This window comes from Drosophila montana, unplaced genomic scaffold (assembly GCF_035044405.1).
Source record: "Drosophila montana isolate Dmon_TW-CO22-7 unplaced genomic scaffold, ASM3504440v1 contig_1761_1, whole genome shotgun sequence".
In the NCBI taxonomy this organism is placed as follows: Eukaryota; Metazoa; Arthropoda; class Insecta; order Diptera; family Drosophilidae; genus Drosophila; species Drosophila montana.
The window spans coordinates 99,757-228,251 of record NW_026996690.1 but is presented as its reverse complement, the minus strand read 5'-3'; the positions used below and the strand labels follow the sequence as shown (position 1 = coordinate 228,251).

The 128,495-nt window shown below is 40.8% G+C and overlaps 3 protein-coding genes and 1 long non-coding RNA gene across 8 annotated transcripts; 1 reads left to right on the top strand and 3 right to left on the bottom strand.

Moving 5' to 3' along the window:
- Positions 1-74: 74 nt before the first annotated feature.
- Positions 75-4,496, bottom strand: modSP (modular serine protease). Of its 2 annotated transcripts, XM_064700432.1 has the most exons (5): positions 4,315-4,487; positions 2,644-2,953; positions 2,094-2,572; positions 1,465-2,017; positions 75-781 (listed from the first exon to the last, which is right to left on the bottom strand). In XM_064700432.1, the coding sequence occupies exons 1-5, from the start codon at positions 4,379-4,381 to the stop codon at positions 277-279; spliced, it is 1,914 nt and encodes a 637-aa protein (XP_064556502.1). In that variant the 5' UTR covers positions 4,382-4,487; the 3' UTR covers positions 75-276. The 2 variants fall into 2 exon arrangements, with proteins under 2 accessions (XP_064556502.1, XP_064556503.1); XM_064700433.1 differs by lacking the exon at positions 75-781 and having other exon boundaries at positions 1,739-2,017; positions 2,098-2,572; positions 4,315-4,496.
- A 2,596-nt stretch (positions 4,497-7,092) lies between these two features.
- Ubx (Ultrabithorax) lies at positions 7,093-102,113 on the bottom strand. 4 transcript variants are annotated; one of them, XM_064700395.1, is made up of 4 exons: positions 100,351-102,111; positions 89,848-89,898; positions 70,932-70,982; positions 7,093-8,122 (listed from the first exon to the last, which is right to left on the bottom strand). In XM_064700395.1, the coding sequence occupies exons 1-4, from the start codon at positions 101,108-101,110 to the stop codon at positions 7,818-7,820; spliced, it is 1,167 nt and encodes a 388-aa protein (XP_064556465.1). In that variant the 5' UTR covers positions 101,111-102,111; the 3' UTR covers positions 7,093-7,817. The 4 variants fall into 4 exon arrangements, with proteins under 4 accessions (XP_064556465.1, XP_064556466.1, XP_064556467.1 ...); XM_064700396.1 differs by having other exon boundaries at positions 100,378-101,393; XM_064700397.1 differs by lacking the exon at positions 89,848-89,898 and having other exon boundaries at positions 100,378-102,111.
- Positions 102,114-106,142: 4,029 nt separating this feature from the next.
- On the top strand, positions 106,143-108,425 carry LOC135440999 (uncharacterized). Its single transcript, XR_010438382.1, has 3 exons — positions 106,143-106,285; positions 107,484-107,852; positions 107,920-108,425. It is a non-coding gene; the product is annotated as an uncharacterized LOC135440999 (long non-coding RNA).
- Positions 108,426-123,374: 14,949 nt separating this feature from the next.
- On the bottom strand, positions 123,375-124,199 carry LOC135440977 (dynein light chain roadblock-type 1). The gene is made up of 2 exons (XM_064700405.1): positions 123,669-124,199; positions 123,375-123,612 (listed from the first exon to the last, which is right to left on the bottom strand). The coding sequence occupies exon 1, from the start codon at positions 124,090-124,092 to the stop codon at positions 123,787-123,789; it is 306 nt and encodes a 101-aa protein (XP_064556475.1). The 5' UTR covers positions 124,093-124,199; the 3' UTR covers positions 123,375-123,612; positions 123,669-123,786.
- Positions 124,200-128,495: the final 4,296 nt, after the last annotated feature.

Below are 128,495 nucleotides of genomic sequence, written 5' to 3'. Positions count from 1 at the left end.
GTCTTCAAAAGGAAGAATATAAAATGTATATTGATAAATTTGCAGCTAGCGACCAGAACTTTTATTAATACTAATTTCTTTTTCTCATATTACATTTTTGTATGGCTGCCAAAAATCTTAAAATTTGTTATGCTAATCATTGTCAAGAAGAGCCGAGCAAATACAGATTATTCTCCGAGTAACTCCCACTGAGTGTTCTCTAGATAATCCAAAAAAATAAAATGTTTATGTTAAAACTAAATTCTTCCTATATATGTATATACAAGTATTGCAGACTTAAGATCTGATTTCAATACTCTTTTTAAGGGCGTCATTGATCATATTTTCAAAATGTTGTATATTTGTGAGTAATGTCAAACTTTGGGCACACTGGCCCGCATTCGGGGCACTGCTAATGACGCCATACAAGTAGTGCCGGTTCGTATCCCGCGAGAAGCTTTGCGTCTCCCGCTGCGCCGTGAAGCCGCCTCCGCTGTCGCCATGGCAGGCCAGGGACTTGCCCTGCGTATACATGCAGAACTTATCGGCACTTATATCCCGCAGGCTGGTGACGCACACGGCGTTCATTTTCGATTCCGCCGGCACAAACTGCAACTCGCGCTTATCCTTAAAGTTCCAGCCCGCAAATTGGCCACGCACCTCGTTATTGACGGTCTCCTTCAAGGCATAGTCGAAGAAGTGCACGCACACCGGCCGGATGACATTGCTCAGCTCGTATGGCTCCTCCAGTACGATCAGCGCCAAATCGTTGAGGAAATTGTCCTCACGTCCCTTGTAGCGACTGTATTAATAAATTATATCAAATTAATTGGAATATTGCAAAGTAAGAAAATAATATGTATTATATAACATTAAAATATAAAATATACTTCAATAATATTATAATAAAAATATTCCAATTTATGTGTATATTAATACCAATGCGCAAGACCCTAGCTTAGGACATTCTTAGGAATTAATTTGAATCCTGAAGCCATTGAAAATAGGTAAAAAGGCTATAATGGTTTTGTACAAATGTATGTAACAGGCAGAATGATCAGCATCAATAATCCAGTCTGACCGTTCGTTTGTCCGTCTGACTGTCTGACCGTCTGACCATATGTATAATGCGTCGATCTCATGACTTATAAGAGCTAGAGTCTTGAACGTCTATGAATGCAGTTCCTCCTAGTACATGCGCAATCGAAAATCGATTACTAGCCCCGTTTTCAGATCGACTCAGTTCTTCGTCCTCATCAAGAATATATATACACTATATATAAATGACTCCGTCTGCCTATCACATACATTTGCGGAATACATTATACTCTTCTTACCTATTTCAAATGGGTTCAAATAAAATTAATAAAATGACTAGATGAAGCTCTTAGCTACAATAACATCAGTAGTAAAGTGAAACTTCAGTAAAGAATTTCAAAAAATTCGGCAAGCTTCTGTTAATACAAGTAAGAACCCAACACTTACGGTGCCACTATAATGTCCTGCACGTCCCGTTTGCGATCCTCGTTGGTGACATCATTGTACCCCCTATAGAGCTTGGCGGCAACCACGCGGAACGTTTCGAAACTGTAGGTTTGCCCGGACACCTCGCTGAACACACAATGGGCGGCCGTGATGACCAGGTCGGGGGTGAGCAGGGTGCCGCCGCAGACGAAATTGTAGTCCTTCTCGTTGTGCCAGACGTAGAGGCCAACGTGCCAGGGCACCACCGTGTTGTTGACGGAGTAGCCAAAGGCCGAGAACTGCTTGATGGGTGTCGCAATCTGGCCGCACTCCTGGTCGCAGCGCTCCCGCTCACGGCTCCAGTGACCGCTGGGCAGGCACTTGATATCCGGCAGCGTAGTCCTGAGCGTTTGGAAGCCGGTGGCGCAGACGAACTTCACCTCGGTGCCAGGTGGATGGTAGCGTTGGCCGCAATTAACCTGCTGACCGTTATAAATACATGTCGCCCTAGTGGAATAGCCGTTGAACAGGTTCTTGGAGTGGCCGCTCGAGTCACGCAAGGAGTCGCAGTATTCTGTAAGCCAAGAACAGATGCCATTAGCTATGAAGATCAGGATCCTGTCCAGCTGCTGTTGCCCTCAGTTACTCACTCACGCATTTTGGCACAATGGGCAGACTCCACTTGCGATTGGCGCAGTGGCTGCTCTCGGCGCCCTCCAGCACGTAGCCGGGATTGCAAGAGAAGTAGACGGTCGCCCTGATAATGGGTGGCGTCAAAAGGGTGCCATGATGATCCTTCAGTATGGGCTGCTCATCACCACGCGGCAGTGGGCAACCCAGCTGATCCGTCAACTCCACGAACAGCTGCTGTGTGGGCTTTCCGGTTGTGTTGCACAACAATGGCGCCTCGTCGGACCCATCGAAGCAGTCGGACTTGCCATTGCAAGTCAGCTGGTTGGAAATGCAGCCGCCAGTGGCGCATTTGAACGCGTAGCCCGGGCACTCGATGTGTCCGCACAACGTGACCGACTCGTCAAAGCCGCTGCCGTCTCCACAGTCATCCTGGCCATCGCACAGATACTTGCTCTTATCAATGCATATGCCAGAGGGGCACTTGATCTCGTTGCTCCTAGAAATAGAAATCGATGCATTTATCTGGATCGGACAATCGGACAACTATTTCAACCACTAAGCACTCACTGACAGTTGCCCTGCTGGCGGTTATCGAACTCCCGTATATCGTCATCGGTGCCACATCGCAGCAACGTCTCATCCGATCCGTCTGCGCACTCATTTTCCCCATTGCAGGGCGCCGTGCCGATCACACATGCCCCGTAGCTGCACTGGAAGTAGGGCTTGCTGCAATGCTTTCGGTGCGAGACACACGTCTGACCCGTCTCGTCCGACCCATCTGGGCAGTTCTTGATGCCGTCGCACGCATCGAACTTCGATATGCAGCTGCCATTATCGCACTCGAATTTGGTGGGGCCGCAGGCCCCATACACTGCTCCTATTTGACATACAGAAAGTTAGCATTAGCCTTTTTTATACAAAAAATTAAAAATATAATAAAAGCAAAAAGTGCGCTCGAAAATCTTGATAAGCCAAAAAAAAAATCTAGAACAAGTGAAATTTTTAAAGGTTTGCTCTGCTAATGACACCCTGCACAATGCCAACTTTTAACAGTTTTTATTTTATAGCCACACATTTTAATTAAAATATTAATATTTTGAACTCAATTATTCAGAGCAAACTACGAAAAAAATATATTCCTGCATTCGAACGCGATTTCCCTCTAACAAAGGCCGGAGATCAGTTCAGCTTCGTCATGGAAAAGCTGCTGCGACCTATCACTCAAATCCATTACAGTATTAGGCTATGTCCTCAATATCCTTCATTATTACAACCCGTCATTGTCAATAGCCCTCAATGTAAATACCATATAAGCTACAAAACATTGTGACTATACCCTTCTTTCACAGTCTTTGGCTTGGTAGAGATCAGAAGATACTGATCAGTTCCAGTGCATAATAATACAGATTGAATTGAAAAAAAGACAGCTTGAAAATGAAAAGATTGAATTTCAAAACAAATATTTATGGCAAAATGCATTATTAGGCCGATCCACAGTCACATCAGTGTTCATATATATTCTATGTATATAGTAAACAAATATACACGCAAATAATTAAATTTTTTTATTCAATTTTTTAATACGTATTTTATAGAATATTTCTGACAAAATATGTTGATATTCACTTAGAAAACGTACCGTTATCCTATGCAAAAGGAACTAATTGAACTCCAATATTCAAAAGTCTTCGTCAAAATAAATAAGCCGACCACTGTATATTCATATACATATGTGTATGTAAATGTATGAAAAACATATAGACTCTATATATAATAGAGTAAAAACATATCTATGTACATTTGTACGCACACCTTTATATTTTTTAACAATAAACTTTATTTGGTTTTAGGCCAATAAGTTTGTCAGACCGGTCGTGTACTGTTTACTATACTCAAGCTAGGTTTGTTCTTATCTACCTGAGAGATGCGCCTCTCATCGATAGCACAACAAAAACAAAAACAATAACAGAGAGCAAAAGTTGTGAAGCGACCTCTCTCTCTCTCTCTCCCTCTCTTTGGTTCTTTTAATGCTGGCTCAAATCAAGTTTACGGCAACGGCTCTCACGATCACAAATACTAACACAAATCGATGTTAACATTGGCATGTCTGATATGCAACGACTGTGCACATACAGTGTGTGTGTGTCTGTATGCATGTGTGTTGTGTGCAGTTGTGTTTTCATTGGGCATTTATTTTTAGACTTTTATATTCTTATTATCATTCTATACTCTACTTACTTGCGCCAAAGCCCAAGAAAACCACGCAGATGCTGAGCAAATGTGACTTGAAATATTTCAATATCATAATCACTTTTCTAGTTTTCAAAAGATTACAATTATATGCGTGCACGCATCTGTATTCGTTACAGTTTTTATTAATCCGACTTTTAATTAAGATGATTGTGCTATCAGGAAGCAATTTCGATCGCGCCGATCGACAACACAAACAGAACTGGCTTGAAAAATATTAAAACAGCGTTTGATATGCCTGAAAAGATTTGCAGCACGCCGAAGTCGAAATACCCTACAACATATATTGCGCATAATTTAGATTTGATATGTACTGAGATGTTTGTGTGTTCCACCTTTAAAATATGCCACTCGACAAGCTTATACGAATAGATGGCTTTAATATAATTACTCAAGTCGTTCTCATATGATTCACATTTCCCGCGAAAATACTGTACACTTACTCTGCAAGAGTATTAAACTGGAACTGTGAAATGCTGAAACGAGTTTAAAGAGCGCAAACTCAAAGAATATCAGATTTTAGAGAGTGAATTCCTGCTCTTTGAATGCCTAAGAGAATGTTGAATGATTAAAAAGAATAACGTTTAGAAAATTATGCAGAACATTATTTAGTATATTTACTTAATAATCAAGAAATACGGATATAAAATACATCTGCATAGCTGCATCTACATGCTAATTTATCAATGGAATACTTTATAAAACCTTTTTAAAGCTTGCTATTCTAACGGAACCTTCTCTTTGCCCTATTCAAACTTATTGCTTTTCAAATTAAACATTTTACAAATTGATAAGAGTCTTAATTTATCTGTGAGATTTGGTTACAGAATCCGAAATCGTATCTTACTGTGTGCTCGTTATCGATATTTCCTAACTGTGTGTGCAAATCTAAACGATGAATGCCAGCGATAGGCAGGTACAGGGTGATTAAAGAAAACAATATGGCGCCCTCTGTCAGTCGATAGTCAAACTAACAGTGCGGAACATTCATGGCAGTCAGCTTTCTGTCAGCTTGGCCAATACTGCGCATATTTAAACCCAGGTGGCGCTGCAAACGGGCGCCCTCCATGATTGCGCTTTAAGAAGTTCGACTTTTGTTTTGAGTTTTTAGTTCAAATTTTTATTCGCTTTTTTTTTTATTTACCACATTCTCACTGGTTTTTTTGCCTTTTATTTATAGTACGTATAGTTTATATTGATAATTTACAACTTACGGCTCTAACATAGAATGGCGTTAAATTAGAAATTACATAGTATACGAGCATAAACGATTCGTCTACCCTACACAAAATGACAATATTTTGCATGTTTGTTCATTTCTGTTCGCATTTCGGGGGTATTTTTATTTGGGGGCTTCGTTTATACATGAGTGTTAAGGATTGGAAAAACATTAATAATGTCAGTTAGGTTGTGAGGCTGTGAGGGGTAAGGTAAAGTAAAAAAGCCACAAGAATGTACAATAATCGTAATGTAGCCTTTTATTAATACACGTACGTACATATACAAATACATGCACATATACATACATATGTATTACATAAGTAAGTAGTAGGTAAGTTTGTAGAATGCAATAAATTCTAACGCCGATGCGCTCCGTTTCATTTTTACGTATATCCGTTGCTACGACAATTCACATTTAAATCATTAAATATTGTATTTTTAGCTTCTTTTTTTTTAAGGGGGAGCGGACTCCACGCTTCTTTGTTTTGTTGTTTACGTATATGTTTCATTTTGTTTGCATTTAAAATCTATAACATTTAACTTATCTCTTACGTACTTTCGTCTGTTGCAAATATTCTCTTATTGTTGTTCATTTATACTCGATTTTCGTGTAAAATACATAAATATAAATATATATATGTATATATATATATATATTGAGATTTATGTATGTGTATATATATATGTATATATATATTTATCTGTTGAACCTTATGCGCTAGTTACGTATACATCATGTGAAGGTTGCTTGGTTAGCCCTTAAGTGAATCAAACTGAAAAGAATATCAACTCGGAGCTCGCTTCGAGCACAGCTCGTCGCTTGGCCGAGAGATATCGATCGCTATCGATAACGATAATGTTATCGGTGTGGTTAGCATCTCTATGATAGCATTCAACTTACGAACAATTAACGAAACGAGATCAAAAGCAATTTTTCATGCACAATAAACGCGGACCGCAAATGCGACCCGCCGATTTCCGAAAGAACTCTAAGCTCTTATTCTATATGAAGACAAAACGAAACAACAAAAATCGCAACTAAAATAATAACACAATTAATTCATTCGTTTTTCTTTAATTTTTTGTTTGTTTTTTTTTTTTTGTTGTTGTAGATTTTTTCAAAACCAATAATTTATTCGTTTTGCCGAGGCAAAGTTTTTGTTTTTCTGCTTGTTGTTGTCAGATAATCTCATAAACGCTTTTCATTAAACTAAACATAATAAAAATAGGATTTAATTTAGTTTAAAAAACTTTAAAAATTACTTAAAGAAAACAGCTTCACGTTTCTTGTTGTTGTTGTTGTTGTTTGTGTTGTGTGGTGTTGTGTTGTTATTGTTGCACGCTTAAAAAGCCTAAGACGAAAACTAAACAAATTAATTTAAAATTAAACAGAGTTAACTAAAATTGCAATAAGTTTAAGCACGAACTATACACATTTTTGTATTATAATAATTTTTTTTTGTTTTTTAGTTTTCTATTATTCTGTTTTTGTTTTTGTAATATACTTTTACTTTGCTAACAAATTCTATTTATATTTAAGTTAAATTTTCAATAGTTTTGTTTTGTTTTTAATTAATTTTTGTTTTTGTTTTTTCCTTTTTGTTTTGTTTTTAATTGGTTTAAAAACGCGCCTTACAAAAATTCATATCAACAGAATTTAAATTTTACCTTTTAACATTTTATATGAGTATTTTTCTTTATTTTTTTTTATTTTTAGTTTATTCGAACAAAATAATTTAAACATAGCAGTAAGCAACAAAGTGTTTTTTTTTTGAGTGTGGGTCAGGGCAGGGCGTGGTGCGAGCTGCGGGTTGCGGGGCGACATTGGTGGTAAACAACATTTGAACAGAATTTTTGAGAAATAAATTTTGCTCGTTTTAAATCATAAATCTTACGCGGGCAAACAATGTTCAAATAGTTTACGACGATCTCTTCTTGTGGAATTTTAAATGAAAATTTGTAGTTTGTATTTTGTATTCGTATGCATAAATGTACGTATGTATGTATGTATCTAGGTAAGTAGATCTGCGTTCTGTCAACTACTTTTAGAGTTTTTCATTTACTTAGAGTCTACGAAATTTATTTGTAATTTTTGTTGCTCTTCGCTTTACGTATTTTCGGTTGCTTTTCAAACAATTTGAAATAGTTCTTTTATGGTACCATACAATATCAATATTATTAATTTATATATTCAATTATTAATTTAAGTTAAGTAAAGGGTTTATTTGTTACAATAATTTTCTTTTTGTTTTCGTTTTGCTGAATTGATTCTAATTCTGATCTAAATGCCCGCCCTGGACGGCCGCCGCCGCGGCCGCTGCCGCCGCTGCCTTCTGCGCCTGCGCCTGTTTCTCCTGCTCGTTGAGCTCCTTGATCGCCTGGATCTCCTTTTTCAATTTCATTCGTCGATTCTGGAACCAGATCTTGATCTGTCGCTCCGTCAAGCACAGCGCGTGCGCCATCTCGATTCTCCGTCTGCGGGTCAGATAGTGATTCGTGTGGAACTCCTTCTCCAGCTCGAGCGTCTGGTAGCGGGTGTATGTCTGTCGGCCGCGTCTCCTCAGACCATTTGTGCCTGTTTGGCGAGAAGAAAGTTTAAACATTAGTTAGGCTACAGCAAATATAGCCTTAAATGGCAACTAACACAAGATTAAGATCTGCAAGGCGACTTAAGCTTTCGCCTGCAATTGATCCCAGTTGAAGTCTTAATCAAATGTTTTAATGCCATTTTCAGCTGGTGTCTTCAGCAGAGACTGGGAATGCAAATACATTGACATAGCAAGACAGCGAGTGTGGGTTCAATTGCCTCATTTGGATCGTTTATAAACATTTCAACAAGCATGTTAAATTGATAAATCATTTTGCAAAATTTGCTACAGAAATCGTTCGCTATTTTTCTTCTTTACGTTTTTGTCTTTGCGAAAACATAAATATACATTTTTCAGCAACGATCAGCAACATTTTGACGTAGGCAGACAACAAGAAACCAAAAAACAAATAACAAAAAAAAAATACATATCATTTTTATTGCCATTGGCAGTTGCCTGTTGGCTTGTAGCTTGTAGCTTGAAGCTTGAAGTTGCGGCTGTATCTGTATCTTTTGGCGCAGAGATCGTTACTTTAAATTGAACGTTTGCTGCTGTGCCGCCGCGGCCAAGCTACGTTCGGGCTGCTGTCAGTCGTGTTGCATGCTGCACGTTGCACGTTGCACGTACCATATGCTGACTGGCAGCCTTTCAGTGACGTTGTGCCGTGTGCCACTTAAATTGCAGTTATGCCATTGTAATGCAACTTTAATTGGCCAACTCACAAAAGTCGACAACAACAGCATGGAATGTGACTGCACTTTAACAATTCTCTCTCCCTCCCTCCCTCTCTCTCTCTCTCTCTCTCTCTCTCTCCCTCACTATCTCTGTAGGCTGTGCTATTCTGCCGTGTTAATCTCTGATTTTAAATATTTATGAAGTTTAATTTGCCTCAAGTGCAATAACTCAATTTTATGTGCACACACACACACACACACACACATTCTCGACTGCATTATGCACAATCACAAGAGCACAAGAGCTGGAGAGAGATTTTATCACACACGCTCCCCCCTCCATCGCCCTGCCCGACTGCACTGTGGCCAATGGTTGCCAATGGACAATGTTAAGTAACTTTCGCATTTTATTGGGGCGGCTCTCGCAGTTTGAGTCTGGGCCGCCGTCAGCCCTGGCCTGGCCTGGCCTGGCCTGGCCTGGCAAAATGTTAAGTTAAATATTATGAGCATTTATTATGTTATAAATTTGGCCTAAAGGTATTAACAAATTTATGCCGACACGAAAGTCATAAAGTGAAAACGCATTTATCTTTCACATTTACCCGTACAAGTATTCCAGCATTCGAGTATGTATGTATGTGTGCGTGTATGTATGCATGTGCGTGTGTGCATGCGCCCAGACACACGTTAAATAAATGGCGAGAAAATTTTATAGACAATAAAAACGATATGAAAATAAATTTCCACCATGCAACAAAGAAATTATCTACTTATACGTTCAGACGAATGCATATACCATGATATGTTAATTTATACAATATAATTTTGTTATTTATTAATGAAAACATTCGCATATTACATTTATTTAATTGCAAGCAACGCAAAATGCTTTCAAAATATACAAATTTTGGCTGAGAAAATTTTTTCATTTTATTGCATTTTATATATTGAAAAATCGGAACGACTTTCTGATGGAGGTATTGAGATCGTAAGACATAATAATATAGGTTCACTAAGTTGTAAAAAATGCTGTATGTTCTCACAAAATATGACACTGCCACGTATAAAGCAAGCAGAGCGACTGCATTAATTAAAATATTGATTTATTTTTAAAGATTTATTAATATGGATTTTTGATTGTTAATATTTTATTTCAGATTTAGAGAAACCGGCAGTGCACCCTAAAAATTCTCTTTAATCTTAAGTCGGAAATTTGATTTAAAGATCAATTATTTATTTTAATTAATAAAAGAATTTTAAATTGAAATTCATTGAAATTCCAAATTTGATTCTAATTTAGTTAAATACTTTTGTTTTATTTGTTTAACTTTTTTTTGTCATTTTGTTTGTTAAGAGAAACTTATTTTATAACGTACAAATTATTCAAAATATTTATTTATTTTTTTTTTCAAATAATTTGTTAAGTTTTTTTAGTCTCAATATTTTACGCAATTTTTATGTATTAACACTAGTAATGTTATTTTTCCAAGATATCTGATAAGTTTTTTAGCCTAATAATGAAATCGGGCTATTTATTACTGGTCCAAACAGTTTCTTGATTCAGTTTTCATTGCTCTTCTTCTTCTTAAGGCGAGAGACTTTGCGATTGCAATTTATTCCCAAGCTCCACCCTTCCTTTTCTTAAAATGCAAATAATACAAATAAAATGGCAACCCGTAAATGCATAAATAAATTTATTTAGCACTAAACCTGTTTGCTGATTAACTTAAGTCTCAGCGCTTCACTCGGGCATTGCCACACACCGCCCCTTCTCTAGTGCACAGCCTCTTTCACACTTACTCGCGCTGGCTCACTCGCACGCACGGAGGCTGCGTTTTGTCCTGGCGCATGTCCTGTGCCAGTGGAATACATCACGCTGAGGTTTGCAAAAGTTTCATTTTATTTAGGAGGCAACTGGCAAGAAGGCGGCTCCCGACTCGGTTCCTGCTAGTACGTGAGTTGAGCTCAACAATTTTAAATGGAATTTGTCACGCGCCTGCCGCAGCCCCCCTTGCCCTGCACGCTATACACAGATACAGATATATATATGCAAAAATAAACTTTTTACCAAAGTTTGCTACCATTTTTTTTATACTTTGGCTTATTTTTTTTCGGGGCTCACTTTTTTTCTCCAGTGTTGGCCAAGTTTTAAATTTATTATGCGAAAAAGTGCGAAATTCATTTTGCTGCCTCGCTCTTCTTCTTCTTCTGCCGCTTCTGCTGCCACATCTCCTGCTGCGTCGCGCCATTTTCTTTTGTAGACTTTCCGAGCATTTTTGTGTATTTCTAAGTACATAATTTAAATGCTGGTATTTGCGTCAGCTGGGGGAGGGGGCGGGGAAGGGCTTCAACTAGACAATAAAACTTGCTATGGCAAGGCGCGAAATTTTTTTAGATTATTTAGACGAATACGAGCATTAAAGAGGAGGGGCAAATTGGAAGGGAGGAGGGGTAGGGAGGGGCGGAGGTATACTAGAATCTTTTGAGCACACTCGTATATCTCTCTTTGCCCGCGCCCAACCTTTGAGATACATTTTCAAGGTTCTGTCTACGCTGCTGACGGCTGATTTTCGTTTTTATTTAGGCGTAGGGAGCGGGAGTGGAAGGGGGAGGGGCCTACTTGCTGTGTAGCAGCTGCGCCCGGGCGCCCAGTACGTGTTGTATTTTTTAACTTAAATTCCTGCGGGATTTAAAGTTTTGACAGCTTACGTGTTTGCCTTTGCAGCGAACTTTGAACCAAGCCCGAGACTCCCCCCCTCTTCCAAAAAAAAAAGAAAAACAAACCCACGCCTTTGGCCAACTGCCACAAACAGTGGCTGCATCACACTCACTCTCTTGTTCTGTCTCTCACTCTCTCTCTCTCTCTCTTTCTCTCTGTCTCTTTCTGTCTCTTACTGACTCACCCCTGGCCAGGGCGTTGCCAATAAATCTCCAGGTGACGGTGACTCCATGTTGCATGCGGCGCATCGTGTGATCTATGCTTCTATTATAACTATTTATATACACAGATACCCAGCTACAGATACAGATACATGTGGAGAAACGGGCACAGATACACGCACTAGCCGTGCGCATGTGTGTGCTATACACAGTTATATACTTGTGGCTGGCAGGCTACAGCAACTACTTATATTTAATTCGATTTCGGCCCAACTTCCCAGTTCCAGTTCCAATTCCAATGGCTTCCCTAAACGCTACCTTAGATACCTCCCTTCCTCCCCTCCCTCCCACACTCCCTCAAGCGTGCTCTAATTTATGTTTTGTTTTGTCGTCGCTGTTGCCTTTGCCGGCACATAAAATTGTCACGCACGCGCCCGCCACTGGGCCAGAAGTGAGAAGAATCCATCGCGGAACACGTCCCAAAGCACATGACCAAAGTCTGAGAGCACTTTGATAATCAGGCAACAATTTTGTTTGTAATTCGCTGGAATTACACTCGCTTAGCTGGAAAAGGGGTGACGGCGCAGACGAAGTAATTTTGGTATATACGATTGGGATCTGAGATATTTTTAAAAACTGTCGAAAATATTTAGCTCTCCGATTTTTATATTTGGATCTTATGCAGACCCTAGACGCATCTTTAAAGGGTTTTTGGATTTGATTCTTAGGAAAATAGAAATAAATATATGATCTGCCAATTATCGTGAAAAGCATATGATTGTTTTAAGCGAGTATTTGTACTTCTAAAATTATTTTGATAGCGCTGATTCGTCGTATCATTTAATACACATCAAATATAAATTAATAAACAATTTCAATATAATTCTCATAAATCTCAAAGCTGTTTATTTCACTTGAATAGGCCTGAGATCTGCTGAGTCGCAAAAGCTGTCCGTAAGTCGCTCAACCGGAAAATGTTTGACAGAAACCCTTTTCTGCCAAAAGTCTCTCTCTCTCACACACACACACACGCACGCATAAACAATCCATATAAAATCGATTTATTGAGTGTTGGCTTCCATGCCAGTCCCCCTTCCGCCCGCTTCCTTTGTCGCCTTTGTCTTACTCCGATTACTACGACGCACGCATTTTGTTAGCAATTTAATTAAATCTATTTTCGTGCGTGTTGCTCGTAGGCGTGTTTCCACCTTATGACGTCCGGGGGGCAAGGCAACCTACTTGCTTTTACATGCATATATGTATGTATATATGTGTGTATATATATGTGTTCATATATGTATGCTGGATTTGGGCTACTCGAGAGTGTCGATAAAACAATTAAATGCGCCAGAGAGACGCACAAAAGCCGCAGAAAATCAAACCGAAGGCTGATTGCGAGACGGAAAACTAATTTTCCGCACTGCCAATCGAGGCGCACTAAATCTGTCAATTAAATTGGCCGCAGGGAGTGCGATTCCCCAGTGCGTATATACAACACGTGGACGCGGGTGTCTGTGTGTGTGTGTGTGTGGAGGGGAGGGGTAGGGCGCGGTACAGCCGCTGTTTCATCAGACGTGATTATGGTCTATGCCTATGCCAATGTCTCCCTCCAGAATATTGATGTTTGCGGTGGCAAATGCGCAATTGAGTTGCAATTGCGAACACGAACGCAATCTTCGAGATACACAATGCCGGCATCTGTATCTGTGCCCGCTGCAGTCTCTGTGTGTATTTCCGTGTGTGTGTGTGGTTTTCAAATTTTGAGCTACACGTTTTGGGTGTGCACAGCTGCACACACATACATACACACACACACAGACACCTTCAAATTGCATCTTGCGGATATGCGCAGACAAACAGTCGGAGTTTCTATTTTTCACCAACTCATATCCTTGCAACAGTAGCAGGCAATCAGATTTTAATTGCACACACACACACACACACACACACACACATATAGCTGCCCTTTTAGGGGGAGTCGGAGTGCTTCTGGTGACACTTTGGTAATTGACTTTGTTTGAGTTTTGCGATTTATGCCTCAGCTGCAAAACTGCACTTGAAAGCCACCGATTGCCAAGCCCCAAATCCATGCCCATACCCATACCCATGCCCAATCCCGCCTCTGCCTGTTCCCATTCTCATGAGCCCACAATGATGTGGCAAGGATGATTAAGCGAGCGTACATGAGCCTTCCAAAATTATCCGAAACTGAACATAATTGTGGCTCGAAAATTCACTTTGTCGATGGGGCCTGCTGTGATACGAGCTGCGCTGTTCCAATGTTTCATTTCGCTGAAGAAATTGCTGACTCGATAAAATCAGCTTAAAGAACGGGCTTACAGCTCTTTTTGGGGGCAACTGCAGCTCACGCATTTTTTGTTTATTATTTGGGTTTTTTTTTTGGCAATTATAAGGTGCAAGCGCAACGCTCAATGGTCGCCTGATGAGCCGCCTTGTGGCGAGCTGTGGGCAAGGGTGGGGTAACTGCAGCTGAAACTGGTTTTTACGGCATGGCGGCAACTGGTGCTCACGCATGCGCAGGACACGGACAAGCACTTGGCCAGACGGACATTTTGCTCGTCATTAAAATAATTCATTGCCGGAGCTGCCGTTGCAACAGGTAGCCTACTCTGCGCATGGACACGGCAACGAGTGATCAGTGAGCAGCGATCAACAGCGATCAGCGGTGCAGACAGGAGCAGGAGCAGAGGCAGGGGCGGGGGCAGGGTCAAGGCAGAGAAGAGCAGCCCTGCATTTAGTGTTGAGTTATGCGTTGAAGCTCTTACGGTACTGCAATTTAATAAAGTTCGTTATGAGAAAATAATGCAAAAAAGATAGAGGGGAAAGAGAGAGGGAAAAATGAGCGAGATGGAGAAGGAGAAAGAAAGGGTAGTCAATATATAGGTAAGACAAGTTTATCTGCTAAAAGCTTAGTTCAGTTCATAAGCTTTTCAAAATAACAACAAAATTAGGACGAGGTTAGAATCTCAGTCTGTGTCTAGTTGGGTTAGTAGCTTATAACTATATCCTATAATCTATAAGTAGTAGGCGGGCCAAATGTCGCTTTGCTAGCATCCGAGCAGGGCGAACCCTTTCCAGAGTTTTCGAGGCCTGTTCACAAGTGCAGACATGCGGTTATCATATTTGTCATTGTAAGACCCTAATCATAATTATAATAGTAATATTAAATATAATAACAATATTAATAAACAATTTTTAAATTTAAACTTTTAATGTTAAGCTCACGAAATAAGACTATCTACTGAGCTAAGATTTATAATTTAGATACTCGTGAATCAAACACTGAGCAGAACTTGAGTCAATAGCATAGCTCCAATTTACAGTCTTGAGTTCATCTTGAAAATGGTTTTAATCAAATTCACGGATGACTGAGTGCGTGAGGTCGGATGTTATAAATTTTTCCATCAAGTTGTTGGTTTCACTTTCATGTTATATGCGGAACCGAAACCAGACCCGAAATGAATTGGCCGCCATGTCACGGCAATTAAAACAACATTTGAATAGACAATGAATACATCACAAATTTATTGTCTCTGCTTGAATATGTAGCTTTATATTGTGTTGGATTGTATAATAATTCCATCATTGGCTGACTGACGCTCCAGATGACGACTGACCCAGTGGCCGCTGCGAAGCGTCGAAGCTGAACAAAAAGCGCTGCGGGTTTATCTTAATAGCTCAATTAATGAGAGCCGTGAACGCCCTAACAAAATACAAGAAATAGAAAACAAGAAAAAAAAATTCAAACACAATTTGAACACGCAACACGCCATTTCCATATTTCCATAGACAAAGATACAGATACTGAAACAAGAGATATAGAAATAGATAGAGATAGATGGGCATGTGTGAGTGCGTGGAACGCCTTCTTCTGTCGTGCCTTCATTTAAATAATCAACGACTCTATTTTGGCTCGGTTCCATGGACGGACAACAGCTGGCGGGACGCGCCGAGATACATCTACGGATACAAGAAACTCTTAACAGCTCCAAAATGCGAAGCACAACCAAAAGCATTTTGAGAGAAGACGCGACTACCAAATGAAGTTATTCAGCAGCAGGCAGCCAGCGCCAAATCCAAGACCAAAGTCGATGTCGGACATTATAAATAAATAAATAAGTGGCACGATGTCAAGCTGTTCCATATCGTGGGGCAGCATCAGCAGCAGCAACAGCAGCAGCTGCAAAGGATGAGCCAAGGGGGCAAGCGGAAGCTGCCTCGAAGAGACGATGATGATGATGTTGACGATGATGTTGATGTGGCCAGTGGCCAGTGGCCAGAGTTTTGCCAGCGATATATTTTCAATTTCAGAGTTCATTAGACAAAAACTAAAACCCAAAACTACAATAACAAAAAAAGTTCTGCTCTGACGTAATCGAGAACTTTTGATGACTATCGCGGAGAGTTATGGAGCTGCGAGTCGAAACTAGAAACGGAAATGTGCAACATTTCCGCAGGCTCTTCAAACGTTGTTGCCCAATAAAAATCAACGCAAGTGTCAAACATAAATTACACTGTTCAACAAAATGGCGGCTCTAGCTGATAAGCGGCAGATGCAGATTATTTATGGACGGGGCTGCCGAGCGGGCAGGCGCTGAGCGTGCACGCAGGCAATCTTTGAGATACATTCGGTATCTGTATCTTTTAATTGCATTTGAGAGCGCCCCACTGATTTGACACGCCCACTCGCTTAACTGGCTGCCGTTTTGCTGTCGCAGTTATTCGGTTTTTTTGTTGCTGCCTTGTTTATCGTTTCAGGGAATCGCATCGAATGCGTTTTTAATTGCTTTTTCAATGGTGCTGCCAGCTGTGGCGGCCATTTACGCAGCAGCGCTCTTCGATATGGCCACATTCGAGCTTATCAGATGCCTCACTTGGCCCAGAGAGATTTTTCACTGGCGTTCAATTTCATACAAGCCATATAATTAGCTTAAATTCGCTAAGAGTTGCAACACCTTTACTCATATTACACAGTTGGCAAATGTGTGTGTGTGTGTGTGTGTGTATGTGGCAAGTGCAACTTCATTAAGAGCGCATAAAAGTAAACAAGCTAAAAGTGTCGGAATTTCACACATAATTGGCACTTGAAGTTTTATTTTTATTTGCCATCCAAAAACTAAACGACAAACTTATGGCTCAACTGTGTGGGAGAGCCACAGAGAAAGAGAAGCGCTGGGAAGGGAGAAGAGCGTGAAGGAGAGAGGGGAGGGGGCGAGGTTAAGATGGTATTCGTTTCGGGCTCAGAGCAGCTGCTCCCTGGCAAAAGCCAAACATTTCTTCTCCTTTTTTTCAGCTTTTATTTTCATTGTTTCTGCTGTTGCTCTGTGCAAAAGTGAAAGTTTACTGCAACATTTCTTTTAGGGCTTTTCCTCTACTTTTTTTTCTGGCTTACGCGACTTTTTCAACTCGAGCTCAGCCTTCTGCCCTTTGCCCTTCTCTTTCTTGGCTGCTAGAACGTGTGAAACTAGCAGTTAATTTCGAAGGCTGCAGCGTTCATATTCCACTTGCTACTGGAACCGATTCCTATTCCTAGTCCGTATACCCCCACCCATTTTTATCCCGTCCATTTTCACAAGTTGCAGTCCACATTGACTGCTGTGCGAGTGTGTGTGCGTGTTTGTGTGTGAGTGCAGGCGAGTTTGTCGTTTAGAAGATTTATGCCCAAATTGCTTTTGCGCAAAATCAACAAAAAACAGCTCTGGAGGGCCAAAACGCACAGTGTGGCAAAATTGTGTAACTTTCGATGTTCTTATAATATAAATTAGCTGATGCAAAATATATGTACGTTAATATCAAATTATTATTCGTTTCAAATTTCTTCTAAATATAATTTTATGTTTATTACTTTTTAGACCGAAATTAAAACAGTTTTCAGCTAACATATTTACTCTGTACTCAATTATTAGTATTAAAAAATATTTTAAATTAAATTGAATCCACAAATACCGCTTTCTCACCCACTGTGCTCGACAGTGTGCTTGCATTTGTTCCTCTGTTCGTTCCAGTGGCGCAGTTGTTGCTGGCTGCGCACTTTTGTCATCGTGTTTCATGTGTTTCGCAATCAATAACATTTTCGCAAGTGAATTACTTGCTATTGTTTTTCACTGGTGCCCACCTCTCAGACGTGCTCGCAATTCACCGCTGCGACAATGGGCCAAAGGAAAGTGGCAAAGTTCAAAATTGTATTCGAGCGCGTTGCGCTGCAGCCCCCACCAAGCGTTCTTTTATAGATTTATGATGTTTTATAATGAACTTGTAAAGTAATTATGCGCTGCGAGGCGCTCACTCGTGTGCCGCACCTTCCAGCCACCCGGCGCCATAACTCAGTCGCAACCCTTTTCAAAAAATGGTTGTCGTCTTTTTCGCGCGCGTGAGTATGTGAGATTTTTGGCCTGACACGAAGCAAGGCAACCGCCTACCAGCCACCACCCACCGTTGCGTCTTGGGCCGCCGTTTACGCTTGTAATTACACGCTTCATTGTTGGCCTCTGCGCACTCGGGCCAAACAGCGTCCTGGCAGCATCCTTGAGCCAACTTGGAGGGAGCGGGGTTGGCTCCATTTTCATGTTGTTTCGTCGCCTCACTTTGGTGTCGTATTTCTCGTTTCTAATTGGGTTTCGTTGTGCGCCGAGCACGCTAATGTCAACCTTGTTGTCTTGCCCAGCCCCAATCCCTGTCCTAGTCCCAGTCCCAGTCCCAGTCCCAGAGCCAGAGCCAGGCCAGAGCCAGACCTAGTACCAGTCTCGAGATTCACTTAGCTCATGCACATGCAAAACAAAGCGTACTCCGAAAAGGCAACCCCCTAGCCTCTGCCCCTCTGCGCCTTAAGATAGTGCCATTAAAAGTGGGCGGTTGGGCGTGGTGTGGGTGTTCGTATGCTGCTTGAGCATAAAGGAAACGGAAACGTTAAGCTTCGTCGCTTCTTGGGCTGGCTCTGTCGCCAGTCTAAGTCTTCGTCTCTGTTCCAGTGTGTACACATGTGTTTGTGTGTGTGTGGCAAGAAGCTGGCAATGTTGCCTGCTGAATTATGTTGCATGCTTTTAGGTGATTTAGCTCACGTTCGTATGCAGAAACGTCTGCAACGTTTTGGTTTATGTTTTGTTTAACTAATATTTTATAAAATCTTACTCGAAATTATGAACTGTCTGCCCCTCTCCCTCTTCCACTCTCTCTCTCTCTAGCACTCTGCTTGTCTAGCTGGCTAGCTGGCCACAAGGCAAAGTTTCTTTATTTTGCTGCTTGCCAATTTCACACTCTGCCAAACGCTGCTGGGGCAGCCATAAGTTACGGCCAATAGCTGTCCCGGAAAGGGGTCAGCCAGGGGAAGCCAAGAGTCTGGCAACTGCAAAAACAAAAGCTGGCAAACAACGAACCAACCCCGCTGCCCACTGTTGGCAAAGCATATCGAATATGGATCAGTGAGATCCAAGAGACTATAACTACTGGAGCTGGCAAATTTTGTGAGCATGTAAACATATTCCACAAGCCAATAACTATTCAAATCATAATGCATTTTCGAAAAATTCCAATTTCAGCTTTTGACATGTATGAAATCTATTAGAGTTGGAAAGATTCTCAAGTGTTTAGGTGTTTATATACCTTAGGTATACTTATGAATACTCTACAGGACTATGATTTCTCTTCGACCTTTTTCTGTAAACTTTTTATTTATTTCTTTTCCTGAGTCTTTTTTTAATACTCCTTAAGATAAATGAATTTTTCTATCGTTCTATATAGCTTCACGTTTCTTTCTTTTGATCCACCTTCCAACCCCACTGTTCCATATTAAAAACATTTAAAGTTTTTAAAATTATTGTTTAATGCCTGCCACGCTTATTAAGTCAGGCGAATGGCGGCTGTCACTCATAAATCAAAGTCGGAGACGGAGTCGGAGGCGACTCGGGAGTTGCGACAGTTTTCAGTGCACAGAGTTCAGTTTCAAGACTCTTTTCACATATTAAAAAATCCCTACAACGTTTTGCATAAAAAATAAAGTACACTGTGTCTCTTTGGGTATGTGTGTGTGTGACATCATATCGTATATTGTCGCATGAATTTACGTGACCATATGTTGTCGTTGGAGCGCATAAATTCCAAGGGGCCACAGACTGGGCGACGGCTTCAGTGTTAACTCTCAAGTGGAACTCGGCCCCCAGGCACGCCCCCACGCCATCCTGTGGCAACCCTTGCAAGTGTTGATATTTCGCCGAGTTTTTGCATATGCAAAAAATTTATTGAATTTAATTTGAAATCGCACAACAGCCGGCGACAGCTGGCACTGCGATGCTCGGTTAGTTATGTGCCCACTAGTATATCATTGTCGAGTGGAGCATTAGATCCAGCCATTGATTCTATACGTAATCCCGCACGGGGCATATGAATATTTAAACTCGCATTTGGCCGCGTCGCCTAATGAAGCTGCGCGAAATTCGTTTTTAATTGCGACTGAAAATCCCGAAGATGGCGGCCAGAAAAATTTGCTTTTAATTGCTGGCAAAGGCGGGCAGATGCCCAGCACACCGGATCGGGATTGGGATCGGGAACGGGGCTGGGGCTGGGACTGGGACCGGCTGCGGCACAGACCCTGGGCACTTGTGTTTTTTAGTCTTTTGGCCGCCCCCAAACTCGATTTTGCAGCTAATGGATGACTGTTGGCCTGGGCTCGGTCTGTGGCTGTGGGGCTTGCAAGTGGGAGTTGGAGTTGGAGTCGGAGTCGGCAGCGGCATCGGCATCGGCACAGCAGCCAATTAAAGGCATGACATAAATCCAGATGTGACTTGTATTGGGTGTTTCCGCCTGCGGCCCACATTCTCTCTCTCTCTTTGCTGCACAAAAAGACAGCGCCAAAAAATGTTCAAGATTGTTGCGAACAAAACAAAAAGTCGAGGAAAACTTTGCAACAACAAAAAAGGTGGCACAACCAACCCAAGTGCCTCAGACAGCCCAGCCAAGCAGCCAGCCAACCAACCAGCCAACGGACCGGCACTCGCTCGCTTTTCATGCTCACGCCCGTCGTTTCATTTTACAATGTTTTTTTTCTTCAGGTTTTATTTTTTATTTTTTTTATTTTTATTTTTTGTTGTATTATTGCATTGTACGAGTATTTTTCTACTTGAGTTGGCAGCACCGCCTGCCCGGCCCAAGGTTTCGATTGTTGTTGTTGTTGTTGTTGTTGCTTTTTCAACATGCACTTCACTTGCTGGCAAAAAGAAACCGCAGCTTATGTTAGTTGTATCTGCCTTTTGCCTCCTACCCGAGTTTCCGAGTTGGTACCGTTGGGCACCCAAAACAGTACGACTTTGGCTTGGATGCTCTCGCTTCCCCTCTGGGGGAATACTGAACGGGCGTCCCTTATGCGCCGCTACATTAAAATTCTTCCCAGCCAAGACCGAAACCGAGTTCGAGAACGAGACAGAGGCCAACTCTGAGTCCGATTCCGAGTCCAAGTTAACTAATTTATGTCGGACGACTTGGAATTAATGAATAAATGGCGGGGGCGCTTAGACGAATGGCCAGGCCATGCTTGGAAATATGTAAATTACTTGGCAAAAAAAAAACAAAAACTTGAGGAAAATAACAACAAGCAACAACAACAACAAGAAATTGTTTACACAAACATGCAAGAAATGCCACACGCAATCTTCAGAGGGCAATGAAAACTTTCCTATGCTTCGTATACCATTTATAAAGTGCAAATTACTAAGGGTTCGAGTCTGAGCAGCTGAGAATGCCTTCAAGTATATGAACACTCGTTAAGAATTGGAAACTTTAGGCGCCTTAAATGTTTAGTGTATCAAGAGATTATGTGGATAAACATAATAATGACAGTTTTTAATAAGTGGAAAAAGCCTCAGGAGAAATATGTTCGTAATTGCCCATTTCGGAAAGTCCTAAGGTATGTATGTACGTATGCGTGTATGTATGTGTATTTCTTATAATAAACACACGCCAACATATTTACTTTTTTCATAGCTCTGTCCGCAGTGTACTAATAATATAAAACGTTTTTTTTAATATTGCCTTTCTTTGCGATTCTCATGAATTCACAATTCAACACACACTCTTTAATGCTTTGATTAAAGTGTTCTATTAGCTGCTGAGTTTTCAATTGACTCTGCTCGCATGCCTCAATCTTTCTCTCACTCTCTTTTTCTCATTTTGTTTCTCTTTGGTTCTCCTGCTCTTACCCTAATTCGCTTTGAATTTCATTTATTCTTTGTGATGTGCATATAAAAAAGAAAAACGCGCTCCTACTAATAAAGTTTGTAAGAGGCAAAGTAAAAAAGATTTGGATTAAGACTTGAAAAACACATAAGCTTGAAACAATTTAAAAGTTTTTGATAGCTCTTAATCTATAAATTGTATAAACTATCGAAAGTTAATAATAATAAATAATAAAATTAGGTGCAAAGAAAATATATTGTAAAACAGAAGTAAATGTTGTTAAAATGAAAACTTGACTCAAAACATGAACATAGATTCGGATTCGTATTACGAAAGTTCAAATGGCGCAGCCCAAACAATCTAAAAATGATGTTGCTGCCATTATTAAAATGGTGCCATCTTCTGCTGGCAGCAGCTACAACAACATCAACAGCAATAACAACAATTACAGAAGCAGCAGATGAAACCAATAAAATTAATAATCATAATTAATATGATTTCTTCTTATCGAGGCGCGCAATTAAATTTGCCAGACATAAATCGAGGCAGTACGTCCGTAGCGGTTCCCCTGGCTATGCGCCATATTAAAAATGCCCGCATTTGTCGCCAGTCCCCCATCCTCTACAAAGAAAGTTCGGCAATTAAATTGGCCCAACACATGACGACAATGGGGTAAACTGCAAGCGGGCAAGATGCGACTTGTTGGTGGAAGGGGGCGGAGTGGGGAAGGCGGCAGGACTCAGTAGAAGATAAGTGGCTCGCAAGACACAGCCTGGGCATTATCTCTGGGCAAACAGACATGACAGCGTGCAACAAATAATAAATCGCATAAAATATAATTATGAAATTTGTAGCTTGTTTGCTTGGGGGGGCGGGCCATGTGGCCAAGGGCTGGCCTAGGCCCGGAGAGGGGAGGTGGGTGGGCGGTGGGATGCCCTCTCAATGCAGCGCACTGAGTTAATACGCGCCTGTAATTAACTTGTGATTTATTGGTTCAAGTTTTTAGCGCTACGGCGACGCTTCATTGGGCGGCATTTTCTTTTCTTTACACTTTCCTATTCCATTCCGTTGCCTTCCATTCTTTTCTTTTATTTTCTTTCATGCTTTCCACTTGTCGCGCTCTTCTGGTTCATTTTGTAAACTTTCTCCGGGCGCTGCTTTATTCGCAACAAAATGTCTTAAAAGTAAAGCTAATTTATAAGTAGTCGCACCCCGCCGCCCAATGGCCAACACCCGCCTGGGCGGCCGCCCACCTTTAATATTAAATGTTACACCAGGGACACATTTCGATGAAATATTTCGTAAAAAGTGTCTACGAGCGAAAAATGCGAGCCGGGGCCGCTCCTATTCTCAGCCAGCTTCACCTTTGGCCAACGTCTTGGTTTTTTGGACCTTGAGTTGCGTTTCGCCGGGCACAAAACTTTCTCCTTGCGGCATTCATGAGCTCCATGGCCGGCTCCATGGCTTCGGCTCCACGCCTTCGCCGGCAGCTCACGCACGTGGCAGCTGGATGGAAAAGGGGGGTGGGAGGATGGAGAGCGGCAGAAGATGCTGCTGGCGTTGCCTTCCATTGTTGTTGCTTTTGTCTTAGCGCCCGCCCGCTCGTTGTTTGTCAAGACGTGCCAAAGAGGGAAAAGAGAAGGGGAGAGGGCGGGTGGTAAGTGGGTGGGTTTTTTCGGCCTGGCACAGCACAAGAATTATTACCGACCAAATAAGCGATATTTCTCGAGGGATGAATGTGCTTTGGTGCGTGTTTTATTTTATTTCTTTGAGCTACTACCCGCCAGCTAACGGTACATGCTTTCCCTTTGCCTAGGGGTGGGTCGGGGTGTGTGTTTGTGTGTGTGCTAACTGTATCTTGGTACGCATGGCTGCCACGGCAAAGGAGGCGCCTCGACAGCGCCAGTGCAGGGAAAATGTCGAATGCGAAATTAAGAAAACATGGCAGTAAAATTGGGTAATAAATCATTGGGGGGCCTCAAAGTGTTGCCTTCTATATACACACTGCGGTGGCATACGGCAGCACACAGTTGGAATTTGTTGCGCTACAAATTATATAGATTTTGCGACATTTTGCTTAAGTTCGCTGCTGGGCTTGAGGTGGCAGTCCCAGCTGTAGAGCAGCAAGTTTATGGTACATTTCCACTGATTCAATTCAAATCTAATAAACTGCAGGTTTTAATGCCTTGTAATCACTAATTTCGACCAATATCTTTTTAATTTACACAAAGAATTTAAATAAGTTTAAAGAGGCTTATATACCAAATTTAAGGATGATCTCTAATACTTGTTGGTATTAAAAAAAAAACAACAAATTTGTATCTCCTTCGAATAAACATTGACTTTTTCCAAGTGGTTCGCCTAGTTTCAAGATATACCTAGTTCTACCTATAGGTATAATGATATATTGGAAAATATTTAAAAAATAATTAAATATATTCAAAATGAAATTTTTATCAATTGAATTAAAAATGTTAGTGACTATTGCAAAAATTTAAGGAAATCCTTGAATCGCTATAAATCAGGTAAAAGATAAATAATAATAATAATAATAACAATAATAGTATGTGTTACATCCAACAACCTTTGCTCAAAGCTTATCATTGATTATGAAACCGAATCACCTTCAGCTCATTTGTAATTACTTTTAGCTTGAAATACAGGTAGCTTATCATAGGATGTCCTTTTATCTACTTCAATGGACATCAGCAGCTCATTATGAGCCTTTACGAGCAACTGTTGCATCTATATTTCGTAGCTATCCTCCTTTTCTTTGTTCTCCGCTGCTTTGGCAGTCGATAGCAATTCCCATAATCCCCACATCGATGGTCACATGCTCCGTTACATGTGTGTGATTAAAATGGCGATATGAATGCATAATAATATCAGAGTTATGAGTGTTAGGCCCGAAAAGAAAAAAATACCCCGCCCCGTCCAGAGCAGGCCAGCATAGACCAAACCATGACTGGCCACCGCCCCGCTGACGCATAAAACTGCAATGAACTAAGCGGCGGGCGCACAGTGCAGTGCCCGCTGCCACCCCCTGCACAGCCGCCCCTCCCTGGGCATGGCCATCAACGCCGGGTGAGTAAGTGAGCTGAACTTTGATGCCGCCACATTCTATTCGCATTTGCGCTCCAACTACGAGTACCTATGGCCATATATCTGCACCGGCCGGACTGGGACTGGGACTGGCTCGCACCAGCGCCAACAGGCCGCCTGCTATATCTGTTTTTTTTTTGCGAGGCCGAAGCCGAAAAGCCGTAAAGCCAATGGCGGGACGAGGGGCTGGCGCACTGGCAAAGACTGCCGCCGTTGCCTCTGGAAGATTTATGCAGTTCATATTCACATTTTCCAAACGCCGCATACCAGGCGCAGCATTCGAACGCAGTCGAGAAGCGACTCACACGGACACGGACATTGTAAACGTGCCTAAATGTGTGTGAGAAAGAGAGAAAACAAGAGAGAGTCAGAGAGAGAGAGCGGAGGAGGAGGCGGAGAGTGGAAGGCCAGTCGTAGTTGTTGAAGCTTTTTGGTCGCAAAATGTGCGCTGAACATTGCAGTTTGAAGCTGTTGTTGTTGTGGTTGTTGTTGTTGCTAGCCCCAAAAACGCCGCCACCTCACAGTGGGGTAAGTGCTCTCTTTATTTAGGCACAAATGTAAAAATTATTATTCGATTGATTAAGTTGTAAGTAAAAAGCATGACTTAAATAAAATCAAAAATTCAAATTATAAGATCTTAATAAAACATAGAAACTAATAAAACAAAAATTCATATATATACATAAATATATTTTTCGTTTTCAAGAACTATAAACACTATATTAAAAGAACAAAATTATTGGCTGATGATTCACAATGCAACTAGTTTATATCATATCTCAAAATTCTCCCAAAATAATTATATTAAAAATATATATTTTGTTTGCATATTTTTGTAAACACATTTGTCTATATGCGTGCCACTGTGCGCTGCCTGCCTGTTGGCCTGGCCTAGCGCAGTTGTTGCCCGCTTGCTGCGCCCTGACCAATTGCTGGGCCTGAAGCCTGGCTGTGGTATCGGAGCTGGTGGTGCTGGGCGGCTGCTGGATGACTGCAGGCTCGTGCAAGCGTTTGGAACACACTGCATATTAAGTTATTGTATATTAGGTGTTAAATCAGATAAATTTTCGCATAATACCGCATACAGCACTCGGATTTTCAAAGATTAACGTGGCGCACACAGTTGTTGGTCAGTTGTTGTTGTTTTCTCTCTCTATGTGTATGTGTGTGTGTGCGTGTGTGCTTGTGTGTATTGAGCTGTGCTTGGTCTGTGGCTGCAGCATTTTGGAGCTGTTTTAATCATTTGAATGCTGCACATTGTTTTCATGCCCTCCCCCTTGCAGTGCCCATTGGAGGCTCTAAATACTGTTGCACTTTATTTGCAGCTAAGTGTGTGTGTGTGTGTGTGTGTGTGTGAGTGTGCTGGAACTGATAAACATTATTGGAGTTGGTATTCCATAGTTTTCGAATTCGATTCGATCATTACCCATAAGCAAGCGAGCGGGCTCGCAAAATTGCAAACGAAATTGCATTGTTAACAGATTATTAAAATTTTAATAAATTTATGCAAATTCATAAATATATATATAAAAAATAAACAGAAGCCGAAACAAAAAATCGAAGTGCATGAAATTTGTCTGCGGGCGCTTCATTAAGGCAAAAAAGTAATTGTTGTTGTTGTTTTAAAATAAATTTCACTGTTATTAAACAAAAGCTATTGTGTTTTATGAAAAGCGCATAAATAAAATGGCAAAAAGGCGACGCAGCGCTCGCTCCAAAATTTATTATGACAAGTTGCTCTGGCACTTTTATCTCTCGGCACACAAATTTTACAGTCAGCCAACAAAAACAATAAAAACACACACACACATACTAAGATAAATATATATGTAGGTATGTGTATATATATGATATTTATGCTGGTGTTTGTGTATTATACAATATAAATGTATGTATATGCAATAAAATAGCCACAAAACAAACTCTGCCCCGAAAAAGCTGCTCTGCTTGGGCAGCAAAAACTAACTAGCAACGCATACAAATACACACAAACACACACACACACACACACGCACACACACACACGCACATACAGAAACAACAAATGCTGTCTGCTAGCGAAATGAAATGACAAATAAGTTGGCAATATAATTTGCAGGCAATGAATTGAATTGAGCAGGGTCCGGTAAAGTGCCTTTCGTTATTAGACAATTAGTTAAGTTAGTTAGCTGGACTTGCGACTACTGTAGAGACAAAAGGAGGTCATAAAAGATTTTCAGCTATTTAATTACTATACAACACAATTGCTATGGGTACTCGACTTAACATACTTAAAATTCCTCTGCTGAACTATGACCCATCTCTATTTATTTCAAATCAAGTGCAATATCTCAATTATAATCCATACGTTTTAAGCTTGAGTATATATTTATAGAATAGAATATATACAAGTCTAGTCCTTAGCTAAAGTATTTTGCGCTTCAATTGCTGCAGCTTGGCCAAAAGGGGTTTTGGAGGGCTCGCATCCTGCACAGCGGGCAGGCGAAGATGCGATGCAGACTCAGCTCCAAGAAAGGCAGTTGGTGCAGAGACTGGGCCAAAGACAGAGCCCTGCAATGAACCAGCTATAACTCATGGCCGCTGAGTATGTGTTAAGATGGGCACGCAAGATGAGCGTGCAAATAAATTTGCAGATTACGCGCATAAATAAGACGGACGAGGAACTGCAGCATGCAAGTGCAGATAATTGAGGCGCATATTTAATTCAATTTATAAACTTTAACTCAAAAGTTGGCCAGTTGATTAAACGAAGGCAACAACTTCTATTTATTAGAAATTCTTTTGCAAATTTCAGCTGCGATTTGTGTGCCGCAACGAAAGGCAGCCCCAACTTGATTGCAGTCAAACAATTTAGCCCAGCCAGCCCCTGCGCCCCCGCCTGACTGACGTATCTGCGACTGCATGCAAAGTGCAAAAGTGGAGATGGGATGAAGTGGAGGTCTGCCCCATGGCCAGGGACACGTTCCACAGTCAAGAGCTGGAAACCGACTCTGACTGGTCAGCAGGTTGCTGTGGCTGCGGCTGCGGCTGTTGCCGTTGATTTGTTTTGGCCAGTTGCTGTTGCCGTTGTTGTTGCTGTTGTTGTTGTTGCTGCTGTTGTTGTTGCTGTTGCTGTTGCGCGCTTTTCAAATTGCCCGTTGAACGTTCGCCGGGTGAGTAAAACGATTACCCGCCGGCTAGGCCTGCATTGGTTAGTGCTCGCGTATGTGTTGGAACAACTATTATTAAGCGCGTTCAGTTGTTGTTTTTGGTCTTCCTTTTTTTTACATGCTCTGTTATTGTTGTTGTTGCTGTTGTTGCGGCCATTGTTCTGCTTTGGCTGAAAACTATTATTCTCATGCCAAAATGAATTGAGCTGCCCGAGACGTTGAGGCAAGAGGCTCGACTCTTGGCATGCAACATGTTTAGTTTATTCATAAACTCACACGCACACACATACACGCACATACACACACACGCACACACAGACTGGTGTGTGCGTCGGCACATTCAAGAGTAGCCGCATTAAATGAGCGGGCTCAGCGCGCACTCAAATTGCCCAGTTATTAAGTAAATTGATTTTAAGTACGTTTCGAAATTATTTACTTCTAAATGTTTTGTTGCTTTTGCATTTTGCCCTCGTCCCCCTTCCCCGTTCTAACAACATTTTCACACAGCTTGTTGTTGTTATTGTTTTTACAGCAGCTAGTAATAGACGACAATGTTTCTTTCTTTTTTTTTTAGTCGCGATAAGAACCGGAACTATATGAAGTTGGAGACTAACTCGCGCATAAAAATTGATTGTTAACATCGCCAGCAATTTGCTGCTGATTTCCATTAAGATTAAGCCACGCTAAAAGTGCGGCATAATACGTTAAAAGCCTGAACGACACTTACGAGCAAGTGGCTTAAAGCTACAAATAATTGCAAGGGGAATATAAATTTAAATGAATTTAAAGTTTAAAAAATGTTATCAATGTCATATTAATATTAATTAAATTTAAATTAAATGATTAACTTTTAATTATTGCATATTAATATTTAGTCTTTAAAGTGCTTTGTATTCATTATTTACAATTTTAAATATTTTTTTTATTTTGCATATATTTATATTGTTAATATTGATTACATATTTTCCCAAGCTTTCATTTGTGAAAAGGCGATAAGCATTTAGAAAGTTTGGGTCCGCGCTTAAGAGTTGCATTTAATGATATGTTTTCAAATTAATAATTTTTTTTCGGTATAATTTGGAAAAGTTCTGCTTCAACCCAGATAAATACAGTAATTGCTCTCTGGCTTAAACTAAATATACGAGTTATGCTTGCAACATGCAACGCCTCAGAATATTGCTCAACCTGCCACAGATTACACGTATCATGCGGCATAAATGAAGTTTTCCATTAGCTGACGTTAAATTTAATTTAATTTAAAACTAACAACACACGACATGGCCAAATGAGCGCGTCCCATGCAAAATGCAAACAGCAAACAACAAAAAACAAACAGCGACAACAAAATTGTTAAATGATAATCAGCAGAACCAGCTGCAGACACTTGTTGGCCACTCGCCTGGCCAGCAGTCAATGAAAACGCTTCATAAACAGCGCAATTAAACTAATGACTGTGCTAGGCACTGCGATCCCCGGAAAGGCCCGGACCAGGCCGAACCTGAGCCAACGGCACTCGCATAGAAAAGCCGGGCCACACACGAAGAAGCTGGCGAAGACACGGGTTCGGTGCGGTTCGGTTCTACTGCGGCTCGTTCATCAGGCGGGCTTTTGGCACTTGCGCATATGATTAACCTGGAAGGGGGCTTGGGGCCGGCGGAGGTGGTGAATACGTGAGCCAAACGCAGCCACGTGCAGTGCAAAGTGGTTGGCTTGATGAAATGTGCGCGATTGTCTAATGGGTCGCCAAATGGGCAGCGGCTCCTTCTGCAACCGCTTCAACTGGATGAGCTGGGCTGATGTATTGCCCGTTGCCTGTTGCCCGTTGCCCAGTGCCATTGCATCTTTAGTTGCTGCTCTTTGCCATGTTTATGGTTGCCATGGCAGCGGCAAGTCGCAGCGAGTCGCAAGCGAACCGGTTTTTGGTTATCTTAAAAACCCGACTGAAGTCAGGTAGAGCAACGGCAGCAACAGCAGCAGCAGCAGCAGCCGGTTCCGAATGGTCGCCTACTGTGCTACAGCCGCGTCGTCATCGTCGTCGTCGTCGCCGTATGTTGGTGGTGGCTTTAATGGCTTCCGCCAGCGGATCATAGGAGTGAAATAAATGGCCAGACGGAACCAATAAACGTCGCGCGTTGTGCGTTCATCGCTCGTTCAGCCAAAATGAGTTAAGAACTGTGGACAGTTTTTCTGCAGTCGTTGACTCATTGCGATTTATTGCCGAGTATAAGATCGAGTATAAGCGGCAGCCAGGAGTATCAGCAGAGGGCGTGGAAGAGCGTAGCATTCTCTATAGTCAGCCGCATCGCCCACGGAAAAAGTTGCTGAAAAATTCCTGGCTGCCATTTACTTGTAATAATACATTTTGCATTATAATAATATCAGGCTATACTTTACGAAAACGCCACGATATATACTCGTATATAAAATTGCCTAGACAGTCATCAATCAGTCGGGGCTCAAAGGAATTGACCTGCGCCTGCACTCGCCACAGCTGCCGCTGCTGCTGCCAACGCCGCTGCAGCCTTTGGGGTGAATGTGAAGGTGAAGCTTTGGCCAAGACACTGTCCGCTGCGGTCCGCTGAGGTCCAGCTGAATAATAAAAGTAATTGCGTCTTTACCCTTTAGGGTTAGCGAGTGGAGCAAATTGCGACTTGAATGCAATGCGCTTTTCTATAAGCATAAAAATTGCTATAATTTGCTGAAGATTGCGTTTTATCCATAACCATAACAATGGCCTCTCCTACCCACCCACCCCCCAACCCCACTTCCACTTTTCCAAACCAATAATTTATTTTCCCTGAAGTGCATTTAATCAATATAGACAATATGCCCAACTCTGCCAACTATTTATTATTAATGATGGATTGCTTTGAAACGTTTTTTTTTTTGGGGAAGAGTGAAGGGCAGCCTGGAAAATTAAACAACGGACTATTTTGTTATTGTTTCTTTAAGGAACAACTTGAGCATGCCTTGACCAGTTCAAAAAAAAATAGTAGAAAATGGAAAGGTTTCAATTAAATTGTCATTAGTTGGTTTTTTATTAGTTCCAAACATTAAAAGAACTTAATGCACTTTTAAATTTTTTTTTAATCTACAACTTAAAGGTTTTAAATTATTCTTAAAGGAAATAATAAAAAATTCCAAATGTTGCCTCTTTATTTGTACGAAATAAATATTTCTAAATTGCTTTAGTCCTTAAGTTCGATGAGTTGAGGCCGACAAATGAAAACTATTTCAACAATTTGCACTTTATAACGAACTTGCCCAATGAGGCAAACATCGTTCTGTGGCGCCACATGGGTGCCTTGTTTCTGTTGTTGTTGTTGTTGTTATTGTTGCTTCTGCTCCTCCTCACATAGTTGTTGTTGCTGTTGCTTGTTTGCTATTGGATTTTGGTCTACTGGTTGCCAACGGCTGCTGCCAGCGCCACAAAGTAGATAACAAATATTTGCAGGAAACCATGAGCCCCTTAATTAGTGTAAAGAAGCTCTCAGCTCTCGACTCGCCCTCTGGCTGCGGGTTGGGGGTCTGCAGAACTCATAAAATGCCAGCAAGGAAGCAATTTATCAAAGTTTTGTTGCTTAATTGTCGTCCATGCGGTGCTGGCAGTGAAAGTTTTGGCGTTTTGCCGTTTGTTCGCTCGAGTGTCCTGCCTGCCAGTTTGTCGGTTGGCGTATAGGCAAATATGAGGGCGTGTGCTGCTGTTCACTTTGCAGAGCCAGCAATGGGGGGGGGCGGCAATTTAATGAGAAAAGACATTTTTCAGTAAGCCCAACAGCAAATAGCATCGATTTTGCCTGACTGCAGGTTTCAAGATATTTTCCACATCATAAATACATAAGTACGCATAGCGAGAGGCAGAAGTCGGGGGGCAGGAGGCAAGATGTGAGCCAGGGGCTCGAGGGACAGAATGGAGCTGAGCGTAAACACACGGCTTCTGTGTACTGCCGTCGCATTTATAACAATTTAAAATTGCACGAAAAAATGGCAATAAAATCCCACAGACAAACGAAATTACGTGACCAATGTGTTTTATTACGATTTTATTGCGAAAATGCGAAGAAGTCAGGCGGCCACAAGGGAGACGAGAGGGGCAGCCGGCGAGGTGGGGCGAGCAACCGCAAATATGACTGCGTCTGGGAAGCGCTTTATTATTTATCTTTCGGCTGAAATCGGCACAGAAGCCAAACAGAAACCAGAGCAGCAACGCAGCAGCGCACAACTGTGGCCGGGGGAGGGGCAGCTGGCGAAGGCGCAGGAGCAGTTGCTGCCTCGTGTGGCACGTGAGCGTCTCGAAATGCGAGGGTTGCAACAGGAGTAGCTGCTGTTTTTATTAATGCCATGGACTTCTCACGTGTCAGGTTAATGCGAAATTTATGTGCTGTCGCCCAACAAAAAAGCCAACTTGTAAGCCGAGTGGCAGCAGCGCCCTCAACCCCCTCAGGACAGGTTCATCATTACGTTTCGCATTTCCTGCCCAAAAACTGTGTCACGCAAGTGATTTAACCACCAAGGCAACGGTGGCTGCAGCACTCACCAAAAGGGGTGGTGCTGGCATTGGGAGTTGCCGCCCTTAAAAGACCATAAATGGCCAACAAAAAACGCCCTTTGTAAAGCTGACCAAAGCTGGGCAGAGTGCTGCACACTTTGGGGGCAAGTGCTAAGGGAAATGTTTATATTGGTCTATTGAAATTGTATTTAGTTTTGTTGTTGTCAACATTTTATTAAGTAATTTGCATAAATTTCCACAGCAGCATATGCTAACCAAAAGGGTGGCAAGGTGTGGAAATTAAAAAGCTGATTATGCTGGTAATAAAGGATTTGGTCCCAATTGAAAAATACAATTTTAAAAGTATTTTTTATATAAAAGATATTTTCATTTGGCAAAATTTAAAGTTAATGAAAGGATTCTCATTTGAGCAGGAAGGCAGCATACAATTAAAACGATTAAGGATAACGCCCAAAGAAGAATTGAAAAGTTTTCTCACTCTCAAGATAATAGACGCAGGCGAGTATATACATTCCCGGGAAAATATAGTTACAGTTTATTTATTTTGATTTTCCATTTTACTGAACTTACAGACTTCTCGAATTTCATCATATTTATCACATGCTGCACTTTATTTAAAAAGCCAGTCATTTTGAGCTGTGCCAAAAAGACACACTTCTATGTATATAAGAGACTATACTGCACCCTTGGCAAAAAAGTTGTTAAAGAAAAATCTAGCACCAATAAAAATGATACAGATTTGCGCATTTTTTTTTTGTGCGGATATATAAAATTGAATTATTACATGCAATTTAAAAACCAACAAAAGCTGACAGCAGTCGAGCTTTTAGCCAAGAAGCAGCAACGGCAACAACAACAACAAAAAGCATTGCCAAAAAATTTGTCAAAATAATGGCGTCATTCTGCAGTGGCCGCCAGAGAGATAGCCAAGGGATGGGGCGGTTGGCGATTGGATGTGGGTGTGGCGGTCGTGGCGAGCCGACGAAGATGCCATAAGGCAGCAAGGAACCGCCGCACACAAACATGATGCTGCCGCTGTTGGCGACGCTATGGTTTATCCTTTTATCCTTTATCCTTATGCTTTTTTGCACATTATTTGCTTTTGCAATTCAAAGCGATTAAGTGCGACGACGCCGCCGACGACGGAGGACGGCGACTCGACTCGACTCGACTCGGGGGTCATTAAGGACGACATAAAACATGTTTTTGTTGCAATGGCCATAAGTATCTGTATCTATATCTGTATTTGTAGCTATAAATGTGTATCTGTATAGCTGCAAGCGTATGCGTGTTGGTATATAAAAATATTGCATGCCTAATGGCAAAGCCGAAAGTCGTATAACTCAATGCAACCGCTCTCTAACTCTTAACGCTAGCCCTAGACAGCTAACTGGCCATTAGCACAAGCGGTTGCAGCCCCATGTCGCATCCATAAAATATAAAACGAATTTCCAAAGTAAACCCGTTTAATAGAGCAATTATGACCAGTTGAAAGGCGAGAACTGAGCTCAAAAAAATGAACTGAACTGAATTGAAGCAAAGTCGAGCGTCGCGGCCATATTTCAAAGTGTTTGCCCGTAACTAATTAAGCAATTAATTTTCGAGCAGCGGTCGCTGTGAAAGGCAAGCGAGATACACACACACACACACACACACACACACAATTTTATATACGCAATAAAAAATGAGAAGAAGTTCAACAAACTTCTCTCGAAAATAATTCACAGGCTGCTGCGACTGCTGTTGTGAAATTATTTATGCCTGCGTCTCATACGTTCGGTGCACAGTCCATATCCAATTGCTTGAGCCCAATCCTTTGCCTCATGCGTGCGCCGCGGCGTATGCAACACTTTTTTCTAGAGGCCTGCTCCTCGGCGCTGTCATAAAATATGTTAAACGCCCGAATTGCCAGAGGGTGTGAAAACTTGAATCAAAAACCAAAGCAAAACCACGCTGAATATTTATGATGCGATTAGCAGACTTTTGCTGTTGTTGTTGTGCAGGTTGCAAGGAGTCGAAATTTACGTTGGCCACATACCTAAAATGGTAAGCGGCCAGGCAGTCAGGCTGTGGCAAGGCTGCCAATTAAGCTGGGAGTGTGCCGCATGAATATGTAAATAAAAGCAGCTAATAAGTGGGTGTTTAATAACCGGATGGCCAACAACCAAATGGCCAAACGACCAAGCCGACCCAACGAGAGGGCCCAAAATGTAAGAGCAATGCGAGAGCTGAGCAGTTTGTCAAGCGACAAAGGTAAAAAATGCGCAGGCAGGGCTGGTGTAAAAAAAAGGTAGCATGTTTAATTTGCGTGGCATTTGCAGCTGCCTGCGGCAAAAAGATAACGAAATAAAACGTTTGTCGGCATGGCGCAAAACAGGGGGTAGCTGGGCTGGGGGCACGTGAAAACAAAAGCAGAAAAAGAGGCAAAGCCAAAAATGGGTTGTAGCACAGAGTAAACTAATTAAACGGCTCGCTAAAGTGTTGCAAGTGTAGTGAAATACATACACATGAAATGAACATATATATATATATATACATATATTTATATACATATGCATACGTATGCCACAAAATGGCAATAAACGCGTCGAGCCATTAAAAAAAATTATGATTAAAATTTAATTTAGCGAAAATAATCAGACTCGCCTTTGATTAACTTCAAATGAGCGAGCAGTTATATCAAAATATTCGGTGAAAAAAATGAGGTAAAAAATTTGCGTTCGAAATGCACGCTCCATGAATTCCATTAAAATTCAATTAAAAATTGAAAATCAACAATGAAAAGCGCAATAAAAACTAATAATAATCGCGAGTTAATGGCGGCTCACAATCGCCGCCTAGCGTTCAGTAGCTGCAACACAGCGGCCCCCTTGATAAATATGCTCGTCCATGTCCGCTCCCAGTGCTATATGCATGTAGTTTGGCCAGGCAAACGCGTTTATTCATTCATTATACGCAGACAATTAAGTACCAGGAATTTGGTAGCGCCATAAATTGCTACGCCCCAAGCCCCCCGCCCTGTTCACATTTTGGGGAAATTGTCAGGTCAGCTGAAAATCTACATATGCACTGACCAAACAACTATTAAACTATGTGTGGGTGGGACGGCTGGCACATCAAGAATGACTGTGGAAATAGGGGAAAATTTTCAATTTGCCCGCTGAACGGCCATTTTGCATTTGGTCGCGAGTATCATGGCCTCAAAAACCGCCCCCGAAATACTCCCTATAAGGGTGACAAAACTGTCAGGCGGTTAATTGAAAATTCTTCAAAATCATATTACAAAATGTTTACCCCATGAAACTCTCATAACGCTAAGCACTCGTTTTCTGTTGAATAATGTGCGTGTAAATTCGGGTGATCAGATTGACGAACATAATTTTTGACTATCTGCATCTATTGCTTGATATTTCAGATATTGAAAATATTTAGTAAATTTTAAAAAACGCAAAATGCTCTATTTTTGCAGCTCACATTAAAAAGCTTTTCTTTTCCTTCAATTTCTTTAAAAAAAAACTACATAGACCATCTCAAGTTTGCCTTAACTTTATCCCCACATATACATGCATCGGATATATGCTTTGGAAGTTGCATCCCTCGAACGCATATTAGCGTCTATTTTTGTTTGCTGTGTATACTTAAACATTTTACTGATCGATTAACTTTTCTCTCTATAAGCGTATATTTTCATATGTCTTGTATCCTTAAACATTTTACTGATCCATAAACTTTTCTCTATATAAGCATATAAGCGTCTATTTTGCTTTGTCTTGTGTCCTTAAGCATTTTACTGCTCTGTAAACTGTTCTTTACTATAACAGATAGAATAATAGAGAATATAGATATGGGCTCTTATTATAATTTCCCTTTCTACATGCAAGATATTAATTGGAAAACCATTCCGAAGCCTTTTCACCCGCTCTGTTACGCGCGAGTCGCTTATCAGTAGCTCGGAAAATGTAGCTCGGGACGTGTCGTTATGGCGGCTTACTTTTTTGAGTAACTGTGTGTGTGTGCATGAGTGTGCGAGTGTGTGTTACTCGCAAGACATCAAATTACTTTCGTATGCAAATCAGCGGCTTTTCTGCCGACTTTTTTTTCTCTGCTACCGCCGCCCGCCCCCGAAAACGACGCCTTTTTTGTCCACGCCCAAGCGGGGCAACATTGGCAGACAGTCAGACCTACAGATAGCAGACACGGCATTTGATCGGCACCAAATTTATCTCAATGATATGCAGATAAAACTAACAAGTACCAAGTTTCGTTATTTCTCTTTCCGTTTCGGAGCTCATTTTTTTTTTTTTTCTTTACTTTGCTGCACTTCTTCGACATGTGGCGCAGAGAGAAGAAAAAACTACATTAGCAAATAAATTTATTTAGCATTACAAAAAATGAGGTAGCAGAGTGGCTCTGTAAGAAGGGGGAGGGTGGGGAGTGGCACCGTAAGGGTGTGTGTGCGTGTGTGTGTGCGGGCGCCATGAATTTATTTAAGATGCTTATTGATTGGATTTGATTTTATGCTATGGGAAAGTAAATTTGCGCAAATAAATTTAAATGAGGGCGTTGAGTTTGCAGTCTCTGTGCCCCGCCCACTTGTGAGCAGGCGGCAAAAAAATGTCTATTTCTTTTTTGAACGCAAACTAATCCCGCATGTGTGCCCATATTGGCAGCAGGCACTGTGCCTGGGCCTGGGTTGGGTCTCGAGCCTGAAACATACGCATGAGTAATTTTCCAATTTTTGTTTCGCATTTGCAGCTAATCTGGAAAATGGGTTTTTCTTTTTGCTTTGAGTGGGAGTTCTCTTTTTTTGGGTGGCTTACTGGTGGTTGCTTTAAAAAGTTTGTTATTTATTTACTCACTTTAAGCTGAATGCTCTTACTTTGTCAATGTATGGGGGGAAGAGTCAAGTGAAGAAGTTCTTCAGAAATCGCGACACTTACCTGGAAGCAGAAAAATAAAAAGTTTAGTTTATAATGCAATTGAAGAATATCAAACTAGAACTAATATATACATATACATTTATCACAACTCAAATACATATGTATATTATTTTTATGACTCATTTATTTGCATGCAATTATTTTCGCTATTAAATAATAATAATTTCGATTCTCCATTTCGATCAGCTAATATATGCATCTTGACTATTCTATAAATACTCTCTCAATTTTAAATAATTTTTGGCAGCTTTTAATTGATGAGCTGCAGCATTTTATTGCTTGATTTTTAATTTCGCACGCGGCAAGCTCTGCTGTGCCCCATATTTTGGTGGCATAATTGGGTAAAATGAAATAATTAAAATGAGCCGCATAAAGTAACTTAAAATGCTTTAACGACTTTTTGTTAATAACGCAAAGTGCAAATGTTCTCTCTCGCTGATTGTTGCAGCTTGCCGGTTGCAGGTTGCACGTTGCACGTTGTCCGATGTCCACTGGCCATTTGCATGCGTTATGCAACAACTGCAACAACAGCAATGCGAATGCGTTGTTGCAACTGGGCGCCGCACGCAATTTTCATTTGCTGCTTTTATTAAGTGATAATTGAATTTTTATGCCAGCGCCAACAGGCGACACGAAATGAACTTCAGGGCCTTTTGCAATTACCTGAGAGAGGTCAGCAGGACAATTAAGATGACCTGGCAACCAAAATGGAGCTGGACTTGAAGATGACTCAGAGAAACTTTTTGATTTAAATGCTTAAAATGTTATATAATATTTTTATATATTATATTTTTTATAAATTCTCTTTTGTAAAACCACTTTATATTTATTTTTGTTTATTTATAAATTACATTTAATATTTACTATGAATATATATATATGAATATATATATTATGTTTTAGTTTTCTCCTCCACTTTAGACTCGTGTGTCCGCATTGTAAATTCAGCCGCAACTGATGTCAGTTCTTCGTTGCATTCAGTTGTTCCACTAAATTGTGTTGCCAACTTTCTAAATGACCAAAATTGCCGTCGGGCCATAAATCACATGCTCGACGCTGGGCTTCAATTTCGGGCATGTAACGCACTTTCTAAACAGCACGAGAGACCAGGCGATAATAAAAAAAGCAACCAGCTTAACAAAAAAGTCGGCTTACTGTTTTGTCGGCATGTATGACAATTGTTATGAAAATGTATCAACAAAAAAAATGGAAAAAAGGAAAATTCGCACTGCAGCTGTTTTATGACAGGTCAGCGGGAACACAAAAACCTGCGACTATTTCAGGCGGAAACCGCAAACGGTGCAAAAATTATGAAAATTCATATTGCCGCACGCACTTGGCGGGAAATTCGGGAAATTGCCACGGCGCAGGTATTTGCCCATTGTTTGTTGTTAGGACATCGCCGCAGGTGGCGAACGGCGGGCGGTGGGCGTGAAATTTGCATGCGTCAATGGAATATGAAAATTTAGAAACTGTTGCAATTTTCAGTTTTCGCAGTTGCAGTTGAAGTTGCTGCGCATTTTGCGTTGATTTACGGCCAGTTGCGGGGACCCTCATAAATTTCAGCCGTGTGCGTTTGCTACTGGTGTGTGTGTGTGTGTGTGGCAAATATTTTGGTTGCAGCGATTTCATGCCCCGCAGACGGCAATTGCATTGCACTTGGGCCCTTTTAATTTGTGCAAAAAAAAAAACAAAAAAAACCCCGAAGAGCTGAAAAAAAAAAAAAAAAACAAGTCGCACACATTTCATGCGGCTTCCACAAAAGGTAACAGTCGGCCAGTCGGCCCAGAACCCGGCTACGTTCCGGGACGACAACGAAAAGCAATTTACGAAAAGCACGCAGCGTTTAGATCAAAAGCAAAGACGACGTCGCCAGTTGCCAGTTGCCAGTCGCCAATGGCAGGACGCAGCAGAGGACACGGGCGCAGTGTGAGAGGGGGGGACAGACGATGCTATACAACGCAAAACACATCATTAAGTATAAAATTCTTAAAATGGAATTTTAAATCATTAAAAAACGCTGCAAAAAAGTCAACAACAACGGTCGACGAGGAATTTGCAATGCGTTTGCTTTATTTGGCAGTGGCCCGCTGGAAGCTGCAGCAACAGCAGCAGCAGCAGCCACATGCAACCAATGCCCAGTTGCTTTGTCCAAAATGGTTGTGGCAGCAACAACAACAGCAGCAGCAGCTACAGCGTGCAGCATTTTTTTTTTATGTACACGCCAAGCCAAACAGCTTGAATGGAAGTAATGATGCTGGCCGAAACGTTGTCCAAGTCTTGAGAAAGGCGCGCAGTTGTTGCATTCGCAATGAGTTGCCGTTGCCGTTGTAGCTGGTTGCTGTTGCTGCTTGCTGCTTGCTGGTTGCAATGGCAATCAGCAACATGGCCGCCTGGGCAGCCAAACGAAGCCGAACTGCCATCGTTGCTTTTATCGGCGTTTTAGCTCTTTTCCTATATGCATCAGTCCCGGCTGCTGCTGCTGCTGTTGCTGTTGCTGCTGCGCTTTTCAGTTAACATGTTGCCGCTGCACGAATTCTATGTTGCACTCGGAATTTGAAGTAAATAATTCTTTGCTGTTCGTTTTGCTTGCAACATTTTTTTGCAAGTGCTTCGTGCTCGTTAAGCATTTTGCTCTGCGATTTCTTTTCTTTTGTTGCTGCTGTTGCTGTTGTTGCTGTTGCTCAATGTTGCTGCCGTCGTTGCTGTTGTTGCTCATAATGCGCCACAAAAAAGAATATATATAGATATATATATATATATATCTATATGAGTATAAAAAACGAAATAAAAAGGGCGCGCCAGCTGCGAAAAGTGGTTCCGTTTCGTTTATCTCATGTTTGGGTGCGTTCTGCAATATTCCCTCTCTATACATACCCTCAGCATAATACGATGAGTAAAGTCGAGCTAAGTAAGCGACTGACTTGACGGCATAATGACATCAGTGTTGTAGATGTGGCTAATGAAGGATTAACGATATAAATACGTACATCCAAGTGGTTTTAAGGGGAATGTGCAAGCAATTGGCTTTTAAGCCACTCGAATATAATTTTAGCCAAATAATCAGACTAAAAGAAGTTTAAGAATATAAGAAAATATTAAAAAAAAAATGAAAATATGTAAAATAAAATTCAGAAAAGAATTCAGTTCTGAATTTAATTTCTAATTTAAAAAATTCCCAAAATGTAGGCAATTTTTTAGTACCAATTAGAAAAGAAATAGAGTAAAAATTTGAAGATGAGCACCGGCGTTGAGGCACATAGGTGGCTTGAAATAAGATTTTTTGATAGAAAGAAGAAATTAATTAACTGCTTGTCTTACTTTAATCAAGAATATCTGCTATTAATGCAAAGGAAAATAATTTTCCGAAATTCTTTAATTTAATCAGAATATATTTATATACTTATGTCAATGTATATATTTTTGCTTTATAATTGACATATATATCGTATATACTTATGTCTGTGTACATATATATCCCCTATAAATGACATACATATCTTGTTCCTTATTCTCAGGCACCAACTGCCACTGTGTTTGGGTTATCATCATGTGATTCCTCAATCTTCAATTTAAAATCGACATATACTTATGTATATGTGCATATATTTTCCTTATAAGTGACATAGATATTTTAGATATTTGTATATGTATATATATTTTCCCTATAACCGACATACATATCTTGTTCCTTGTTCTCAGGCTACAACTGCAACTGTGTTTGGGTTATTCCTCAATCTGCCATTTTAAATCGACCTGTCTGCATTTCTGTAGCTCGGCCAAAATACTCAGCATAGCTGACAATCAGACAAACCGCGCTGTAAGCCATTAAAACTCAACTGGTTGTGTATTTGGTTATTTTTTTTGGATCAGGTCTCCATCTTGCGGCCATTGCCTGGCGACGTTTGCGAGCAAATAAATTCAATTTGCTGCTAGTCGGCAAACGGCGACAGGTTTTTGCCGCATTTATCATCGCATCAACATCGACGACAACAACGACGACCACGACGACGAGGACGAGGACGAGGACGGAGACAAGAACACATGAGATGCCAGCTCCAAATGAAACGCCATTTACCAATTTATTTATTTATATAAAGCGAATATATTTTATAACCCGCAGCAAATGCAGCCGAGCACAGCGCAAAACTCAGCAAAAGAAAAAGCAGCAGAAAAAAAAAATCTTGGCTGAGAGAAAAAAAAATGTTGTATGAAGTGACCAAACTAGTTCGTTAAAATAAATTCGAGAACCACTAACAATGTTGAGCGGACGGACGGACGGATGGACAGACGGACAGCTGGACGGCCGAACGGACGGATGGGCAACATGCAACGGCTGCCGCAGCAACAGAAAAGAGCCAGAGACCAAGGCTGAGGTTCCAGTTTCGCTCCATGTCGATGTATGCGGCAGGGCGAAGATGTATTCCTTTTGGGATGTTTTTAATTTTTCTTTAAAGTCGTTAAGCGTCGTCGTTTTTTGCGCCTGCCTCGGCCGCGGCCTTTTGTGTGTGCCTCTGTTCGTTAGCTCGCTGGGAGCTCGATGCTCGATGCTCGGAGCTGGAAGCTGGAGCGCGCCATTGCCATTTGCTTCCTGCGTGCCGCCGCGTTGCCTTTCTAATGGAGTTTTGCAGATAACAGGCAACGACAACGGCAAAGGCAACAGCTACAGCAACAGCTTCAGCAATGGCAATGGCAACGGCAACGGCAGCTCCATCTGCAGCTTCTACTTGCAATGTCTACCCCTTCCCTTGCCCCAGTCACCAGCTGCTAAGCATAAACACACACTTACACGTACTTGGGGCAATGGAATAAAATGAAATTAAACCCTTTTCGGCGACTGTTGCTGCAGAGGAGCAAAGCTGAGAACGGTAAGGTGGTGGTGCAGGGGCGGTGGCGGGGGCATGGGGCATGGCAAATAGTTGCAAAAAATTAACATTATTGCAATTTCGCAGCGTCGACTAACAAGCAATGCCCCAGGGACGCAGCGGCAGTTGCAACCGCCTGCCTTACCTGGAACCCAACCAAACTCTCGTATAATTGAAGATCTTGACTGTGCCGAGGCAAAAAAGCGGCACATAAATTGAAAATCGTTTAGAAAATTAAAGAAATGAGTCTGGAGTCGGAGTTGGAGTCGGAGTTGGAATCTGCTTGGCCTGCTGCTGCTTCTGGCCATGGCTCAACTCTCGGCTCGTATTTCTATTTACTTTTTAGTTCGAAATGGCAATGCCGACAGTTGCAAGCATAACAACAACAACGACAACAATGCAACCAGCTAGACAAGTGGAGCAAAACAAAGAAAAATGGCAGGAACTTTTTGCCATTTCTCTAAAAGAGAAACAAACAAGCCCTGCCCACCCCTCTTGGGCCGACGACAGGCGGCATATGCAAATTTCAGCGCGCAGCCAAAGTTGAGCAGCAGTTGGAGAAAGGCAGAGTGAAATGTTAGAGCAATAGCGACAATTGTTAGGCACTCCTTGAAGAAAATGATTTCATTGCTCCTCGAGTTGCCTTTCATTGTGGCCCCGCGAAAATAATTCACAAGACAAGGTAGAAGTTTCTTTATGCAAGTTTTAGAGATGTCTGAAAGCATTCGCTAAGTTTGAAAAATTTTATCGGAGTTGAAGTGAATTGTTTTGCATAATTATTGAAATTGAATTTATTTTATTTTATTATTTTACTTAACATTAAGCAATCAATGCTATCGCCTCAAAACGTCCTTAAATACCCCATTTTGCAAAAATAATTTTAACTTTATTATAAATGAATTACTAATATTTTTAAGGCATTGTTTAGCTTTCTCTCTCTTTAACATTAGGTTTTAGCAACTTCTGTCTGTTGAAGCCGGTTCCTCTAGACCCTTAACAGATCTGCCGCTTCATACTCTGCACAATAACAACATCTAATTCCCTTCCTATCGCCCCTAACATTCAATTGTAGTTTTGATTACCAATCGACTGACTTTGCCACTGCCGCTGTTTCCCGCTGTGCTTGCAATGATAACAGCCATTCTCATGCTCCATGCTCCATGCTCCATGCTCCATTCTCCATGCCCACATCCAGTTCGGGGCAGCGGTGGGAGTCGCATTCGCTGCTGGGGCTTAGTTCTAGAAAACCGCAGTGGGCCGCCTCGCTGCCGCGGAACGGCTGGCGGATTTCTAATCTGTCTTCGCGTGCTGTTTGCTCGCATGCGAGAATTGCTGAACACGAGCAACATGCGATGCCATGGTAGCTGTTCCCCACCCACACGTCCTCCCTAGACCCAATCTATGCTAACCCTGGCTTCAAATGGCAGCAACATCAACAACAAGGCTGCCACATGCTGCGCTTTCGTTGTCCCTGTTGCACGCACACACACACACACACACACACACACACACACACACGCACATTTATGCAAATGTCGGGCGCACCATCATAAAATTGGATTTGGCAGCTGATTCGGCGGCTATTTTAAGCCGATTTTTTTCGCGCACAACAATTTTGAATTAAAATTTTGGCCCGCAATATAGAAATTAAAATTAATTTTAGCCAACCATTTCGACCATTGCGTCTATTTATTTTTAGTTTTTCTTGTTTTTGTTTTTCTGCGTCGCAATTTTTGTTGCTCGGATTTTTGGCTTTATTTTTAGTCGCATTTTTGTCGCATTGCGAATCTCTCTCTCTCTCTGTTGAACTCTTTGCCGCTGCGTTTCTCTCCCGCTTTTTGTCGACTAAATAAATTTCGTTTTAAGCGTTTTCGCCACACTCCATATACAAAAGGAGCTGCAGGAGCAGGCAGCGGCCAAATAGCCAACGATAATAAAATAAACAAAAGGTTTGCCGCCAGCTTTGGCCAGCGCTAAGGCTAACGAAAACGCAGCCGAGAAGCTGCGGAGATCCCAAGCGGGCCAGGGGGAGGGCAAGGGGCAAGGGGCAGGTGGCAAGGGGCAGAGGGGCAAAGGGGCTGCGCCTGCAAAGGTGAGTCGCAGTTGCTGCAGGTTTGCCAGCTTTTATTTGTGTGTTTTATTGTGGGCATATCTCAAAAGCGAATCTTTCGCCAGAGTTCGGCGAGTCGAACTGCGACGCGAAACAGATAAAAGAGGGCAGACAAGCAAGAAGAAGACAACAGCAAGGAAGCGATTGAAGCAACACATGAAGAACACACACTCACACGCAGACACACACACGCACACAATAGGAATACGAATGCATATCTAAATAATGGAGAGCGGAAAGCAAAACAGACTACAATAAAATCAATAGAAATAATGCATTGTGCTCGACTTTCAGACACCACCTGAAAGCTACGGACAACTTGAGAACGTATTTTAATTACTCAGCTGTTTGCTAAATTGATAACTTAAAAGAAAAATAAATAAATATAAATTCCTATATTCCCAGTAAAAAAAATTATTTTTGTTTTAAATAGTTGGAAAACGAAAATGTACACAAAAAAAATGTGAAAAATATTATTTATTTTTAAGCAACAAATTTCGTTTAATTTTCAAATTTACTATTTACTTGGCGCTGTTTTAAATCGCACACAAATCGCGTACAAAACGCTCGAACGCTCAGAAATTTTTCTGGCTTTGGCCACAATTTTCGGGCACATTTCGCTGCCTTCGTCTATCGCCCGGCAACACGCTGCCTCTTCCTGTGGTTGGAGGACTGCGTTTTATGCTGGCGGCAGCAAGGCGCTCTGGCTGTCCCCGGCCAGCGCCTCCCTCGCACATATGCAAATAATGCAACATGCGGCGCAACATGCGACTTGAAGCTGCTGCCACGTTGCACGTTCTGTGGCAGCCAAATACTTGGCTCCCAGTGCAGACAGGCAGACGGGCAGACAGCAGGACAGCTGGGCAGGCAGGCAGGCAGTCGGCGGACTGGCAGCCGGGGTGCATCCGCATCCTCAGCTGCCTTCGTGTATCGAAGATGAATAAGGAGCTATTTTTACTTTTAAATCTTAAACAAGCATTTCTGCTGCTGCCCCCTCCAATGGACGTTTGTCGCTGCGGATGCGGGTCTTTTGTGGCACTTTACCGCTGGCGGTGGCAAGTTTCTCAGGCCCCAAACTCGAGACACAGACGCAGCTTGATGATGTTGTTCGGCAATCGTTGTTGTTAGTTGTTGCTGTACTTGTCCCATGTTGTTTTGTGGCAATGTCATCGAACTATTGGCAAGTTCTTTTTATTTGTGTGCCGCCGCCGCTGCCGCAGCAGAGTAGACAAAACAGTTTGGCCACGTATGTTGTATAATCCATAATATCTTTTAAGTTCTAATCCAAATGCCTGGGCTCACTTCAGTTTATGTTGTCCCAAGCTTCAGGTGTTGCTGTTGCGGTCGCTTGAACAATGCCAAAAGATACTTCTGCATACACAAGATACTTTAGTGCCACATGTCTGAGGCATCCTTGTGTTGTGGCCAACTAGTGGGCTTAGGGTCTTAGCTCGTGTGCGATTATTTAGACAGGCACTTGCCTAATCGCACACACACAAAAACCCCAAAACGTTTGCCAAAGCTAAGACCCCCCTCAATCCGGCGCTGCCCCAGCAAGAACTACAACTAGAAGCATGGCAAATGCACATATGAAATTTTTGAGCATTGTTAAAGGGGTAAGGGCGGGGGGGTTGTTGAAGCAACCAGACGACTGAAATCCTCATGTGATTTATGCAATTAGCACTCAACTAAGTCTGCTTAATGAACGACATGCCGCTGGCAACGCTCTGGCAACGCTCTCCCAGGCGACGAACCATGGCGCCAATGTACGCTCAGGCGCCTCCCTCAAAAATCAAATTATTGCAGACACAGATACAGCTGCTCAGCGTACTCCAGTTGGAGTCTTGGGACAAGCATCATCGAATTTCCACGAAAAATCCACATAATGTGCTGGGTAATTCGACATGGCAGCGTTGCCCGATCGGGTTCTACTTTATGGCCTGCCAATTGGTAGGCAATTTTAATGCATATTTCATTGTACAACAAACTTGGACCAGGGATAATGCCCGATGTCCCATTGAATGCTTGTCTAGCTCTCACTCTCTTTCCATCTCTCTCTCTCTCTCTCTGCCTCGTTGTCTTTTCTGTTTTTGGGGGGAGTTGCACTCCATATTGAATTATGATTTATGATTGGAACATGTTGTAGCTGGCGCAAGGGTACTTAGAATATCTACGTGTTCGAGTATGCGTGTTGGTGTGCATGTGCATGTGAGTGTGTGTGTATCTGTAAAATGTGCGCATATGCGGTAGTTAGCGAGACATTTGCTGCAGCTCAGCGAAGTTAGGAGTTCAAAGTTGGAATCTGAAGTGGTTGTCGTCCCAAAATAGCGACATTTGTGCGGCACTTGAGAAAAAAATGGAAATAGTCGCCATGTTTGCGGGACAAGGAACCAAAATGTTTCAATTTCACAATACTTTTTTCGATGGAAACATGTAACAAGTCAATGCCTTGTAATTGGAGCTGCAATGCCTGCAATGGCCTGACAATTATCCCATTATCCCATTCTGGGACATTAACAGGATGTGCACAATCTCTGTGGATTTCAAATATTCAAATGAAATAAAACTTCTAACGTGAGATCTTGACTGTATGCACAATGTACTTGAAATGTTACTGCTTTATCGCGGATCTTTGGGTTTGTTAACTATCGATTTAAGTGGAGAGTCCTTCTAAGACTCGAATCGAGAGCTAAGCTTCATTTGAGATGGCAGTCTTTTAGCTGTTTTATCCTCAGCATAAAGAGATCAGATAAAAGTGTAGTATCTTATATATGCCTAAGCTTAAACAGCAGATCCTTATGCAAAGAAAACCAATAAATGGCGGGTGATCATCTCTATAAAAGACTTGGTGATTGCGATTTACAAATTACTTCATCTATCAGAATAAAAAGAGTTCTTAGCTTAAGTAGAGATCAGATATGTCTCTCTGTAAGCAAAATAACCTTGACTTTACTGGCCCAATCCCCTGGCTGTTGTCTAATCACCACAACTGTCAGCTGCAGTCATCCAATCCGACAATGAGTAGCGAGTGGAGCCATTCAAGTGTCGTTGTATTTTAACACGTGAGTGACTTTTATACGTGGCCATTGTCTAGAGATGAGTCGTTTTAAAATTCCAGCCCAGGCACAGGAAAATTCACACATACGCGAAAGGGAACATGGAGGGGGCATGCGGTGAGTGTGGTGTGCAGTTGTGCGGTTTGTTGTGGTGTCGCGGGCGCACGGAGGAAGGGCCGCAGTTGTTCTCTTAGGACCGCATAAAAATGCCATATAAATGTGACACTTTAAATGCCAACGACCAAAATAGTTTTGAATGGCAGTCGAGCGACAACTGCAGCGGGGGCAGCAAGGGGGCGGGGTTACTTCACGTGACGAATTCGTGACGTGAAAAAAAAGAATGGCATATAAAAATGAAAATGGCCAACTTACATTTATTTGCATTTTCAAGTTTCTGGACAGTGTGCGAGGAAACTCTATCTTTTTTTATTTATTTTTTTTTTGTCGCAACAGACATTTGAATTTCGCCACGTTTTGCGCTTTTTGTGTGGAACACACACGACTTGCCGGGGACATTCCTCATTTCATTTTAGCTCGTTCCGTTTCGTTTTGGTTTGGCTTGGTTTCGTTCGCCCAGTTCCTTCCTTCCGTTCTGCGGGCTCTTCACACGACACATTTTCCACAAGAATGAGTCCAGCGAGTTGGCGACATTTGCATATGTGTGTGAGTACATGTGTGTGTGTGTGTGTGTGTGTGTGAACTGTCAACGCGCCATAGAACTGTCAACTTGATGGTAATTCTGAACAAAGCCATGAAAACTGCCAACAGGATGAGGCACTGTCGCCGAAGGGGGCTGAGACTCCGTTTTCACTTGTCGCGTCGCCGTCTAGTTTCTGTTTTTTGTGCACTACTCTTTTTTTTTTTTCTTTTTTTTGGTGTTGGCCAAGACAAAGGCGCTGATGGATTCATACAAATTAAATGGCGTGCTTTGCCGTATTTCGACACAGACAATTTCTCATTTAAAATGCATGCAAACATGGCGTATTTATGAGGCCGAGCACCCGACCCTCCCCCATGGCTGCGGCTGCGGCTGAGGCTGGGGTGACTGGCAATTAGTGCGCTGTCGGGGCGGCACTTCCGCCACATCTTGAGTGCCACATCCGATAGAGATGGCAACACAGATGACATGAAATACACACGGCAGCGGCATGGCAGCAGCCATAATTATAAATCAAATGCTGACAAATGGGCAACAGTGTTGGACTCTGATGAGGTTTCGCTTTTTAATCTAGAAAAACTCTATTCATCAGTTCTTATCAACTGATAGAATATCGCATATTTGCATTTCCTCGTTGCTTATTTTTCCCTTCCCAACTGAACTTTGTCTATTGCTCGACGGCAGCTCCAATCAACGCTCTTAATTACAGCCATTATTTTGCCGTTTTGATTTTTGTTTTATAAAAAGAAACTTATTTATTTTATATGCATGCGTGTCATAAATCTTAACGATTTATGCTTATTGCAAATTTATTGGCAGTTCCACAAAAAAAAATAAACAACAACAAAAAAATAAATAAAAGAGATGAAAAAATTTCAGGCAAGCGCCAACAAAGTTCAAACAATCAACGCCATTGTCCAGGGTGACGGGTTACGGGTTACGGGCTACGGGCTACGGGCTACGGGCAACAACGGCGGGAACCAGGCCAGTTTGCTGTTCATTTTGTCTACGTTTTCCAGTTTTCATATATCGATATGTGCACAATTTACTATCAGCAACAGCCTGAAACAACAGCAACAACTACAGCAGCTGCAGCAAAGGCAGCGATTCGCGTTCTGCAACCAAAAACAAAACAACAACAAAAATATGCTGTATATTATGAAGTCCCAAAGCTGCACTTCAATTAAAATGCATTTTCGCAGTTTATGAGCTTAATCTCATAAACAATTTCAGCATTGTTGCAAACTCTTTTTGTTTGTCGCGAATTTTGACTGTCAGCAGACGGCTTAAATACTTTTTGTTAAACATAGCGGAGAACTACAGATTGTGATGCAGGGAAAGCTCATCGAGCTGCGTTTTTTTGCATGAAACATAATCTTTATAATAAAAATTCCTATTTCTATTGTTTTCGAACAAGCGTTAAAGACCATTTTATAATGGGAATCTGTGGTAAATGACGCATATGTAAAATCCTAAAAAGTTATATAAGAAATTCGAATTCTAAATTCAAATTTTAGCAACAGCATGCAAAACGTTTACGTATATCGCATTAAGCAGAATTGAAAAAGAAAAAGGTTTTGATAAAGTAATTTCGGGAGCGAAAGTGAGTAAGATGTAGAAATACTACATAGTCTGATATTTATTTAAATAAACATCTATGCACTTAATACTTTTCCGATGATAATATGGGTGCGTTCTGGAGGGAGCTCTTATAGGTTATACTCTTGTTATGAAGACTGCAGGGGATTGTAAAACGAAGCGATTTGAACTCCAACTTAATTACCTTATTAATTAACCCGGATTATTTGGATAAAAAACAGCAGCATTTGAGCCTAAACGGAACCAATAATTGTTTCTATCTCTAGATATAAAAAATGTTCAAATTTTATTTAACAAAAGTGTGTGAATATAATAAATTTCATTTATGATAAATTTAATAGTTGTATTGAAAAGTAAAGGAAGTCTTAACCTAGGTTCGAACATAAGTCTGACTTCACAAATTTGGTAAAACAGGCGCACGAACCGAACTTCAAGGCATAGTATTATTTTGAACCGTAAATCAAACTAACAAAAATATTTTTTGGCCTTGCAGAGGTGCTTTTTATAATAGGTAGAGCATCGTATATATTTTAAATACTTATATACCTTTTTAATCAATTCCAATAGATTATTATCCAAATATATAATGTCTACTTTATGGACTTGTTTCGGAGTATTTCTTCATTTATCACTTTCAACGGTCACTTATCGCTCAAAGTTACCGTCTGACTCTCTCTAGTATCTAAATCCTCCTGGTTCCGCGATTCTCTCTCCATCTATTTCCATTAGCTAAACAGGCTCCTAAAATGCCCACGAAATTGTCTCATAAGCAGCTTACAAAGGCAACAATCCTCAGGCAACAATTACCTAAGCTTTGCGCTCTTCGCCTCCTCACCTCCCGCCCATTCGCATGCTTCTTCAACCTGTTTCGACTGCTCTGCTTTGTGCTTTTTGTTGTTGTTGTTGTTTTTTGTGTGTTGTCTTTTAATAACTTTATAATGGCGTGTTGTATCACGCGCTCGAACTTCGTGTGGGCACGCCCCCAAAAAGCAGCGATGCCTGCTGACACACACACACACAACCACACACACACACAACCTTACTGCACACCCCACCGATCGTTGTTCCTGACAAACCAAACAACAATTGCAAACTGCTGCGAGTTGTTGTTGCTGTTGTTGTTGCTGTTTCTGTTTGTTGTTTGTTGCTGCAGTTCGTGCGATTCTTTTTTCGGTTATCGACAATTTTCAATCTATGCGCATAACTCAAGTGTCGGCGCAGCAACAACAGCAACCCGACACCCCAAAGCGCGACCTCCAGAGCCCGCATAGCACTACGCTAGCGACCCCTGCGGGCCCCGCCTCGACCCCCCTTGCTCTGGCCGAGGTTGAGGCATATGTGCAACTTCCGTGCGCGGCTCTTAACTGATGCTGTGTGTTGCCTCAGTTTGAGCCTCGGCTCGTTCTGCGGGCCCAGTTTGCATCAAAGTTGGCAATAGGCAGCAGAGGCGCAAACAAACATAAACGAGCAGAAAAAAAAGGAAAATGGCAATAGAACAACAGCGAAATAATATTGGCAACATTTTATTGCACTGTGACCTAGAGCATCTGTGGCAGCCGCCGCTGCTGTTGAACCTCCTCGATGCGTCTGTCCGGCTGCCCAACTGGACTATCGCGGCAGCGTCATCTCGTACTGGTCCAGTCCGGCCGCCACCTCCTTATCGGCAACGTCAATAACAAGCCACCCGACGACATTCATTTTGCTCCAAACCCCACCTACCCCCTCCCACTCAGTCGCTATCGCCCCGCCCTGCCTCACATCCTTGTGCGTCTCGTTTTGCTGCAAAATTTACATCCTGTTCGGCTGATGGTCGTTTTACTGTTTCCGTGCCGGTCTCCCGACTCGGACCCAGACTCGGACACGGACCCGGACCCCGACCCCGACCCTTGCCCAGACCCGGAGTCGTGGCCATTGCCATTGCCGTAGCTGGCTCTGCAACGCATATGAATATTTTGCAGCAGAGGCAGCAATAAAATCCATGACATCATAAATATCGATGCGTTGCCATTGCGAGCATTTTCGGTGCGGGCTTAGCGCACATACGACACCAGGCGGCATCGGCAGGCAGGGTCATCCATTTTGATGGGGAGTTCTGCGTGGTGGAGTCGTGTGGGCGTGTGGGCGTGTTACACCCGCAGCAAGGCGCCGCGCGATAACTCGATAATTATGTCCGCTTTTGTTTATTTCGCACATCGATTACAATTTCGACTGTTGTGGGGCCATTTTGTTGGCCGATTGGGTCCTGGCCCGGTCAGCCAGTGGCATGTCTCGTTAGATAGTGTCGCTCCACCAGGGGCACGGGGTCTCTGCATACGTCATAGTCTCAACACTTGCGGAATTTACAAACTTAACCGGTCCATGGGGCAGGAGAGGAATACAGAGAGGACGAGACTGCAGTGCATCAGTTGCCCCCAAAAGGCGACGTAACTGCCCCACAGGTACAGCAGGCAGCAGGGGTATAGAGGGAGACAGGGAGGGGGACTGGCGTCGCCTGCTGCTCATAAGTAAAACGTTGTGAGCAAAGTTTTATAAATTATCCTTGTGAGAATCCTTATTTATGGCGCGTGTGCAATTTTCATTTTATCGCAGTAAAAGCAAAGTTAAGTTAAGCTGCCGCCAGCACCCAGCTCTACCCGAGTGCCCACCTCACCCCTCCCCCCGGCCCAACCTAGCTGCAACTTTGCCAGCAAATGGAGGCGTTGCACCAGCAGCAGCAACAATAACAGCAACAACATCAAATCGGGAAGCTCTCTCGCTCTCTTCCTCTCTATCCCTGGCGCTCATTTTTTATATTTGCCCCGGCGAGCTTCAATTGTTCAGTCACAAACACAAAGACACACCCAACACACACACACGCACCCAAAACGACTCCAACTCTCAGTTCGACTCGCAACCGAACCCATTCGTATATTGCACAAATGTCTGTCCAAGATTCAAGTGTTGCAAAACGCACAATGGGAAATTTTGGGGATCGTAGTGCTTACTTAAATTTATTTCAACTCTCGCTATAAAAGTAGATGTCACAATTGTAAGAATCGTCTTATAACTGATCGATATAAAGATAAAATTAGAAATTGTTATGAAAAATAAATAATTTTCTTTGTATATATTCAATTTTATATTATATTTTGAGTAGACAGCTAAAATAGCTTATAAATACAAGCTCATCAAAAGTTTTAAAAATTGTTGATTCCAAGCTGATTAATAAAGTATTTAATAGGTATATATAAATTTTAGTTTTAACTGATCTGAGAATAGCTTGTCTATAATGAATTTATAATAACAGTATTTTTTTATTTGAGCTCTATTCCCTGTTAGTTAAGTTATTTTAAATTTTTATTTATTAACCATTTTTAGAACAAATCTTCATAATTTTCAATCAATGTTACCAATACGAGGAATCAGTTATGTATAAAAATATATGGATCGATGCCTCCTTTAATATATACTATATAACATATAAGCAGTTATATAGTATACAAGCGATATTCTTAAAAAAAGTTTGAAATGAATTTTGCAATTGTTTCTATATAATAATTTTCTCAGTTGTCGTAAACTTTAAGATTTACATTCTCGGGTGCTTTTACCCATTGTGCAAACTCTTGCCAGAAGCATTGCGGCGCTTGGCGGGTGGTGGAAGAAGAAGAAGATGCAGCGGCAGCAGCGGCAGCAGCGGCAGCATAAGACGAACAAGAAGAAGATCTCTCGTTGAGCTGCCAAAGTTTTTTATGGCCTGCATATGAATATTATGCGCTCGAGTATAAAATGTTGTTGGCCACACTTCCTACGTTTCACTTCCTGCACTCGACTCGACTCGACTCGACTTGAGAGCACATCTTAAGCACACATGCATATCTGATGTAAGCGGGTACGGGTACGGGTACGAGTCGGAGTATGTACATCTATCTGCTTCTATAGCATCAACTAACAATGCACAATAGCAATAACAACAGGGCAGAGAAAAACGCTTTAAAAGCTGCCTTTAACATTGAGACTCAGCCCAAACAAACTTGGATGCCCGAAATCCCCGCACTTGTCTGAAGTTTTCTTTGTTTTCCCTAGCTATGCCCCCCCGACTCCCTATCTCTTGTGTGTGTGTGTGCGCAAAAAATATTTAGCTAGCAAAGTTTTATTGGCAAAATCTGTTTATGGCTTTTGAATTTTAATTAGTTTACATTATGTCGAAATGTTGCTGCCTCGCTGCGCGCCTTGTCCCCCTGCCGCTGCTGCTGCCACTGCAAAGAGACGACGCGGCAGCCACACAATGGAGCCAGAAGAACTTGTGTCCTGGCTGGCGAGAAGAGTTTTCATTACTATTTGTCTGCTGCCTTTCCGCACAGCAGCCGCAGCCGCATTTTATGCGCAGGATACAAATGTACATGAATAACTAAGCGGGAATACGACTCGAGTTGCTTACGTCTGCCACAGCCTTGATGTGAAGGGGGTTCGTTCAGATTGTGTGTTGCCTGCCTCCTCCCGCCTGCTGCCTGCCGCCTGCGGCCTGGTGCTTGTGGCAGGATCAGCGCCAAACTTTGGCGGCTAACTGCGAACGTGCCACGTTGCAAATTTTAATTCGACAAAAACATGCAACTGAAATTGTTATTGGTTATTTGGTAGCTGCTGCTTCTGCTGCTGCTGCCACATGCAACTTGCCCCAAATGTGCAGCTGCACACAGAGTTTTCTCGAGGTTTATACCTTCTTTTTATTACATTCAAATTTAACTTTAATGTGTTGCATTTGATTGTTGAGCTTGAAGTGATTTCTTTAAAATGGATAACCATATATATAAAACTGAAGATGAAACTTTCAAGTTTTTTTTAAATAAATATAAAATAAAAAGTTTTCTGTAAATTCAATTGAATTGTTCTCAAATTAATTATAATAAAATTTGTTTTCTTTACGGCAATTCTGAGAATAATAATAAAACAGTAACTGGGCATTGTTCACAGCAAATTTCGTTGGTTCGGTTAACGTTTCGGACTAACTTCATCCTCATGGCATAAAGTTTACTTCTTCTTCGGTTCTCAGGCTTGGTTCTTTTGTCATGTATTTCCATAAAATAATTTAATTTTCAATTTAATGCCCAAAATTGGCATTTACAAGATATGATTAGATAAATGAAATAGTTCGGTTGAGTAATTTATGCTTTGGAGTTGGCTGTTTCGGATAACTTTAGTTCTTTTGACAAAATATATGCCTCGCTTCGGGTTTAAGGTTCACTTCATAGGGAAAAGTAAAGTGGAATTCCGGGCTTGAAACGAACCATTTTTCAGTCTTGGCGTAATTCATGTTTTAAGGCAGGCAAGGTTTTAAAAAATTCATACCTTAAGTACATTATGTACATTATGCAAGCTTACAGAGTTAAGATTTTATAATATATATCTTTGAGCATCTGTTTAAATAATCTAAATAGTTCAAATATTTTTGTGTATCACAATTACATTTTGTATATTTTTTTAAGCGCTTTAAGGAATACTTGAATTGAGTAACTTTTTGCTAATTGCTGCCGCTTGAGCAGCACAGCTTCAGCTGTCGGCCATAAATAGTCAAGGAAAACTTGGCAATTGAATTTAATGATTGACTGCAGTCGCTCATATATGGCAGCGGCTAATTAACGATGTTGCATGCGGCTTGTGACTGCAACACAGACCCAAAATGGCGACAATTGAGAGGCCTGCTGCTGACGTTTGCTGGCAAGCTGAAAGCGAGCCACAAAATATATAAAATGGCAACCTTTCTGCAGTGCAGCCGCGCATGCTGCCAAATTTGATGCAGTGCGGCCAAGCGGCGACAACAGCAACAACAGCAGCAGTGGCAGCAACAGCAGCAGCAGCAGCAGTGGCAACAACAGAATCGAGTCAACTTTTTGCGAGTGTTTTTGCTACTGTTTTCAGTTCATTTTCAAATCGTTTCGTTTGCTTTGTGTGCATTTTTATTTAATTCATTTTTCACGTTTTTGCTGCTGCTGCTGTTGTTGCTGTTGCTGCTGCTGCTGCTGCTGCTGTTGTCGTTGTCGTTTGGGGGCTGCAAATGTGCAATTAAAGAAACAGGTTACACGCCCATAAATCTTGAAATGCTGGCGACTTCGACGCTGTTGTCTCAGCGACTGCAGCAAAGAGCAAAAACAACAGCAGCAACAGCGGCAGCAGCAACAACAAGTAAAGCAGCAACTGTTGCTGCTGTGACGGCGACTGTTGCTGTTGCAAATGTATTCACATTCGTATTCGTATTCACATGTCTTAATGTTGACAGCATTTTTGTGATTGTCTGATTTATTGCCAGCCAATTGATGACAAATAAATTACGTGCATTTTTTGCTGTTTGCTTTTCTTGCATTTTAGTTGCCGGTTTTTCCTTTTAGCCGGCTTTGCCCGTTTTTGGTATCGCGTTTCGAGGCCGCTTTTTTTTTACGTTGTTCGTTGCTGCTGCGGTAATGGCTGTGGTAATTACTTTTAATTGCCATTGTAAAGTTTTCGCATCGCACCAAAAATGGCAGCGCCTTCAGCATCTTGGCCGGGCCACTTGGCCCTGACCAATTCCCATGGCTTGGCCCAAAGTCCTCGCTGACTAACTGGCGCCATTTGTATGGCCTCAATAACAAGCTGGGATATATTTTTTGTTAGAATAATACAAGCGGACTCTTGCACAACTATAATTTGCTAACTGTGATCATAAATTATCTATCAAATCACATTTTGAATCAAATACAACTTGTTTAAGCAACTAGCAGAGTTATTTACCAAGAATTTGCCTATTGCTAAAACAAATACATAATAAAACTGATCATTCAATTGATTTCTAATGTCTGCCATTAATAGTTAGGGAGGAGCCCTATTAATAAGTTCATTATACACACAATATTTACCCGAACTAATCACAGTTTATTTATGGCATTAGCTAATTCCGCATAACAAACGTATCAAATCAAATAATATATAATTCCTAATGAATTATGATGCAATTAAAACCCGCAACAGGTTATAATCTAATTGTTTTATTGCTTTGCTAAAATTAATCGCAGCATTTAGATTAACGCATTTTCAATTTTAACGAATTCCTGCACATTTATTATCCCCGACGCAAGTACACGTATTAAAATTGATAATAAAATTTGTTTATCGCGATTGTTATTAACTTGTTATGAGCCTAATTTATAAATACTTTCGAGACTAATTTTTTGCTGAGCTGCCCAATCGAAAAACAACTCGAATACAGCTCAATTGCCGCTTGTTTTGATGTCTCCCCCCTCCCCACCCCTTTGGCCATGAATTAAACATATGTGTGCATAAATTTTAATTATGCGCCTCACGATTTTGTACACAATTTGAATTGGGTTGACAGCGCCGAAATGTTTGTTGTTTTTCTTCTTCATTTTATTTTGTGGTATCTTATTAAGTTGCCGGGCGCTCAGGTAAAACGTGAAACTCCCAAAATGTATACCTTAAATATATGTATTTATATGTATATCAAAAAGTAACCGAACTTTCAGTCGACATCTTTATAAATTGCGCCAAAAAAAGCTGCTCAACATAAATCAAATGAGTAGTTTTTTAGTTTTTTTTTTTTTTTGGGTTTTTGTGTGGAAGTGCTGCGGGCGTGCAGCGATCGGCATCGGCTCGAAGCTGGGGCCTCTTGGCCATCTTGGGCCTAGGTGTCCCGTTGTGTTGGGCTATTGGCCATTCGGATTTGAATTTGAATTTCGTATTGAACAGTGAACATTGCGCAGTGCGCTGTGCGCTCTCGTAGCTCACGAAATGTTTTATATCTCGCGCATATTTAAACAATTTTGGCTCGTTAGTTAAGAAACGAGCTGGGCCAAAAGCAGGCAGGCAACGGCCTGGCCAGACAATCATAGCAAAAATCACGAAGTGTCCTTAACCAAGCGGACGGCGGACGGCGGCGGTGTGGAGGGCAGAGGGCAGCCAACTGCGGTAAAGGAAATGATTGCATTTAAAATTCAAACTTGACTCTTGTTGGAAAAACAGCCGAAGTCGGCGCAAAAGCCATGTCGCCACGTTCTCAGGCAGCGCGAGGGGACGCGAGGCGACACGGGGGCACGGGGAAACGGGGGACACGGTGGACACACGGAGCCAGTTCGCTTGGCTAAGAGGCCCAGCCATTTAGGCCGCTCCAACGAAAAACTTACAATACAAAAGGCAGCAGCAGCGGCAGCAGCAGAGAAAAAAGTCCGCAACTGAATAAAAAACATTTTCGAATACAAATGTTGGCATTGCATAACAAACGTTTTCTAAATGAGGCTAACTAAGCAGGCACCAGTCAGCAGTCGGCAGTCAGGGGGACGGGCAGGGGCAGGGGCAGAGGCAGCTCTGCATATGTTTGAATTGCCGATGACGATGACTTTTTCTCCTTGTGCGCTTGTATGTGCACCCACCCCCTCTTCGCTCTTGCTCTGCCTCCTTTTGGCCTTTTAACTGTTTCGTGTTTGGTTTTTGTGTCGTGGCTCTTTGGTTGGCTGGTTGGCTGCTTGGGCCTGCGCGCTTGGCGGTGGTCCGACTCTGACTGCGACTTTTTTTTTTGCATAATAAGACCACAAAACTAACGGTTAAATGCTGGTCTCCTATGTCAGCTCCCCCTCTTGATTACCCTACACACACACACACACACACAGGCCACGCGGGCCGTCCTGACCAGGCACTGGCAAATATTTGATTTGGTCTAAAGGTTTTGCCTCTCTTTTTTTTTGTTTTTCTTTTTGTGCTGGCTTTGTCGACATTTCTATGACTGATTTAATCAGCAAACTTTGACAAGAGCCAGGAAGTCGCCCATCCACCACCTGCCTAACCCCATCAGCCCCACGCCGCACCCCTCTCCAAAGCGCTCGCATTTCTGTCGACTCATGCGTTTTACGGAAAATTAATTAGAAATCTGATAGGCGCTTTGACACGTATTGCGCCTCAGTTCATTTGCAAAAACTGTCAAGTTCTGTGCTGTTGGTTCTTCGAGAACACAGAGAGAGAAAGCGAGAGAGAGGGAGAGGGAGAGGAAGAGGGACAGCGAATGATAGATTGTAAGCATCAAACTGATTTCTAATTTCTATTAGTTTGGCGCTAGTAAAACCATTAAAATTTTAATATTTTAATTGCCACAGACAATAAAGTCCATAATATTTACTGTCTGTCACCTTCGACACAACAGCGAATTTAGTACATTTGGCAGAGCTATAAATAATTGATTCGAATCCGGGAAACATAATATATAAATTTAAGTATATATACATATATATAGGGAAAGTCTTAAATCATTCGATCTTAATTTCTTAATCTTTTATTTGTTTTAGTATTTTTTTGCTTTCAGCAGATATTTAATAGATTGCTTATAATTGCAATAGTTTTTTTAATTATTATTTATTGTGGGATTTAATAAAATGAATATATTACTCACGTATTTAAGACAAACTGCTTGGAATTCTTCTGCCATTTATTTCAGTTTTGCTTGCATTCTCTTAAATACTCCCGCAATTTCCGCTTATTTACCTGCAATTTGCCATATTCTTCGTCTTCTTCTTCTTCTTTTCTGCTCCTGGCAGTTGGCAGTTGCAGGACACTTAATAAAAAACTGACAAATGCCAGGCACATTCGCGGCCTATCTACCTAAAAGGCAATGCCAAAACACGACACTACTGTGTCTATGTGTCTATGTGTGTGTGTGTGTCCTGTGTGCTGTCTGACAGCATCCTGCGAGCGAATTTTCAACGGAAGCGCAAATTAGCAGCGCTGCCTCCGTTCGAGGCGCGCGTTTTGTTTATGGCACTTGGAAGTGCACTTTTTATGGCCCAGCAGATCCTTAAAAAAAAAGAAGGCACATAGAGCGCAGTCCAAGGACGGGCGCAGGACCTTGACTATTTTACCGTTAAAAAGTCAATTGTCAATCATAAAAATGCTGTTGCTCATGTGTTATTCCTCTGGCTAAAAAGTGTGTGGAGTGCATAAAAAACCAGGGAAAGGGACTCGCTCAAGGATAACTCTAACATTGTTCGACCCGCCGTCTGTTTGCAGTTCGTGCCGCCTGCAATTTACGACCATTTCCCGCCGAAATGCACAGAAATAACGCGGCATGAACAACATTTCTCATTCGGTTGGCGTTTTCGGCACGAAATTCTTGTCATGATTCGATCGACTCCAGAGGACACAGACACGATGTGACCAACAACAGCAGCAACAACCCGAGGGGGAAGAACCACAAGAGGAAGAACAAGGCAACGTTCACATGTTGCACTTCGGGGGTCAGCAAAGTTCAGATTCAGTTTCAGAGTCCAAAAGTCGTGGTTCAGATTAAACAAGAAGATGACAAAAAAAAACAGCGTTGAAAGCAACTTGGGATCAATGATGAGAGAATTGTCAACTGTTGAGGAGCCAAAATTAAAACTAACTGATCGAAGCAGCAAGCCAATTAAAACTACAATTATAAGACTTTACTAAGATATGCCAGAAATTACTGTATGTAGTTATAATAGGTATCATATGTTCAGCTATTGTGTATTGTAAAGTACTGATATCTTCCTAATGAGGAGATTCCAGAAATAATTGATATATATATATCATATGCTCAACAAATGAAGATTATAAATTCTCGAAAACTATATGCGTAAATAGAGTATAAATGTATTTTATATTCAAAAATCTAATAGATGGTATCCATTCTGCAATCGCAGCCGTTTATCTCAGCTCGCATTTAGCTCTAATCTTAAGATTAAATACTTATCAAGTAGCTTAACGAAACCCTTTTTATAACACCCCGTCACGCCGCTATAAGCCCCCTTATCTGCGATTCTGGTACACTTCATTGGAGCCCCACGAAAATTTATGCAATAAATCAGGCAAAACTGACAGAAAATTTGATAAAAAGCAAACGAAGAGCTGATAAAACGAATAAGAAATCAGAAAAAAAAAAGCAGGCACTAAAAGAATCGCTGGACAGCAGCAAGGCTGAGGGGGGAAACATACAACAAACTCGTATAACATTTTAATAAAGACTCATAAATTTACAGAGAGACGACAAGAAAAAGACACAAGAAGCAAAAGAAGAAGATGAAGAGGAGCAACGACAAAAGCGACTTTCGACTTGCGACTTGGAAGATGAGCGCTAAAAATAAATAAAACTATTAATCAGTGGAATGTTGCAGGCGAAGATGGGGCAAAAATGTTCCCTTTGGTTGCTGGAAAATGAACAGCGCCAGCTTTTGCGGCCATAAACAATTTTTAAAACAACTCTTTTTGCCAAGTTTTGCGCTAAGATGAAGATGAAGAAGCAGAAAAGGCAACGCGACGCTTTGCCAATTGTGGCGCGGTTTTTCAACTGATGCCAAGAAAAGCCAAGAGGAAAAGTGCAGCAACAACAACTAGAGACAGCAGCAACAGGAAAACAGTCGAACAAAAACAAAGCGCACTGCCAGGGAGCACATGAATGTGACACTGTCCCTATGCATGCATGTGTGTGTGTGTGTGTTTGAGTTTGAGTGAAAAAGGGGGCGGGCTTGGCCGACGGCATAAGAAATGCCACTTGCGAATATTGTGTGCCAACGATAAACACTTCACTTCGGCCATTAAAATCAGCCAGAGAGAGAGTGAGAGAGAGAGAGAGAGCGCGCGCAAGCACACACTCACACAAGCACACGCACAGAGATACTCACGCATACCACAGCGCACAGATACCCACACACACACTCGCACTCGCAGGGCAGCAGTTGCAGAGAGAGCGAATGAGCGCCCAGACGGCCAAGAATGAACATGAGTGAGTGAGTGAAAGAGCGAGCGAGCGCAAGACAACAGCCCAAATGAATAATAGCGTTGCCGTAAGACAAATAACCCAGCCTTTTCTTCATATTCGCCCGCTCGCTCTCGCACACGCTGAGCGCGCATAGGCGACGAGCATGTGCGCGCGCCTGCTTTGACTTATGGCAAATAAATCAGGCAGACATTGTGAGCGCTGGCCTGCCTGCGCTGTGTGTGTGTGTGCGAAGGGGAAATAAAATTCCAGCACTTGTTCAGAGACGCGAACTGAGTGACAAAACGTTGGGACCTCTTCACACGTAGTTATTGTTAGTTGTTCGTTCACTTGTTTATTAATTAACAATATGAAATTTATTAAATATTTATAATATTTCTCATCGTACGACGCGCGCGATTTACGAGCGACAATCGCTCAATTTCTGTGCACATAAACAATTTGGTTTGTTGTGAAATGGCGACAAATGCGCATAAAGCGAATTAAGCACGTCTTTTGCCTGGAAATTTATGTGCGAACCAGCCAGCCGTAAGACCAATAACAAAAACAACACAAAACACTGTTGCTCGCATTTTAAATACAATAAATAAATTTAATTTGTAACACACGCGGCGCAGCTTATTTGGGCTGCTTCTTCTTCGCTTTGCGGCATTGCTTTTTGCGCATGTTCCGTAAATGTTGCCACAAAATAAACACCAACGAAAATTACTCAACTGCAAGTCGCATGTTTTATGGCCGCAGGGCTGCAAAATTTATCGCACTTGCCGCGCTTTCTTATGCGCCGCCATAAATTCCACACACACATACAAATCGAACGAAAGAAAAATAGAGAGAGAGAGCGCGATGGCGAGTGAGAGAGCAGCGTCGCAGCTTGAAGCGAGACTTGTGAATGTTTAAATGTTCGACACTCAATTGCATTTATTTATAGATTTAGACTGCGTTCAGCAATTACTTAACTAAACTTAGTTCACTTGACACTTAATGAGCGCATAAACAATGAACTTGCAACAACAACGGGCTCAAAATCAATAAAATATTGCAACTCGCGGCGCGACGCCACACGGCTCGAGCGCTCATCGATTTATTTATGTGTACGCGCCGAAAACTGAAAGAGCTCAGACTCCGGCAGCACGGCCAGGCGCTTAAGAGAGCGCGCGCTCGCCTTGAGCTTGAGCGCTTTTTTTTTGCATAAGCTGCCGGTCAATAAAGCACTCATTTATTGCCTCGCTTCATCATCATCAGCAGCCGCAGCAGCAGAAGCAGCAGACGCCGTCGCTGGAATAGCAGAGCATTCGATTGTTATATGGGTCAATTCCATTGGGAATTGTATGGAGCGCTGGCCTGCTTAGAAGCTGCCGTCGGAGGTTGTATGCCGCACACAATTATATAATAACGTAATTTCGAAGCTTTAAAAAGCGGTAACGGCTGCAATTAAATTTCAGTTTTTGATTTTTATATAAGTACATATACACATATATTTTTTTTGCTTACGTTGTCATTTAAATTACAGTCAACACCTCATCAAAACGAATGTTTTTTCACCAGCCGTGGACGCATGCATTGCATTTTAATTAAAATACCCTCCAATTGTGTGTGCGACGGCGAGTGTGTGTGTGTGTGAGAGGATGTTGTTGCTATGTATGGGAACAAACGATTTATGTTCAATTCGATTAGAGGCGCATCCCAAACTTGCAGCTCAGCAGCCGCAATGATCCCGCAAAGCTTGTTAAAGCTTTGCTCGTTGGGCCCTTCTTAGTTGCCGCTAATGCCCAACAGATGGCACTGCGTGGCAGCTTGACTCATTTATCGTTCTCCTCTGCTTCTAACTCTGCTCAATGATTGTTGTTGCTGAATGAGCAACGGCCAAGCCTTTCGGTTACTTTGGCTACCCAACACGCACAACGTGTGTGTGCCTGTGAGTGTGTGTGCAAAATGGTTGTATCCAGGAGTGGTTTGTGGGGGGGGGGCAACTATGGATAACTGGCAAATTCACGTGCGTAAAACACAAACGCAAACCGGGACGCAACTCGCGCCGGCGCTGAGAAGTTTATGGGTTTCGCCAAGGTGAAGCAAACGAGTGCAAAACGTGCGTACAATGAGTAAAAATCAAACGGAACACGCGATAATATGGCGATAAGTGTGCAGCGATCAGTTGTGCGATCACTTTATAAGGTTGGCTATTTTTCTTATGCATCCCAAAGGGGAAGACTCTTTTGAAACGGACATTTTTGGAGTTTTCAAGCCTTTTTCATATTTGCTAAATTTTATTTTTATATCAATTTATTTAGATAGTTCAAATAAAATTGGCTTGTTTCTATTTTAGCTCAAAGTATTGACCTCCCCAATGTCAACGCCTGTCACATTTCAATTTAAATAGCCGATAAACGCTGTTGATTTATACCAGAAACTGTTTTCCCCCAGCAGCGATATGGGACCGAAGCGTTTAGGGAATTCAGAAGACCGCAAAGCGGTTACAATCTACACAAAATACGCAGAAAAAAATATAAAACGAAAATATTTGACGTACCTATTTCCAGAAAATATAATAATAAAAGCATGCACATCAATTTATTATGCACAGTGTTGGAAAAGGTCAGAGAAATAAGGAAAAGCATAATAAAAAAAAAAAAAAACACATTTGGGCATGGAAGATGTTGTATAACAACATTTAACTGATTAATTTCTGTGAGTGTACAAGTTGGTGGGTGTAACTGTTGTCTGTTTGATTGTGTGTGTGAGTTCTGCGTGTGCGCTTTTTGGTTTTGGTGTGCGTGAATGTGTGTGTGTGTGTGTGTGTGTGTGTGTGTGCAGTTGAAGGCACAATGATAAATGTGGTAAGCAAAAACAAAAAAAAAATAAAAGAAATTGGGTGAATAAATAGCCCAGATTCCGTTGAGCAAGCAGAAAAAAAGGAAAAATAAAAAAATATACCGAATGGGAAAGAGAGAGTGAGATGGAGAAGGAGAAGGAGAGAGATAGAGGCAAGGCAAGTGAAAACAGAAACAAACAAAACTTTGCTTTTGCCATTTGGCGGACTGCGAAAGGACAAACGGCTAAAACGCTGTGCGAAAAGCGCAAAGCAAACAGCACGAAGAAGAAGAAGAAGCAGAAGCAGAAGTAGATGATGAAGAAGAAGAAGACAAACAACAACAAACAGTGCGCCAAATGCCATTTATCAATGGCAAAGGAATTCGGAATTCAGTGCGGAAAGCAACAAAATGTTGTCGAGGGAGAAGCGCTAAGAAAATGCCGAGCAAGAGAGAGAATCTTAGGGGCAAATTTAAGAGACTAAGTGGAAATCGGAAAACGATAGTAAAACGAAGCTCTGTCAATTACTAATGGACTTGGGATTGTAAATTTATATAATTTTTGATATAATGTTTAATTCTTGGGGTTTGTAGTTCCACGGGGTTGTTATCGTCTTTAAATAGTTAGACAGAGATAGGGATAACAAAGTAAGCAACCCTTATACATATGTATGTGTATAACATTCAAAGGGTCCAATTGAATTGATCTAGTGCATCGTTAAGTAATTGTGGGTATTTATGATGATTTGCTCCCGATAAGTACGATTTTGTTCGGTCTCGAATGCTAATGGTTTATTGTTTATATTAATGAATAAATGCATCAACTGGTTGTATAGATAAGGACATGTATATATTATGTTATATTAATAAATTAAAATTCTTCGAGTAGTAGATATGCAATATATCTTATTTAGATATGCTTGCACATATGAAAACAGAATATATCTTATGTAGATATGTTAATAAATATGTATATATATTATATCTATTGTATTTGTATTAGATTCCCGTGCATTCCAAAATATTATTCTACGATACGTTGACCGACTTTTAAGCCAAACACACGCCCAGCACGGGGTCTACACGCAATACAAATATAAAAAATAGATATCTGAGTAAAGCCAGCGACATAAATAAATAATTTTTATACGCACGCTCGATGTGTGTGAGTAGGTGTGTGTGTATGTGCGTCTAGGTGTGCGTGTGTGTTTGTCAGAGGATATGCGAAACAAGGATAACATGACTGATTATGTAAGCGAAAGCGGCAGGGCGAGGACTCGAACAAAGCATAGCGCATTTGGTGTCTTGGCAGAAACGACACCCCCCTCCAACCCCCAGTCCCCACCCATCACACCCCACTTTCGCATTTTCCTTCCCAGCCCAAGGCCCCGTTTTTCTGCTTGGCCTGCCCTTTTTTCGGCAGTTAGCCGCAGCAGGTTGATTTCCACAGTGTCACACACACACACACACACAGATAAGTGTGTGTGCGTGTGTGTATTGTTGTGCGTGTTTTTGAGAAAGTGGCACAATTTTTATTTTACGAACGCCTAATGTAATAAAGCCCGCCCTGAGAAAGCCAAAGGCTGGCTAAAATGTATTGCCTGCGTTTAGCATTCTGGGCGATAAAAGAAGGACCAGCAGCCAGCAGGACTCGCACACACGCACACGCACAAGCACAAACACAAACACAGAAGCGCCTGCAGCTCCCGTAACAAATCTGAGGTTGCCAACCTTGGCAGGGGGCGGGGCAGAACTGGGTGGCCATGTGTGCTGCGGGCTGCGGGATCCGGGTGGATGCGAATGTGCTGCCTGGAGCGGGGGTCAGCGGGCATAAATCAAACCGAAAATTACACGCATTCATCTGCTGAGCTGGCAAAAGAAAAATATCTGCCACATTGCCCCACAACCAGGAGGCGGGGCAGGGCTTGGGGGCTGCCGAATTGGGGGTTAGTAAGCGTCCTGGCAAATGGCGGGAAATATGGGTAACTGTGCAAAATTTAATGGCGTACGAAAATCAATAAGAGGACGTCGTTAACTGCGGCTTCTTCAATGCGCCCAAAACGCACAGGTAGATAACGCTTCTTTTTTCTTTTTTTTTAATATTTTAACATTGTTATTATTTTTATATTATGTCATAGAAGTATAATTTTATAAAATTTGTGTCTTTTCTGCATAATTTTATTGCATATCTTTTGTTAATGCTACATGGTTGCTCGTTTATACACGCGTTGATTGAAATTCAGATCTGTTTATCAAACTGCAAAAGTTCAATAACAAGTTAAAGATAAAAGCAATTAAAAAAAATACGGACTAACTTCACAACGAATGTTGAATGTGCTATAAATTTGATTCGATGCGGAACATGCTATATAGACAATTTCTAAGAGCAGGAATTGTATCTCAACTAAGTTATTGATCAGCTTTAAGGTAAATATGACTAACTATCCATTTAATCCATCTGCACTGCAGTTCCAGGATGGAACCTAAACATATCTTTTCGGCAGGAGATACATTAAAAGTCCTTTTACTCAGAAAAGCGGCTACTAAGCTAATTTGTTATTATTATTGTCTCATGAACGCATTTGCCGCATTTTTTTAGGGTAAGGTGCAAGGTCTTGCAATATTATAAATTTAAGATGCACGCCGGGCAAAGTATGAAATATGTATTTAATGAGGATTAGTGCTCAAAAATATTGCAAGACAATCATTAAATATGCAAATGAAATAATTGCAGACACAAAGAAGAAGAAAGCATCTTACTCTTTCCTAAATTGACGAATACAAATTAAATTGATTGTAAAATGTTGTTTTATATATTTCTTTTTGAACTTAGTACGTTTCTATGCTCAAAGTAAGTCAAATCTTAAGTTTGCTTTATAAATATTATTATTTTTAAATATTTTTAAGACTAGGTCTAGTTTATAGCCCACATTAGATAGTTAATATAAACTCTATGAGTACTCTGTGTTGTTTTTTTCAAATAATTTCTGTATACTATATTCACATATGTAAATGGAACTTATGTGAGCTCGTTTAGATTGTCTTTCAGGGAAGTAGTTGCCACTTACTGCAGCCACAGTAAACTGGCCGCCAATTAACTAATTTGCCAAGCTTCTCCGAGGGGCAATTAAATGGAAGCGGACTGTGGCGCCAGCGACATGTGCAAGATAGAGATACAGCTCAAACTCACACACACACACACACACTCGCATTCGCACTCGCACACACACGCGTGCAAACAATTGCAGATAATAATTGTTTGTTTGTGTGTTTTACCTGCGAATGTCAAATGTCAGGCGAACTGATAATTTTGTAAATAGTTGTTTCACAGCAGGTAAAACTTTACAATATACCGGAAATCTCGAACTGTTCGACATTGCACCGAAGTGCTTTTTCCTAATGGAACTCTAGCTCCAGAGTCCAAAGGAACTGCCCAATGAAAGCGGGCAATTAAAAAAATAAGCCAAACTAAATATTCCACAAAAATTACCTTTCGAAAAAAACAACTCATGTGGCAATTTGGCACACGCTCAGCTTGTTGCCCACTTCAAAGCTGCGGCCGGGTCGATCTTGAGCGGGGCGCGGGGGCAGGCGCGTTACCCATTGCCTCGTTTCATGTTTTTCCACAAAGTGGCGCCAAAGTTTATCAACAATTCAACAAATTTAGATAGTTTATTGCACATTATTATGCTCCTCTCATTGTGAAATGCGTGCCCCTTTGGCGCCTATCCCCTTTGTCATGGAACTCCGACAGTTCGACAACCCGACGGCCCGACGATACGAGACATTTGCTACACGCAGCTCTTGCGTTTCTATCTATATAAATAGCCGCTTTGTTATAATTATGAATACAAGTTCCAGTTGCCAAGTGTGTGCGAACATATGGCCACGAGACCACGAATACGATCACGTGATAATATCCCAAATATTGATCTGTCTGGCAAAGTTTCTAGGGCATTATAAATAGCGCGGTCAGCTGGTAATATGAATACGAATATACCAATTCGAATTTGAGATTGTGAATAGATTTACAAGCTTGTAAACAAGTTTATAAGCGTTATTAGCTTGTATTTAATTCTATATAATACCTGGCATAAATATAGAGTGTTATATTAAAGAAAGAACATTATAATTGATTTCCTGGCTTTTTAAAAGTTGCAGTCATTTTAAGAATGCCAGATATTTCTTTATCTACTCGAATTACGCTTTTTGTTATTATTTATGGCAAAGTCGATTAGATAGCTATTATACGGTATCATATTTAATATAAGTGGAGGTTGTTATAAATCGATTATATTTAAGTAAACATATTTTATAAAATTTTTGTTTTATTTGATATAAAATGGAATTGAAATGTTATAAGTTCGTTTTATCATTATTTTAATATTAGAGTGTACAATATATATATACATAATTATGTAGCTGCATGCATAAATGTGTTTATATATACATTTCTATAGTTGTATCAAAAATCGTAATTTATCTTTTGAGGACGATGAAGAAAGTAACATTAACTTCAAGCCCAACCAACTGTAAGTCAAAACATTATCCAGACCCAGCATCATTTTAATCAATTTAATTTCATGTCCCTCCCCTGCTCCACTCTGCAATCTATACTCGCCAGCCAATCTTTCAATTGCGTACTAAATGACATGTTTTTTACAGGGTGAGCAAAACCGCATCTATATACATTTACATATATATGTATATATAGATATATCAGTAAGTATATTTCGATGGGCTCTTTATTAATTTTCTAATGGATTTTACGTTTCTGCATTTGAAGATTTCAACAATTCAGATAAATATTTATGCGCGCCGCCTCGGCCGTGGGGTGCAGATAGACAGATACGACGAGAGCGACATCTAAAGATGCGGATACGGATGCTGACTTCAGTCGGCTGTTTGTCTGTCTGCGACAGTCTTTTGGGTCCTTTTTTTATAGACACACACACACACATGAGAATTGATTACGATTGGCAAGTGGCATTTAGTAAGCGAAGTTTGTTTATGTTTTTCTTGCGAGTATCTCAGAGTGTGTGAGAGTGTGTATCTGTGTGTGCTTGTTAGTAATTTATGCGCTTGTATAAATTGCCAATAAACAAACAACATTTAGACAAGCGGAAAACTGCAAAGGTTGCATATTCGAGGGCGACTCTTGCAGTGCCAATCCCCCGAATTACGAACGCCTGTCGCTGACAGGCAGACACTTTTGGCCTGGTTAACACAACTAAAAACAGAAATTAACAACAATTAACAATTGGAATTGTTTGTGTTTTGCAGCGTCGAGAGTTGTTATCTCAATTGTGTTTAATTGGACACTGCCTGGCTTATACTCTATGCTATATATATATATATATGTATATATGGGTGCTATATGTACATAGGTTACGGTTACATGCGAAAGGTGGAGTGGGGTGGTGGGTGGTTTGGGTGTGGTGCGTGGTGCTTGGTGCAGCTGGCTGCGTGCCGTAAAGCGGTTTACTATGAAGTGCAGCATGCTGAAAAATTGCTAACAAAATGATACGCTTTGTAAATTGTGGTTAGCTCTCTCCAATTTTCTCACTCGCTTTTCTTTGCGTGCCAAGTGATACTTTTCCAAGTGCAACAGAAAAACCAACAACAAATCAAGAAATGGGAAAAGGCGCCCACTTTGTGGGCGGCTTTAATTGTGCAGCAAAGAAAACCTTATGAGTAATCGAGTCAGTGTGTGTGTGTGTGTGCGTGTGTGTGTGGTTGGGCAACTGTGTATGTGTGCGTGTGATTGTGTGTGTGTAGTTGACAAACTGAATAATTGCCAATTATTTGGCAAGTTTTATGAGCTGATAATTTCACATATTATATTGTTAAACTCATATCGCAAACACCTATGCAGTAAATTTACTTTCTCTCACTCTCTCTCTCTCTCTCTCTCGCTCTGTTTCTCTCTCGCTCTCTCTTGGGGCATGCACATGCTAAAGTTTATATACAGTATGCACATATGTATTTGAAATTGGGCAAATGCACACAACATTTACAATTTATTGGTATTTGAGTATATTGTTGGGTTTACCTCTCTGGGGGACCTTGGGGCGCGCTCCTTTGACTGACACACTGGACACACCAAATGAAGAGGATGCAATAGGCGCAACATGAACAACAGCAACAATAACAACAAAAATCAAGTAAAGAAAAACAAAACTCGAAGAAGCATTTTGATGGGTTCAACAATTATGGATCACATGAACGGGTTGGACAAAGGGTTTTTCAGTTTTTCGATCGTTTGTTTTCGGGAATTTCTGTCAAATGTTGCGATTCGTTTGGGATTTGGATTTCGGGCACTCTTCAAAACAAAATTCAAATATTTCTGAGAGCGGCATTTGGAGAGCAACTTATAAGAAAATTTTAAAACAAAAATAATTGCATGATTTAAAAAAAAAAAACATTTTCAAAAATATATTTTTTGGACAAAAACAAAAGAAAACATATTCGTAAACTATAAGCTAATAAATGAATATAAAGAAAAGTGCACTTACCTAGCCAGTCTGGAAGAAGTGATCCCGCAAGAGATTCTGAGTATCTCTTACCTGAAAATCAACAGAGAAAACATATACTTAGTTGGGAGTGATAAAGATTGAGAAATGCCTCAAAGTTTTGTTTTTGTGTATTAGTAATCAAACATTAAAAACTTAAAATAATTGAGTAAGATTCAAAATTTGTTAATTTTGGTTTTTTTAAGTGACATAAATTAATAACAGATAAAATAATATTACAATTTAATTATATAGTTATGAATTGTGAAAAATTATTAATTAAATATATCGTTTTAATTAAGATAAATTGTTTGATAATGTTATTTTTATTTTAATATCTAAAACTAAAAATATCTAAAAACTAAAAATCTTTTTTGAGCAAAGTAAAATAAAAAACGGTTCAAAACATCAAATACTCTTTATATATTTTTTTTTCGAAAATTTCCACAGCTGTTTAAATGAATAAAAAATAAATCCTTCAACCGTCTTTCAACGCTGTCAAAGCTAAACAATTGTAAATTTCCGCACTTTTGTGGCTGCTGTCGTTTTAGATTGGGGGGCACTATAAAAAACACATGACTGCCAAATGTGCGGAGAGTTTTTCATAAATTTGGCCAACTTTGCGGCATCTTCTATTTCCTCTATATGCATGTAAATAACCCGGCTAAATCATAATTTCAAGCTTAGCGAGCACACAAGAAGGAGCAGCACTTCGCTCCGCCTTGTACCTAATGCTAATCTAATAACTTTAGCTGTCTACAATTTATTTGTCCTAACAGCAGCGCACAAAATTATGCACACAGCACGCCGCAGTACAGTCTCAGTCTCAGTCTCAGTCTCAGACTCCGTCTTAGCTATAATCCAGGTGCCAGTCACCGTTATGTGCCATGGAGCAGGCAGTAAGACATTGAAGCGCGTCAGGTGCGCGCATTAAAAGGACTCCCGCCACACCCACTACTAAATTTCGCCCAAAGTTTTAAATAATCGAAAACGACTCGACGCACTTGGCGAAAAGTTGAAACATGCTAAATTTGCATAAATAACAACTAAATGCAACTTGACGCTACGCAAAATGGCGCCAAATGATGAATTGCGACGAGGGCGAGGAGCTGAAGACTTAATGAAGCCATTTTTAGAGCCCGGGCTTCCAGTACCCAAGTGCAGATGGAGAGAGATTAGTAAGATATCTGTTATAGTTATGCAATTTGTATTTACAAGAATCGCATATAAATAGGTGTATGCACTAAATAATACTTAGTCAATGCTTCTTTTTTTCCCATATAATCAAGATTGTACAAATTGAGCTGTAAGATACTTAAGATCTTTTTATACCCTTGTAGAGGGTATTAAATTGTTTCATGGAACCGCATTGAAGGAGACGTCTCCGACACCATAATGTCTGCAAGGGTATAAAATCGTCCGCGTGCCGAAGATAACCTTACTTTCTCGATTTTAATTATATCTTTATAAACATTTTTCACGTATAAAATTATAAAATTCTTATTTAATTCATTTCCTCCCAAGAAATTAAATGAAAAATAAAATTAATAATCAAATAAAATATCAATAGTATCTTATAGATACAACAGTGAGTGGTCCTTAGCGCAAATTAGTTTAGTTTAGTCTAGTTCACTTTTCACTTTTCTGAGCCTCGTTAAAATAAATATTGAGTTGAACTCTAAATAGAATTAGCCTTTTTTACACATCATATAAAAGTGCTGTTCAGTTGGGTTGAAATAACCTACTCCCACACATCTTAAATCTCGATCATAAGCAAATTTGCCATTTAAAATGTATCTTTTATTGACTCTCGGAGGTCGCATCCTGTGCGCCCAGCCCCCGCTAGGCGCCCACCTTCATTTAGTAACTGCAGCCCGCCCCCCTCGGGCTTGCCCCGTTGCAAGCTGGCGTCAAAAATGGGCGTTACATTTGCAGTTGTTGTTCATTTTTTATTATCTTTTTGTATTTTTTATGCAAGTCTGCGCTTTTGTGTGCAAATAAATCAGCGACGCCGCGTCACATGTCGCATTTTGGAGCAAGAGCTGGGCAGTCAAGGGGGGGTTGGGCGTAACGGGAGGCTGGCGGCTGGTGGCAGACGGCAGTCGGCAGGCGGCCGGAGGCTGTGTTGGCCGCATTGCGCAAAAACATATCTCACACTATTTGTCACACTAGATACTTTTATTTTAAAATAAATTGCAAACTCTTTTGCAAGTTTGTTTGGCTCAAATGCATTTCCATATTCGAGCCGCAACACCAGGCGATATTTTATAATGAAAATCCTCGCTTGACAAACGATATGCATATGTGTGTGCCTGTGTGTGTGTATGTGGGTATATAAACTGCATGCGCCAAAATGCACACACAATTTTCACATTTTACTAAATTTATCGCATAGTATTCGGGATTTGCGCCAATGAAACAGCAGCCAATAAATAAATTAAATTAATGGCAATGTGTGTTGTTTGTTTGTTGCTTTTTTTTATTACATCGCGCAACCCCCGCTTCTGGCATTACCCTCGGTCAAGGGTTAAATGCTTCACATTAAGCCTGCCTCTTTGACTATTTATAAAATTAGCCAAGTCTACGCAACTCCTTCCGTCGGGCATTGGCTATTAGCTAACAATGGTCACCATGCCCAGCCCCAGCCGCTCGTCATTCCCCTTACCATTACTCGCTGTGTGCTGCCAAGCGTGAGAGAGTAAAGTCCCTTTGCGGGATTTATTATTTTTACAAGATAAATGCAACATTTTACATTGGAATTTACGGGCGTGTGGCAAATAAAACAACAACAAAAAGAGCAGCAACAACAGCGACAACAATAACAAAGTCAAATGTCGCCGCACAGTGGGAAAAATAACAATGGGAACGGCTTGAAAAGTGCTTATTAAAAAGTATAAAAGTTATTATTAGAGCTTTTTTAAGTTAGAGTTTATTAATTTCATCAACAATTTGCGAGGCTTATTAAGAGTGTTAATCAATATCCCTTTTTAAGATTTGTTCGTTAATTCTCTAACTTATTACATTAAATAATAATAATAGGATATACAATTTTAAACATGTGAGAAAATAAGGGAAACTAAATTTTTTGAAAAACGTTAAGAGCAACCTGAATTAAATACAATAAAATTTTCTATATACATACATATTTAACTATTTATTACCAGCGCAAATGAATGATATTTTGTACCACTGTGCGGCTAGAATAAATTTCATGTGGCAGCAACAACAACAACAGCCAGCGACCATTTGGCCATTTTCGATAAAGCACATTTAAACAAATGAAAATCCTTTAAACAAGGATAACAGAGAGCGGCCAGCCGGTGCGCCCAGCCGGGAGATGGGTCATGCAGTGGGTGGGTGGAGTACTCATAGACCTGCCCATTTTAACCCCACAAATTCAGTCCGTTGCGGCCCTCCCTTGGACTCACTTGAGTGTGTAATTGTGTATTTATTTGCGTTATTTGACAAAATATCAACAAGCACAATCAATCCTCGGCAGTTGCTGGAGTCGCCAGTCGCCATTTGCCATTTCCCAGTTGCCAGTCGGGAGTCGGGAGTCGGGAGTCATGAGATCTCCGACCCCCCACTTGCTCTCTGGCTGCGCACTCCAATGGAAATTGCGAATGCTGGCATATGTCTGCTATGGTAGCCGGCAGAGAAATCCATTTAAATTAAAGCTGAGCTGCATTCGAAAAGGCATAAATATCGAGTGGTGAGTGTGAGTATGGGTAAGGGGTTGGGGCTGGGAGGGGGATGTGTTTGTTGGTGCCTTTGCTAACTTTCAATTTGAGCTGAATTCAAATTTAGCCCCGGCAACAGCCCAGGCCAAAGGCAATAAACTCTATGACTCTTTTTATTTTTCTAGTTTTCTATTTTTATTTTTTGTATGCGCAGCTGAACTTTGGCTCAATTCTCGCACAAATTTAGAGACTGCAGACTGCAGGCCCAGACTCGCAATTGTATCTTATGCAAATTTACGTAAATTAAACAAAATCTTTGGAAAACAGAAAAATAAGTTTGTGCTATTTATGTATATGCAAAACTTGTGTATCGAACTTAAGTTATTAAGCGGCTGCTGCAATCCTAAAGAGTCTCGGTCTTAGCTCAAGTATTTAGCTTTGCTAATAGCCCAGCAGGACAGGCAAGCGTGAAAGAGGCATGAAAATCACTTGGGTGCGCATGTCCTAAGTATATATCTGTCTATTTTTTGCTTTCTGGAACCTTTGAGTTTCACTTTTCTATCTTAACTTTTCCTTTAAAAAATTTTATTTTCTCTTTTACAATCTTAACTCTTACATTGACTAGTTTTTTCGACACTTAATATTTGTTATCCTATTTTATGTATCTTTTTTGTCTTGTATCCACATCATATACTGGATAAATATTTTTTTTTATCTTATAAAATCGGACTTTAAGTTTAGGCTTTTAGTTGCTGAAATTTTAAATATGCTGACATTATGAGTTTTCTTTGTTAAATTCGTCTGCGAATTTCCTACTGGGATGTCAGGCTAACACAAAGATAGACTGCGCGCATATATACACATGTGCTCTCCTATGTGTGTGTGTGTGTGTATACAATGCGGCAAAGACTTATGGTTTCAGTGCCGGAATTAGAAGCTTTCTGCCTGCATTTGCACCGAACTGCACTTGCTGCTGTTATTGTTGTTGTTGTTGTTGTTGTTGTTATTGCTGCTGTCGTTGGAACATTTGTCGTCCTTGTTGCTGCTGCTACTGTTGCCCCCCGCATCGCCTCCAACCGTCGTTGGCCAAATATATTGCAAATAATTCTCAATATATCGTAAAATGTCTGTTGCTAGTACAGTAAATATGCAAAGCTCGTTTAGCGGTGTAAATAAAGGGTTAGTTAGGTTGCGAAGGGTGTAAGAGAATGGCGGGCGGAAGGAGGGGGGCGGGCTGAACATGTCGTTTGCTGCGACTCTTGTTCAATAAGGACTCTTTTGGCGACATAAAGGACTTAAATAATATAAAATATTCCATTGACCCAAGCGTTTCAGAGCGAGTATTGTTTAAGGAGCATGCACAGCTCAGGTCAACTAATTAGAAGCACAAGTGTTTCTGCTAACACACACACACACGCACAGACAGTCACTGATATTGTTATACAGACAGCGTAACATATGGCGCTGAACTAAATTGACGATGGGTTGCACACTTTGACAGTTAATTTTGCAATTGTATTTCAATAACAATAAATTTTGCACGTACGACATGAAATACGGGTGTGTGTGTGTGTGTAAATGCTTCACACGCAATGCAGATAGAGCGTGGCCACACCCTCCATTTAACTGCCTCACTGCGCCCACAATGACCAAAACACATTTGGCGCATACAAATACAAATACAAATAACGCATCTAATTAAATTTTAGCTGCAGTGCGCACACATACACACAAGCACACAGACGTACAGTAGAGCCCCCCTAAAAGGGCAACAACAACTGGTGCTGTGCACTCTCTCTGCATACACATTGATCAATTAACAGACAATATTTTCATTTGTCAATGGGTTAATTTATAAGCAAATCAATGGCGCTGCATTAAGCTCAGCCCCCTACCCCTTGCCACTCTGCCACCATGCAGGGTTGGTGGGGGGGTGGGTGGGTGTTGGTTGTAAATGTACATGACATTTGTGCCTCATTTCCTCAATAAGGCGAGCGTGCCGCAGCGCAGCGCAACGAACCGAGCGAACCATATTGTTAATGGTGCAAAATCCGGAGGGCAAACAAACACCACACACACAAACACACACACAAACACACAGACACACACACGACGCTGTCGCATGGCCGACAGGTGCTGCAATGGCCGGCTGTCTGCGTTTTGCCTGAGTGCATGAGTGTGATTGTGAGTATGTGTGTGTGTGTGTGTGTGTATGTGTGTGTCTGTGTGTTGCTGTGGGTCAGCACTCACCCCCTGCAGCAGCTGCTGCCGGTGGTTGCAGACGTATCTGCGCTCTCACTCTCTCTCTCGCACAGCCAACGGCTGGCTCTTTGCAACTGTTTCATTCTAGTTGGAATCCCTTGCCCAAGTTCTAGTTGTTGTTGTTGCTTTTTGGTGTGTCCTGGAATTCCATGGCAGACAGCCGAGGAATGCCAAAAGTGCATTGCAGCTGTATGGGTATGTGTGTGTGTGAGTGTTTGTGTGTGTATGGCCTGCAATTGTTTTCAAAGAAGTCCCCGAACCGTGTGCTAAATGTCAAGTTCAAATGCCAAAGTTCTTCAAATGAAATGATGCTTCTCCTCTACGTTCTCGTTCCTGTTCTGATTCCTCTTGTTGTTGCTGTTGTTGTTTGCCTTGTTGCAGCGGCAACTTTATGATCTGTGAATTTGTTGCCAATTTGCAGTTGTTGCTTTAACCGTTTAGTTAATTTGGCGAACGAGCGCGTACAACTTTTACTTGGCCCAACATTTTTGGAGGTTGCCTAAGAGTATGTTAAGTTCAGGAAAGGTGCGGCTATTGTAAAATTACTGGAATGTATGGAGCTGGAAATTGAGCAAGAAAATGAAGTTAAATAATATAACTTATAAAAATTAAGCTGCATGGCTCGAAGCTATGATGGTTATTTTTACAAGTGAATACAATATTATAAAAAAAAAGAAGGTAGAAGCATTAAGAAATGAATAGCTTGTCTGTATGGCTTTATCAAGAACTTTATATTATTTTTATATATATATTATTAGCTGACTTTCATATTGACTTCAGGGTTGCAAAAACCTCATCCCCTTTTCCCAGCCTTTATTTGTTGAGATTTGCAAGTTCTATTTAATTAGAAAAAGAACATAATTTACATTATTTAAAGTTTTTCAACTAAATTGAACTACATTTTTTACATTGCAGACGAATTGAATGAAAGAAAAAAAATCAAAATTAATCACATTTTTTTGGTCAAAAACCTTTTTTATAAAGTAAATATTAAGCTGATTTTTTTTTTAGAGAAAACCCTTCAACTTAGTAGTAGAAACCCATCTAATGTTATTTTTGTTCAATCAAGTGAAGTAATTAATAAGATAATAAAAAGAACTTGTGACTAATCAAGTTCATAAATTCACCCAGTTATCTAGCTTCTTTTAAATGATCCTTGAAAAATATTTGGAGCTGAGAATTTAGGTAGCAAAAAATATTCAATTTCCCTTAGGAGTCGCACAGGAACTCTTATGAGCTTTACAAACTGCAAATAAATGTTTTCTATGTCAGGCTCGCAAATATGTGTGTGCGTATCTTATTCACACACACGCACACAGATACATAGCATGCATGTATGTATGTGTGTGCATATTTGTAGTACGCTTGTATTTGTGTCTCTTCTAGTTGGGCGCGTGTGTTAAGCTTCACTTGAATGTGATTTATGTGATCCGTTTCAAATTTATTGCCCCAAGTTTTGTTTGTACACACACAGCGTGTGTGTGCGTGTGTTTGTGTGTGTGCAAAGCTTTCATTGTAGAATTACCGCGTGGTTTGCTGCGCTACCCATGTTGCTACTAATGTTGTTGTTGTTGCAGCTCTTGTTGTTGCTGTCGCTGCAAATGTTGTCGGTGTCGCTGCTGCTGTTGTTGTTGTTGTTGTCACTGCGCCCAGCAACTGCCAAGTGACACAAACAAACGAAAGTACAAAAACAAAAAATATGTAAAGAAAATGCCAAGGAACGGCACAAGCCCCTTGACAACAATGGTCTTCGAAAGGGGAGTTCTGGGCAGAACTGGTGTGTGTGTGTGAGTGTGTATATGTGTGGGGAGGGGGGACTACCTAAAGCACTACCAATTGCAGTTGCAATTCTTTGACTGTGCAGTTGATGGCCTTATGTGGGCCATGGCATTAAATGATTGAATTGCCAACTCTATATCATATGGCTTCCTCTTGCCCACTTTGCTGGCAATAGCTGGCGCTGCACTAGCGCCTACTTAGAGCTAGCTTCAGTTCTAACAATTGGACTCCTCCCCTCACCCAGTCTCTGTGGCTCTACCAGTTAGGGAGTACCTACAGCTGCTTGCCTGGCGTTTAGATGGCAGAACGTGACGAGCATTGGTAAGAGGCAATCGCTTAGGGTATTCTCATTGCCTTAGTTGTCAGGTGGAGCTCGGAGTCGCCTCCGCCTGTGCCACGCCTCGCACATGCTTAATAAAGTTATGAAATTGCAATGCGTGCGTCGAGTTTTGCAACTTTAAGTGACATTTGTGTGACAGACATGCGCGCGTGCATCCGTGAGACCGTTTTCGTGTCACGTGCACTCGAGAGGGGTTGGGTTGCAAGGGGGTTCAGGCAGATGCATATTGCATACAATGGGAGAAAGCGGACAATCGGTGTATTCTCTTAAAAATGTTATTAAAAAATTCCAGTGCAGAAAGGATTTTTGGGAATATGCCTTGGTTATTGTTGGATTTGTATTTTGACAGATATAGCCTGTTTATTTGGTTTAAATTATTGGTTTTCTAGTCAAAATAGTTAATTTCATATTAAAGATTTTTATGTCTTATTTGTAATTATTTTGCTCAATTATTATTAAGATAAATTTTATAAGTTTCCGGACAGAAAGGAATGTTTTAGACTTATTAGGGAATACCTGTAATATGGCTCGCCTTTTTATTTAATTTATTTATTTAGATTGTATTTTATATTTTCCGTATTCGGGATTCATTATAGAAATTTTTAAATTGAATTAAATCAAAATTTAAATGATTTTTATAAAAGAATATGTTTAATATTTTGTTTATAAGTAATGAATCCATATTCAACATTTTTTATAGATTGGCAGATTACATTTTTTGATTCAGGAAAATATTTCATTCATTGTTTGTTTCCGCCATTCCACTGTCACTTTCCTGGCCGAGTTTTCTTTGCGCTTTACGCAAATGTTTTCAATGCGAAGGTCAAGTGATTTGTTTATGAGCCCGGGACGCGCAACGGTTAGCAATTTGTTGTGACATGTGTAAGCGGCACGCCAGCAACAACAACAACAACAACAACGGCAACAGCAACAGCGACAACAACAACTCATTAACCCATGCTGAACTCTGGAGCCAGAATCAAGCGACCAACCAGCCAACCAACATCTGTAAGCAGCAGAGATCGTGTGGACAGGGGGGACGAGGGGCGTGAACAGGAACCAACTGACAGCTACAAAATTGAGTTAGTTAACAGTTTTATACGCAGGCGCGCAGATTTTGCGTGTTGTGCGCGGAATGCAGCCAACTGAGAGATGGCCAAACGAAACTGAAGACGGTCGACGGGACAGATAACACCCAAGTCTCCAAGTCCCCAAGTCCCCAAGTCGCCAAGTAGCCAAGACCCGAGCCCGAGCCCGAGACCAAGACCGAGTCCCAGCTCCAGTCAACAAAGCAGCCAAGTGACACTCACAAAATCTGACAGAGGCAGCGGCTTTAGACGCTTCTCATTGTTGTTGCTGCTGTTGTTGGTGTTGTCGCTGAGTGACTAGCGCGCATGCGCAGCCGTTTTGCTTTATTACAAGGAGACGGAGACGTGGACGGAGCTGGACACTGGGCACTGGGAACTGGGCACTGGGCAGGCGTGTGCAGGCGCGCCAAGTGACACATGAAAACGAAATGAAAATGACAGTGGCAAGTGACAGCATCGCCATCAGAGGCAGACGTTGCCATAGACCCAATGACACTAGCTTCAATTGTGATTAATATATTCAAATATGAAAAAAAACCGTGCGTTGGTGGAAAAAACGAAACAAGAGTAGTGTCAAATTGTAGTTAGTTTTTGTACTAATGTGCTTGCAGAAGGCAAGCTTTGAAAGCAGCCATAAAGCTTGTATCAGCTTACAAAGTTGCTGTAAAGCTTTAATGAGCTTTCAGCGCATTTTTTAACAGATATTGATATATGCTGTGAAAAAAACAAAAGTGGATGGAAAAGAGTTTGGTAAAACAAGTTCTAAATATAGGGACAGAGCTTGTATAAAAGACTTATTACTATAACAGAAAGCTTGCCCTACGATCCATTGAATGCAAATGCAAAATGTAATTACCTTTACATTTCGGACTTCAGTACCTGTACAACTAAAGTATATACTTTTTCGCTGCAATAAAACTCTGCCACTTTCAGCTCGTGTCAGTGTGGCTTTAAGCTGACTGCAACTGCGACTTGACCATTGTAATTTCATTTGTAATTAGCTGAATGCGGCATGAGTCGCTTCTCAAATGGCACAGTGGGTCGAAGTGTAGCCAAGTGCCAAAAAAGTGTTGCTGATGACGCTGCCGCTGCTGTTGCTGTTGCTGCTTGGTTGTTGCTGACTGAGTTTTGGTGCGACATTTTGGTGCGCCGTATGCCATATTTTATTTCCATTGCCAAAAGTGTCATGTTACAGAGATTTATGTGCGCTGTCACCACGGACGACGATGCTGCTGCCTTTTGAGCCATGTTTGTTGTTGTTCTTGTTGCCGTTGCTGTTGCTGGGCTGTTAAGTGTAAATGTGTGTGTGTGTGCTCACGCCCAAAATGTTGTCATGTTTTGTGACGTAGAGAGAATTTTTATATGTATAAATAAAAATGTGTTGTCTACCAATTCAAATGCACGATAAGCAACAGCAACAGCAGCAGCAGCTCGAAACTGCCTGACTCTCTGTCAGTTATCAGCACACATACACTCACGCACACACACGCACACACGCACACACTTAGTCAGGCACCCAATCAGTGATTTATGTCTGACCAATTTCATTGGAAAGTGTTGCGGGAATCGTAGCTGGAGGCATTCTTTAACCGTTTGGTTCTAGTCGCACTCTGTTACCTGTTTCACAGAGGCCGAGAGCCTCGGAGACTGCTGACACTTTCTTTTTCTTTCACTTCATTTGCAATAGGAGCAACAACAACAATGAAAACAACAACAACATCAGCAGCAGCAATTGGCGCCAGAGGCAACCGCTTCGTTTTGGTTCTGTTTGGGTTGGGTCTGGGCTCAGGTGTCAATACACTCGCATTTGGTAGCCGCAGAGGCGGCCATTGGACATGTCCATGTCCATACCCCGATCCCTATCCCGATCCCGATTCCAATACAATTCCCAATAGCCAAGTCAGAGCTGACAATGACATATTTGGCTGGCACTTTCATCGCACGTCCATGTTAATATGCTCAAGATTTATTGCCTCTCGGCTCTCGGTGACAAAGGAAATGGCATTGCATGTCAGCTGTTATTGTAGTTGCTGTACTAGTTGTTGTTGCTGTTGTTGTTTAAGTTGCTGTCCATGTGGGCACCATTTTGTTGTTGCTGTGGAAAGTTGCATAATTTTTATGGCCTCTCGTTAATAGATCATCAATTGAGATTGGAAACCATTTCGATAAACTGTGGTAGGTCGCAATCGAATTCGTTTGAATTCGGGAAAACGTTTTGGAATGTGGTTTCAATGGTGGTTGCTGACAGAAAATTAACACCAAGTGAATGGAATTAAATAGAAGTTGAATTTTAGATTGCATTTTATATTCAATAAGGGAAAATATGCCTACCAATGTTTATGTCTGTCTCATAAACATTGAAGTCTTCAAAACTCCAACTTCATAGCAATCAATCGATATAAGAAAACTAATTAAAATATAAAATCCGAGAAGAATGATTTCAAATAGCGCTAAGAATTGTATTTAATTAATTTTCTTTTCAACCATCCTTGGCGTTTCAATCCTTTTATCTAATAAATGTTTATAAATAAAAACACAGTTGTAATATATCTTCCGCATACTACATTTAATAGGCGACAAATAATAAATAAATACATTTTCTTCAATGACCACCTTCTGATAAATGCACCAATTACATTTACTTACAGAAATTAATTTCAATAAAATTACCTGATCTGAAGAATGTTCTTTGAAATCGGCTAAAAAGCTGCATGCCACAAAATCCACTTAAAAACTGATAAGTCTAGCTAAGAATTCAAATTTGAAGATCCAGGTGTGTTCTGTGGCCTGTATAACACTTTTACTTGGCTGCTATAATTCACTTCGATCTGCCTTCTAACATCAAACGCAACTCCAAGCAGAGGCAGCCGCAACGAACACGAGTTCTGAATATCGTTTACGATCAACGAGAATCCAACTAGCCAACAAAATGTTCCAATTCGAATAATAAAAGGTGAGATTCATTCAGACGCAACGCTGAGCGAAGATAAATTAAAAGAAAACCGGCTGTGGCTGAGCAAAAAGATGATCAATCACCTCACAAAGAGAGGAAGAGGGAGAGAGAGAGAGTGCGCAAAAGACAGAGAGAGAGCGAGGCAGCAACTGAGAGCATACCTTTGCTCTGAGCAAGCGGTTTCGACGTTCGCGCTCAGGCGACGTTTGTTTTGTATAGTTTTTATATTCTATTTTCCGATTTACCTGCTGTACCTGCAATTCAAAATGGGCTCACACAGATACAGAAACAAACAGTTACAGATACAGATACACAAGTTGAGTTGCAGTTACGATTTGACTGATGGCCTCTGCACTTGGCTGGCGGACATGGCGGTGACATGACGTGTGTGTCGCCTGCTCTCCGATCCGCGATCGGCGATCAGCTGATCGCCATGATGGCCGCGGCCCAAAGCAGGTTTCAGTCTGGCTCGTTATTAATCATTAGCACGCACATGGAGCAGGGCGGCAGAGCGAGAACGAGAGGGAGCGCGCGCGAAAGAGCACGTGAAACATTTGAAATTTGAAAACATTTTGATTTTGAGCTGTAAATTTATGGGCAAAGCAGAAGCCGACGGTTGCCACTGCGCGACATGCACAAAAGTCATTTATTTATTTCTTTTGACCTAGAAATTTTGGCCAGCAGTAGCTGCGATACGTATCTGCAAGATACACATAAGCACACTAAAAAGTAAAAAATAAACAGACGCACGCACTTCCGCTGCCAAGGGGCCGCACCGCAGAGCCAAACCTGAAGCCTGAACCCATAAATTATCTGCACCACGTTCTACTTCTACTCCCTTCCAGCCTGAGCCCGAACTGAGCTTCAGCTCGCAGTTGCCCAGCAAATCATAAGGAAATTTGTTCAAAGCAAAATCCACAGCAAACCGAAAGTTTACAATCGCAACCTTTTGCAGAATTCCTTCATTTGCCAGCTGACCGCCGAACGAGAACGTGAACTGATCCGGCTACCAACTCACAGCTATTGGCAGGGCCTATCGCAATCGCTATCAAGTGGAGGCCCCAGTGTCAGATGTAGATTCTGTTTCGGTTTCGGTTTCTGTTTACCGCCGGCATTTCGCAAACCGCGCGCGATTCTATCTGTGTGTGTGTGTGTGTGTTGGTGTGTGTGTAAATATTTTGATGTGGAGCAAATTGCTTTTTGGCGGTTAATAAATTTTCAAATTAATTGACTAATTGCATACCTACAGCGTCGGCCAAGCAGGCAACGAGGCGAAAAATGCAAAAGATACAACAACAACAAAAATGAGGATGAAAAAAAATATCTCAAGCTGTGCTGCAAGTGAATTTCGTCGCTGATTTCTTGTCGACATCGTGAGTTCACTTAGCAAATAATTCTTTGCACCAGTCTCTATGGACTATTCGCCGTAATTGTGGCTCTAATGTCACAATTGCCAGTTGCAGTGATATAAAAAACAAATGGCCGCAAGTTCCATAACATTTACAACGCTCCGCAAATGTAAGGTGGGCGTGTCCCCGCCTAAAGATACTCGGATAATTCGAGTAGTACAAGTGCAACCTTTCATTAGCAGCCGTAAACAAATGAAGCGAATGAAATGAATGAAACGAATGAAGCAAAGTAAATAAACGTGGTCTGTGGTCGCTACACTACAATTACAAAATTATCATTGGTTTAGAGGTACTCATAATTTTAATACTCTTAATGGACGCGCTGAACTCCCCGAGTGCTGGCCACATTGACTGATGTAATAGGCCATATAAGAGAATATCAGTCCCAGGAGCAAGACAATTTAATTTAAAAATATTTGGAGCAAGATTGATTAGATTGTGGAAATTCGAAAAGTTCTATTAATATGTGAATTGCCGAGCACGGATCCGGGTTGAAATGAAAATGCTAAGCTCAATTCCATTCATGTTAATAATCTACATATAAAACTGGTTATACCGGCTGATTGACTGACTGATAGGTGATCAACTGACAGCCCAATCCGTAAGAGCCTCCAAACTGATTTACTGATAGGTGTTTAAGGGCTTCAGAGTTTTCAAAAATGCCACATTATACTATGCGAGTATGTATGCATCAATGTTTTCTTATACCAGCCGATGAGCAGGCGTTCTAACCGCTGCTCTGCAAGAAAAATATTGCTCTACTCTGCGATTCTCATCAATTTAAGATTAACAGATTTTTCATGCTTTGAAAATAAGTTGTTGTTTCAACCCATCCTCTCACTCTAATTTACTCTCCTGTATAGAATACTCTCTTTTCCTTTACTATTTTTTCCCTTATTTGAATCATCTTTCTTTTCCTACTCTTACTCGAGCCCTCATTTTATTCGATTTTTATTTTATTGATGTGCCCTACTCCGCGATTCTCATGAATTCCAGTAAGACTTACAGTGCAGAAATCTAATATAATTTATCTCTGCTCATGTTCTCATTTAAAAAATTGTGCTGGCCTTTAAGTTTTAATCGTCTGATCGGGCACAACTTTACCATTTACTTGCCAAAGAATTGAAATGTCTTCCACTAAAGTTTATTATTATTTATTTAATATGTGCTTTACTTGAAATATCAACTGAAGGGCCAACTGTACTTTTGGCATCAATAAACTTTGATTTTCTGCCCCATTAGATATTATCCACAAATTATCGATTATAACCAACTGCCTTATAAGAACATTAACAGAAATTTTACACACATCCGCCCACTGGACGTTGGTCCAAGTGTTCATTACAGCAATAAAGCCGAAATTACTAATTCATTAATTGAAACCTGGTGGTTACCTCCAGCTGTCGTTGTCCACTGCCACATGTGGCAGCCTTCTATTGGCAGCCCTCCCACCTGCTTTCTCTCTCTCTCTCACTCTCTCTCTCTCTCTCTCTCTCTCTCTCTCTCTCTCTCTCTCTCTCTCTCTCTCTCTCTCTCTCTGTCTCATCTTGTTCATTCACGTGCTGCAGATGCCAACGGTAAAAACGAAAGTGCCGTGTGCCATTTTATGAAGTGTTTCTGTTTCAGTTTGCTGTTCGAGGTCCAGGACAACACTTACGCTTGCCGAACTACAAAATGCTCCCCAGTTAATAATTTCGAAGTGTGTGTGTGTGTGTAAAATCAAATGTAGCACGTTGAATGTGCATGCGTATCTAAAAGATACTTTAGTTGAATTCTGTTCAGTTTTGATGTTTGCGATGATGTTGATGATGATGATGATGATGGGCTTGTTGATTTCCTGTTGATTTTATGAGGGTCTCCGTCTCTCGTCTCAGGGTATAAATTACTCGTAATTCAAAGCTCAATCAAATGAATGGATAAACCCTAGAGTTGTCCATGCACTTGTTGAGATCGTAGAGCATAATTTATGTATAAACGTGCCGCAATAGTCTCTGTGCTACACAGGTCTCTCTCCCTCTCACCCCTCTCTCTCTCTCTCTCCCTCAATCGCTTCTGCTGAAACGTTTTATGTAAGCTTCACTTCATACGGGGTTTTTTGTTAACCTGCCCCAAAGCATATGTGCAATTTTTGCACTTTGGCCGCATTTACACTTTGCAGATTCCTTTTTTTGTTGCTCCTTTTTTTTGGCGACTGTTGGGACGGACATTTGTCCGTATTGCAGGTGCAGGTAGCTTCGCGCCAGCCTCGTTTGTTGCTTGTTTGTCTGGCCGCTTGTAATGTCTATGAATATGAATTATGGAAATTGCACAACAACAGCCAAGGCAAAGCGCCTGACAAGGACAACAGCCAACAGTCTCACAGGACACAGGATACAATTACAGTCACAGTCACAGTTACAGCGACATTTACAGTTACAGTTACAGTCACGAGTACTCGTTGTTCATCGGTGCGTGTTTTTTTTTTTTTTGCTTTTTTGGGCGAGATTTTTATGCGGGTCGTTGGTACAGTGACCAAATTATTGGCGCCAGAGAATTGGTACAGTATTAAAGATGCATGAATTTAATACTTCAATTGCAGCTCAGATTTAAAAATCTCTTGAAATCGCATAAATTTTACTAACCAGGCAGAAAATAAAATTAAATAACCAAAATTACGAAATTATACGAAAAGCGGTATTTGCACGGGCCGCGGTCACGCCCCCGCCACATTTGCCCAGTCAGCCGACATTTACATTTAATGCTTGCAAATTTAACAAATAATATTCAATTAACAATTTGAATATGAATTTATTACAGGGGCCAGTCCGAACGGAGGCCGGCCCGCTTTCAAAGTGGTAACAAGTTCGAGACATCGACGATGTGTGTGCGCCGCAGAGGGTTAACTGTGTGTCGGGCGGGAGGGCGGCAGGCAGCGAGGGGTGGGTAACGAGTTGCTGGCCAAGTGGCCGACTTGTTTACCCTGCCAGTGGCAACGGCTGCCGAAGACGAACTGAGGCAACGAAACGAAAACAAAAAACAACAACTGAAAAGTTATGTGAAAAAGGTGGGAAAATGCAAGCATTGTTAGTCTTAAGTTGAGCAGCAGCAGCAGCAGCAACAACTATAACAACAGCAGCAGCAGCAGCAGAGCTTAAAGGTAACGATGCATGCAACATTGACGCTGCCGCTGCCGTTGCCGCTGCTGCTGGCGGAAGCCGCGCAGGAAGCTCAAGGAGCACGAGCACAATTCCTGGCGGCCGCACATTTCAATAATTATTAACTGCAACATGCAACATGGAGCAGCAGCAACACACGCACACCACACACCACACACCATGGCCAATGTGCTACGTGCAACGTGCAACATGCAGCACAGTAGCTGCCGCCACAATTCGAACGCGACTCTGGACCTCGGTCGCGGCCGCGGCCGCGCCTGCAATTATCAAAACTTGTCCAAATTGACATTTTTTGTATTTTTGTTGCGGCTGCCTCTGTTCTTGTTGCAGTTGTTGTTATTGTTGCTGCCAGGCGAACCGCGTCGTACTCTGGAATAGGGTGTGCAACGGGGAGCACGGCCATTGGCATTTGGCACGTTTTGGATTTTGAAATGCAAACACGGCATTTAATTCTATTAAGCCCGCAATTTAATTATCTCTTTGGGGGAAAATGTCATGTTCAATGTCAGCAGCATTGCGAATGACGGCCCCGCCCACCAAATGGATGCAGTCCCCACCCCACCAACCTTCCCCTAGGCCCTAGTTGCGTTTAGTTTGCGCCAACTGTTGGGGTTCGAGCTCTGTTTTTGTGCTGTTGAAATGAGTGAGAAATGACAGCGAAATTATGAGATTTTACCCGCGCAGCACAGAATGATTATCATTATTATAGGTTGTATTTAGCGGGTAAAAGGTGGGCTTTGTTGTCATATATACCATATGCTATATAGATAATATCATATTATGTTCCTTATTCTATGTATAAGTAAAGGAAATAAGATTTATGAAATGATTAAATGATTGGAAATCAAGTCACGAGTGCAAATTCTCATTTAAATAAACATCAGAGCTCAACTTTTAAGTAAAAATAACTAGAAAATCTGTAGCATGAACTGAGCTTAATATTTAAACACATTTTTGGGATTGAAAAAACTAAAACTTCTATAATTTTTCTTTCTATCATTCAGCCTAGGTGGCGATCTCATCTTATTATATACTTTAATATACAATAAATCAAATTAAAAGATAACAAAACTCTTATTATTAAGAGTAAACTTAACTAGGGCCAAATCAACAGATCGTTTCGCTGAGCCAACCTTATAATACCCACTCACTTTGGCAAAGTGGTAGCTCTCTGCGGTGGCACCTAGTTGCCAGCTCCAATCTGTATCTCGCATCTTATCCCAACTCTAGTCAATTGCCAAGTGCCAAAAGTACTGCCCACCGCACTGAGGATGACCGCGGCCAGGATTGCCGTGGAGCATCTCTAGAGATGCAAACACTCACGCTTGGACTAGCTGCCCACTTGTTGCGTCTGTGCCAATATTTAGCTACCGCTTTGCACGAGATAATCAATTGAATATAGTCAATAATAAGCCAGGGCAGAGTCGAGTCTATCTCTATCTCTAGGGGAAGGGTGACGTGTGGGTTGGGGTAAAGTCTGGGTGGCGCGTCTCGGCAATTTTGCGCCTCAATTCATGCCTTGCGCCGGCTTGATTCATGTAATTTGAGTGGCTGATCAGTCTGGCGGCCTTTCAGTTTCGCAATTGCTCAGTTGCCCAGTTGCTCAGTCTGTCAGTCTGGCAATCTGTGCGTGTAATTGGATTTTAAGAAGTAGCTGCTCGGAGTCGACGTCGACGACGACGACGCGCTGATTGATAACCTCGCAACGCGAAGGCTCCACCAAGCAACTGGCTGAAAATTAAACGCCTCCAGTGGCTCTGGGCCACAGAAGTCGCCGCTTGCCGATAGCAGAGGCAGGCAGAGCAGTGGCTGAGCTTTGTGGCCGCAGTGCGAGCCACTTGCAACGTGTGGCTGGTGGCTGCTACTTGACTCTGCTTAATGTTAACATTAATTGCGCTGACGTTGCGTGTTGCCAAGCCGCATTTGGCCTAATCAGCTGGCAGGCCGCATGGGGCCGGCTAATCAATCATTTCCACACGGTCTGGGGCTGGCGCATTTGAGTTAACGTTTGACGCCCCCAAGTTACAAGAGAAGATTCCCAGCTCCTTTTCCCCTCTGATGCCTTCAATTTTGCTTTGCCAATGTCTATGCCGGGGAGTATGTAGCACCAACACCTTTTGCTAATTTCTAACTAATTTCTAATATTAGTAGACAACTCTACGATATTCTAGGCTGGATCTTAACTAGTTTCGTTGCGCTAATGCAAAATAAATTTAAAATATAAAAGAAATAAAAATGTGGAAATTTTCTTACCCATGTCTGTTGATATGCCGCCGTATTGTGTTAAATCAGATCTTATCTTACCTGAAAATGCAGAAGACCAGAGAAGAGAAGCGTTTAAAAAATGCTAAAAAATTGTTGACTCTCCACAAGCTCCACGCCGCAGCAGCCGCTTGGCGAGACGCAGGGGGAGAGCGTTGCATGAGGTATTAATGCTTAAGCAGCCCCACGTGTGGTGGGGCCACTTCTGTAAATTGAAACTAATCTTTCTTGTTGTTGCTGCAGGTTGTTGTTGTTGCTTTTGCCATAATGCAGCAAATTGCTAGAGCATTAAAGAGGGTGGAGGGATTTAGGAGAAGCGTAAGCCGAGTATGCTCTGAACAGTAGCCGATTAGGGACACGTTCGTTTGATCTTTCACCTATGCAACTGATCACTTAAGAAGTGTAAGGCAACACTTATAATTCAACTTGTTAAATCAGCTGCGATTGGGATTTAAAAAGCAACTTAGCCTAATAAACAATTTGCTGTTTGATAGCCAACACACTTAGATCCAAGTCAAATTTTGCTGCATAGCCATTTGCACTTGTTACTGTAAAGTAGTCCAAAATTATTATATTTGGTTGGTGATCATTATATTTGTTTGCAATATTACTAATAGGGCTTTTCTATTTGGCTGGTAATGTTTATTTATTTATTAAAGGAAATATGAAATATATAAAAAACTCTATAGCCCGAGTGATGGTTTTCCCAACTGAGTAAACTAGTTAACTTAATAATAAGGGCGCTGACGAAAATAGACTGATAAAGGCTTGATTTGTAATGGTCTATGGCCGGCTTTTTACAGCTCAGCCCAATACGAACGCGAAACAAAGTTTTCCAAACACAACGAGAAAAACTTAAAAAGGCCTGGCTCAGAACGGAGAATAGAGATATTTCTAATTACTCGCTACTTTTCAACAACTATTAAAAGCAGCATCGGGAACTTAATATCTATTTCCCTTCAAATCTCTATTTTTTTTTTTTAATTTGGTTAATTAATGCCTATGATTTTTGACTGAATCGTGCGATTTCTAATATGCTTAAGCTGAAAACTACACCAGATAATATTGTTCTTGGCTTGATTTTAGAGATCGTTTTAGAGAAAAACACGGCGCATGCCCATCTCAAATGCATTCAATTTATATTTAGGATATGGCTTATTGGAATATTTTTGTATAACAATTTCAATCTATCAATCAAATTACTTGAGCTAAGACTACTTTCAAGACCCCTTGGCATTTCGTCTGGCGCTACAAGAGCCGTCCCTTACGTCCTGACCAAACCCTTTCTCAGACACCCTACTCCCCTTCTCTCCTACTCCCTTCCAACGGGACGGTGCCTCTGTCGCTGTCTCTGTCTATGACTCCGTCCCGTTTCTGTCTCTGTCTTGTATTCCTACTTTATATTTTTTCTCACAATTTTTAGCGCCGTTTGTTTGTTTACGCCGTGAAAGTGCAAAATGTAAACAATCAAAATGCCAACGCGCCCAAAAGTAGTCGGGTTGGGCGGGTGGGCGTAGTAGGGGCTGGGGGTGTGGAGTCATTGAAGGTGGCACAGCAAAAAGGTAAAGTATAAAAATATGATTTAATGGCAGCGATAAAACACGTGTGTATTTAAATATGCGCGTCTGGCGCCTGAGTAAACGTAATTTCCAGCTGAAGAGCACACAGTGAGCGAGGGAAACAGCACTAGAGCAGGAGAGAGAGAGAGAGAGAGAGATAGAGAGAGAGAGAGGGAGGGAGAGTAGTAAACCCAGACGGACATCCAGATGCAGACTGCAGACATAACACCCAAAAAAGAAACAACAAAGAAAAATATTAAATTAAAAAGAAAAGGAAACACAACTATGCGCGGAGTGTGGGGGCCCGACTGCGAGCAGGGGCGCCAACTAAGAGTAAACGGAAAATTTGACAAACGCTTTTTTTTTGCAGCAGCAATGAAAATTATGAAAATTGTAACTGGGAAGAGTGAGAGAGAATGCAGGGGGGCAAAAGGGCAGCCACTTTAGACAAATTCAAACAAATGGTTGGCGGCTCGCCGGAGCGCCGGCAGACAGGAGTCAGCAAAGGGGGAGAGGGGTGTTTATAAGCGACGTGCGCGTCGACAAATTAAACATTTAGTTTGCGGTTAGAACTGGCAACTAGTTCGTCAAGTGCAGCAGCTAGCCTCAAGCGTCCCGGAGGCATACCCTAAACCATCTGGCTGCTGGGTGTTTGTGTTTTCACACCTTTTTGAAAGCGCATTTAGCCGATTTTTATGACTCTTTAAAGCGGCGCACGCTCTTGACAAATACCCAGCCGCATAAATGAGCTGGCAAGCCAGAGAGACAAAGAGGCAGAGGGAGAGAGCGTGAGCTAGAGAAATAGAGAGCAGAAAGAGCGCGCATTTGTTTGCACTTTGTCTGCAAGATCTTTACGTTTTTATTGCCCCATCAAAGGCGCTGATAAAAATCTTAATTGCCGACCCAAATAAATAGACGGCACGACGAGCACATGTCAGCCAGAGAATATGCCATATAATACCATATCACACCAAAGCAGTAGCTCTCAAAATTTTAAAGAAATAAGCAACTATTTGGTTGACTTGAAGACTCGCCCTTCACTTTCATGGGGGAAAAACTCGTTAGCTATTTAGCATAAACACTTTCCAGCCAAGCGACAAGTTTGACCAGCAACTGATAAGAACTGAAACAACAACAACTGTAACCAGAAGAGGCAAAGAAGTTGCAGCGAAAGAAGTCATTAAGGAAACATTAAATTGACATTAATGTGGCAAGGCGGAGACGGAGGCTCCTACTGGTCAGGCGCCGAAAAGGGAAGCAAAGGCTGGGACACGTTGGGGCGCTCAGAGGCGCCAGCGATGGGTTCTTAGGGGCAACCGCTTTGAGTTCAATGTACGGCAGTAAATCAAAATAGTTGGTCTATTATTCATGTTGGCCAAAAGTCGCATACACCACATCGATTCGCTTTTACCAAATATTTAAACTGGTATAACAGTTACCCAGTTTTGCATGGAGCACTCGTAAATCACAGATTGGAGACTTGGTAAACATGGGAGGCTACTGTTCGAGTTAAGAGAAAGAGTGAGAATGAGTCAAAAGAAGTGAGGCGAATGGTCGCTGGTCAAATGCCCTTACTAACTAACTTGTATACGCGAGAATCAAAATCTATATTTAATTTTACCTATAGTGACAATATACAACAGAGAACCTTTTCCCAAATCGAATAACTTTTTTTAATTTCTGCACCGCATTTTGCCAACCAAAAAAATTTCACATATATTAATAAAATGGAGATAAGTCAAGAATTTATAAAACATTCATCTGGTATACATTCAGCCAAACGAACCACTCTTGTGCTAGAGTTTTCTCTATGCCAGAACGAACCTTAATACATTTTTGCATATTAACCATGCCAGCTGTTACTGGTTTAGGATAAAATATTTCACAAATAAAATACTTTAATTTATGCCACAGGCAAATACGGATGATTCACTTGGCTAAACCAAAAATGCAATCTAATGTGATCTGCAACCCTTTACACATATTCAAAGTATACCCAGTTCTTTTTGATATTAGATAATGTATGCTTGTATGTGTGTGTGTGTGTGTGTGTGTGTGTGTGTGTGTGTGTGTGTTTGCCACTAACTAGTCAACTTGTACTAAGTTTCACATAGTTTTGGTCTCTTGGTCTAGTGCCTCAAGGTAGTCAATGCATAATTGTGAACCAATAAATCTTTGTCACTTTTGTTTTCGAGATTTCTATCTTAATTGAAGCTCATTATAATATGCGTTTCCTACGTTTCCAACATAACGCAACTTGTGTTACCAACGAGCCAGCCAACGATCGACCCCAGCTGGGCACATATGTATATAGTATATGCCCATTCATGGACTCAAAGTCGAACTGAGCCGATGCTCGTATTCAAATGGCAACCTGGCTGGAGATCGGTCTCTGTTTGTGGTGCGTGGTGCTTTTGCACTTGAGAAGCTGCTGCCTGGTGGCTGGAGATCAGATCGCAATCAACGTTCAAGCCAGCACAAATCCAATCCGATCTTGGCGAGGGCCCACCACCAATGAATTATTAATAATAAATAAATCATTATTAAAATCAAAATAATACGCAAATATGCATATTAAACGACAGCAAACAGACACACCCACACACACACGGACAGATAAACACACAGATACAGATACAGATGCAAATACAGATACAGATACTCATATTCGGATACAGCACATAGATGGCCATATCCAAAAACTTCATGGCGTTGCCAGCTTGTGTTTCTTTTCATGTTTACGCCACTTTCTCATATGCACACACATACCTATACATGTAGGCATATCTGTATCTGTGTCTGTGTGTGTACACACAAGTGGTTATAATGAATGATTTGTTGATTTATAATAAACACGCCGAGCGGCGTCGCAGTCGACGTCGCCGCTATGACGTATATTGGGGACCTGGGCCCAAAAAGTATTTCTTCCGTTGGCCACTGCGGCGCTCGCCGCTGCCCTTAAATCCGCGGCTACCCCTGCCCACCTCCCTTCCTCCCCGCCTGCCGCTCTTCCATTGCCGTTGCTGACTTGCCCCATCTCCAGTTGACCCTTTGGCATGGCGCGTTTTCGATGCAGTTCTGTATATGTGTGTGTGAGTAACTGTGTGTGCTTCTTGCCGGGGCTGTGTTGTTGTTTTTATTAGGTATCAAAAACACCTTAAAACATGATTTTGCAACTGCCAAGAAGCGACCAACGAACAATGGTATAAAACTGACGAAACTGAATGAAACTTATCTAAAAGTTATAATGATAAACGTATTGAAAAAATTCTTTTTTTAAATAATAATATCAGATTGTTAAATAAGTAGAAAAAACAATGCCGGATATTTATCGGAAATTTAGACAAAATTTTAACAAAATGGAAAAAAAATGTGATTTCTTAAATTGTGTTTTATTTCTTTGCTTTTATAATGTAATTGTTTTTTATACATTTATAAAGCAATGCAATTATGTTTAATTTATTTCATAATAATTATTAATCGATAACGAGTGTCCCAGTTTTCGGAACTGGAAGCATTAAGAGAAGGAAGTTGCGTAATGAATGCACAAGTTGACAGCAATTTTGCCAAGCCCACATTCTTTATCCTATATCCTCTAAAATGACAATGTATTATATTTTTGCAAAGTATATATATTCTTGATCTTCATCAACAACCGAGTTGATCCATCCGTCCGTCTGTCCGCCTGTCTGCTTCTATGCGAATTAGTCTCTTAGTTTTAAAGCTATCGTTTTACAACTTTACATAGGTCCGACTTTTTATTGCAGGCAGTACATATGTGAGAGCTGCCGGATCGGACTTCTATATCATATAGCTGACATATGAACGATCGGTCGAAAAGTAGGTAGGACCAAACTCGGCATTTATAAGTTTCACTATGCTCTCTATATATATGCAAAATTTGATCAACATCGGACAAATATATCATAAAGGTTTCATGATTGGTCGAAGACTAGGTTCTTGTATAACAGAATAATTAGTAGAAAAACAGACTAATTAATTCTCACATATCTGCAAAAGGCAAATGTCTACTAAGGTATTTAATCGTCTGCACACTTTCTCGTTTTTCAGAAATCTGATTTTAAATAATTCAATTTATTTTTTAATAGTTTTAACATTTTAAATTATATAGTTGATATGTTGCCCACTGTATGTTCTGGGTTTTACCCAAAAATTGCTTCTCGCCCTGCAGTCTTTTTGTTTTCTTTTTTCCATATTTATTTTTTTTATTTTGGGCCATGTGTCTGGGCCACTTTGCGTTGTCGTCGTCGTCGTCGAAGTCGATGTCTGCGTTCGAGTCGTTGTCCGACGGCCGCCAAGGTGCTTATTAAATTCCTTATTTAAAAATACATTAAAAAATGCAAGAAGCTGCCCCAGAACACAGACCAATCCCCGAATGCGGCGAGTCATCAGCTGCTCAATGTTGCGCCCCGGCTGCTGGCCGTGCGTCTGCTGCAGCCGCATCCGCTGCAAGTTGTTAACCAATTTTTCAATCGATTTGATTTGCTTTTGATTTTGCATTTTGTTGTTTGTTGCAAATTTGATTAAAAGCGCGCGTTGAAAATGTTTTCCTGCTTCTCTCGCTGCTTACATAATCATCAATAACAACATTTGGTTGGGGGTGCGTGCCACTTGTGGCCTATTAATTGCGTGTTGCAGTTGCAGTTGCTGTTGCAGTTGCGGCAATTCCTGCTGCCTGACACGCCAAATGTTTGCAGTGCATTGGCATTTGAACTGAATATGGACTCTGCGAGCTATGAGTTATGAGTTTTTGGTTATGCAATGCTGACCAAAAATGTTGCCAAGAACATTAACCTTGACTGAAATGGAATCAGAACTCAACGTGCCTCTGGCCATTGTACGTGTGTGCCACAATTGCTGCACTGCACTGCAACTAATTGACAGAGATTTGCGAGACTGAGAAACCGACATAAAAAGGTCGATAGGTTCTTGGCTCATCTTGTGTTTCGGGCTCTCTACCTAAGCTCAAAGGACAATGCCCACTGATAATTGCGCCCATTTGCAGACGCAGCATGGAAGTTGCCTCAAAATATGAATTATGATTGCAGCAGGACGTGTCAATTGCAGGACCTGGTCAGAAGATTCTCAAGGTCATTTCGGGGCAAAAAAAGAAATGGGAAACGAAACATGTGCGGCTCGCCTTTGCCACTGATATAAATCTGTTATTTTTTTCCTGCGTGGGCAACAAAATTAGCCAAACAAATTTAGGCCCCAAGACACAACATGTCAGACAGAAACACTCACACACACACACACAACAGGTATATATGCAAGTGTGCGTGTGTGGGCCAGGCAAATAAAGCAAATTTACGAATTTACGAATTTATGTTGAAATTTATCGATAATGACTTAAAAGCCTTCAGGACAATGATTTAATGGCCCCGCGCTCAACGTGTTCACACATAACACAACCAACAACAACAACAGCAAACAAATCGCCAACACAAACACCCAACAGCCAACAGCCAAGAGCCAACAAAACTGAAGTAGGTTCTCAAATCTTAAACCCTGTTTAGATACGATAAAAACGGAATTTTTCATTATTTTCTTGGTTTTTTCTCTGTTTTTATTATTCGGCTTTGGAGGCCGCTGGAAATGATCGATGTTCGCTGGAAGTGTGCGCCGATTTATTTATGGCTTGATTTTGTTTTCCCCTCTGCGAATACTTTTGCGATGGAATCAGTGGCTCACAGCCAAAAACGCTCCATATTAAATTATTGTTCACATTACAAATTGTTTCGAGTGTTAAATAAATCAACAGTGCAAACAATTTAGATTCGATATTGATTTTAATAGAGATTTGTGCGCTGATTTGAACAGCAAATCAAAATATAGAGATTACAGATTAAAGATTCAAGGAAATTGTAAAAAAAGTTTAAGTCGAATAAAAGAAATGAATGAAGGTAAAAACAATTATGTATAATTTTTAGCATAATAGCATTTAAAATTTATAGCTTAAAAATTGCAAAATTTGAATTTAAAAAAATAGTCAATTTTATAAAAATAAATTATTAATTAAAAATTTAGTTGGAATCTTGATTTAATTTTTCCTTCATTGCCAAAAAAAAACATTTAAGTAAACAAAACAAAATGTTGTATTATAATTTTTTAAGATACTTAACACTTAACAGATTTGTTTTATATTCAAATAATATCAATTTGTTTATATGTTAAAATCCTTATTTTCCGTTTGCGGAACTCGCAAACATTTTATATGCATCAATAAATTTCTGTATGTACATATGACATTTCAAAAGCCATATAGAACAACATACATATATAATATATTATACATTTATAGCATAATAAATGATCTGAGAGCTCTTCAAAGAAAGATCTTCAAATGTTGTATTCACCAACAGAGCCAACAACTCACCCGAACCTCAAATAACTCTAAGGCGTGGTGAGTTTTTGGTCGTATATCGTATTCTTATTGGAAACACATCTGGCATAATTACAGTAGGTCTCTGTAAAAACTCAGGTGTTAGAATTCTTAGAAGACCTCTTTGAGCCTAGCTAGTCAGTTGGTGTTGCTTTTGGGTAACACAACAATCAGATTTTGAGTGTGGCACAGATGAAATATGCATGCAACACCCTGTATAAAGCAGCACAAAATGGGCTGTGTAATGCATCGTCAGGATTTCACGTTGGGCATAAATTACATTACGATCATCTCTGCGTTATAGCGGGAATCGATTGATTGAGATCGAGTCCGATGCTTGGGGAATGAAGAGCAGTGCAGCACTTGGAGCGAACCAGTTCCGCAAAAACCTGTCGCCCGAGCGTACCTTCATCTCATATTTGGTTCAACTTTAATTGTTTTTTAACCAGCTGCATGCCCCTATGGGTGCTCGTGGTGGCAAGTTTGTAATTATCGATAGCCCAAGTGAAATTTGATTGATTTTTGCGAACTGCTTCCTTACTGCCCCTTACTGCTGTTTTGCCCTGCGGCCCAAGTGCCACATGAATGTTGCAAACTTAACGCGTTCAGAATGCGAATTGAAATTTATGTTTGCCCGCTGACCACCTACATGAAGGCGATCATAAATTTCGCTTGGTCAGTTTTTGGGGTTCTTGAACTGAACTTTGATGTAATTTTATTTTTTTTATTGGAATCGACTTGAAAATGAAATTTTGCGTATGATTATTAAAGGTGCTTTGTGGCTTATCGGCGACTGTTTGTGACCCCAAGCCCTGTGAGCTGCAGTTGATAAGGTTTGTGCTTAGAACTCGCTGCCAGGGGACGGGTAAATGGGCTGCGGGTTGACTTCTGAACCTGGACTTGGCTCGGCTGGTGGCCGCAGTGCTCGAAAAGGCTGTCTACTTGAGGACGTGCAGTACATAATTACATAATGGCGTTGTTAACTGTAAGAAGCGCGCATTCTGCTCAACCGCCCGACGCGAGCGCTCAGTGTGTGTCCTGGCCAAAGGATTTCTTCACGCTGCTGTTCGCTTTTTTGCTATTCTTGCAGCTCTTTTAGCCGCATGGTCATAATTTACTGCGTTGCCAGTTGGCTGCCGCAGCGGCTGCTCTTGTTGCACAAATTGCAGCACACTTTTGTTGCCACTTTGCCGCCAACGTTGTCGTCGTTGCAACAATTACTGACAACGTCGACGACGACGACGACGACGACGAGGACGTCGCCGCTGAGCATCATTAAAACCAAAGGTGACAAAAATTAGTAAACAACGACTGCTTCAAGGCGTGTGGCAGCAGCAGCGCACAGTAGAAGTAGAGGTAAGAACAAGAGGTAACTACCAGGTGCAGCTACCAGTAGTTATATCTAGATCGGTTGGTTATGCCCAGTTCGAGTGGTTTGAGTTTGGTTTATGCGTCAGTTGAGCTGGCTTCAAGCTAAATTTGTGCCCAGTGGCCGATTCAACTTTAAATTGATGCGTTGCATTAAAACAGTGTAAAACACTTTATTTGAATATTGCAGAACCAATTAATAAATGCCAACTAATTAAGAATTTTTATATAATTAATATTTTAAAATATATTCTTTTCATTTCAGTAGACTTTGATTATAATTTATTTTATATTTTTTTGATTTTGAAAATTGTTTAAATATAATTTTTGTTATTTTATAACATCTTTTAATGAACTTATAGAACTGAAAAATTCAATGCTTTTCTTGAGAATAAATTTTTATTTATTAAAATATTTTAAAGACGGTAAGTGGAGTTTTTAAGGAACATTAGAAATTTTGTATTTGTTCTTCACAGAGTCGAATTTCTTTACAGAGATATATATATATTTTTATATATTACTATATTAGAAAATATATAATATACAGAAATATATTATTTTAAAATGTATATTTTTATATTTTGAAAAATACAAAAAGTATAATTTGAATGTTGAATACAAAAAATGATTTCTTTATTTTCTATATTATGTTTTTTATTTGTTAAACCCCAAATCCAAAAAACTTATAATCGACCGAAAATCTTAAAATTCCCGATTATTTTCAAAAGAAATATAATTGTTGCAAAAACATGTTTTTAGTTCATTTTTATGCAATATTCTTCTAACAAGTTTAAATATTTTTCAAGATATTTTTGTATAAGTTATATAGCTTGCAAATCTGTTTAAACTAAATCAAGTCTATTTAGTTTACTTAAACTGTTTTTCTATAATGGCCAGACAGTGTCAACAGTTGACTTATATTAGTCACAATACTGTTGTTATTAGTGACTGTTTTTCACTTGGCAAGTGGCTGTCTAATGGATCATCACTTGACCAGGTAAACAACTATGAAAACACACATAACAACACATCTGTAGCTGCAACAACAAGAACAACAACAAAGCACTTAACTTGGCTAATAAAAATGAAGCAAACTGAATCGAACTGAAGCTTAAGATATGTTTATGGATCAAGTAGAGAGTTGAGACTGCGCTGGACACTCACTTTTGCTTGGATCTGCTGTGGACTCACCTGCGATTGCCATCCAGGGGTAGAAGGTGTGATTGCTGGCCTGGTGTAAACTGCTGGCGGCCGCTGTTTGAGCCGCCGCAGCGCCCGAGATGGTGCAATTGGCATTCCAGGCTGTGGCCGCGCCCACACCGCCGCCCACGCCGCTGGCTGTATTCTGTGGTACGCCGCCGGCGGTGCCGTTGCCGCCGCCAGCACTGCCGCCGCCGCGATGGCTAACCGGGCTGCCGCCCGATGTGTCCAAATAGCCGCCGACGCGAGAGTCGGGCGTGCAGGCGGATGGGCGAACGGGCATGCCACCGCCGCCCGCATTATTCTGTCCATTTGCAGCATTGGGCGCATTGGAGCCATTTGAGGTGTTGCCAGCGGTGGCACCGCCGCCACCGCCACCTCCGCCCCCGCCATTGGCGCCGCCCGTGTTCCAAATGTCCTTGTAGCCATTGACGGCGTCCGCTTTGATGTTAAGGCAATCCTGTTTGTAGGCACTGCCTGCATCCCCGTAGATCTTGTTGCAGGCAGCCGTGATGCTCGCATCGTACGGCGAGTCCTGTGTGGTGCGCTGCAGATGATGGTTGGCGTACGGAGACATGCCCAGCGATAGCGGGAAGCCTCTGTAGGCGGCCGCCGCTGCGCTGGCCGTCGTCTGATCGTGATGGCCTCCCGTGCCCATTGTCATGCCCGTCGCCTGGTGCGGATGGCCATAGAAGCCTGAGGCCTGCTCAAAGTAGGAGTTCATGTTGTGACTGTTGCTGGCGGTGAGAATTTTGGCGGTTAACTGGCAGCTACAGCAGCTACTAAAAGTAACTGCACGCGGCACACGGCACTCGTATACAAAATTTAACACTCAATTGCGCTCAATTGCACAATGGGCATTGCCTAAGCAATAGTATATAAATAAGTTAATATAATTATTTTTAATTAATCAATATATTTTGGTTCCAAGTTTTCTTTTGTTTTTTTATTTTTTATTATATTTGCAATGTACTTAAGTTTTACAATATTTATTCAATCAATTTGGAATATTTGAAATTATTTGTATTATTTTTTAATTTTTATTGCACTTTTGCCGGCTCGCATCAGTTATAAAATTCTATAAAATATTTGTATGTTTAAATTAGTTGTGTTGCATTAAAGTTTCGTATACTTGATTTTGGTTTCGATTTTTTCCAATTGCACGCGTGTTTAATTCACTTGACACTGGGCACCATATATATAATATTTGTTGGGTGTTAATGAGTAAATATTGATTTGAAGTATTCGAAGTGGCGCCTATTGAATCATTTTGAATTCAATGACTCGTTTAACATTCATAGCGTTATCATTATTGTTATTACGAACTATTATTATTATTATTATTATTACTATTATTATTGCTGTTATTGTTATTATAATTATTATTGTTATTAGCGCTGACCGAAACGACCGACGACGGCGACGAGCGCGCGCTTCACGTTCAACTGACGCTTCAGAAACGCTTCGAAATTGAGATTCAAATTGAAATTCAAATTCAAATTCAGATATTCACTGGCCACTGGACTACAGATACGAAGGCGACTGCGATTTCAGAGCGCGCGGGCCATACAACATTAAAATTGAGCGTACAATGCCAATAACAATAATGCCGCTGATAATGTGGGATAATAAAACAAAGCGCGCGCCTGTTATCCAAACCGTTGCCATCGAACGAATGTGCCACCAAATCGCAGTTGGTTGTGTTTTGACTGAGACTCAACTAAACTCAACTGAATGGCAACGGGCCACAAGCAGCGAACGTCAGCGACGGCAGCGTTTTGCCTGTAGAGCTCCCCCGATACGCAGCAGCAGCAGCAGCAGCAGCGGCGGCAGCAGCAGCGGCAGCAGCAGAAGAAGAAGAAGCAGCCAAAACAGAGAGGCGAAACACCGAACAACCGAATGAATGAGCGAAACTGAAACGGAATGAGCCAAACTCGCTGCGCTCAGCAAGTGATAAGAGCTACTCAAACCAGCGGCTCGCTCACTCTCGCCAGTGAATCCAGTTGCCAGTGACTGCTCGTTGCGTTCATTTGGCAGGTTCGTGCACGTTCATTCGAACATGTTTGAGCGCTGAGCGGAGAATTCATCATTTGCGCGTGTGGAAAATTCGCTCTGCCCGTGGAAATTCATCATGGAGGAGGGCTGATTTTTCTTATAGGCCAGGCGGCGTACGTTTGCACTCAAACGATTTTCGCCACTTTTGCACTCAATTCGACAGACGCTCGACGCTCGCCAGTTGCCAGTTGTCAGTCGCCAGTTGCACGCAACGCGCTGCAGATACAAATCCATATTCAGATACAGATACAATGTTATGCTCGCCATGCCATGAATTTGTCCGTTGCATTTTGTGCGACGTCTTCAAATCGTTGAATATTTTGTAAAAGTGGGTTTTTTTAAATAAGCAAAAGCATATTAATAGTTCTACATATTCATACAAAAATATTTAGAATTGTAAAAATACCCATACTATTTTTAGAAAACTTAGATTTTAGTTTTGTTGTATATTTTTACATTATATACATTTTGAATTCCATTTACCTTCACTCTTGTCTTTGCAAAATATATAACACTAAAGCATTTCTAAATAAATAATAAATTTCTTATTATAATTGGTATGTGTTGATGATATTGAAAATCTAAGGTCTTTTAATAAAATCACTTTTACGCAAGCTTTATACTCAAACTAGAAGAAATTACCCGACATTGCCAGGTTGAAATGAATTATTAATATTATTGTATTGTTTCTGTAGTTCGTGTCAACTTCAAGCAGATATAAAGCATCTCAAATTGCCACCACGACTCTATTAATTAAAATAAAAATTCGATTGTAATTAAAATATCAAAAACTGAGATATTTTACCGGCTATCCATATCGAGCGGTTCTAGCACATCTAAAGGTCCCATTCACCCAATCAACAAACTAAATAAAAACTGTCTAAGGAACTTCCCTTTCCCTTTCCTTCATTTAAATTGCACAAAAGAATAACATTTGTTTTCATTATTTATAAATATTATAACGAGAAACACATTAATTTTAAATTTAAATTTTAAATTAAATAACGTTTTCTTCACATGATTTCGAACGTTCAACATCCCGCTTAATGTGCCGACGCCACTTCGCAAGCAAAGGAAAAATTTGTATTATCATTGGTAACTAACATCAATTCATTTTCCATTTCTTTACTTTTTACAGTTTTCTATTATTGCTTTTTTCCATTGTAAATGAAGCAATAACTCACTACAAAATTTGAAATTTTCATGTCTTCAAAACTAATTTAAAGTTAATCTACTAAATTCTGTATTTAATATTAAGCATCATCTACATAAAAAAAAGCTATCAAAATTGTATTTATATGATTATTAATTTTAGAATAAATCATAGACGTCTATTTAATTTATCAAGCAGTTGTTAGTTGAGATACATCACGCAGTTGAGAGATATCAACTGTAACGTTCATGCAAGTTAATTTTGGTGCTTCTTTCAGCTATGTTAATTATTATTATGTCATCCTTGGCAAATGATTATGTGGATACCTCTCTTATTCGCGATCGACTTCTAAATACATATATATACAGTCAGCTTAAGGCGACTCGTACGTATACGTTATTCGCCTTACATATTTGTTAATTGACTTTCTTTTTCGGATTTTATTCTCCATTTTTAAATGCGAATTTCATAGTTACGGCTAACACTTAAGATTTATTTATTAGGCATTTGCAGCAACAAAACTAAAAAGTATTTTGAATTGCTTTATTATCATTTGCTTTGCGATAGCTTATTCGAGGCGCTTAACAGATAATTAAAATCTCAATACAATAATTTCGATGCATTTTGCGGCTAGCATCGATGCATCTAGAATTTTAATACATTAATAATATAATATTGATGCGTTTTGCTAAATGTCGCTTGACGTCAATATGTTAATGCCCTTCTCTTAAGTATTCGGCATTTAAATGTATCTATATTTCCATATTTGGGATGCGTTATTAATGCGTCTCCAAATTGATGGTAATAAATTCATATGCATAATGCAAAGAGATCGTGGCGTTCGGTTGCGAAACTTTTGCAAATATTTGTCAAAGTTTGCACATTCGCACAAACGGCTCGTAGATTAGAGGCCAAAACCGACGAGCGAACAAACAAAGTTGCTTGCCACAAGTGTTTGCAAAATAAACTTATTATAAGAAGAAATTTACTTTTGTGCCGCCGCCCCCGGCAGCGGGCGCTGGCATTCGTTGCCAAGTCTCTAAAATCAACAACATGCGAAAAGATACAAAAACTTGCACACAGCGCACGGATGTCCACACACACACGCACACACAGACATACACAGGCGCACAGACAGACGGCGACATTTTCCCAAATGTGCGAGGACCAACAACAAACTGCCAAGTAACATGAGCGGAAAGCCAAGCAAAAAGTACAAAAATTACGAAAACCCAAAGCAAACCAAACCAAACGAAACGAAACGAAACGAAACGTAAAGAACGGCAGCCAAAAGTAAAAATCGCAGTCGCAACTGCAAACTAAATATCGTCAGTCGTCCTGGCAGTAGCAGTAGCAGTAGCAGCAGCAGCAGCAGCAGTTGCTGTAGCTACAGGATGAGTGCGAAACGCGGTCGAGCAGGACAGACAGAGAATAGCCTCATAACCATTTGAAGCCATTCGAAGGCGCATAAAAGGATCACAACAATCGCCGAAATGAGCCATAATGAGCTCGTAAAAATTTTGCTACCTAATATACTCAGGAATCTTACGAGTATATTCAAACTTGGTACGTTATGTGGCTGCTGCTGGCTTAGTTGTTGTTGTTGTTGCTGCTGTTGTTGCTGCTGTTGTTGCTGATGTGACTGCTGTCGGGATGCGACTGCTGTTCCCTGTGTGAGCTCCAGTTCAGTGGATGCTGTTGTTGTTCTGCTGGGTCCCTGCTCGGGCGCCAGTTGGTTGCACAATTGGTTATGTAAGCATTATCAGGTCATGATTGTCTTATAAGTTCATCAAAATAAAGAATTCAATTGATGGACTTAAAATCGTTTAGCTGGGATGAAAGTAAAATAAAATAAAATAACAAATATATAACATTTTTTGTCATGACTGATTGACTGTTTGACTGACTTACTGACTGATTGATTAAACCGCAAGCTTTAAGGTTTCCTTGGGATTGACTGACTGACTGACTGATTGATTGAACCGTAAGCTAGCATCTTTGCTTATTAATTGTAAGTGAAAATTACACCCGCAAATGTGGAAAATCAATTAAAAAGGGTTGTATGCAAATTTCTTGTTAGCCATTTATTATTGCGCTTCTATGCGATTCTCATGAATTCAAATAAGACCTTCATTCTCTCGTGCTTTGATTGTAATTGTGAGTTTAAGAAAATTTATTTCCGTTTATAGTCTTAATATCAAATCATGCATTCTATGTTTTCAACTCTCTCTTTCTCTCTCTCTCTCTCTATCTATATATATATATATATATATATACATATATATGTATAAAAGTCTTTCTCCCTCCTATAAATAATATATAATAATGAAGTCTGTGCATTTACAGACATACAAATTTACATATATATTTATACATACAAAATAAATATGGTGTAAATATGGTTGATACACAATATTATTTAAAATCAAATATAACCTGAACTCTTCATAGATGCACAGAGTTTAATGTTTTTCATTTTTTTCACTTGACTTTAAATAAAGGATTTTTTTATTTATTTGGAATAAGATAATATAAATAAATATTTTTGTCTAAATCAAAATTTAGAGTAGTAACAGGCTTACAAAATATTTTTTGAGCAACATTTGTACTTATTGTTTTGCTTATATATTTGCTTTTCATCTTATTTAAACTAAAGCTAATCAATTGGAAGCCAGCGGGAGTCCACTTGTGGTGAGTTTAGAGCCCATTTCACTGGCAATGCATCAAATTCGCCCAATTGTCGGCTCATAAAAATGTCGACGGCGGCCGCTTCAAAGCCAATTGCAACGGTAAAAGTATTGACTTTGAAAACTGAACGATTGTTGGCATAAATCTGTGCAGCGGCGATAACAGCGCCCTTCAAAACATCCAACAGGTGCCGTGTGGGCACACTGGAGCGCCAGCAGCCGAAATTCCGAATCTCTTTATAGACAGACGCACACATAAACAAGGGCGAAGCGATCCAGCGATCGAGTGTTTTGTACTTGCAACAAGCTTTTATTTTATTTATTTAATTTTTTTCTCTTTTTTTTGTAAATAAACCTCCGCACATTTGGCGTTTGATGTTAGGTTGGGCCGTGCAGGGTGGGGGGCAGCAGGGCTGCTCGCCTTTTGATGTTTTGTTTGCGTCGGCAGCGGCGTCAGCTGCCAAATTGCTGCTTTATTAGCTGCGTAAGTGGCAGGCACAGCACAACAAGCCCAACCCTACCCAATCGGCCAGACACAGATGCAGATACATTCAGATACAGATTCAGATTCAGATACAGATATGCGGATGTCGAGACAAGTGCGTTGTCTATGTCTATAAGCTAGACGAAATGGCCGTCTCGATGTATCGAATGCTTGGCAATCAGCGCCGGCGCTCGTTTTGAGCGATTATGGGCCAATTAAACAGTGGGTGGGTGTGGTAATTAAATTAGCTGTCTAAATGCCCCGCGAGCTATGTACTTACACCGAGCGCGAAATGAGCTCGTGCATTAAAATGCCATTCATCATCAGGTGCGGCGCCCAGTTGCAGTAGCATCTGGAAGGTGGTCAGCCAAATTGATCACAATTCTCACATGGGCCGTGCTCAATCTCCCTCTTTTACCCCCTTTATATATATATATCTGTATATAGCTATATCTCCCTTTGCATCTGAGCGGTAGCACTCGTAAATTTCATACGCGGCTACTGTGGACAGGGAGTGGGGCGCATATGGTAATGCGTTCGCTTTGTATGCAAATCCAGCTTTGGAATAGTATCAGAAGAATCGCCAAAGTGCAAAAAGAGAGCTTTGCTTAAAAAAAGACTTTATTGTTTACCTACATTTCCCAACAATATAAAGACTTACTAATAGTATGTATTTATTTATATTTTTTGTTCTTTTCGCTTGGTATATAGTTAAGAGTTGATCAGTTCTATCTTCAATTCAATGAAACCCATCGTGGAAAGTATTCCCCCAGTAGGTTCGAGTTGAAAAAAAGGAGCCCGAAATGAAATCCAGCCAAAAAACAACGCAACTTGTGCGCACTTCCTCTGCAGATTCGCAGGGGTTGTGGAAACGGGAGCATAATGTACGCATGGATTAACCAATTACATTGCAATTTTAATTTGCAGGCGGGCGAAATTTTATTGCGAAATTGCTGGGAGCAAAAATGAAATCAGCGCCGCGGCGAATATGGAATGCATTGATAAGGAAATCCTGAGCGAGGCCCTGTAATGGCAGCGAATGTAACCGGTGCCACAAAACGGGGCACAACAGAGAGTGAATGAGAATGTATGCGGGGAATACGAAATGCAAGCCAACGGATTTAAGTTCTTTATTAACACTTAATAAATCATAGAGCAGCGGGCAGTCGCTTCGGAGGAGCGGGAGCTCCCCACCAGCTCGTCTCCATCTGGCTTCGATTGATGCGGACGAAGGGAAGTGGCGGCCATAAAAACAAGCACCAATGCCGCAGCCAGCAGTTCCATAGCCAGTGCTGTAAATGTTTGTCCATTCATCCATTCATCCATTCATCCATTTGTCCAACTGTTCAGCTGTCCGGCACTATCTGCCACAGTGCGACAGTGTCAAGCATAAATCCTCATCATAATTCAAAGCATTGATCATCGCTGCAACCCGCACAGTCCGCAAGCCCCGCACCCGCCGCAAAAAAAAATGACAAATTGTTTGGCGCTCGATTGGCGCAGGAATTGGACGCCACATCGACGTCGCCGGATTGGAGCTGGTGCAGCCGCATGTGGCGCCTGCGATTTGCACGTGCATCGCCTACTGCTGGCCACTTGCAACGTGCCACGTTGTGTGTGTGTGTGTTGTTGCAGGCAGCACAATAAAATACTCGTAAAATGCAGCGGCCCACAAAAGGTGGGTGAAAAATTTCCTCTTTCATTTTTAAATGAAAGTTTATTATTGTTTTTGTTTTTATTGTTGGTGCTGTTGTTGTAGTTGTTGTTGTTGTTGTTGTTGTTGCTGCTTTTGTGTGACAAGATAAGGTAAAAGTCATAAAATTTTATTATGTATTTATGCATTAAACATTCTACATTATGAATTTAATACGGAATTATAAATATTTGCGGATTTAAACTTAACGCCGATTTGTGTGTGAATACCAAAGCCCCTTCTCCACGACCCCTACAAAATATCCCAGAATAGCGGATGGCTGTAAAGTTGAACATTATCATATCTCCTTTAAACTATTTGTCGACTTTTGAGCCCATAAAATACTACAATAGTAAACGGCATATTTGATATTAAGGTAAATTATATTTCAAGTGTTTTTCCGAACATTTTTTAATTTAAATTTTATTCAATTTTGTAATAACTCAAAGAAGAGTGACATGATTTTAAACATTAAATAAAGTAAGCTAAATTTAAATAATAATTTTTTCCGAAAATCTGAAAATTTATATACTGTTCAATTGTTTTATACCGGAAGGTAGTGTCCTTCGGCCTGTTTTTCAGTACCTGGGCCATGTTCATGTTAACAAAAATGAAAACACGATATATAAAAACATTTTCTCCCTAATTATGTTTTTTCTTAATTGCTTCTTAAATATTACCGCATCCCATAGCTATAGATAATATACTTGAATATTTTGTAAAATAGGAAACACAAGTTATATCTTTATCGCCATAAATATTTATTTTATTTTTATTAATTTTTTAGTGTTGTGTCAATACTAATAATAAATACTACAAGGGGTAATATTTTTTTTTATTTATATGGTTAAAGAATTTTTGTTTATTTTTTGAATAAAACATTGTCAACCTACTCTAATGTGAATATATTAAAATATGTTTTTCCTATGATTTATGCTCTGTGAATATTTTCGTAAGTGTTGTTTGTAGTTTGCAAAAAAGCAAATAAAAGAAAATAAATATTTATGTATACTTATGCACAGATAGAAATTTAGCATTCTGAAGGTGCTGTTAGTTAAATGTAGCTGTTTGCGAACTGGGCATAGGCATTTTTCTTCATTAAGCAGTGGAAAATCAATAAACGGAGGGGCCGGCATGCCATGCAGGTCCAAGAGGAAGACTAAGCCGTAGACGTGGAGCAGGACAGGGACGCGACTGGAGACGGAGACGGAGTGGAGACGGGCAAGACATACAAATTTTCCAATTAAGCAAAACACGTTTTCTAACGATTATTTTATGCAATCGAAACGAAGAAACGAAGCCAATTAAGACTATCAACGATTCAACGATTCAACGGCGAATGCGACTCTGCATCGCAAATAAATCGTGTGGGGTATGGCACGGAATGGCCACGATGGAGGGGCTTAGGGGGGCACGGGACAATTTGATGAATTAATGAATAAGTTGACGTGCCACCGACCGCCGAGCGATCGACTGTCAATGGATGTGCAACAATTGGGCGTGCATTCGTTAGGAGCTAGGAGCCGGAGAGTTAGAAGCCCGTTTGCCACCAACGTTGGGGCAATGTAATTGCCAACCTGCATGAATCAGCGTGGGCGTGCGGCGAAACGGGGCGTGTCCAGGCAGGAGCAAGCCCAACAGGCAGCCAAGTCGTACAGTCCCCAGTTGCCCGCAAGGTAAGTGCCACGCGCTTGCTTGCCCCCAGTTGCGGCTGCCTCGCTGATTTCTTGACGAGCTGCATCGTTTAAAATATTTGCCAGAGATTGCATGCAAGCGATACGAGTCTCGAGTTTGGCCCAACAATTGTTCAGCGCTATTTTCATGTTTATGCCCAGCATTTCCACATTTCAAATTTGCACACAAAGTGGCAATTTGGCCCAAAACCGTTGCGAGCGCCTTTTATGGCCCGCAGTCAGACTCGCAGTTCCAGTTGCAGTTGCAGTTGTTACTGGAGTTTGAGTCGCAGCAGAAGCTAGCTGCAGCTGCGACTGGCTAAGCGAGCGGCAGAGTGTGGGTTGCAGCTGGCAGCGCGTAATTGAATTGAAGCGTTCTTCGCGTTTCTTCAAATGAACGTCAATTAAAAATGCATCATAAACGCCCCCAGCGCCATTTCATAAACGCTGCCTTAATTTATGCTCTCAACTGCTGCTCCGGTGAGCTGCTCGCTCCATCATCGCCATCGCGGCCATAAAGCAAACCAGAACCACAGACAGCCCCAACAACTAACAGTGCCAGTACCAGTCGCCAATCCGAGCCAGTTAATTGCTGCATGTTGGACTTGTGGCAACTCAGTTGCTGCACTTAAAAAATGATTGCCAGTTGGACTGATAGATGACTATCAAAGCCAATTCTTGATTAACTATGGCAAATTAATTAAAACTGAATAATAAAATTAAATGTATATAATAACAAGAATCTCTTTTAACCTAGCTTAATTGTGCAAAGTTCAATTTTGATTTAAGTCTGTTGGAATACTGGCAGTCTCATCTATATATGATCTATTGAATGGACAAGAAAAACAATAGTCTAGCGGCTAAATGGCTAGTTATTTAAAAACAACAATAAAATAAATAGATGCCATCTACAAGTCAATAAGACAATTATGTTGACAAGGCTAACAATAATAAAACTATCTTTGCCAACAAAAATAAATTTATTTATCGCCAAAGCATATTTAATGCCCACATCCCATCTTAGGGCATAGCGATTTATGGAACTATTTATATGTTTAGTCAGCAAAAAGATAAAAGCAGCTTTTAGTTGATAGTTAGGTTAAATAGGTGTACAAATAAAATTTAGTTTAGTTTCTGTAATTAAAAAATGTATTAAGTAATTCAATAGTTAGCAATAATATAAAGTTGAAATTAATCTAAGCTCAACCCTTTACCTTGACAGAATTGATGATTTTTGAAGACAAGTTCTAAACTAAAGCGCCTTTTAGACTGCCAACTCTCATAACTTAGTCAAAACGCTGCTTTTTTAAGCCAAACACATTCTAGATATAAAAGCCTCTATTGACATCTAAATATTCCCAGCATTAAAAGTATATAAAGGTAAGCCCGATTGATAAATCAATTCTCACAGCTCGGCTATCATTGAAATGTCTTAATTAGAAAGTTTTCAAGTGCTGGCAACGACAGCGGGAGGTGTAAGTGCTGAGACGGGAAACTACCCTTTGGGCCAATGGGGGCGCAGGCGGGGTCTAGGCTGACTGGGCTGCAGTCATCATCATCGGCGCCTTGGCGTGCTTGTGTGCAAAGCAGTCATAAAAATTACAATAAACAATCATCATCGCGATCCGTTTACACCCACTTTGCACGTTTTCGCAAGCGCCGGCCATGGAAAGTGAAAAAGGATTTCAGTTTGTGCCACTTCCCACTCGCCAGCTCATGGCGGCGGCTAAAACAAAGCCAATGCCAGGTAACCAGGTGGGCGGACACGGCTAACCAGCTGGCTAACAAGTAGGCAAAACCGTGAGCTATCGCAGTCAACGAAAAATGCTCAATTAGCCGGGCTAAAGGACTCAGCGCCATTTGGCTGGATTTGATGAGCAGGCGCCCGAATAGGCACTCAGGGTCGAATGCAAATGCTGCCAATTGCTTGACGAACGAGTCCAAGGGTTCATTCGCAGGGCAGGATTGTGTAGGTAAGTCTAACTGTAACGAATGTCTTCATTCCATGTCCGACTGTTGCTCTCCCGCTTCCGCTGCCTCTGCCTCACCCTCTCCCTGTGCCCATTCAGCCAGCGGCGGCTCTTTTGTCTGGCCATTACCATTTTGCATAAGAAGGCGGCTAGTTTCGTTTCACCTCTCCGTTTGGTGTTTGGACTCAAACTGCAATTGATTCTTGACCTCGTAATGAGCCGTTTGCGGCTGCGCCGGCACTGTTGAGCCACTTTGTGGTTTTTGGGATTAAGTCATCATCTGCGCGGGTTTTCGAGTCGACCAAAATATTGTTTGCCTTTATTGTGGTCGCGTTAAAGGTGAAGTGATAAATTGTGTTTGCATTTTAAGCGGTTAAGTCGAGTTGAGTTTAACAATCAAATTTATACATCATTTTAATAATTTGTAATTTTATTTAAATTAGTTTTAAATATTTACAGTGCATTTAACCAATGTTCAATCTAATAATTTAAAAATAATTATTTACTGATCTGAAACATTTGAAGCTTTTGTATTGTAGTAAATTAAAAATTTAATGTATGGTTAAAATTTGATAAGCAGAATTAATTATACAAACATTTTATAACTTTTGATACTCAACAATAATCTGTTTTGCGTACGTTCCATAGCTCATTTCAAATATTCTATGGATTAACGGATTACTTGAAGCATAAGATAAATTTAAAATCTCTGAACTTATTTAAGAGAAAACCTCGGCAGCAACCTGTTGTTGTGTCGCCCAGTGCCCGGTCGCACTCTCAGCATATTCGAAATGAAACCATTTAAATTGTCGTAAAAATAAATTTTATTAGGTTTGCCCACTTTGTGTGGTCGTAAAAAGAAATACCGGCAGCCGACAATTAAATGCCAAGCAGAATAGAACAAGCCAAAATGGCATTTTAACAACTATATAAACAAATTGCGGTTAATACCAGCGCCAGGCCCAAATTTTATGTTCTTTTTACGACTTGACGCCACTTAAGCAAACGCGCTCCCGAATCCGCTCGCCACTCGTCGCCAGGCGCTCAGCTCAACAATCACTCAAAGCGGCCGACGATCCTTCAGCATCCTGCACGGGGGTTGGAGTGTCCTGCGAGCTGAGGCTGTGCCTGAGCCTGAGCCAGAACCTGATCCTGGTATTTGAGTGCAGTTGCGGGTCGTGCGTTCATTTGCTTTTGCACTCGAGTGAGTTGTTTGGCCCGGGCTATGGGTTTTACGACTTTTTTACGATCTGTTAGTGTGACATGATGACAATCAATATAAAAGACATAAAACCCAAGTTCCGTGACGTATGCCATAATTATTTTGATACCCCTCAAACTCTCATCTCAGCGGAGGCTGCGATTGCGACTGCGACCGCGACAGCGAATGCGACTGCTTGTATCCATCAGATACTTTTTTTCATAGACATCGTTACTTTTATGAGGTGGCTCGGATGTTGCCGCCGTTAGTTTGATGTTGATGATGTTTGAGGAAACGGTGGTAAAATTTTATTCGAATGCATTTGCTTCTCCTGCTGCCCATGTCGGCTGCATATGGGCTTTTTATGGCATTTTAACGATTTGTTTTGACTGCGGATTTGGCCAGCATCTTGATGAGCTATGCCTGCTATGCCACAGCTCGTTGCCGCTCTGATTTACAGCCTGGGAACAGCTTCTATTGCCCTGTAATAAAAAAGAAACATATACGTTAGTAATCTCTTCAAGTGACAAGCTATACTGCACTAATTCTTCTAGTCTCGTTTGGTTATTTATTTAAAAATATAAACTTGTTCAAAATACATTTGTTATACAACTGCAAAGTTCTTGCATTCTACGAATATTTTTTGAAATAATTCAACGCTCGCACTACGCTCATCTCGGTTCAGTTTTCAAGATGGCAGCTCTTTGAGGTCGGATGCTTGAATTGAACCATATGTGGAACGCCTGCACTTGGACCCGTTTTGAGCTCGGGTTCTTAAGTGCCTGCGCAATATGCGGTCACATTAAATCATCTGCTTGTAGTATATCATGTTGGCTCCGAAATGGAGAAAGAGTAGCAGCCATATGCACAAGTACAGGCCTGACAAATATACTAGTATATGCTCATACGCACATACATATGTACTATGGCAATGAAGTCATCGCCATCCAATGAGAGCAATAAATGCGATGCGCATTTGCCTCTGACGAACGATGTGCAGCTCGAGAATTTTAATTAATGCCTCGCTCAATTCTCGCTGGTTGAATATCTAAGGTATTTATTGGAAATGCTAGAATAATAAAGACCTTTAATCATATTTAAAAGATTAAATATTAAAAGGAAAAACAATAAATATGCACTTTTGTCTTTCTTGAATGGGTAATTAAACTAAATAAATTGTAAGCTTACTTTTATTTTTAAAAAATTTTAAATTAAATACTTTAATACTTTGTACTTATTTAATATAATTAAATAGCATTTTTATTAGTATTCACAAAAGGCGCCTTTCACAATTTAGATCAGATATTTAATTGAATTAATATATTTTTCTCATAAAATTATTTTCCAACCATTTATTTACTCCAAAAAGGTCAAATAAATGCAATATTTGTATAATTTTTACTATTATAAATTTGTTAAATAAAGCATGCTCTTTAAATGTTCACCTCTTAACAGTTTTTACACTCAACAAAACAATCGCTAACAAATTCAGGCGCCTCTTGCCGACAGCCACACAAATACAAACACAAATAATTCTTTATTCGGTTTGTATTTTGAAAAATAAATCAAAATCTTTCAGATTTGGCAATGCAAAACCGTCAGAGCAGGAGACACAACATGAGCATCAATGCGGCCCAAATCATATGAGGCAAAAGAGAAAGTTGTTGGCCTTTTGTTTGCCATTCGCCAGTGGTTTTGTTATCAGATGCTCGAGGGCGCGATCACCGCAGCACCAGAAACAGGAACAGCAGCCCCGTGACAGAGCCAAGCCGCATCCCAATTCCAATCGCAGTTGCGCATTACCTACAGAGGAACAGCACCGGCTACGGGGCTGCTGGTGGGTAAAAAGGCAATTCGGCAATTTTACAGGCATTTACAATTCCACCGTGTAACGAGCGAGGACCAGAGAAGGCGATCGGCATGAAACCGTCGCATTTTGGGCTAGTGAAACATATTTTTATGATTTATTACCGCCGGCAATAATCGAACGGCCGCCGAGGACAATGCCATGCACGTCTAGCCGTATGTGTATGTGTGTGTGTGCGTATGTCCTTTATGCCAGTACCAGAGATATGGCTGGGCAACTGCCAGATAACAAGCCTCAGCCGGGAGTCAAAACAAATCTCTCTGGGCTCTAAGGTTAGCTAAAAAGTCTTTCGCCTTGAGCATTTTTTATGCTCGTAACTTCGAGGACATGTTGAAAGGCAGCTTCATTCTGTATCTAGTGTTGTCTGCAGTTCTGCTTGTTTCCATTTTGTTTTCATTTTTTATGACACATTTTTATGATTTATGAATTAGTTTGGTTTTTGGTCGGGACATTTTAACGCCGATCGTTTTGTTGTTCTTTTTGTTGGGAAAGCGGCCTTCAAAACGCTGGGAGGGCCTGTTCTTAAGAACGTTTAGCAGCCCAACTTGGCATTATGATCAGCCCTAACAGGCCTTGTTTATAATTGTCTTCGAGAAATTAGGCGTTCTGATGTGACTTACGAAAAATTGTAATTAGGCTAGTGTCGGAAAATGGAAAATGTAAAAAGTCACCGCGCCGCAAGCTGGAAAGTAATCTGGAACAAGCCAGAATAATTATGAGGCAATACAGAAGAGAATATGAGTCCCTGGACGGATTCTTAGCTATTGCTTGAATTAAGATAAAATCATAATTAGATAAGAATTACAAAGTTTATTTTATATGAAGAACATCAACAACACAATCATATAAGTATGCTTGGCAAGCCTGAAGGGCTGTGAGCGTCGGACTAAGATGCGAGAAATCGCCTGTTCAAATTTTGCTGAAATGAAAATATTTAAATAATAATAATTTAAATATTTCTTTTGTTGTGTCAACTACAATGGGTTCATATGTATCCTATTGTGTTCTACAAATACATATATATATATATTTTATTTATTTATTTAATTTTTCGATATTAAAGTTCTTATTGAAAGCTTTCTTGCAATTATGAAGTAGGCAAGTCGACATGTTCTCATCGGCAATAGCGTCTCTATGCTGGAAATCTTCAGTGTTTACATTGCGAAAACAATTGAAATCATAACAATAAAATCAAATTCGAAATTTGTGAGTTCGCGAACGGGCCACCACAACGGGCAACATGGAAACTTGGCAATGGGCAATCGGCAACCAGTTGCGTCAGAGCCACAGCAGCAGCAGCCGCAGCAGCAGCAGGAGCAGGAGAATGAGCCGTGGCAGCAGTTAGGAGAGAGTTGGCTATGTGAGAAAATGCTTTGCACAAGCCAAAAACCAAAAGTATAAAGGTAAATGGGTGAAATGCTTAAGAAAATCAACTCAACGAGCAGCCAGAATGGCAGAACAACAGAGCGGCAATTCGAGTGCGGCAACTGCTGCAAAGACAGTGCAAACGAAATGGCCATAAACTTAAGCCAAACGGCTGCGAGGAGCTGAGGTACTGAGGATGGCGGGTTGCCTGGCTGGCTGTCAGGAGGCAGACCCGACCAACCAGTTCGACAACGCGAACTCCGAACTTAATCGAAACATCAAAGGAGTCCAGCACAGCCAAGAAGAAAAGCAGAAACAGTTCGGGACAAACAACAACCAGAAACTTATTAAAAACAACAAGTGCAGCGCAGCTTGGGAGCAACAAGCTTGAGGGAGCTCCAAGAGAGAGGGAGGGGGGGTTTGCTTAGAGGAAGGCAGCTCAGTGGGTGCATTGGCTACGAGCTGCTTGTGCAGTGGCAGCACGTCCCAGTCCCAGTGCCAGTGCCCGTCTCAGTCTCAGTCTTGTTCCCAGTTCCAGCACCCGGGTAACAGTCGGACATCGCTGCACTGAGCGAAACGAGAATATCAGTTAATGCCAGCTGAGAATCAGCAGCAGCACTCAAAATGGGCACTTTCGGTCGCAATAACCACGACATTTACGATTATTTTACTGCCACTAAAAATCAAAAGTGTAATTTACGGAACCAAAGCAAAACGAACTGAGGCACAGAGCTGACACACAAACTGAGACAAAAACACAATGCCGAGTAGAAAGAGACAGAGGAATAGAGTAAGACGACACTTATCCAACTGCAAGGGGGAACCACTAGAAACTGTATCGATGCAGCTTTGATGGTCCGAGCTGCTTGGACTGCGGGTGTTGGTTCTGGTTCAGGCGTCAGATGGAGTTAACTAACAATGGTAACAAATGGATGACCAAACGATTAGAAAAGCAGCTGATAAAGATATTTGATATGGAGTCTCTCCGAGGATCTGATCTATGGTGCTATCCTAATGTAGAGCTATCTTCCACGTCCAATTAGACAAAGCCTCGATCCTCAACGATTTTCCGCACAATATCATGTATTCTATGAGCTAGAGCTAAGGTTCATTTGCGTTCTACATGCTACAACAAAGTTTTTATAATTCTTTAATTTATTTAAATTAAATTAAATTAAATAAATATATATATACTAGCGGGTATAACCCGGCCTTGCCCGTGGAACGTATGTTAAAAATCAACGTTCTCAAAAAGTTTTGAAAATGATTTTGAAACTTATCAGACGGTAGACAAACAATTTTCATAGAAACGTTTTCCGCCAAGTTACCACTGTTACGGGTGGAATTTCCCAAATCGCTAAAATTCGTATTTATTAAGTTCTTATGTAGAGCTTTGAAAATAAGTTTGAAGCAAATCGGACACAACTTAAAACTTTGCACAAAAAATCTTTGAGTCGCATTCCACCCGAAAAAGTTTGGATTCTGCGAAAAGAGTGAAACACGTCTCAAATGATTTTTCTTATAGATCTTTGGAAACGAATTTGAACACAAAACGTCATCCACCAAATCTTTGACCACCATTTCCACCAAGGAGGAACAGATTTTTCGAAAAGTGTGAAACACCCCTCAAATGAATTTGAACAAAGATCTTTGAAAATAAGTTTGGGGCCGATCGGATCGTAAACAAAAAACTTTCATACAACCGTTTTCCGCCAAGTTACCACTGTTACGGGTGGAATTTCCCAAATCGCTAAAATAAGTATTTATTAAGTTCTTATTGAGAGCTTTGAAAATAAGTTTGAAGCAAATCGGACACAACTTAAAACTTTGCACAAAAAATCTTTAAATCGCATTCCCCACGAAGAAGTTTGAATTCTGCGAAAGTGTGAAACACGTCTCAAATGATTTTTCTAATAGATCTCTGGAAATGAATTTGAGTGCGAAACGTCACCCACCAAATCTTTGACCTCCATTTCCACCAAGGAGGAATGGATTTTTCAAAAAGTGTGAAACACCCCTTAAATGAATTTAAACATAGATCTTTAAATATGTTACATACAAACGTTTTTCGCGATTTTTCCACACTTGCGAGTGGAATTTCCCGAAACCCCGTCTTAACGTGCACATACATCACATAAAGTAACCACAGTGAAAATTTCAGCTTCCTAGCTCTTACGGTTTGGGCTGTGCGTTGATCCCCAATCAGTCAGTCAGTCTGTCAGTCAGTCAGTCAGTCAGTCAGTCAGTCAGTCAGTCAGGACAAACAGTTTTATATATAGAGATATAAGAGACCTTGAGACAGCCAAATCGAAAATCTTATGTATATATAGGATATAGTTACAAACGGATGAATAACTTTTAAAAATGGTGCTATCTTTCTGCTAAGTATACTATGCCCATAAACTAGCCTGGGATTCAAACCTGGATTTTTGTTCTTCAACTTTAAAACTATTAAAAGAGTAATTAACAAAATATTCAATTCATAGGCTCTTCTACAATCCCTATAAATAATTTATAAAAAACGTTAAGAGAATAATGTTCCAATAATCCCAATTGTTTAATTCTCTTGTAAAAGAATACTCACCATATCAAAAATATATCCATAGATGATAAAATGTTTTAATATAATTATGCATTTTTTATTAAAGTTCATTTTAGGAAAATATTATGTTCTACACATTTAATAAATGTTAATTATTTATATTTAATTTTATAAAATATTATTTTCTGCCATGATGCCACTACAAATATGGCAGGGCGAGAGGGCGGCACATTGTCCAGCAAACCAGTTGGCTGTGGCTCAAACGACTGCACCGCCATGTCGTGCTCCTCGCGTGCAGCGCATTTTGTGGACAGCGCCGGCAGCAAAATGAAAAGCTGAACTGCAAGTATATGCCAAGTGAAGCGCAAATGGCTGGAAAGGTCTCTGTCTCAGTCTCAGTCTCAGTTTTAGTTAACGTATTCAGTTTTGCCTTTTTGCAGTTGTTGGTTGCCAGCAGCAGGCGCAAGGCACCAGGCACCAGGCAGCAAGCTTCGCACATGTGCGTCCAGCACTCAGGCCCTGCATCGCCCACTTCACCTGATTGCGATTGGGCCCCATCAAACTGTAACTGCAAGCGCAACGCGTTGAAAGATGATTTTCATGTTTTTCCTCGCCAACTGCCCTCGACCCGTGGGCCATGCCAACACGTTGGCCTGTTTCGCCTCAATGGACTCAATGGCTCCTAACGATGCCCGATGCAATCTTGTTGTCTTAACCGCGTTTACTGACATCTTGATGTTTCGATTGTCTCGATTTTGAATGAAATGCTTCGCGTTGCATCACCCGCTCTTCAGTTTAATGCGCTATTCCGCATATTGTGACAAGCGGATGAAATTGAATTGCAATCTTTGATTGGCCACATGCTGTACCCTGTGTGTCCTCCCTTAACAAGTTGTTGGATTAACGGTGCTTCATTTTATTAGCTCATCGTCGATCAAATCAATTTAAATTTAAGCCACTTTTCCTTATTACACTTGGAGTATATTGAGCTGACTGCTACCAGTTTTAAATAATTGATTTTCAACTTCTGGCAAAGGGGAAATCCGAATGGAAGGCAATGTAACCTTTGTCTTTTTATATCCTGATAAGGTTTTTATGCTTTTATGAAAATGTGTGTGAAAGGCGGAAGGAAGCATCTCCGGAACGCGTCGATCTCGAAATCTATAGAAGCCTGGGGCAAAGGGAAGAAGAAGCACTAGCGAGCAAAAATTTAATGCTCAGCTAACCGAGCAGTCCGGACTATAACACCTTTACTTGTTTTTTTCTTCGCGCTCTGCGCTACTGCAGGCTGCAAGTGCAAAGGTCAACCTTGAAGAGTGGCTTGGTAAGAAATCTTTATCTCATAATCTTCAGAAAATTAACTTTAATTAGCATGTACATAATGAGATTCTGTAAACAACAAGCCAGAAAACAGAAGAACCCACTAAAGTTGTTGTACAATATGGACTGCATGTGGGATATACATAAGTAAAATGTGATCTAAACCGAGAGGCATACCATTAATTGATTTTGATATTCCTACCCATATAGCATTAGTTACTGCTCAGCCTTTAAAAAAACATGGGACAATCTAAATAATATATACTTTATTTGGAATTTCTTACCAAGTCTTTTACCCCAAATACTTAAAGTAAATAACAGGTAAATATTCTGAAAGAAGGGTTTTATACATATATGAGAAATATATTCTTATAGTATATGCTACCGGGCCATTTAACATATGTGGAAAGAAGAATCTCTGTTAGTTTGCAGAACAACTCCAAAGGAGTAACAATGGCAGTCAAACTGCGCAGTGCAGTGACTGCAAAACCAACATTGACATAGGCGCACAACGACCAATAGATGGCGCATGCAATATGCTGCTGCCATCTATTGCATGACAGCTGCAACTGCTGAAAATTGTATATATGTTCTTTTGGGAAGGGAAGCAATGCATGATGTGTATATTCCAATTGTGTGTTTTATATATTTGCACCTTCAGTCTTTTTGTGTTAATATTTACGTATATTATTAACTTTTTCGCTGATATTTTTATTTGTATTGATTTCTTTTGATTGTGACTTCTGCTTGCCATCACTCTTGTTTGTATGTCTGTTAGTTCAATAATGGTCATTCACTTTTTGGTTTTATTTATAAATTTAAAGTTTTTAATTCTTTTTATCTTTTTGTCTTTTTTTCAACTATTTTTATACTCATTGAGTTGTTTTATTATTGAGGCTAGTGTAGTGTTTTTACTGCTTCACCTCGCTTGTCCGTCCGTCCGTCCGTCCGTCCGTCCGTTCGACTGTTTATAAAGCAACAAAATGTCTGTAGGGCCTCCACCGCAGGTCGTGGACGACGACTGCGCCGTTGCGAGTCTCAACTGAAAATGTTTGGTGGTTGAACAAGTCAGAAAAAATTGAACATTTCATCGGAACGGGTTCGGGTAGGGGTGCACTGAGCGAAACCGGTCGGATTGCTCAGCTGTGACGCATAGGAAGTTTATATATATATTTATTTTTAAAGATATCAGTTGCTACAATAAGTAAACAATTGCTAAAGGAGCTCAAATTTGGAGAAACTAGAAAGTACTTAAACTTCTAATATAATTTTAATTGTTTTGATTCATAGCATGTTTTCCTCTGTGTAGGGGCAGGGGCAGAGCCAGCGCCAGCCAAAATGGGCTTGGCCTGCGCATTTGAGTGAGAGGATTTCTGCTGCTCATTTAGCTCTGTCTCAGTCTCTAAGTCTATGTCTGTCGCTCACCTTGTCTGGGTTCCTCTCTATATTTAGCAGTTGCTTCTTGTGGCACTCACTTAAATCCCATTTCTATGGCTTTTCGACGTTTGAATTAACTTAATTGATTTCTGGCAGGCTCGTGAATGCAGCAGCTCTCATTTGTTTTGTGAAATTTTATTTATAGTAAGTGTATAGACCAGAAAATATTATGGGATTTTCTGGAAAACCTAGGAGCTAGCTATTAGGTTAATTTTTAAGCTATGACTTTAGTGATTTTATAGCGAATGCTTGTGATTTTAGTTTAAAAAAATGACTGAAATTTATTTACAAGTTAATTTATAAATATATGTATATATTATACAAAATAATGGAATTCATACAAAGGGATTAATATAATATTAAGTTTTCTTTAATTTACTGTACAGATATAATCAGCAATAATATTAATATTTTTTGTTGTTCTTCGGGAAATTGTCTAACATAAATACAATTCAAAGTGTCTGCACATAGCTGTATAGCAGCTGAGGTGTAGGTCTGCGGCCCTTCCTCATAAGTACGATACGCTTAATATATGTATGTACATATATGAATCGTGTTTGTGTGTTGTTGGATTCCATGTTGCAGTGGCACTTCTGGGTTTGTCACACAACTTAATTAAATTCATAGAGCAGCTCGCACTGTGCTGAAAACTGAATGCATGTGGCGGGGACACGCCCCGGGGGACGCTAGAGGGACGGAAGGGGATTCTCGAGTCAAGGATATGTGTGAGCCATTATCCTGCAAGCTTGAAATTCAAGTTGAGCAGAGAAAAACGTTTTATTTGAATATAATTCCGAGTGTTTCTAATTTCTATATGAATTATGAATGCCCGCCGAAACCTTTGTGCCCCCCACAAAGGAGTTCCACAGACGAGTTCTTGAAATGAAGTCGTCAGAAATGGTCCATGGATTAATTGAATTTCACGCTGCATAAAATGAAGTGCGCTCTTCTGGACGGGCAGGATGAGCCCGACCTTGCCACCAAGGCAGAGTTCACAATAGATAGGGAGAGACCGAGACGAAAACCCAGTTATATTCAAGGAAGTTTTGCAGTTATATTTCTGTATAAATTTTTATTTATTTCTTTATCATGTATGTACCACAAAACGGCCCAAGACAATGGACAACTGCTTCGAGATAGCAATGGCAGAAAAGGAATGGACGAACAGCTATGGGAATGGGTTTGGAAATGGAAAATGGATAAGTACAAAGCGCACCCCAGGAGCGTCTTCATCTGCCCCTGCGTCGTGGTGATTATGGCGTTGCCGAGTCCCGGCGTAAAAAAAGGCCAGATAAGTTATTGTAACGAGCGAGCAACCCCTGCAAGGGCCTAGGGCTGTAAAAATAGGACAAGTTCACGCACACACACACACAAATATATGTATATACACACACACACACAGAGTGTGGAGGGTGCGCCGTTAAAATGAGTTACGAGCTCTGCCATTTTAAATTAAAATAGCAGGCAGCATCCATTGCGGCAGGCAAGATGGAAATGGCAAAGAAAAATGAAAAAAGGTCAAAGGCCGTTTCAACCCCAAGTTTGTCTACAAAATGGTCATGTTGACAGAAGTAAATCTTTTGAATTATCGCATTAGAAGGCCGCATTCTCATGGATAAATTTCGTGCCCGCTGCCCAATGAAGCCATGCCATAAATAATGCCAATGTCACTTGGGTATTATAAAGGATTTTCGGTCTGCATATCGTATTCTATCTTATTCGTATTGTTGATTCAGGCATTCTTTTCCGATTCATCCGGGGTTCAAGTTCAACAGAACACTGTAAAAATAATAAACTCAATAAATACGAGGAGACAAAAATATTTCTATATAAACATATTTTTTGATTTAAAATTTAATTCACTGGACACCAGCACACACAAACACTTAAACTCGGCATTAAACATCGAGAGCAAGCAACAAATTCAAATGCAAAACATCGATCTTTTTCTTTTTACTGCAACACGGTAATAGTAAACAGATCTTCTGGTGCGACGAGATATTCAAATTTGCGTGTTTGCACACGCAGATAGCAGAGCTTGTTTGTCGGATCCAGATCCCGGATGGCGCTCTGCACGATGCCGACCAAAATGCCATTCATGTGCTTCACAATGCCCTGGGCACTGGTATTATCGAAAGAGGTGGCCGCCACATTGCCGGTGGTATTATCAGAGACCACATAGCCCAGTGTATTCTCAGCTGTAATGCGATCCGTGTTGGCAGCGTGTCTGTGAATTACATCCTCCAGCGCGCGATTCATTGTGGCTCAGCTTATTTACCAGATTTTAGAAAATTTTTATTGATATTATAAATATTCAAAAATATTGTTGCCTATGTTTTCAATGTGAGATTTGTTGTTTAACTGAAACCTAGAAATTTGGCTTATCATAGCTGGGTAGAGATTTTAAAAGGTTACTTAGTTTTATTCTATTATTAATTCTTCAATCAAGACGCCATTCGTTTTATATTCTTATTCTTATATTCTTATTCTTACAAAATTTTTAAGGAACTCCTCAATATGATATATGGTGCAATCCTACTGCATTTTATACAAGAAACGTTTTGCCATTCATAAGGTATATCTGATTATCTCACAAATATTATGAGAAAATTCCATTTATCTATCTTGAATTTTATTATGCATAAATGCCATTGAACTTGTCTGGGCTGCTCTGAGGTCAGTTCAAATTACTCCACTGAATTGATATGAACGTTGGATCGCGGCGGCTCAAGTGGTCGCATGGTTGCCACTGTTGTTGCTGTTGAGACCGCGCCCCCAATCTCTTTGTGTAGCCCACAGGCCGCCTCATCAAGCGGTTCTCATTTCATTTTCATGCGCATTTAATGGCGTCTGTTATTGACTTTTAACTAGATTTCCACTTCAGCCCGCCCGTCGACTCCATTGCGCTTTTTAATGTACTTTTATTTTTAGACGATGGCACGGTCCGAGTTCCGAGTGCCTCGCCTCCCGCCTCCCGTTCCACCCGTGTCGCCGCTCATCAGCAGCTAATTGAGTTTTTGACTTTGAACCGCATTTCTCTGCTGGCGATTGGCCCAGGTCATTGACTTGCCAAGAAGCGGCTTTAATTGCGATTAGCTTAAAGAAATCCACAAGCAGCCAGCATAAATCAAATGCCTCAAGTCGCAAATAGCCATATTTAGCTAGTTCTCGGTCTAAGCCGGGCCAATGCTCATCTGTATTCAGGGCTCTACACATTTTGCCGGCCAAGTGCTTGTCGGACAAGACCGGCGAGTGCATATGCAGGTCCCCCGACTGACGGCAAGCCAAAAATGGCCACTTGAGCACCCACAACGACCATAAACCACTTTTGGACATGTTGTTGTGCCAACAACAACAACAACAACAACAACAAAAACAATAACATCAACAACAACTCAAATGTGTTTTTCCCAGTGTTGGTCAATAAAATGTGCATAAATTTTGGTGCCATTCAACGGCCAACTGAAACTGAGTCGGGCGCTGGGCTCGGCGGAGCCACTCATTTAACGGCTAGCAGCCAGGACCAGGCCTTACAAATATGAACCATGGTGAAAAACAAATCATATCAATGAAGAAAAAATATATTTTTATTAGGAAACAAATATATTTTTAAGCAAAGTTTATAACGAGTACACGCAAAAGTTGTATGCATGGTAAAAAAATATCTTTACCTAAATATAATTAAAGCTGATAAACTCAACCTTATTTGGAAGAATACAAATTTCAAAAAGAAATTAAAAAGTAACAGAAAAATATTGTCTTAGTTGCGAATTTGAATACCTGGCTGGGGCATGAGACATTTAAAGGCAAGAGATATTTAAAGCTCACATTTATGCAAAAGTAACAATAAAAAATATTTTGCAATACTTGCTTTTAATTATTTGATTTGATAAATTCGTAGTATTATAAGTAATGTATTTAATTAATAAATCATTATCCTTTAGCAAGCTATCACACTCACAAAATCAAGTGCGAACTTCTACCAAAGATTCTATTTATTGTTTAATTGAATTTTCTTATTTTTATTGACTAATTCAATCCCATTGTACATTGGCTTCTCTCTGCTGGCAGTTCGGGTGGCTCTGTTGACCCGCTGGAGAATGATATATGGCCGCCAAATGCAAAACGGCAGATTTGTATGCCGTGGTGCGACGCTGGGGATTTGGTTAGTTGGGCCGAGCAAAATGAATTGTGCTTTGGGCTTGAATTTGTGTTGCAGCACGAGTATAACAGCCATTTGAAACTATGCAAAATCCGAGCTCGTAAATTGCCAGAAGTGCAACAACAGCATATCTCGCCTGCCTGCCGCCGCATGCTATGCGCTTATCTGTGAGGGTCTATGTGGCCGGTGGCATGGTGCAGCATGGTGTTGCAGTTGCGCCTGGCGGGGATTAGGCGGCATCGCTGCTCGCTTATCGAAAGCCCAAAATAGTTCAGCATTATGCAGAGCTCATAAATCATTTAATTAGATCGGTATCGGTATCAAGGCGGGCGCATCACTCCACCGCCAGCAGAACCACTCGAATGGCGATGGGTCAGAAGGCTCGACAATGGCGGCCGTAAATGCATAAATAACAAATGTAGACGCTTCGCTCGAAGTTCTTTTGTTAATTACCAAAACCAACACACGCGCTCAAAAATTGAATTAAAACTCACATAAAAGTCGCTTTTCCTGTGGGCCGCAGCACTTTCCCTGTTACATTTACCGCTTGCAGAATATGCAAATGAGCCTTTGAGTATTTTATGCCGCCCGCTTTGGCTCGAGATTCGTTCAGAGCTCGACCCGGGCTCGGTGAACGCCCAGCGGTCAGCCGGAGGCCGCACTTCACCTACATTTGTATCTGTATCTGGTTTTGCTTTTTTGTCGTTCTTGTTTTTTGGGCTCAGCGAAAGGGCAACATGCCACACATGGCACAAATTGGACCGCACGTCCGTTCTACCCGTTCTTTTAGGCCAGTGTCCCAAATATCCTTTGCCTCAGTTCCCCCACAGACACACTGACATACATCCAAGCTGCGCCAGTTATGGGTTCAACTCCACATATCATCAACGCAGTCAACAGAGTCCAGATTCATTATAAACACACACACGCACACACACTCACACATTCGCAGAGTAATTTATAATACATATACAAGGACTCATAAATAAGGAGCCACACTCACATTTTTTCATATATATGTCGACTGGCACTCACCTAAATGCATTTGGAATTTTTAATGCTCATATGTTGTACTTTTGTTTTACCATCTGTCAAATTAAGGTTTAAATCACGTTCTTCTTCTGTAAACACTCAACATATTTAAGAGAGTCAAGAGTATTAGCAAATCGTTTATATTTAATATTGCACCAAGCTTGTATATGCCAATAGGTTAATCTATTCAAAGAGAACAATATCAAATTAAGTCTAGGCATGTCTAATGATGCTAGAAGAAGATAATTGCTGAGTATATATTTCAGTTACATGTAAGAAGAAGATGATACAAAATTTCTATTCCAACTCTATCTCCATTCGTCAATTAAGTTTAAATATACCCAATACAAATACAATTTTCACATAATATTTTTTAATGTCCTTGGAAAGCTTCAAGATAAATATGGATCAATTCTTTGCCTATTAAGCAGCTCTTAATTTTCTTTATATTTAACGTGGAATTTATTCGCCATTTCCCGAATGCTTCATACATAATTGAACCCTCATGAATTGGTTAATGAGCAGTTAGTGCCCTTATGCATTGATAGGCCTAATTATAATAAAAAATTGAATTATTTTTTCACTCCACAATTACACCAAAATATATTCTTTTCACTTGAAAGGCGTGCATTTGGCATCTATCGTAAGTCGCATAAATGTTGTTTATAGAAAATATCACGTAGTTTTAAGTTTCTGTTCCATTTTTTAACTTTTTGACTTTTGTAAGTTCGAGGTTTTTTCTGCTGTTTCATTTTCTCACGCATTATTTCACACAATAAAAACGAATTATTTATTCAGTTGATTGTTCAGTCGGGCAATTAAAAATCGTTCGAATGTGCATTCAATATTCAATCTTGAGAAATAGCTTTCGGTTCGTGAGCTTAATGCGCGCTTGTAAATAAATATGGGCAACTGGACAGTTTGTGAGAGGAACTAAACGATTTGCCATTAGCACATAATTTCAACATTTTAATAACAAATTTAGCATGAATCGCGAATAAAATCAATTGAAAACAATAAAAACTGTGAAAATACTGCAGCCGCTAAACGAAAGTCCCATTGACAAATGGCATTATTTGCGGGGCAGATTTATTTTATTGACTTCTAAATATCAGCTAATTTAAGGCAGTTATCTAGACGAAGCGAGAGCTCGTATGCAAATGTCGGTTGTCCCTGATTTATACAGCTGTGGGCGTGGGCCCACTCTGATCTTCCCTATAAGTTGCCTATAAATCGTGGCGGGTAGAGGTTTGAACGCAAGGTGAAAAACTGCGCGTTTAAAATAAATCTTTGAAATGAAATTAAGCAAGTCGATGCGACTCGTTTCGCGCATGCCAAATGGCTGCAAAATAAACAGGGCATAAATTCAAATTTATTTCGGCAAGAGTTCTTGATAACATCTAAGAAATCTTTTTATTTTTTGCTTAAAACATGAGCTGACAAAAAATGTATAGTCAATTTTATATGC

What these genes read in the sequence shown, in the direction of transcription:
- modSP (XM_064700432.1), bottom strand. Translation starts at nt 4,381, where the DNA reads ATGATATTGAAATATTTCAAGTCACATTTGCTCAGCATCTGCGTGGTT. An exon ending in TTTCTTGGGCTTTGGCGCAA is followed by an intron (nt 2,954 to 4,314) that starts GTAAGTAGAGTA and finishes TATGTCAAATAG; the next exon opens with GAGCAGTGTATGGGGCCTGC. An exon ending in CAGGACATTATAGTGGCACC is followed by an intron (nt 782 to 1,464) that starts GTAAGTGTTGGG and finishes TTATTAATACAG; the next exon opens with TCGCTACAAGGGACGTGAGG.
- LOC135440977 (XM_064700405.1), bottom strand. Translation starts at nt 124,092, where the DNA reads ATGAATCGCGCGCTGGAGGATGTAATTCACAGACACGCTGCCAACACG.
- Ubx (XM_064700395.1), bottom strand. Translation starts at nt 101,110, where the DNA reads ATGAACTCCTACTTTGAGCAGGCCTCAGGCTTCTATGGCCATCCGCAC. An exon ending in CGGCATATCAACAGACATGG is followed by an intron (nt 70,983 to 89,847) that starts GTAAGAAAATTT and finishes GTTGATTTTCAG; the next exon opens with GTAAGAGATACTCAGAATCT. An exon ending in ACTTCTTCCAGACTGGCTAG is followed by an intron (nt 8,123 to 70,931) that starts GTAAGTGCACTT and finishes CTCGCCAAACAG; the next exon opens with GCACAAATGGTCTGAGGAGA.